The following is a 144,179-nucleotide window of genomic DNA, read 5'->3' as shown; positions in this document are numbered from 1 at the left end:
AAGCTTTAGAGAAGGTGCACGGGAGATTCACCAGGTTGCTGCCTGGATTAGTGTGCATGTTTTAAGAGGAGAGGTTGAGTGAGCTAGGGCTTTCCTCTTTGGAGTGTAGGAGGATGAGGGGTGACTGATGGAGGTGTATAAGATGATAAAGGGCATAGATCAAGTGCATAACCAGAGACTTTTTCCCAGAGTAAAAATGGCTAATGTAAGGAGGCATAATGTTAACATGGTTGGCATCCCAGTATATATCCTCCAGAGGTAAGTTCTTTACACAGGGAGCGGTGAGTGCATGGAATGTGCTATCAGGGGTGGTGGTAGAGGCACATACATTAGGGGTGTTTATGAAACTCTTTGATAAGTGGATGGAAGATAGAAAAATGGAGGGTTATTTGGGAGGGAAAGATTAGATTGCTTTTGCAATAGGTTAACAGGTCAGTACAATATTGTGGGCCGAAGGGCCTGTACTGTGCTGTAGTGTTCAATGTTCTATTTGGGACCTACGGATCTCGATGAGATTAAGCTAAATGACTGTGAACCTTAGGAGGGTCTCCCTAAATGTTTGCCAGCAATAATGGCCATGAAGACCATCTGACAAAGCCTAGGCACAGTGGGAACTCAAGTCACACTCCTGAGCAGTGCTCCGATATTTCAGCAAGATCCCTAGACATTTGGGATTCTCACTGATAATAGGTGAATCCTATCCACCATTGCTCAGTCTGGGACGGGTGGATCAGTGCTGGCAAGGAGCCACAGAGAGGTCAGGCTAAGAGCCTACAGATGAGGTGAGACTGTGCACTTTGACCTCTGCGGGGTCACCGTGGGGAAAACCCCACTACTCTGTGCCAGCCTAGATCCCTCATCCAAACCCATCCTGTCTGCCTGCGTTTGACCCATCTCCCTCTCTTCTCGCTACTATGAGTTGAATCCCACGCGACCATGTTTTGCAGCAGTTGTTGCCCTGCAGCTTTTGGGTTCCTGGTTCGGCTTCGCTCACCTCAACGTTGAACTGATTCTGCAGCTGATATTCACTGTATTACTTGCTCCTTTTAATTACTTGCATCATTTTGGACATGGGATGTTTATTGGTCTTTTTTTTAATGAATTCTGTTGTATTTCTTTGTTCTCCTGTGGGTGTCAGCAGTGAATCTCAGGGTTGTATAGGGTAGGTAGTATACTTTGATAATAAATCTACCTTCAACTTTTGAACTTTGAGCTTGGTGCAGGTAACACCCCGAGCAGAACTTGAGGGTTTTGATGCAGTTTTTCGACCCAAACTGTTGACAATTCCTCCCATTCCACCACCCCATAGATGCTGATGGCCTGCTGAGTTCCTCAAGCAGATTGTTGGTTGTTCCAGATTCTTCTGCATCCTTCGTGCCTTCATGAATCCATTCTCCCTTCTCCTTTACTCCAGGACTTCCCCTTTCCTTGTCTATCTTATCTTCCTCTGTCAAAATGTTTGATGGTTTCTTAAAATTGATGAGAGGAGACATAAGGGATTCAAAGATTCAAGATTCAAAGTATGTATGCAGCATACAACCTTGAGATTTGACTTCCCACTGACAGCCACGAAACAAAGAAACCATCAAAGAAAAACATCAGACCCCCAACGCACAAAAGAAGAACAAATTGCATAAAGGGGCAAAAAAAAGAGCAAAAAACACAAGAGTATAGAACATCAAACCAGAAGATCAACAAAACAGTCGAGGAACGTTCAGTTTCAGCTCATTTTAGTTCAATGTTGTTGACTGTAGGCTGCAGAGCCAGTGTGCACTGATCAAAATTGCATAAGATAGCAACAAAAAAAAGGAGCCACCAGAAACGCATCATAACATGAACCACAAAGTCTGGTCCACAAACCACGTCAATAGGGGTTTGTGTGTTCTCCCCGTCGCCGTGTGGCTTTCCTCCGGGTGCTCCAGTTTCCTCCCACAGTGCAACGATGTGCCAGTTGGTAGGTTAATTAATCATTGTAAATTGTCCTGTGATTAGGCTAGGATTAAACCGGGGAATTGCTGTGTGGTGCGGTTCGAAGGGCCAGAAAGGTCTATACCGCACTGTATCTCAATAAATAACTAAGCCTTTCCAAGACCCAGGACTCTGGCACCGTCCTCTGGCAGCTATGAGTGAGAGGGAGGGAGAGACTGATTGAATGCAGGCATCTTCATTCTTCAGTGAGAGAGAGGGATCTACAGTTTTTTCACAAAAAAATGCAGAATTGTTTTAAATTACAGAATTCATAGAAATATTAAGGACTAGCTTTATTTGTTACATGTACATCGAAAAATCAAAACATACAGTGAAAAGCATCTTTTGCGTCAACAATCAACATAGTCCGACGATTGCACTAGAGCAGCCAGCAAGTGTTGCATGCCCACAACTTACTAACCGTAACCCCTATGTTTTTGGAATGTGGGAGGAAAACGGAGCACCCAGAGGAAACACAGACTGTCATGGGATGAACACACAAACTCCTTACAAGCAGCGGCAGGAATTAAACCTTGATTGCTGGTGCTGTAAAGTGTTATGTTAACCGCCACACTACCGTGCCACTTCATTAGCACCTCCAGGTTAAAATTAATAGTAGGGGAAAAGGCTAATGCCCTTTTGTGGCCTTGTTATCTCAGCATAGTACTTTCAGAGTTATTCTGGTAATACTGACTTGTTCAGAGCAGCCTGGATAGATTATCCAAAGATGACATGATGCCTTTAAGCTGAACTGGTAAATTTATTTATTATGTCACATGTATTGAGGTGCAGTGAAAACTTTGTTTCACGTGCCATACATACAGATCATTTTGTTACAACGGTGCATTGAAGTAGTACAAGGGAAAACAATAACAGAATAGAGAATTAAATATTACAGTTACAGAGAGAGGGCAGATAAAGATCAAGGACCAAATTTGGCATATATATTTATATTTACTGTGGGTTCAGATTAATTGGGACACATCAGATCCAATACATTTTGGCCCAGTTAAGCGACTGCCCTAATTAGCTGAAGTTTCATGGAAATAGTTAAAAAGGTATAAAAAAGACAATCTACTGTTTAACTGAGTAACAAGTTGTATGTTTAAATAACATACAGAACTACCAATGCTACTACAGTACTGTATTATAAAACTGTGTCCGTTCCTAATAGTTACTAATGGAGGAATTCATCTGGTGTACACTGCCATGTATGAGGTGTCCAGGGCGGGGTAACATCTTTGGTGAAGGGGCTTGTGTGCATTCTGGGGCAGCTCGCTCACCTTTGGTCCCCACCAGACATTCAGCTCTCATCTCTGGCTCCAGGTAGCTGTTTGCATGCGACAGCAGCCATACCCTCGTACACCACTTCAACAGGCGGGCTAATTGAGGTGAGGGTAGCCAGCAGACCTCATACCCCAGTGAATTAGGGATGTGCCATAAGATGTAAAAGAAGAATTAGGCTTTTTTGCCCATTGAGTCTGCTCTGCCATTCTATCATAGCTGACTTATTCTCTTGCCTTCTCCCTGTAACTTTTGATGCCCTGATTAATCAGGAACCTATCAACCTCTGCTTTAAATGTACTCAATGACTTGGCCTGCACAGCCGTGACATTGAATTCCACAGATTCACCGCCCTCTGGCTAAAGAAATCTTTCCTCATCTCTGTTCTAAATGCTTGTTCCTCTATTCTGTGGCTATTCCCTCTAGTCCTAGACAATCCCACTATAGGAAACTTCCACTCTCTGTCAGCTTTCAATACTCGATAGACTTCAATGAGATGCCTGTCGTAGCATGTGAAGTCAGCTCTGGCAGACTGGGTGGATGAGATCCAACGGCTAAGGAGGCAGTTCTGCAAAGCTTCGTGGAGGGCGAAGGTTATGATAAGGCTCAGAATAATTCATGGCAACCAAGAAATACTGCAGTTTATGATGATTATTTGTACCACAGGTCCTGGACTTCTGAGGTTGAGGAGTGGAACTGCCCTTTGTGCAGTGGCTTTTCCACTTTAAAAGCTCCCCAGCACCACAGATTTCACTGTCATTATTGGATACGGCAGACAACCAACACGCTGTTATGTTCTTTTGATCAACTGTAAATGAACAAAATTAGCACAGGCACCTAGCACAGATAATGGACTGCCTTCCAAAAGGCCTATGATGATTGCATCCTCCAAATCTTCATTTTCATTGTAACATTCAAAATGATTGTCAGTGCCTTCAAATTCTTTGTAGTTCCTAACTTGCTAAAGTAGTGAAATAGGTTCATTTTCACCCCCAGCCGTCTCTGGCATCTGTAAGCCTGAATGCTTGAAACTGCAGTGAAGTGAGCAGAACAGTCTTGCTGCTTCGTTCTTCCCAACCATCAATGACGAAGATCACTTCCTTTTGAACTCAAACGCATATAAATGACGGTATTTAAAACCTGATCTAAACACGGCGTAGTGTCTAATGGCCACACAAGTTCACATGATGGACTCCAGTTAACTTTTCAACAATAGTCTCCTGTCCCAATTAAGCGGCGTTGCGTCCAAAAAAAAAAGAGGAATCCTGGCTATTTTCCCAATTAGTTTTTGTTATTTAAGCGTTGTCTCAAATAAGCAGCTGCTCCGATTTACAGATGGGCCAATTAACTGGAATCTGCTGTATTAGGAATTTCTTGTGATGTGTTGGTCAGGGCATGACATGCAACAAAATCAAGTCAACAATTATAAAGAATTATACAAAGAGCTATTAAAGTTAGAGGTTATATATGATGACCTCTTGGTATCTGTGATCCAGACTGCATCTTTTCAACAAAAGCTTTGAAGCTACTTCAGGCCAAGGAAGCTGTGACGTCCTCGTTAGAAGACTGCACCATCCACGTTTCCGAGGTTTCTCTTACTGTGGGAGTTTGACAGTCAGCACTGCAGTAGCAGAGGGCAGTGTGATCAGCGAGGGTTTCATTGACTTACATTATGTTGTCCTTGACTGTGAAGAATGACTTTAATGGCATTTGCTGTGATTTACTGTCAGTTTATCTGATGAATCCTTACATTAAAAAGCGCAGCTGCTAAGTAACATTGATTTCTGCTGCCTGCAGGGTTGGATTGGCTCAGTAATCAAAGCTTCCGCACTGAGGATGCCCTACAGCTGCACCAGCGCATCGTGGGGAATGCAGCAGACTCAGTCCAGGGGTCACCACAGGCAAGGTACACCCTCCGTCTCTCTACCTCTCTATTCATTGTCTCCTCTTTACCCACTCCCTGTTTTTTGTCCACTTTCAGTCCATTCTTTTGCTTCAAGTCATAGGATGTGTCAAGCGGCGTGAATCCCACTCCCCCATTGCCCTTGGGGTATAAATTTATAAAGTACTTCTTTGGTTTGATTTTTGTCTGTGTAACCAAGTTCAGCATAGAACATAGATCATGGAGCATAGAACAGTGTGGCACAGTGAGGACCTTTGATTTATGATGATGTGCCAACATTTTAACCTACTACAATATTAATCTGACCCATTCTTCCTGCGTTGCTCTCCATTTTTCTTTCGTCTAAATATCTGCCTCTACCACCCACTACTGTGTTTTTTAAAAAAAAAGTACCTCTGATATCTCTCTCTCCTCTCCCCCCCCGGCCCCCCGGTACCTTCCTCCAATCATCTTAAATAGATTATCTGTGAATACATGGCTCCTCTTTAGAGAGAGTTAAGTGCTTAAGTTCCTGGGAGTTCACATCATGGATGACCTCACCTAGTCCCTCGTTATCACCTCCCTGAACAAGAGGGCACAGCAGCACCTCCACTTCCTAAGGGGACTGAGGCAAGCGAAGCTCCCCTCCACCTCCATCTTAACTGAACTATACTGGAGCACCCTGACAAGTTGCATCTCTATCTTGAATGGGAGCAGCAGAGCATCAGACCAGAAGTCCCAACAAAAGACTGAGTGTCTGAAAGGATCATAGGAGTCTCCCTAACATCCATTGCGGACATTTATCAGGAGTGCTGTGTATGGAGGGCCCTTAGTATTATCAAGGATCCCGCCCATCCGTCCAGCTTCCTCTTTGACTTTCTGTCATCAGGCAGGAGACTCTGATGCATTTAAAAAAAAATGGTCAGGATGGGAAACAGTTTCTTCCCTCAGGCCATTTGGCTTTTAAACCCCCAGCTACATCGCATTTGAAGTGTCACTGGATAATTTATTCTGTACCTTACAATATGTAATTTATCCTTACTTTCCAAAGTTATTGTGTGTTATATTTGTGTTATGTGTACTACTGGGCTTTACACCCTGGTATGGAGAAAAGTCTTGTTTGACGGTATTCATGTATATAGTTAAATGACAATAAACCTAACTTGACTTCAAAAAATACGCCTTCTCGTATTTGCTATTGTCTCTCTGGGAATAAGGTGCTGGCTGTCCACTCAGTCTCTGCTTCTTGTCACCTCTTGTCCTCTTTCGCTCCAAGGAGAAAAGATCTAGATCGCTCAGACTATCCTCATAAAGTCAGGTTTGTGCTATAACTGTCAACTGGCTTTTATCATATCTCCTAAACTCCAACAACCGTGGTCCTTTGTAAATGTTTTAACTTTGCTGCCTCAATATTTTGAGCTGCATCACTAAGCCATGAGCAGCAAAAGAGAAGAGGGAAGAGGCCTTGCCTAGAAGAATGAGTAGGGCCTCCTTGTACTTCCAGCAGTGACAATATGGAATATGATGGCCAGTGTCAATGAACTGCTTTGAAGAAGCACTTAGCATGTTCTGTTAGTTCTCTGACATTGTCCTGATATCTCCTTACAGTTCCTCATGACAAGTGGATGCATTAAAAAAATTCCGCCTCATCTAAACTTTTGATACTAAGGGAGCCCCGTTAATATGGGTTAATCAAAGTCACCCACAATAACAGTCCTGTTGCTTTTAACACCTCATTAGCTGCTACATATCTGTTACTCCCACAGTTTTTTGGGAGACTTTCAGTGTAACTCCCAAGACCCTTATTCCTGAGGTCTACCTACGTCACCTCAGAATGTCCTCTCTAAGTGCCACTGGGACACTCTACCTGATCAGTGGTGCAACTTCCAATTGCATCTTTTTTACATTTCTTTTACATCCCTCCCTTGCACTGCATTGCTTTGTTTTCCAAAGGCTATGTGTGTTGGTCAACTGATTACTTGTGTATGTATGATTGCCTGTGGAATAATTAGCCATACTTGTTTAACGTGCAGTGTTTTGTGTTCAGTTGCACTTTGCTGGCAGCTCAAGGTGGTCCCTGCATTGCTTTGGTTCCTGTTGGAGATTAGTTGGAATTGGTGAAAGGTTTAATGGTTGAGTAACAGTCTGACAAGCTTCTGTATTCATAGCAAATGGGATGAGTTGTCTATAGTAGGAGGATTGAGTAGGCTCCTATAACCAATAAAAGGAATGTAATGCTCCTCCTTTGAACAGTCCATTAATCTGTCCCTCTGTCCCTCTGTCCCTCTGTCCCCCCCGTCCCTCTCTGTCCCCCCGTCCCTCTCACGAAGTGCATATATGCCACTAACGGGCATACACAGTAATTCCAAGAAACACAATAGAATCAGTGAAGGACTACATCCAACAGGACAGCCAAGCAACCAATGTGCAAAAGACAAGCAACTGTACAAATACTAAAGAGAAAAATAAACTAAATAAGCAATAAGCAACGAGAACATGAGATGAAGAGTCCTTGAAAGTGAGTCCATAAGTGTGGGAACAGTTCAGTGATGAGGTGAATGAAGCTGAGTGAAGTTATCTGGTCCAACAGCCTGATGGTTGAGGGTTAATAACTATTCTTGAATCTAACTGTTCCTCAGGCTCCTGTACCACCTTCCTATTGGCAGCAGTGAGAAGAGAGAATGACCTGGGTGGTGGGGATCCTGATGATGGATGCTGCTTTCCTGCGACAGCGTTCTGTGTGGATGTGCTCAATGGTGGGAAGGGCTTAACCTGGATTTTCTGTTCAAGGGCGTTGGTCTTTCCATACCAGGCAGTGATACCACCAGTCTATGTCCTCTCCACCAGACATCAATTTTTAAGTTTGTTGAAGTTTTAAATGTCATGCCAAATCTTTGCAAACTTCTATGGAAGTAGAGGCACTGCTGTGCTTCCTTCGTAATTGCACCGACATTCTGGGCCCAGGACATCCTCTGTAATGGTAACACAGAGGAATTTTAAGTGGCCGGCCCTCTCCACTTCTGATCCACCAGTGAGGATTGGCTCATGGACCCCCTGATCCTGGAGGAATGTTGTTTCGTTTTTACTGTGTACTGTACCAGCAGTTATGGTTGAAATGACAATAAAAGCTTTGTGACTTGAAGTCAGTAATCAGCTTCTTGGTCTTGCTGAAACTGAGTGAGAGGTTGCTGTTGTGGCACAGCTCAACCAGACTTTAAATCTCCCTCCTTTATGCTGATTTGTCACTACTTTTGATTCGGCCAACGACAGTGGAGTCATCAGCAAACTTAAATATGGCATTGGAGCAATGCTTAGCCTCACAGTCGTAAATATAAAGTGAGTAGAGCTGGAGGCTAATCACACATGTGCTGATAGGGTTTGTGGAGAAGATGTTGCCAATCTGAGCTGACTATTGAGGTCTGCAAGTGAGGAAATCGAGGATCCAGTTGCACAAGGAGGTAATGAGGCCAAGGTCTTGAAGCTTATTGAATAGTTTTGAGGGGATGATAGTGTTGAATGCTGAGCTGTAGTCAATAAGGAGCATCCTGATCCTGATGGATGCATCTTTGCTGTCCAGATGTTCCAGGGTTGAGTGAAGAGTCAGTGAATTGGCATCCACTGTGGGCCATTTGAGGCAGTAGCAAATTGGAGCAGATCTAAGTCACTTCTCAGGCAGGAGTTGATAAGTTTCAACACCAATCTCTCGAATTATTTCATAATAGTAGATGTAAGTACTACCGGACAATAGTTATTGAGGCAAGTTACCATGAATTCTTCTTGGGCACCGGTGTAATTGAATCCTGCTTGAAGCAGGTAGGCACTTCAGACTGCCGAAGCAAGAGGTTAAAGGTATTGGTGAACACGCCAGCCAGTTGATCAGCATAGGTCTTTAGTACTCAGCCAGGTAGCCCATCTCGACTTGATGCTTTCAGTCAGTTCACCCTCCTGCAGAATGGTCTCACGTCGGCCTCAGAGATTGAAATCACAGGATCATCGGGGCTGTGGGAGTTTGTGAAGGTTTCTCCATGTTTTGACAGTCAAAGTGAGCATAAAAGGTGTTGAGCTCACCTGGGAGCGAATTCTTGTAACCAATGTTGCTTGGTTTCATTTTGTAAGAGGTAATAGCATTCAAGCCCTGACACGGCTGTCAAGCATCCCCCAGAGACTGGTTTGGAATTGCCACTAAAGTGGGTGACAGCCGTGGTGTATTTGTTCAGATCCCGTGCTAAGTCTTTGAACTTGGTCTAGTCCAGTGACTGGAAGCAATCCCATAGCCTTGCTCTTTAGGGTCTGCCTGTATGCAGATAGAAGCACAGCCAAGTGATCAGATTTCCCGAATTGCAGTCTAGGGATGGAACGGTAGGCATTCCTAATCATAGTATAGCAGTGGTCTAGTGTGTTTGGACCCTTGGTGCTGCAGGTTACATGCTGATGATAATTGAGCAGAGATTTCTTCAAACAAGCCTGATTGAAGTTCTTGAGTATGATTTGAAATGTGCTGGGGTGGGCAGTTTCTTGTTTGGTGATGACAGCATTCAATATCTCGAGTGCCTAGTTGGCTTTTGGCAGTATGTAAACTGCAGTGAGGATCATGAAGTGATAGATATGGAGTGTATCTGGCTACCTCTGTGACTACACAAAATGCTAGAGGAACTCAGCAGGTGAGGCAGCATGCATGGAGAGGAATAAAGAGCGGACATTTTGGGCCAAGACCCTTTATCAGGACTGAAAAGGAATGGGGAAGAAGCTAAAAAAGGAAGTTGGGGAGAGGGGAAGGAGTACAAGCTGGTGTGTGATAGGTGAATTTAGTGATGGACAAGGTGGGGAATGGGGGATGAAGTTAGAAGCTGGGAGGTGATGGGTGGAAAAGGTGAAGAAAAAGGAATCTGATAGGAGTGGACCATGGGAGGGAGAGAAGGATGAGGGGCACCAGAGTGAGATGATAGGCAGATGAGAAGAGAAAGGGGTAAGAGGAGAGCCAGAATGGGGAAAGGGAAAAGAGAGATTCAAAAAAGAGGGAAGAACACTCCCCATTCTGGATCCCCTCTTACCCCCCTCTATTCCTGCACTATGATGTTGCCTCTAATCTTGACCAAGAAAGGGAGGGGACGTTGCAAGGCTTTGAAGAAGCCAGGACTGGACAACAATGATAGCGTGGCTTTAACTAGTGATTGACTAGCAGTTAGCAGGTGGTTAATGATTCCTTATCTAACTGCATTTTCAGTGCATATTCAGACCGTGAAGTATCTGGGAGGTTGTCCCCCAGATCGCTTGACAGTGGTGAAGAGCATGTTGCGGCCAAGAAGAAGAAAAAGAAGAAGAAACATCGCCGTCACAAAAAGGAGAAAAAGAAAAACAGAGACAGTTATCATTCCAGCAGTGATACGGACCCTGAGCTCCTCTGGGATAAAGGCAAAGAGGTCCCCATTGAGAGGTGAGGAGATTGCACTACGATACCATATCAATGAACATTGCTGTAGTTTTGTTGAGTCTTCCAGCACATCCTTTAGAACATAGAACAGTATTGCACCATACAGGCCTTTTGGCCCATAATGTTGTGCCGACCTTTTAATCTACTCCAAAATCAATCTAACCCTTCCCTTCCCTTAGCTTTCCATTTTTCTTTCAGGCATGTGCCTATCTAATGTCCCTAATGTATCTTCTGCTACCACACCAGGCAGCGTGTTCCATGTACCCACCACTCTCTGTTTAAAAACTTAGCTCTGACATCTCCCCACCCCTCCGTACTCTCCTCCAAACACCTTCAAATTATATCCCCTCATAGTAGTCATTTCTGCCCCAGGACAAATCTCTGGCTGCCCACTAGATCTCAAAGTTCAAAGCAAGTTTATTATCGAAGTATGTGTATGTCACCATATACTTCTCTGCGATTCATTTTCTTGCAGGCATTCACAGCAGAACAGAGAAATACCATAGAATCACTGAGAAACTACATAAATGCACAAAAGAAAGAGATAAACTATGCAAATAGAGATATGAGTACATAGAGTTCTAGAAAGTCTCTCTGCCTCTTATCATCTTGTACACCTTCATCAAGTCACCTTTCATCATCCTTCACTCCAAAGAGAAAAGTCCTAGCTCGCTCAGTTGATCCTCATAAGACATTCTGTCTAATCCAGGCAGTCTCCTGGTAAATCTCCTCTCTAAACCTTCCACATCTTTCCTTTAATGAGGTGACCAGAATGGAACCCACCTGTCCCTTTGCATAGGAATTGAAATATTGAAATATACATGATTTGAAATATACAGTCGGATAGATATGCAATCAGATTCTGTAACTTTGCAGGGATGAAGCCTGTAGTGACTTGCCTGTGGGTGCATTCATGTGGCTGGATGACCTCCAAGAGCAGACTGCGCAGACCTTCTGCATCGACAGAAAGCCTGATCCTGGCAACTGGGAGTACAAGTCGCTCTATCGTGGAGACCTGGCAAGGTACTAGTAATGAGAGAAGCTGTAAGACTCGTTGATACTTCCCTTGTGATTGACTTATGACATTGAGTGTGATGCGCCGTTTGGAATAGGTGTTTTGAATGGGAGCATGGCACTGTACTGGCAGAGAACATTTGAATGGAACTGGAAGCTGATAATTACCCTGATGTAGGATCTTGTCCTGAAACATCCATAGATGCTGCTTGACCTGCTGAGTTCCTCCAGCATTTTGTGTGCGTCACCCTGGATTTCCAGCATCTACAGGCTCTCTTTATGTTGTTGAAAATTGCCACTTGCCATACTTTCTGTTGCATACCTCAATTGCTTTCTCTGCCAAATATCCATCTAGTTCGGGTAGCATGGTAGCATAGCGGTTAATGTTATGTTTTACAGTGCTAGTTGTATGTTCAATTTGTACATTCCCCCCATGACCACATGGATTTTCCCTTGTGTTCCAGCTTCCTCCAATATTCCAAAAATATATGAGTTAGAGTGAAGGTTAATGAGTTCCGGGCATGCTATCTTAACACCAGAAGCATGGCAACACTTGCGGGCTGCCCAGCACATCCTCGAACTGTTTTGGTTGTTGACGCAAACAATGCATTTCACTAATTGCAATGTTTGGGTGTACACATGACATATAAAGCAAATCGTCAATCTTAATCTTCAATCTTTCTTCCTTGAACTCTCTGATGTTTGGATTTGGCTGCGGCACTGTCAATTGGGACCATTTATCTATTGAGCCCACTCCAGCTCCAGTTAGTCACATTACCTCACTTCTATCTTTTCTCTGAAAGCCTGCTGCAAAATTTTTTTTACGCAGAGAGTGGTGAGTGCGTAGAATGGGCTGCCGGCAATGGTGGTGGAGGTGGATACGATAGGGTCTTTCAAGAGACTTTTGGATAGGTACATGGAGCTTAGAAAAATAGAGGGCTATGGGTAAGCCTAGTATTTTCTAAGGTAGGGACATGCTCGGCACAGCTTTGTGGGCCGAAGGGCCTGTATTGTGCTGTAGGTTTTATATGTTTCTATGAAATACTACCCATTATTCTTTAAGGCAGTGCAATTTCTCACTTCTTAAGCATACCATTTAAATTCTCCTTCTTCTCTGAGGATCGTCACCTTGTTGTGGCAGAGAGGTTGGTGAGTTCCTGAAAGCGATGCTATCTGGAGTTTAGATCCTGGTAGGGTCACTCATAGCAGTAAGGTTAAGAGAGAGGTTCCATACAAAGAGTTATCCCACCAATATGTCAACAGTGGGGCTGGTGGAAGATGATAATGCATCACAGTGGCATTGGAGGTGGAGGAAATGCAGCAGTGAAGGGTCCCCAGTCATTTATCATTCTACGCCACTGGACCCTGACCTCGATCTGTCAAGGACCATGTAGTGGCTGCCCACATCAAAGTCATGCACAGGTGTTCTCCGTTAATGGAATGCATCCTAACGTTCCAGTTATGTGGATTGTGGATCAGCCTCTACAGCCACCTGAGGACCCACCTATAGACAACCCCTTAGGAGAACATCATACTCGACTCAAGTGATTGCAAGAAGACCTTGCAAGCTTCTAGACTGTTTCTGGATTTTTGCCTCAGTGTCACTTTTAGCTCGATTACCTTCCTGTGAAGAGCCTTTGGATAGTTTCCCATGCTAAAGATACTATGTAAGCAAAAATCAGTACTGAGGTTGGCAAGACTCTCCACAATTGCTGGTTGCCTGTTAGTTCTGTAGTTGTATCTTAACTGTTTGATACTTTCCAGTACCTTGTAAATTATCTTGTTCCACTTCCTTCGAATTTAGTCTCAACAAAATCTGATTTATCCATCACCCTCATCCCCTGTATTAACACTAAGCAGCTCAAATCACTGGGCTACACAATAACTGCAGCCAGCTCAATGTACACGTATCCCAAGAACAATTATTTTCTTGTAATTGAAGGTTTGATGAGGGAAGCAGGTCTCTGTGTCAATGACAGATTATTCCAAGGGAGGGAGAGAGCACTCGTCACTTTGTACAAATCCATTTTCTTGTAAGTCGCTTTGCATCCAGTCCGTGCTAATGGACTGCCTTCCCGTGTCCCATGGGCTGTCTTCCAGCTGACTGCTAAACAATGCCCTATGTCAATATTGTTTTGGCATAAAGGCAGACTTAATTAGCCATGAGATGAAATGTCTCAACAATTGTCATTACTCCCTGCGGGTAGACAGCTTTCACATAATGGTAAATACAAAGTGTCGGGTCAGTGATGTTCAACACAGAGTTGTCACGTCAATTATCTGAATGGAGGGTGGAGTTTCACTTCAGAAATAAAGCTCGGGAGTCTTGGTTTTGCCCTGCTGAAGATTGTTCAGACTGCAGTACTGCTGCTTACTAACCCAACAGGGCCCTGCTCTAACATGTTGGCTTTGATCGAGGTGCAGTGTAAACTGATAGGTTTGAATTCTGAAGACAGTTTGGATAAACACAGAACAGCACAGCACAGTATGGCCCTTTGGTCCACAATGTTGTACCAGTCCTCTAACCTACTCCAAGGTCAATCTAAGCCTTTCCTCCCACAACCCTCCATTTTTCTAACATCCATGTGCCCATCTAAGAATCTCCTAAATATCCCCTAATGTATCTGCATCTACCACCATCCTGGCAGAGTGTTCCACACACTCACCACTTGGCTTGCATCCTTTCATTTTAGATTTCAGATTTCAGACTCATTTACGTATCGCATCTGCATTGAAACATGCAGTGAAATCTGTCATTTGTGTCAATAACCAGCACGACCTAAGGGTGTGCTGGGGGCAGCCTGCAAATGTTGCCACACATTCTGGTTACAATATAGCATGTCCATAATGTTCAGCAGAACAACACAGAACACAATAGAAAACAAGACTCTTTCTACACCCACACACACAGGGAGTGTGATGGTGAGTAGAAATTCAGGCCCTTTGGCCCACTGAGTCCTTGTTGACTATCAAGCAGCCATTTCCACCAATCCTAACTGGTGCCATTTTATTCTCCCCACATTCCCACACATCAGGGCCAGTTTACAATGAGTGGCCAGTTCACCTATCAGCCCTCGCGTAGCTCACGTGGGAGCAGCACGTAGAGAAAACCCAGATGGTCATGGGGAGAATGTGTAAATGCCTGAGAAGGAGCACCCCTATCAGCTGTGCCTTCCTGTATTTAATATGGAGTAATCAAAATCGTTTTAAAGAAATTTAGAGGGTAGATACAGTTTCTTAGGACGTGGAACACTGCATCACAGTACAGGCCCTTCAGTCCACCATGTTGTGCTGACCCTTTAGCCTACTCTTAAGATCAATCTAATCGTTCCTTCCTACATAGCCCTCCATTTTTCTATCATCTATGTGCCTACCTGAAAGTTTCTTAAACGTCCCTAACGTCCCACCCCTGGCGGGGCACCTCTGACATTCCCCCTATATTTTTCTCTAATCACCTTAAAATTATGCCCTCTCGTATTAGCCATCTCCATTCTGGGAAAGTCTCTGGCTGTCCACTCATTCTATGCTTATCATTTTGTACATCTCTATCAAGTCACCTCTCAGTCTCCTGTTCTCCAAAGAGATAAGCCCTAGCTCACTCTGCCTTTCCTCACGAGACATGCTCTCTAATCCAGGCAGTATCCTGGTAAATCTTCTCTGTACCCTCTCTGAAGCTTCCATGTCCTTTCTATAATTGCTCTATTGGGGAATCCTCTGAGGTAGTCGTTGCTTCAAGGCCAGCCTGTGCTTACTGTATCAGTGAGCTATGTTGTCATTCAACAGGCCAGAGCTTTAAACTGGATATGTATAAAGGACAAGCCCACTTGCCCAGCAGTTGGTCTTTCCAGATTCCAGTCAATCCTTTGTGGAAGATGCCGTGGAACTTTAGCCAAATGATTACACAGGATGAAAGATGTCATCTGTGTGGAGAGTTCGAAAGTTCAAAGTAAATTATTATCAATGTACGTATGTGTTTCCATGTGCTATCTTGAGACTCATTTTCTTGCTGGCATTTACGGGGGGGGAGAAATATAATAACATTTGTTTAAAAAAACTATACATAAAGACTGACAAACAATCAAAGTGCAAATAAAGAAATGAATGCCAAGACCATTGTTAATGCAAGAGATTCTGCAGATGCTGGAAATCCAGAGTAACAGACACAAAATGCTGAAGGAATTTGGCAGATCAGGTAGCACTCTGACCTGTTGAGTTCCTCCAGCAGTTTGTCTGCGTTACTGAGAACACGTGTTGTAAAGAGTCCTTGAAAGTAAGTCTGTAGGTCGTAGAATCAGTTTGGAGTAGTGGTGAATTAAGTTATCCGTGCGGATTCAGGAGATTAATATTTGTGCAGTAATAATTTTTCTTGAGCCTGGTGGTATGGGACTTAAGGCTTCTGTACCTCCTGCCTGATGGTAGTAGTGAGAAGAGGTTATGGAGTGGATGGTGGGGGCTTTCATGATGAATGTTGCTTTCCTTTGGCACTGCGCCATGAAATTGTGCTCAATGATGGGAGGGGTTTGCCTGACCATAAGACCATTCGATATAGGAGCAGAATTAGGCCGTTTGGCCCATTGAGTCTGCTCTGCCATTTCATCATGGCTGATCCAGTTCCCTCTCAGCTCTAATCTCCTGTCTTTTCTCCATAACCCGTCATGCCCTGGCTAATCAAGAGCCTGTTGACCTCTGCCTTAAATATACCCAATGCCCTGGCCTCCATAGCCAGCCATGTCAATGAATTGCACAGTTTCACCATTCTCTGGCTAAGTAAGTTTCTCCTCCTCTCTGTGATGCACTGGACTGTATCTGCCACTTTCTGCCAACTTTTTCTGGAGTGAAGAAGCTGAGATTGCTCTCTAGTGACTAAAGAGAAGCAATTTCCATTGATAAGCAGGGAGTACCTGTTTATGAAAATGAAGGATTATGTGGAGAATTTCAGAACGTAGCGTAAATCATTGTGGCATAAGAGGTGGTCACTTGGCCCATTGAATCCATGTCTGCATTTCTACAAATTATTCTGCTTCCAGTTCCTTTTCGTGAAAGAGATTGACTTAATGTTTCAGTAACAGGTGATGATCCAGATCAAAACCACTGTCTGTGTACAACAAAATATTTTCCCCCATGTTCTCTCACCCACATCCCACCTCTTCATCTATTACCCATCGCTCTCAATGTATGACTTTTGCTTCTCAGACTACAATATTGAACACCTCTATTAGATCTTTGAAACCTTCATTACTTCAAGGAGAATGACTACTGATTAACTGGAATGTATTTATGGAATGGGTGGTGGAAGATAATTTATAGATTACTGTTAAAATGGACGTGGATACATTCTTCAAAGGGAAGAATTGGTGTAATGAAAAAAAGAGGAGGTGTTAGACAAATTTGTTAATCTTTCAAGGCCAAAGCTGGAACAGACATGTTAAATTGAGCAGTCTCCTGCACTGTAGAATTCAGTGATTTATTGAAAAATAGGCTTTTCCAGCAGCATAGCAGCTAGCTTAACATTGTGTATCGAGTCCTGTGCTTCAATTCCACCACCGTGTGTAAGGAGTTTGTACATTCTCCCTGTGACCGCATGGGTGCTCTGTTAACTCTCGCGCCCCAAAGACATACAGATTAGGGTTAGTAAGTTGTGAGCATTCTGTGTTGGCACCAGAAGCTTCGCGATACTTGCAGGCTGCCCCCAGTCCAGCCTTGACTGTATAGGTCATTGACGTCATCAGTGCATTTCACTGTGTGTTTTGGTGGACAAGTAAATCTAATCTTTAGATCTTTATCTTTTTCTCGACTGACAATTTGATCCATGTTATCGTGTTAACTTTGAATCGGTATATTTCCTTTCATGGAGCCTGTGCATTCAGTATAACTGCTGCCAAACCTCCCTCCCCATCTCCCCCATCCATCCCTGTGACCTTTACCCCAGTAAATGACCATGCTGACAGAAAATCTGTAATAGACACCACAGTGACTGCCCAGTAACTCGAGCCTTTAATACTGTAAAATTCCCCACGGAATTTAACAGCAGAATCAAATTAGATTCAACATTGACTCCTGTAAGATTATCTAGTTCTTTTAAGGAGCATCCTGGAAAGAGTTATAGAAAGGGAATTCCAAAATTATGAGTCCAGATAGATAAAGGGTCCAGAAAATGTTTATGAAAATGATCCTGGCCATGGAAGTGTTGATATATGAGGAGCATTTGATGACTCTGGGCCTGTACTTGCTGGAGTTTAGAAGAATGAGGGGAGATCTCATTGAAACCTACTGAATATTGAAAGACTTAGACTAGATGTGCAGCAGATGTTTCCAATAGTGGGAGAGTGTTGGACCAGAGGGGACAGTCTCAGAATAGAAGAATGTCCCTTCAGAATAGAGATGATGAAGGATTTCTTTAGCCAGAAGGTGCCGAATCTGTGGAATTCATTGCCACACACAGCTGTGGAGACCAGGTCATTGTGGATAATTAAAGTGGTTCTTGATCAGTAAGGCCTACAATGATTATGGGGAGAAGGCAGGAATATGGGGTTGAGAGAGAAAATAAATCAGCCATGAGCAGAGCAAACTTGATGGAACAAAGGGCCTAATTCTCCTGTGTCTTACAGTCTTGTGGTCTGAGGCATGGTTGCTAATGATACAGTGGTGCACACTGGAGATTTTATCAATTCAGAGAAATAGGCTAGTGCAGAGATCTGCTGATGGGTGAGGGAACGCACAAGGCTATGGAATACACAAAATACTGGAGGAATTCTGCATGTCAGGCAGAATCTACGTAGGGGAATAAACAGGCAGTGTTTTGCCAAAACCGTTCATCAGGACTGCTTGTTGTATTCAGGACTTGTATATTAGACTTGCTCATCAATAAATAGTTAAACATGGTGGTTGTGTATTACAGATACAAGAGGAAGGGGGATGTCTGCATTGGTCTTGATCCCAAAAAGCAGTGGATTACTTGGGAAGATTCAAACCAACAGAAGAAAAAGATCAAGAAGAAGGAGGATCGATATTACAGCCCGTCCAGCCTTCAGCTCCTAAGCACTGACACAGTCCCTGTTTACCGTGAAGATGGTTTACAAGGTCAATCTTGTGTTGCTCCAGCGTCTTTTATTCCTGTTCCAGATTGGGAAGAGAGTGACAGTACGCTCTCAGGGGCCATCACCTCGGTCAATCCACTTGGGATTTACGATGCTTCCACCACGCTGTGGCTACAAGGGAAGGGCCAGCTGGAGCAGGAGACCTGTGCGCCCATGGACAGCAATAGGAGGATAAATTCTGCCATGATGGCCAAAGTGGAACGATACAACAAGTTGTTGAGAGAGGACCCCAGTAATATCCAAACCTGGATAGAATTTGTTCATTTTCAGGTGGGTACAGCATAGTAAAAGACCTTCCAGATGAACATGTACATGTCTAATTGCCAACAAGTACTATGGGTATTGGTTTATGATTATCATGTGTACCAAGATACAGTGAGAAGCTTGTCTTGCATTACAAATCATTACACAGTGCATTGAGATAAAATGCAAAAGCTGCTGAGAATCAGAATCAGGTTTAATATCATCGACGCATGTCGTGGAATTTGTTAACTTAGTGGCAGCAGTACAATGCAATATATGGTAAATATAGAAAAAATAAATCAAACACTTACTATAATTGTACATTAAATAGTTAAATTAAAATCTGAAAAAAGTGAGGTAGTGTTCATAGGTTGAATGTCCATTTAGAAATCGGATGGTGGAGGGGAAGAAGCTGTTCCTGATTCGCTGAGTGTGTGCCTTCAGGCTTCTGTAAGTGCAGTACAGATAAACAATGAAGTGCAAGATCATAACAAGGTAAATCGTGAGGCCAAGAGTCTATTGTAGTATACACAAGGTCCATTCATAAGTCATAACAGTGGGATGGAAGCTGTCCTTGAGCCTGATGGTATGTGCTTTTAACCTTTTGTACGTACTGTCTGAAGGGAGGGGAGAGAAGAAAGAATGGCCGACGTGGGTAGGGTCTTTGATTTTGCTGTCTTCTTTACTGAGGAATTGAGAAGTCAGACAGAGTCCATGGAGGGGAGGCTGGTTCCTGTGATGTGCTGAGCTGTGTTCACAGCTCTCTACAGTTTCTTGCGGTCACAGGCAGAGCAGTTGCCATACCGAGCTGTTATGTATCCAAACAGGTGCAGTGATGAAAAATTGGTAATGGTTGACAGGGACATGTCGAATTTCTTTAGCCTTCTGGGGAAGTAGAGGCGTTGGTGAGCTTTTTTGGCCATGACATCAACATAAAATCATAAGACACAGAAGTGGAATTAGGCCATTTGGCCCATCGAGTCTGTTCTGCTATTCCATCATGACTAATTTACTTATTATCCCTCTCATCCCATTTTTCTGCCTTCTCCCAATAATCTTTGATGCACTCACTGATCAAGTATCAATTAACCTCCGCTTTAAATATACCCAATGACTTGGTCTCCACAGTCGTCTGTGGCAGTGAATTCCACAGATTCATCAACCTCTGACTAAAGAAATTGCTCCTTATGGTTGGACCAAGATAGACTATTGGTGATATTCACACCTAGCAACTTGGATCATATTTTCCAGCACTCACCTCATACCCTTCCATGCCATGGTGTTTCTTGTGCTCATCTCAATGCTAGTTAAACATTGTAGTACCTCTGCAGACTATCTCAGCTTCATAAATTTGCTTTATATCTGGCACCGGGTCTGTACCCGTGAGCTTAAACCTCGATCTGTTGAAAATCCTGGGCAGTCGACAATGGCCCCATGACTGGTTGTAACAGAAAGTTAACCCGGTAATATTTCCGGGGACACTGCTGTTCTTAAGAGAACAGTTGAGATGTTGGAATGAATTAGGGATATCATTGTGATGGCCAGAATGAACTACGATCTATAAATTAAAGAACAGAAATGCAACAAGGCCTTGGAAACATACAGAGCAAAAGTCGCTGTTCTTGCTATGTGATTACAGGAATGGAGGTGGCCATTTTCTGAAACTGTCCTTGCAGCCACCATTTTGTGAATTGTTTGGTGAACTGATTCTTGCTCTAGGATAACTTAATGAGAGCAGTTAAACGTGGACACAAGGAGTTCCTGCTAATGATCTGCTAAACTTGAGACCATTCTCAAATAAGAAGCTGTTATTATGTAGAAGGAACAGTCTGTGATCTGGTCATTTGGGCCCAGTGTTTGGCTGACCTGGTTAGGCTGGTTTGAGTTGGACAGAATGAAAGAACTGGCCTAAGGTACAAGGCTGAAGTGAGAGCCATAAAGCAATACTGTTTGTAGTCTTGGGCCACTTCCAATGAGAAGCTGACACAGGTCAGTCAGATGACCTAGAGCCAAGGAAACTGAAACCACATAGATTGATCTTATAAAGAAATGAATAAGAGTGGAGAATTTCAGAAGTACAGTTAGTGACAGCTCTGTGGATACCAACAGTCGCAAAAGTGGATGACTCCACATCAAAAATGTGGAGATTAGATCAGGATCAAGGAAAACAACTGGTCAGCATGATAATCTGTTTAAGTACCCTCCAACCTGATGGCACGAGTATTGATTTCTCCTTTCAATTAACAAGCCCCCCTTCTTTATTCCCCACTCTAACCTTTTACTTCTTCTCACCTGCCTCCTCCTTCCCTTTCTCCTATGGTCCACTCTCCTCTCCTATCCGATTCTTTCTTCTCCTGCCTTTGACCTTTTCCACCCACCTGGCGTCACCTATCGTCTTCCAGCTAGCCTCTTTCCCTCCCCCTCCTCTTAATTCAGGCATCCTCCCCCTTCCTTTTCAGTCTTGAAGAAGGGTGTCAGCATGAAACGTTGGCTGTTTACTCTTTTCCGTGGATGCTGCTGGGCCTGCTGAGTTCTAGCGTTTTGTGTGCGTTGCTGTGGATTTCCAGCATCTGCAGATTTTCTTGTGTTTAACCTTTTCCCAGATATTACCTTTTCTCTCCTTTGACGGTTCATGGCGTGTCAGGGAAAACTAGTGGGTGTGCAGACGGTTATTTAGCTGTGTAAGTTCATGGATTGTTAGCTGACCCAATAAAGGCACTTCTCAGTAAATATAGATTCCCTCTGTATCTAACTGATCATTAGTATTGAGGGGTAATCCTTGTAAGAATGTGTTTGAATAATAGGAAGTACACTGAGTCCTGATGGTGGTGCATAGGGAGTCGACGTTTTGGGCCGAGAAAACTGTAATGTCAACTGTACTTTTTTTCCATCAACGCTGCGTGGCCTGCTGAGTTCCTCCAGCATTTGGTGTGTGTTACACGGATATAGATGATCATTTATGTTACGTATGCATGGAGCAAGATTGACAATGGAGTAGTGTGATTAAACATTTTTACTGAGTCATATTAGTAACCTACACACAGAGCAACTTACAGCGTGGGTGTGAGGATCTGGGCCCGCTGAGATGAAAGACGTGCACTGAAAAGCATGTGTGAAAAGAGAAAAACCTCCGTGCATAGCAAGTCCAGTTGGCTCACTGTGCGGTCGATCAGCCGCATCCGCCCTTGCCACTTTCCTGCAGTCGATCTGATTTGGTGCCAGCTAGAAAATACAAGCAAGCATAGGAAAGTTATACTACAAGAAAAATAACAATTCTGCACCTCAATCCAACAGATACAAAGGTTGGAGCAACATGATTTAGCTCACAAGTAAGAGAAAGTCTGCAGATGCGGGAAATCCAAGCAACACACACAAAATGCAGGAGGAGCTCTATGCTGACTTAGCTACTGGAGACAGCAACTTTGTAGAATTCTAAGAGTTATCCCCGCGCTGAAGCAGGAGCTTCACTTTCCAGGCACGTTGGGGCCGAGGGGAGAAATCATTCTAGTGTCTCTGGCTTCTTGCCTTTGGCTTCATCTGCAAGAACACAAGCAGTTTAGATTGACTGCATCAAAACAGAATGCTCCAGATCTGGCCTTAAGCTGCAAGAATGCTCCTTCAGAATCAAAATGATAAATATATCAACCCATCTCAAGGACTTTGCCCAGTTGTATTCCTTTATACATTTATAACATTGCGGGAAGAAGTATACTTCGCCCTTGAGCAGACGGTTATTAGTGCACATTCTGTGATCTCCTTGCCGAATAGGTCATTGGCTCAGTTACTTGCACTCTTTCCCCCATTGTCTTTGCCGATTAACTACTCTCACAGCTCACACTTGTTCCTCAATCACAAATTTCAAAGTACATTTGTTATCAAAGTATGTATACATTGTACAATCTTGAGATTTGTTTCCTTACAGGTAGCCATAAAATATAGAAACCCAAAAGAAATCATTTAAAAAAAAACCACCAAACACCCAAAACGCCCAAAGTACAGAGACAAAAAAAAAACATGCAAAGCATAAAGGTAAGCAAATAGCATTCAGAATGAAAGTGAGTCTACAGACACAGAGCAGCCTGAGCTGGCCACAGCCTCAGTTCAGTGCGGAGCCGAGTAAACGGCATGGAGCAGCGAGCAGAACCAGCCCGATCTTCGCCTCTGGTCCCAACACCCTGCCTTTTCAATCTGGCCCAGCGTTTCACTTGTTTCACATTCTAAGACCCGGGCCCTGTCGCTTTGACGTGCTCTGCTGCCACATTTCGGCCCATACCTGACCTTTCCAAATGGGCTGGGCGCTTTGATCAATCAAACCTTGGGCCTTTTCTCATGCTCGATTTAGGTGGATGGGTCTCGACTCTTCCTCACCTCTGCTTGCCTTGACCCAGCCTCGTTGCCACTCACTTCGACCCTCGATTCTTCCTTGCCTCCATCCACCTCTCCATTGTTTGCGGTGGTTGTTTACCATACGTTTTACCAGGAGAAAGTGTTATTAATAAGGTACTTAGATGTATTCTCTGTTTCGTTTGCAGCTGGGCTTCACCAGCTGCATCTTAAACCAGAAACACTTCATTCACTTGTGCACAAGGAGAACAGCCCGACCTCTATCACCAAGCTCTTCTGAAGTTTGAATAGAGGAGTGCCATTTTTATACAGAAATTGACTAATTGGATACAGATATTGATCCCGTAGAAACTTAGTGCACTTCTGAATCGCATTATTTGCATATTTAAGAATCAATCATAATACGTATTTTGAATGTTAATCAATTAAATCTCCATGTTAAAGGCCAGTAATACTTGAGAATTAGTAAAATAATTGCCAGTAGTAAAATGTTGCCCTACAATCCCTTGCTTGCATCTTTTTCTTGTCTTGGTCTGCCTGCTGATCTTGGTTCCCAGGCTACACAAAGGAGAATTTGGCTTTCAAGGGCCACCTTCTGCCTGGGTGACTGCACCGTGTCTGCATACTGTCTCTGTCAGTTTATCATCTTGATCAAGAACCCCCACCATCCAGGCCATGCTCTCTTCTCGCTTCTGCCACCAGGAAGAAGGTACAGGAGCCTCAGGACCCACACCACTAGCTTCAGGAACAGTTATTACCCCTCAACACTTCATCACATGTTCTCAATATGTTTTATTATTATTATTTCTCTTTTTCTTTGTGTATTTGCAGTCTGTTTTTTTTTTGCAAATTGGTTGTTCCATTGGGTGTGGTCTTTCGTTGATTCTGTTGTGCTCCTTGTATTTACTGTGAATGCCCATGAGAAAATGAGTCTTAGGGTTGTATATGGTGACATATACAGGTATGTACTTTATTTAGAACTTTCCATATGAAAAGCATATACAAAGGGGAATTCGGCTCTCAAAGGTTTTTGCTCAGCTTGATACTGCCCACGGTCTGCACTCTGTTCTGTCAGCACTCCATTTTAACCCTCGCCTTTCTGCATCTTCCACAACACTTTCCAGAAGGCAAGAATGAGTGTGAAGTGATTCCTTTTGGAAGGTTGAATTGAAGGCAGTTAACGTTAGGATTTTTAGCAGTGTGAAGGAATAGAGGCATCTTGGGGTCCACATCCATAGATCCCTCAAAGTTGCTGTGTAAGTTGATAGGGTTGTTAAGGCATATGGTGTGTTGGCTTTCGTTAGTCGGGGGATTGAGTTCAAGAGCCACGAGCTAATGTTGCAGCTCTACAGAAACCCTAGTTAGACCACATTTGAAATATTGTGCTTGGTTATGGTCACCTCTTTATAGGAAGATTGTGGAAGCTTTAGAGAAGGTGTAGAGAAGATTTACCAGGATACTGTCTAGATTAGAGAGGATGACTTATGAGGAAAGGTTGAGCAAGCTACGGGTTTTCTCTTTAGAGGGAAGAAGGATGAGAAGAGACTTGATAGAGATGAACCAGATGATAAGATGCATAGATAAAGGGGATAACCTCAGACTTTTTTTTGCAGGATATTAATGACTAATAATGGGGGCATAATTTTAAGGTGATTATTGGAAAGTATAGGGTGGATGTGAGAGGAAGGGGGTGAGTGAAGGTGGTGATAAGGGGCAAGTTAGAAACTTTTAGGTAGGCACATGGATGATAGAAAAATAGAGGGCTGTGTAGGAGGGAAGAGCTAGGTTGATCTCAAAGCAGGTTAAAAGGTCGTCACAATATTGGGGGCTGAATGCCCTTTACTGTGCTGTAGTGTTCTGTGTTCTAAGGCAAGAAGCAATTGGTGAGGTGAGGGGCCTCCAGGGAAGCATGTGGCTCTTGAATAACAGAAAGGGTTATTGTACAGAAGAACACGTCCCCAAATGATAATAAATAGTTGCAATAAAAGGAAAGGCTTAAACGCTAATCAGTTAGAAGGAAAGGTTAGGTAATCTTGTTTTCTGTGGCGGACTGGAGGCTGAGGGAGGACCTGGTAGATGTTTATGTGATTATGAGATGCACAGGTAGGGTGGAAATGTTGTAAACTAGAGGGCATAGGTGTAAGGTGAGAGAGGGAAAGTTTTTAAAGGAGATGTGCAGGGCAAGTTTTTTTTACACAGATTGGTAGGTGTTGGAACATAGTGCCAGAGTGTGATTGAAGCACACGGGATAGTTATGTTTAAGAGGAATTTGGAAAGGTACTTGAATGTGCAGGGAACGGAAGGATAAAGATTATGTGCAGGCAGATAGCCTTAGTTTAATTTTACTACATGGTCAGTACAGACATAGTGAGCTGAAGGATGGGTTCCATGCAGTACTGTTCCATCAGTGTAATCTTTGTGAGATTACTGCCATGGCAACACACACGCAAATTGCTGGAGGAACTGAGCAGGTCAGGCAGTATCTATGGAGAGGAATAACATTTTGAGCTGAGACCCTTCAGGACTGGAAAGGAAAGGATTATTGCCACGGTGACCTTTCAGTATCATGGAAAATGCAAGTTAGAGTGTGCTGATCAAATTGCAACTGAATGGTCTCTCCGTGTTTTCTGTGTCTAAGGCATACATTGGACAGTGTGCTGTGTCATTGCTGAATCTCCTCACGAGGTTTCCTCCCTTCCCTCCCTCCTTCAGGATGAGTTAATGCAAGGTCCAAGTCCGTTCACCGTAGCTGCCGCAGAATCTGAGAAGAGGAAGAGATCGCACCAGATTACCTTGGAGAAGAAGCTGGCCATTTTGGAGCGAGCTATCGAGAGTAACCCCAACCACGCGGAGCTGAAGGTAGCCCGGCTGGAGCTCTGTAAAGAATCTTGGGAGCCGTCTGATCTGGTGAATGAATGGAAGAAAGTGGTCTTTCTTCACCCGAACAACACCACTCTATGGCAGAGGTATCTCGTGTTCTGCCAGAGTCAATTCAGCACCTATTCGACCTCCAAGGTCAATGGCATCTACGGCAAATGCCTGAGCACTCTGGCCGCTGTCCTGGATGGTACCCTCGTGTCTCATCCTGCACTTCCTGATACAGAAGAAGCTATGCTGGGTAAGGTGGGATACAAATGAACTCAGCAGTTTCGGTTACTCTACTACAGGAAACGTTTAAGATGGGTGGCACGGTATCACAGCGGTTAACGCAATCGCTTTATGGTGCCCTGTGATCACCGATTGGGACTCCATTCCCATCACTGACTGTAATGAGTTTGTACGTTCTCCTCGTGATCACGTGGGTTTTCTCTAAGGATTCTGGTTTCCTCCCACATTCCAAAGACATATAGTTAAGGTTAGGGTTAGTGAGCTGTGGCCATGCTTGGGGGCTTCCCTGATCACAATCCTCAGACTGTGTTGGTCATTGATGCAAAGCAATGCATTTCACTGTCTGCTTTAATGTATGTGTGACAAGTAAAGCTACTCTTTAACTTTAAACTGGAAAGAGTGCAGCAAAGAATTGCAAAGTCCTGAAGGAAGGTCTTGGCTTGAAATGTCGACTATTGTCCTTCCATAGAGTCTGCCTCAGCCTCTGGGTTCCCCCAACATTTTGTGTGTGTTGCTCAAGATTTCCCGCATCTGCAGAATCTCTGGTGTCTCAGATTTGCAACTCAGGAACTGAGTTATACAAAGAGGTTGGTCAGGCAATGACTTTATTAAGAGGTGATCTTAATAAATCATGAGGGCTATAAATGGATTGACCGCACACAGTCTTTTTCCCGTGGTTGAGGAATCAAGAACTAGAGGGCATATATTTAAGGTGGAAGAGGAAAAATTCAGTAAGATCTTGAGGAACAACTTTTTTTAAAAAGTCCAGAGGATGGTATGTATACGGAATGAGTGACTCGAGGAGAGTGGTTGAGCCAGGTACATTAACAACTTGGTTAAAGTCGGTTGGTCAGATACATGAATAGGAAAGGTTTAGAAGGTTACGGGCCAAATGCTAGCAAAAATGACTAGCTGGGATGGTGCACCTTGGTTGGCATAGACCAGGTGGGCAGAAGGGTCTGTGTCTGCTTTACAATTCTATGACTCGAGCACCAAGGGAGGGGGTGGAGTGAGGAAAGAATCGTCACCATTTTGGGTTGAGAGCTAACATCAGGTCTGAGAGTGGAGATGAAAGATAGCTAGTATGGATAGGGTTCTTTATACCGCTTATCACTCCTCTCTGATCTCAGACCTGATAAAGGGTCTTGATCTGAAGTGTTGGCAATCCCACCTCACCTCTCCCCACAGGTGCTGCTCGACCTACTGAGTTTCTCAAGCAGTTTGTTTCTTGCTGCTTGTCCCTGCATCCACCATCTCGTGTCATCAAGAGCACCATAGGCTCTTCTAGCTCCTGTCATTGTGGTATAGTAGGCATGCCATGTTGGCATCAGAATGTGTGGCAACACTTGCGGGCTGTCCCCAGCACATCCTTGGGTGTGTTGGTTGTTAAGACAAATGACACATTTCACTGTATGCTTTGATGATAAATAAATCTAGGCACTCTGCAGAAGGTAGAGACAGAGTGATGCTGGAGCTGAAGTTAGATCAGTGTGCAATGAATGAACAGGCTGGGGATTTTTTCCCTAGAGCAGTGAAGGTTGATGTCTTTAAGTAGGGATATGAAAGGGTTAATGATAATTTACCCCACTGGATGTATCACCTACCTCTACCCATCCAGATTTTCAATCCCATTGAAGTCAGTGGAGTTGTGTCTGACAGAAGGCTAATCTGATATTGTTTGCATGACACTGGAACTTTTTGAGCTGTTTATGTCAAATTTATCCACAATGTTAATAAACATACGGCAAAAACAATGGACCCACCTTATCCATGCCAAACGTAATGGCTCTGCTCATTGCACCAGACTATAAGACAAAGGAGCAGCATTAGGCCATTCAGCTCATCTAGTCTGCTCTGCCATGCCATCGTGGCTGATTTATTATCCCTCTCAACCCCAGTCTCCTGCCTTCTCCTGTAGCTTTTGATGCCCTTAATAATCAAGAACCTATCAACCTCCGCTTTAAATGGGTCTAATAACCTGGCCTCCTCCAGCATCTGTGGCAATAAATTCCATAGGTTCACCACGCTCTGGCTAAAGAAATTCCTCCTTATCTCTGTTCTGAAGGGACGTCCTTGTGTTCTGAATCTTTGCCTAGACTCGCCCATTATTGGAAATATCCACCACTCTGCCTAGGCTTTTCAATGTTCTATAAGTTTCAACAAGATCCCCCTTTCATTCTTCTAAACTCCAGTCAGTACAGGCCTGAAGCCAGCAAATGCTCCTCATGCATTAAACTTTTCATTCCCAGGATAATTCTCATGGACCTCCTCTGGACCTTCTCCGATACCAAATATGGGGCTCAAATCTGCTCACAACACTCCCAAGTGCGATCTGACCAGTGCCTTATAAAGCCTCAGCATGACATCCTTGCTCTTATACTCTCGTCCTTTCAAAATGAATGCTAACATTGCAATTGCCTTCCTTCACACCAACACAACCTGCAAGATAACCTTTGGGGAATGCTACACGAGAGGTCGCAAGTTTGTTTGCACCTCTGATTTCTGAATTTGGTCCTCATATAGAAGATAGCTGATGCCTTTATTCTTTATACCAAAGAATATGACCATACACTTCTCTACAGTGTGTTCCATCTGCTGCTTGTATATCTGTATACATCATCCCTCAGCCAATCGAAATATCCTTCAACCCTCCTCCTCGGTATATATTTTTTTAATTAGTTAATTATTTAGAGATACAGCACAGTGACAGGCCCTTCCAGCTGAACAAGCCTGCGATGAATTAAAACACAATCACGTATGTCTTTGGACTGTGGAAGGAAACACCCAGATGAAACCCATATGATCAGTGTTGGATTCCTCTTTTGCATGAGGTGCCATTGGAAAACCATAATGATCGAGTGGATAGCCAGAGGCTTATTTCCCAGAGTGGAAATGGCTAATATGAGGGGGCATAATTTTAAGGTGACTGGAGTAAAGGATGAGGGGGATAGCCGAACAGGTGTTACATCTGCCCCTACACCTCCCTCACTTCCATTCAGGGCCCCAAACAGTCCTTCCAGGTGAAGTGACACTTCACCTGTGAGTCTGTTGGGGGTCATATACTGTGTTAGGCTTCTTGTATATTGATGAGACCTGACGTAGATTGGGAGATGGCTTCACTGAGCGTCTATGCTCCGTCCACCAGAGCAAGCAGGATCCTCCAGTGGCCATCCATTTTAATTCCACTTGCCACTCCCATTCCGATATGTCCATCCATGGCCTCCTCCACTGTCGGGATAAGGCCATACTTCGGCTGGAGGAACAACACCTTGTATTCCGTTTGGGTAGGCTTCAAGTTGATGGCATGAAAATTGATTTCTCAAACTTCCAGTAATGCCTCCCCCCCCCCATCACTGTTTCCCATCCCCTTGTCCCTCTCTCATGTTATCTCCTCGCCCGTACATAGTCTGCCTCTGGTGTTCCTTCTCCCTCGCTCCCCCCGCCTTTTTTTTCTTTGTTCCATGGCCTTCAGTCTCTTTCACCAATCAACTTCCCAGCTCTTCACTTCATCCCACCCCCTCCAGGTTTCACCTATTACCTGGCATTTCTCTCTCCCCTACCCCCCCCCCCCACCTTTCAGATTCACTCGTCAGCTTTTCTCTCCAGTCCCGCCGAAGGGTTTCGGCCCGAAATATCGACTGTACTTTTTTCTATAGATGCTTTCTGGCCTGCTGAGTTCCTCCAGCATTTTGTGTGTGTTGTAGGGGGATGTCAGAAGTAATTTTCTGTACATGGGTGTGTGGAACATGCTGATGGAGGTAGGTACATTAAGGACATTTAAGAGGCTAATGGATGAAAGAGATATGGAGGGCTGTGTGGGAGGGAAGGGGTAGATGGATCTTAGAGTAAGTTAAACATTTTCACAACTTCGTGGGCTGAAGGGTCGGTACTGTTCTACATACTAAGTAAAAGTCTAGGAGTTGCTTTTGGCATTTGTAACACTTTGTTCTGCTACATTCATAGATGTGACTAACTGATTTTCTCTCCTTTTACAGCTATTTTCCTGCAACAATGTCATTTCTTGCGACAGACCGGCCATTCGGAAAAAGCCATTGCCCTTTTCCAGGCCCTCATTGACTTCACCTTCTTCAAACCCGAGAGCGTTGCTGGGCTGACAACCAAGGCACAGGTAAAGCTGGCTTTTCTTCATCGCGTTAATGAATTCACCAGAGGTTCCATGTATTACACAGTAAGGGGCATCCGATTACTCAGTTGTCTGGTGCCCTTTTGCACGGATTTTGTGCTCTCTTGGTGCTTATCTCAGCAGAGATGTTTTGATGATTTGTTATCAACCTAAAGAAAACAGAATCGATGGTGGTAAGCAAATCAAACACTGAAGACTCATTCATGATGGTAATGTTACAAGTGAATGGACAAGACATTGAACAGGTGTGAAAGTTTGATTATCTTGGCAGTTGTCTGACAGATGACGGGAGATGTGAAGCTGAAATCAGACGGCGAATAGGTATAGCTAAGACCCAGTGCATGAAGCTAAAAGATCTACTATGCAATCGGAAGGTAGACATCCAAAGTAGAATCCATTTCCCCGAGTGTTTCGTATGGTCAGTACTGAGTTATGGATCAGAAACATTGACCCTGAAGGAGGATGATATGAAACGAATGAATGCTTTTGAAATGTGGTGCTATCGACAAATGTTGAAGATCAGCTGGGTAGAGGAAGTTTCAAATGAGAGGGTTTTGTCTGAAGTTGATAGACCACGGATATTGCTGGAGAAGCTTATGAAGTTAAAAGTTGCTAATTGTGGACACGTTACACGGAGTGATAATATCTTGTTGGACTTGCTATATGGAAAGGTGGAGGGAAAGAAAGGAAAGGAAGGCAAAGAACAATGTGGCTGGATAATGTCAAGGATTGGACCAAGCTGGACAAGACTAGGGACGTTGTGAACAAGTGTCGGGACAGAGCGGCGTGGAGGGAAATCATCCGCCAACTGGAAATTCTGGATGTGACCTAACGACGATGATAATATCACTATCCCTGGACAAAGAAGGGAGATAATACAACCCAAAATCTCATTACTGGTTGCTGTCCTGTGGCTTAAGATGTATCAATCTCTCCCTGGATCTCTGTTTTGCAACTTCAAGCATCTTGTCCTTTGCCAGCTCTCCCTCGAGGTAAGGCTAGTGTCTTCGGAAAGCAAAAAGATAAGATCAATATCTCAAATTCAGATTCAGATTTATTTATCACACGCACATTGAAGCAACCAACACACCTAGGATGTGCTGGGAACAGCCCACAAGCATCACGACACGTTCTGGTGCCAATATAGCATGCACAAAACGCCTAGCAGAACAACATAGAACACAAAAAACTCAACACAACAAGCAACAAAACAACAACAGCAAAACAAGTCCTGTTACATATATACACAGAGACACACAGATAGACAGACAGGCGCCCCTCTAACTCCAGAACAAGTCTCCACTCTCTAGGCTTTGGCCTTTGAGCTTCAATTTCCAGACTTCGGCTTCAATCTTTGGTATTGACTCCCAGACTGGCTGATATCACCTCGAACTCCAGGACTGCTGACTGACTGATCCTTGTGCTTCCTCAGTCCGATCATGGGATCCACCAACCTGGGCCAGCTCGGCATCCACGGATGTCCTTTTTCATCTGTCCACGTCGCTGGACTCTGAGCACCGAGCGGAGGCATAGACTACGGGTGCCCTTCACCTACCCACATCGCTGGCCTTTGAACGCAGAGCTGACCTCTACCACCTCAACATTCCTGTCCCTATACCCTAATCTAACCGTTAACCCCCCCCCCACACATCACTATCCCTAAAACCTTTATTATATTGCTGAAAGCTTATACTTAATGCAAGTACCATTAATTTGGTCAAGGCAATTCTTTAGATTGAAACAGAACTGTAGTTAAAAACGAAACCACAAGGAGCTTTTCATTGTTGATTATGCATGTTGCATGCCCTTTATATTGAGGCAGAATTTATCACCAGCCTGGCCTTTGTGTGCTTGCATTTGCTCTGTAAATGCCACAGTTAGTGTAACTGCTAAAGTGCATGGGCAGCTGTAAAGCTGTATTTATTACTTTTGACATGAATACCTTGCAAAGGAGCTATAAGAGCCATTTGCAAAGGTTAGCGGTTTTATAATTGTCTAATGTAGTCTGACTCAGTCCTGTGAAAGGCCCCAAGACCTTTTGGTGGCATTAAAGGTGTTGTTTGAGTGGAGCAACAGTTAATTGTTAAATATTTGGCACATAGGCTTCTGGATCTTTGACAACCCTTGATTGTTTCCGCTTCTTCGGCCCTCCCCACCCCAACCCTTGTCAGGAGCAGTATATCCTCGTCTTCAGTGAGGTAGGGTTGACGGAGTGCTCAGGATCACTAAGAAGCTGAAGCTGCTTGGTAGTGTTCTTTATTGAACCAAGTCGACCCACCACGTCATCCTGGCTGTTACAAATTATAAAACCTGTAAACCGTATGCAGTGTGCTCTTGGCTTTGGTTACAGTGAGAGGCTGGGTAGGCTGGATCTTTTATTCCTGGAAAGTCAGAGGCTGATGGGTGACCTTTAGAAAGGTTTCGAAAAGCACAAATCAGAATCAGGTTTATTATCACTGACGTACAAAATGTCGTGAAATTCATTGCTTTGGAGCGGCTGTACAGCACAAGGTAGCTGTACAGTTGTGGAGATAATGAAGCTTTGACTGTTTATTCCTCTCCATAGATGCTGTGTGATGCTTTGGATCTGCAGAATGAGGGTCTTCCCCTTCCTCTACCATCAACGCTTTCCTCAACCGCACCTCTTCCATTTTGTGCACTTCTGCCCTCACCCCATCCTCCCGCCACCCTCTTGTCCTCATCTACCGCCCCACCAGCCTCCACATCCACCACTTAATTCTCCGTAACTTCTGCCGGGAGATCCCACTATCATGCATGTCTTTCCCCTGCTACACCTGTCCCTACACCTCCTCCCTCAATACCATTCAGGGTCCCAAACAGTCCTTCCAGGTGAGGCAACACTTCACCTGTGAGTCATATACTGTATCCAGTGCGTCAGTGAGATCTGGTGTGATTGGGAGACCGCCTTGCCAAGCACCTACACCCTGTCCACCAGAAAAAGTGGGATCTTTCCAGTGGCCACCCATTTTAATTCCACTTCCCTTTCCCATTCTGACATTTCAGTCCATGGCCTCCTCTACTGTCACAATGAGGCCACACTCAGGTTGGAGGAGCAACACCTTGTATTCCATCTGGGTAGCCTCCAACCTGATGACACGAACATCTATTTCTCAAACTTCCGGTAATGGCACCCCCCTTCACAATTCTCCATTCCCGTTTCCCTCTCTCACTTTGCCTGCCCATTGCCTTCCTCTGGTGCCCCTCCCCCTTTCCTTTCTTCCATGGCTTTCTGTCCTCTCCTGTCAGATTCCCCCTTCTCCAGCCCTGTATCCCTTTCACCAATCGTCTTCTCAGCTCTTTACTTCACCTCTCTCCCCCCTGCCTTCCCGGTTTCACCTATCGCCTTGTGTTTCTTCCTCCCCTCCCCCCATCTTTTCTGACTCCTCATCTGATTGTCTCCAGTCCTGCTGAAGGGTCTCAGCCCGAAAAGTCGACTGTACTCTTTAATTATAGATGCTGCCTGCCTTACTGACTCCAGCATTTTGTGTGTGATGCTGGAATCAGCAGACTGTCCTGTGTTTGGATTGATACAGTAAGGTGTGTGGTCACAGTGTTTTTTCTGTCAGGGTAGGGGAGTCTAAACCAGAGGACGTAGGTTTAACATCTCTGCTTGGGACATCTGCAGTTTATTTCCCTGTATCAATGCTGCCTGACTTACTGAGTTCCTCAAGATTTCATGCATGTACAGAATCTTTAATGTTTTTGACATGGGTTTAAGGTGTGAGGGGAAAGACTTAAAGAAGAAGCTGAGTGGAAACTTTTCATATAGAGAGTGGTGAGTATATGGGACGAGCTATCAGACGAAGCCGTAGAGGTGGGTACAATTATAACATGTAGGAGACATTTTGACAGTTACACCAATAGAAAAGCTTTAGAGGGATATGAGCCAAATTCCAGAAAATGGGACTAGTTTGATAAACATCTTGGTCTGAATGCATGGATTGGACTAAATGGCCTGTTTCCATGCTGTGTAACTCAAAAATGTGAAAGCATTAAAATATGAACATATCAGCAACATAATGGCATGGTAGCTCCATATTAATCCAAAAAGAATTTGCCTATCTACAGTAATTTTAAAATGGAACATAGAGCGATACAGCTCAGGAACAGGCCATTTGGCCCACACTATTTTGTCAAGCCAGCTAAAAAGCAAATCGGAAACACTCAAACGCTAATCCCTCCTACCTCCACCATGTCCATATCCCTCCATCTTCCTTACATCCATGTGCCTGTCCAAACATCTCTTAAAAGCCTCCAATGTGTTTGCCTCTAACACCATACCAGGCAGCGCACTCCAGCGCACTTTACACTAAAAATGTCAAACTTTGGCACTAATTTCATGACTATTCCAAGATCAAGCATTTGCAGCATAGTTCTCACAGTTAATGGCCCCAAAACAGCAAACTGTTTAGGTAAACGCAAGAGATTCTGCAGATGTTGGAAATCCAGAGCAACACACATAAAATGCTCGAGGAACTCAACAGGTCAGGCAGTGTCTGTGGAGAGGAATAAACAGTCAGTGTTTTGGGCCAAGACCCTTCATCAAACTGTTGAGGTGATTTTCACTGAGGGATAAAAATAAAGCAGGATACAGTGGAGAAATTCTGTAGAAGTGGATCACTCACTTCTATCTGAGGAGTACAGGAAATGGGGTTCCTGATAAAATTCTCCAACCTGTCTCCCATAAATTGCACCTCCTATCTCCCTTCATCGAATATGAAACATTACAGCACAGTATAGGCACTTCAGCCTACAATGTGGTCCTGACCTTTGAGAACATAGAACATTACAGCACAGTACTGGTCCTAAGACTCATGTTATTATGCCAACCCTTTAACTTGCTCCATCATCAATCTAGCCCTTCCCTTCCCCATAGCCCTCCATTTTTTTTCCATAAATGAGTCTCTTAAATGTCTCTAATGTGTCTACCTCTACCACCATCCCAGGTAGAGTTTTCCATGTACTCACCGCTCTGTGTAAAAACAAAAACTTCTGACATTTCTCCCCTATACTTTCCTCCAGTCACCTTAAAATTATGCCCCCTTGTATAAGCCATTTCTGCTTTGGAAAGTCTGGTTTTCTACTTAGTTGATGCCTCTTATCATCCTGTACATCTTTATCAAGTCACCTCTCATCCTCCTTCACTCCAAAGAGAAAAGACCTGGCTCACTTAACCTACCTTCATAAGACATGTTTAGGCAGCTTCCTAGTAAATCTCTTTTTAGTCAGTGGACTGGACTGTGTTCAGAGAGTCATCTTCGAGCCTGGATAAGTTGCCACTGACTTCATTAAAACAGTGTAGATGAGTGTGTGCCTACGAGAACCTGCTGTACATTCCCAAACCAAAAGCTGTGGATGAACCAAGAGGTTTGTAGTCTGCCGTAGGCTAGATCTGTGGCATTTAAATCTGGCGATCCAGGTCTGTATGAGAAAGCCAGGTATGACTTGTGGAGGGCTACTTCAAAACCCAAGAAACAATTCAGGGAGAGGTTGGAGGTGACATCGGATGCAAGTCAACTCTGGCAGGGTTTGCAAGCCATTACTTACTGCAAAGCAAAACCCAACGTGAATGGCAGTGATGCTTCACTACCAGACATGCCCAACACCTTTTTCTGCTCACTTTGAAAAGGAGAATAAAACCACAGCTATGAAGATCCTTGGATCACCCGATCTCTTGTCTTGGAGGCCGATGTCAGGCTGTCTTTCAAGAGGGTGAACCCTTGCAAAGCAGTAGGGCCCGATGGAGTACCTGGTAAAGCTCTGAAAACCTGTGCCAACCAACTGGTGGAAGTATTCAAAGACAATTTAAATCTCTCACTGCTACAGTTGGAAGTTCCCACCTGCTTCAAAAGAGCAACCATTGTAGCAGTGCCCAAGAAGAGCAGTGTGAGCTGCCTCAATGACTACCATCTAGTAGCACTCACATCTACAGTGCCGAAATCCTTTGAGAGGTTGGCCATGGCAAGAATCAACAACTGTCTCAGGAAGGACCTCGACCCACTGCAATAATACATCTACAGCACATGTGATTTCAATGGCTTTCCACGCAGCCTTGGATCACCTGCACAGTGCAAATACTTATGTCAGGACGCTGTTTATTGGCTGCAGCTCAGCATTTAATACCATCATTCCTACAGTCGTGCTCGAAAGGCTACAGAACCTGGGCCTCTGTACCTCCCTCTGCAAATGGATCCTCGACTTCCTAACCAGAAGACCACAATCTATGCAGGTTGGAAATAACATCTCCACCTCGCTGACAGTTAACACCTGTGCACCACAGGGATGTGTGCTTAGCCCACTGCTCTACTCCCTCTGTACCCGTGACTTTGTGGCTAGACATAGCTCAAGCAGCATCTATAAATTTGCTGATGATACAACCAATGTTGCAGAATTTCAGATGGTGACAAAAGGACATACAGGAGCAAAATATTCACAGCAACAACCTTGCACTCAGTGTCAGTAATATGAAAGAGCTGATTGTGGTCTTCAGAGAGGGTAAGACAAGGAAACACGAGCCAATCCTCATAGAGGGATCAGAAGCAGAGAGTGAGCAATTTCAAATTCCTGGGTGTCAATATCTCTGAGGATCTAACCTGGACAGAACATATTGATGCAGCTATAAAGAAGGCGAGACAGTGGCTATATTTCATTAGGAATTTGAGGAAATTTGGTTTGTCAACTAAAACACTTGAGAACTTCTACAAATGTACCATGGAGTACATTCTGACTGCCGCATCACTAAATGGTATGGGAAGGTGGGGAGAGCTATAGCAGAAGGTCGAACCAAGTTGCAGAAACTTGTAAAAATTAGTCAGCTCCATCTTGGTGTCTAGCTTCTGTAGTATCCAAGACATGTTCAAGAAGTGGTGCCTTAGGAAGGTGGCTTTCGTCATTAAAGATCCCCACCACCCAGGACTTGCCCTGTTCACACTGTTATCTTCAGGAAGGAGGTGCAGGAGCCAGAAGGCACACACTCAGCGATTCAGGAACAGCTTCTTCCCCTTCGCCATCTGATTTCTAAATGGACAGTGAACCCATGAGCACTACCTCACTACTTTTAAAATTTTTGTTATTTTGCTCTATTTATTTTAACTTAATTATTTAATAGACATATGTATATTTAATGTAACTTTTTTCTCTGTATTTATTTATCCTGTATTTCATTGTACTGCTGTTGTAAAGTTAACAAATTTCATGACGTATGCAGGTGATACTAAATCTGATTCTGATTCCTCTGCACCCTCTCTAAAGCTTCCACATCCTTCCTCAAATGAGGTGACCAGAATAGATAATAGGCATCCGTTAGTCTTGTGAGACCATGGATTTGCTCCTTGGAAGGTTTCCAGGGTGCAGGCCTGGGCAAGGTTGTATGGAAGACCGGCAGTTGCCTATTCTGTAAGTCTCCCCTCTCCACACCACCGATGTTGTCCAAGGGAAGGGCACTAGGGCCGATACAGCTTGGCACTGGGGTCATCACAGAGCAATGTGTGGTTAAGTGCCTTGCTCAAGGACACAACACAGTGCTTCAGCTGAGGCTCAAACTAGCGACCTTCAGATCACTAGACCGACCCCTTAACCACTTGGCCATGCGATAACACAATATTCCGTGTGCTAAGCCTACTCCAAGATCAATCTAATCTTTCCCTCCCATGCTAACTCCAAACTTGCTTTGTCCTTGAGAGACATATTCTGATCATTTGAATTTGATATTCCACTAAACTGCTGAGAATACAGCTTCTTGTCTTACCCTAAGCACTGGCTGATACAGTTATTCCTTTTCTCACTGGGCACTTTTCTCCTCTCTAGTCAATCACCTTCATTTCCAAACATGCCGCCAACTCTCTGACCCTTCGTGTTTCATCGCCAGCCTCCCAGTTCTCCAAGCCATGCCTTTTTTGTTTGAATGCTTCCAGTCATGTTTTCTCCTCCGTTACTTTACTGCAATGTCTCTAACCAGAGTCATTTGTGTTGTGCCGTGCCAATATAATTGATCTTTGTACCTTCTGACCTGTCTGTACCTTTTCAGACAAATGTCTGTACTTTATCTTCATTAAAAAGTGCCTGATGAGCACTTGCCTGTTTCTATCCTTGCCTGGAAACCATGCAGTAGATCAGAATCAAGTTTAATATCACCGGCATTTGTCATGAAATTTGTTGTTATGCAATACATACCAGGAAAAATTGTGAATTATAGTAAGTAATATATATGTTGGTGCCAGAAGTTGACACCCACTTTGAGGTTCTCTGGTTTTACGTCTCTCAATGTTGCTTTTGAGTCTCTTCTGCAGTGTTCAGCCCATGGATCATCGTGTTCCAGCTTCTTGTTCATCCTCCGGTTAGTTTCTGTTGCCAGCCATGTCCTTGGATGCCAAAAGTCCGTGTACATGGATTCCCTTTCTATGCCATTTTCCTTTTCATGAATTAGACAAATTAATTGTATCAAAGGACTTACAAACCGTCTGAGAAAGAGACATTCGGACTAATCTCACTCTCAGCTCTTGCTGTGAAGCCTCTTTAAGAAGCCCCTTAATAGCTTTTGGTACCTCATTACGTCATAAGTGTAATTTTTGTGAAGTGACTTAGGATCTTTTCATTGCATTCATCAGAATCAGGATTAATATCACCGGCATATGTTGTGAAATTTGTTAACTTAGTGGCAGCAGTACAATGCTATACATGATAATATAGAGAGAAATAAAATAAATAAATCAATTGCAGTAAGTATATACAGTGTATGTATATTAAATAGTTAAATTAAGGATAGTGCAAAAACAGAAATAATATAAAAACAAAAAAAAAACAAGGTGGTGTTCATGGGTTCAATGTCCATTTAGGAATCGGATGGCAGAGGGGAAGAAGCTGTTCCTGAATCACTGAGTGTGTGCCTTCAGGCTTCTGTACCTCCTACCAGATGGTAACAATGAGAAGAGGGCATGTCCTGGGTGATGGGGTCCTTAATAATGGACGCTGCCTTTCTGAGGCACCACTCCTTGAAGGTGTCTTGGATACTGCAGAGGCTAGTACCCACCATGGAGCTGACTAATTGTACAACTTACTGTAGCTTCTTTCGGTCCTGTGCCCCTCCCCCCCCAATACCAGACAGTGACGCAGTCTGTCAGAAAGCTCTCCATGGTACGTCTGCAGATGTTTTCAAGTGTTTTAGGTGACAATTCAAATCTGCTCAAATTCCTAATGAAATATAGCCACTGTCTTGTCTTCTATTTAGCTGCATTGATATGTTAGATCCTCAGAGATTTTGACACCCAGGAACTTGAAATCGCTCACTTTTTCCACTTCTGATCCCTCTGTGAGAATTAGTATGTGTTCCTTCGCCTTGCCCTTCCTGAAGTTCACAATCAGCTCTTTGATCTTTCTGACACTGAGTGCCAGGTTGTTGCTGCACACCTCTTAATTAGCTGGTATATCTCGCTCCTGCGTGCCCTCTCGTCTCCATCTGAGAACAATGCCAACAATGGTTGTATCATCAGGGAATTTATAGATGGCATTTGAGCTATATCTAGCCACACAGTTATGGGTCTAGAGAGAGCAGAGGTGTGCCAGTGTTGATTGCCAGCAAGGAGGAGATATTATTTCCATCTGCACAGATTGTCGTCTCCTGGTTAGGAAGTCGAGGATCCAGTTGCAGAGGGAGGTACAGAGGCCTAGTTTCTGTAGCTTATTGATCAGGACTGTGGGAATGATGGTGTTAAGTGCTGATCTATAGTCAATGAACAGCATCCTGACATGGTGTTTGTATTGTCCAGGTGATCGAAGGCTGCATAAAGAGCCATTGAGATTGCGCCTGCCGTTGACCTATTGTGGCGATAGGCAAATTGCAATGGATCCAGGTCTTTGCTGAGGCAGGAGTTGATCCTAGCCATGACCAACCTCTCAAAGCATTTCTTCACGCAAGATGTGAGTGCTACTGGGTGATCGTCATTAAGGCAGCTCACACAACTCTTCATGGGCACTGGTATAATTGTTGTCTTTTTGAAGCAGGTAGGAACTTCCGACCATAGCAGTGAGAGTTGGTTGCTACAAGTTTTCAGAGCCTGACCAGTTATTCCATCGGGGTCTGCAGCCTTGTGAGGGTTCACACTTCAGAAAGACAGCCTAACATCAGCCTCCGAGACAGAGATGACAGGGTGGCTGGGTGCAGCAAGGATCTTCACAGCTGTAGTCATATTCTCCCTTTCAAAGTGGGCATAGAAGGTGTTGAGCTTGTCTGGTAGTGAAGCATCGCTGCCATTCATGCTATTGGGTTTTACTTATAGGAAGTAACTTCCTGCGAACCATACCAGAGTTGATATGCATCCGATGTCGCCTCCAACCTCGCTTGTAATTGTTTCTTTGCTCTTGAAATAGCCCTCCGCAAGTCATATCTGGTTTTCTTGTACAGACCTAGGTCACTAGACAATGCCACAGAGCTAGCCCTCAGCAGATGATGAACCTCCATTAAATGGGTGATGTAAAGATATTTTTTTGATGTGCTCCCCACAGGTCCAAAAGTGTTGAGGCTAGTGGTTGACTACTGTGGTTGAGATGGGCTACATTACTCACAGGCGTATTTTTAAATGCCCTAGATAACCGTATGAAATTGAGAGATGACAGCAATCCTCCCAGATATCTGCAGTGCAGTAGCAGCTGTCTATTAGAACATAACGCGCCTGAATCAAAAGGAGTGTATCCACCAATATTCTGCAGATACTTTTAAAGCTTAAAGGAACAATTAAAACCACTGTTTTTTAAAACACAAGTTTTAACAGAAAATGCATGTATTGGAAAAGGTCAGTTGGTTAAGAAATGGACTTGGAGTGCCCCCAAGTGGTGGAATAGTTTTACAAGAGAGTTTTACAATTCTTTGCAGAATTTAAAGCAGTTAAGGTCCTTTAATGATGAATGGAGCTTGAAGCAGTGGATATTTTTCAACCTATGTCTACACCATGGTTGGTGGATTACCCTATGTAACACTCAATTCGCCTAGCGGCTTAATATGGGGGTTGATAACCCCCTGCCCGGCCAAACTTCTTGTTTGGGTGGATGCTGCGTGATGTGTCCCCTGTTACAAATCAGTACCTCGGAATAACAAACAGTACACAATATGTGATTAAACAATTGAGCTTTATAACTCTGACTATATGGTTAGTAGAGAAACAAAATATAAAAGCAAAAGGACCCAAATCTGTGCATACAAAGTTGGAGCTCACGGTTTCCCCTTCGCTGATCCTCCTTCGACTGTCACTGTCCGTCTCTCCCTCGCTCCGAGTCCACCCCATCCAGCGGACTACCAAATCGCTCCATTCGCGTCTTCTCTCTTCATCTCCCTCTCTCACTCTGGCAAAAGCCTGCGAAAGCAACTGCTTCCAGAATCAGAAGACAGAGCCACAAATCTTGTATTGGCTACATGCATCCCGTTATCTCCAGCAATAACCCAAACATTGCTGCTACAGAGAAACCATTACCTCAGCAGTGAACATTACAAAGAAGCCATTACATTAGCAGTGAAACCTTACAGCATGCTACACCTATATGAAAGAAATCTACTTCAGTAAAGTAGACTCTGCTGGGAGACCATGTGACATAAGAGCAGAATTAGGCTATTTGGCCCATCGAGTCTGCTCTGCCATTCGATCATGGCTGATTTACTTTCCCTCTCAACTCCATTCTGCTGCCTTCGCCCCGTAACTTTGATGTCCTTACTAATCAAGAACCTGTCAATCTTCATTTTAAAAATACCCAATGACTTGGCCTCCACAGCTGTCTGTGGCAATGAATTCCACAAATTCACAACCCTCTGGCTAAAGAAATGTTTCCTCTTATCTGTTCTAAAGGGACATCCTTCTATTCTGAAGCTACTGTGCCGCCACAGGGTAAGAGATTGAGGGGTAATTGTGTAAAGATTTATAAAATCCTAAGGTGCCTAGATAAGGTGAATAGTCACGGTCTTTTTTTTCAGGATAGGAGAGTCTAAAACTGAAAGGTATAGTTTTAGGGTGGGTGAAGAACGATTTAATAGGAACAGGTTTTCTACAAAGAGGGTGATAGGGACGTAGAATGAGCTATCAGAGGGAGGGGTGGAGATGGGTACAATTACAATGTTTAACAACATTTAAACAGATACGTGCATAGGGAAGATCTGGAGAGGTATGGGCCAAATGCAGACAAATTAGAGTAACTGTGATTAGCACAGATAATTTGGGCCAAAGGGCCTTTTCCTGTACCATAGAACACACTGATTGAGTTTTTGAAGTGGAACTTGAAACCAAGGCTTTCTGACAGAAGTCAGCTCGCCACCGCTGAGCCGAAATATCCAGCCATTGATCTGTTTGCACTTTGATGAGCATATTTAATTTGAAAAGGCATACCTATTAAATAATTTATTTAAAATAGAAGCCTTCTGTGAAGTACAGCTTCACTGAAGGACATAAAATATAACTTGAACAGATGCCTTTGTTCCTTCCACCCAAGGCTATTCTACAGTCTCCTGGCCAAGCTTCCATCATCCTTTAACTGCAGCTTAACCAAAGCAAACACAAACAACTTGCAGGGAAGGACGTATATGATGGGGTGAAGCACATAGAACATAATTTATCCAAAACTCTCCTACCAATCTCACCCAACATCTGATAGAGATCTATAAGATTATCTGAGGCATGGATAGAGTAGGAGGACTCTAACTTTTTCCCAGTGTTGAAAAGTCTAATAGCAGAGGGCATGCATTTAAGGTGAAAGGGGCTAATTCAAAGGTATTGTGAGGGGAAAGTTTGTTTACACATAGAGTGGTGGGTGCCTGGAATGTACTGCCTGGGGTGATGGTAGAGGCAGGTACATTAGAGGGCTTTAAGAGATGTTTAGATAGGCACATGGATGTGAGGGAAATGGAAGAGTATGGACATTGTGTAGGCAGAATGGATTAGTTTAGTTAGCCATGTGATTCGTTTTTTAATTGGTTTGGTACAACACTGTGGGCTGAAGGACCTGTCCGTGTGCTGTACTGGTCTCTGTTCTGTGTTCTAACATGTGTTCTTTGGTTCTTCCAAGTTTAAAATTCTCTGCCTCATTCTGTTGCTCTGCTGCTAACCCCCTGAATTTCTGCAACCTCAGTCAACCCTCCAAACTGCAGATGTTGGGTATTTAAAATAAAGCAGAAATGCTGCAAGTAGTCTAGGCCAGGCTGCATCAGTGGAAGGAGAAACAGAGCAAGCGTTTCAGATTGAAAACCCTCCGCCACAACTGGAACGGAGACAGAAGCAACTTGTTGAACTGCAGGAAAGGTAGGATGTATCTGATGGGATAAAGAATATAGAACTCTACCGCACAGTACAGCCCACTGTGTTGTGTTGATCTTCTAACCTACTCTAAAATCAAACACTTCCCTCCCACATTGTCTCCTTTTTTCATTCATCCATATGCCTAAGAGTCTCTTAAATGTCCCTAATGTATCCAACTCCACCACCAAACCCACCACTCAGCCCTTTGTCATCTCCACCCATCGCCTGCCAGCTTTGATCACTCTCCCCTTTCCCATCTGCCTGTCACCCCTCCTCACCTGGATCCACCCATCGCCTGCCAGCTCTTGCTCCACCCCTTTCCTTTGCAAGGCCATAAGACACAGGAGCAGAATTAGGTTCTTCGGCCCATTGAATCTACTTCGCCATTATTGTTCTCAACCTCATTCCCTGCCTTCTCCCTGTACTCTTTGCCCCCGTTTCTAATCAAGAAACTCCTCTTTAAATATACCCAACGATTGACCTCCGCAGCCATCTGTGACAATGAATTTCACAGATTCATCACCCTCTGGTGAAAGAAATTTCTCCTCATCTCTGTTCTGAATGGATTTTCTTAATACTGAGGCTGTGCCCTCTGGTCCTAGACTCTCTCACTACTGGAAGCATCCCTTCCTTCTTTCAATATTCAGCAGATTTCAATGAGATCCCCCACGTTCACCACATCAATTTCTTCACTTTTTCTACTCTGCTGACTATAGTCTCTAAAAGCTCATAACAGGTTTCCTTTTCATAATTCAATGTTGATTTTTCCAAACAGCCTCTCTATCCTTTCACCCTTTGACCTTGATGCCATGACCCCAGCTTTCATAGGTCAAATGCCCTATGCTATTTTATATCCAGTGACAACGCCACATCACTCCCCCACCCCCTCCACTGCTGTGGCATGGGGAACAACTGGTAATTAGGTCATTATTGTCACACTGAGATGCAGCAGAAAGCGTTTGTTTATATTAACCCAGGCACAAGGATATCAAGGCATTACAAAGAAAATAAACAGCAGCATATTGCAGCATAGTTACAGTACTGTACAGTTACGGAGATAGTACAGTGGAGGTTGACAAATAAGGTACAAGGGCTTCCTTGAGAAAGGTTGGGAGATCAAGAGTTCACCTTTATCAGACAAATTGTCCAATCAAGAGTCTATCACAGTGAGGTAGAACATGTCCTTGAGTCTGGTGGCGTGTGTTTTCAAGCTTCTCATCTTCTGCCCAATGGAAGTGGGGAGAAGATTGAATGACCAGGGTGACAGGGATCTTCGATTATGCTGTCTGCTCTACTGAGGCAGGGAGGGGTCTGTTCGTATCAATGGAGGGGAGATTGGCTTTCGTGATGGATTGAGCTGTGTCTGCACTGTTCTATAATTTTAGTCCGAGCCGTTGGTAGCATGGCGATTAGCACAGCACCTTACAGGTTTCAATTCCCGCCACTGTCAGGAGTTTGAATGTTCCCCCTGCGATCATGTGGGTTTCCTCCGCGTGCTCGGTTGGGGTTACTAAGCTCTGGGCACGCCATGTTGGCGCCAAAAGCATGGTGACAGTTCAAAGTTGAGAGTACATTTATTGTCAAAGTACCCTTACAGAATTACAACTCTGAGGTCCATCCTCCCACAGGCAGCCACGGAACAAAGAAACAGCATGGAACCCGTTCCAGGGAAAACATCAGACATCCCACATGCCAAAAAAACTGCGCAAATGACAAGAAGCGAGCGAACAACGCATAGAATATCAACATTGATCCTAAGAGTCCAGGAGCGTTCAGTTCAGTTCAGTTCAATGCTGCTAGCCGACTGCAGGCCCTAGAGCCAGGCTCACCGGAGTGCCCCTGGCCTCACCAATCATCCCAAACCAACCACTCTAAAACAGGAATAAAAAGAGTAACTGGAATCCAGTAGTACTTGCAACATGAATCTCAAAGACCCTCAAAATGAGTCCACAGCCTCGAGCCTCACCGTCAGTCTTTACAACGCAGAGCACAAAACTGCACTTTTCCCCCAACAGCAGCTAGTGGGAGGGAGAGGAAGACTTGGTCAAACGCAGTCAGACAGCGGCGAGCAACCACCGTTCTCCACTTTCATCCTCACCGACTCCAGTCTTGCTCAACGCCACAACTGGAGAGGAGCACCAGAGTCAGTCATGGGCTCTAGGCCGCACACCCTGCTCCCTACCTCATCAAACTCCCACGGAGCCAGCAAAGTGCCAGATCGCTCAATCAGTCCAAAGACACACCGTCAAAATGTGAATCGCAGGTTCCAATCACACGCAGCTTAGTAGTAGAATCATATTTGAAAGAAGAGGTAGTAAAAGAAACAGTTTTGTGACTGTCTGCAGGACGTTGCCATCGGTCGCAAACGCCTTCTTGAAACATCTGCACATATTCGGACTGTATTGGTCATTGATGCAAATGACACGTTTCAATGTACATGTGACAAATAAAGCCAATCTAAAAATAATCTAATCTATTCCAAGCTGTGTTGCATCTTGATAGGATGCTCTCTGTAGTGCATCTATAAAAGTTAGTGAGGGTCATGCCAAAATTCCTTTGCAGTAGAGGTGATGATGCCAAGTTCTGCCCAGCAACGTGATCATGCCTGGATAACCTGTCTGTTGAGGATTAAATGTCGGCCTTGGCTCCAGGGAGGACCTCTCCATTCATAGGACAGTGCCAAAAGATATTTTACCTCCGCCAGGGAGGGCAGACGGAGGAATCCTCACTTTCAGATGCTCCTCATATTCAGCAAAGAATCTGAGAGGTCACTGTAATCCATTCTCCATGCTGGTAATTGAGACTTCCCTGTGGATTCACTGTTCTACCGCAGTATGACAGTGCAGTACAAAAGTTTTAATTACTTATGGCTAAGCGTATGGATTTTCCATGGATTAAGGATGAGGCAGCAGTGCACATTCCCAGTGGATTTTCTTCCCTGCACTTGGTGACAGGGTACAAATTACAGAGGCTTCAGAAAATTTCAAGCGGATTAAATGCAAGCTTCCCCTGTCAGCAAGAGGTGACATATTACTCTTGCCTGTAAATAATACAATTTGTCATCTCCTTTTATGTAAGCTTTAAATTGAGGCAGCAGGAATCAAGGCAATTTTTATTCTCATTATTTTCACTTTGGATGGTTCATTTTGTAGAATTGCAAACATGTTCTTAACCTGATATAAATGAGTATCATTGTGATAACCAGACAAAATGGGCTGGTATCCATAATGCATCTGAAGACTTTCCTGTGGGCTTTAAGTCATTGAATTGGAAATGGTTTATTAATGTTGCATGCACCAAGAGACAGTCAAAAGCTTGTCTTGCATACTGTTCATATAGAACAGGTCATTACCCAGTGCATTGAGGTAGAAGCAATAACAAAATGTATAATAAAGTGTAGAGAAAGTGCAGTGAGATGCAAAATCATAATGAGGTAGATGGTGAGGTCAAGACACCAACTCATTGTACAAGGGAACCATTTAATAGTCTTATAACTGCGGGGCAGAACCTGTACTTGTGCCTGGTGGTGCATACTTTCAAGCTTTTGTATCTTCTGCCTGATGGAAAGGGGTAAAAGAAAGAATGTTCTGGGTAGGGTGTGTATTTGATTATGCTGACCGCTTTACTGATGCAGTGAGAAATATAGAGAGAGTCCATCGAGGGGAAGCTGGGCTGTGCTGATGTTTCTTGCAGTCACATACAGAGTGGTTGTTAAGCCATTATGATCCGTTCTATGGCGCATTGATAAAATTGATTAAGATGATGGAGACATGCCAAATTTCTTTAACTTCCTGAGGGAGTAGAGGCATTGATAAGCTATCTTGGCCAGGACATGTATGTGATTGGACTAGGACAGTGTTCACTCCCAGAAATTTGAAGCGCTCAACCTTCTCAATCTCAACACTGTGCACCGTCCCCCTTCCTGAAATCAATGAGTACAACCCTCCAACGTTTAAAGTACATTACTATCAAAGTATGTATACCATATACAACCTTGAGATTTGTCTCCTTACAGGCAGTCACAAAACAAGGAAACCCAGTAGAATTCATTTTAAAAAACTGTCAAGCACCCAATGTGCAGAAAAAAAAGCAAATCATGCTACCAATAAAAATACACAAATAACTTTCAAAACTGTAGTTCACAAAAGTGAGTCAACAGCCACGAAGCCTGTCACAGCCGATCGAGGAGTCTGTTACCTGCAGGCCGCAGTCTTAGCTCAGCACAGAGACAATAAACTTCGCAGAGCAGCGAGTTGAAAATCAGTCCACACTTCACCTCCGGTCCCAACACTCTGATCTTTTCAATCTGGCCTGGTACTTAAATCAGCCAAACAGTGCATTGTCCCTTGCACTTGGACTTGGGCCCTGACACTTCAATATGCTCTCGGGCCTGGGATCTGCCACCTTGATTCGGCCTGTACCCGACCTTTCCAATTCGGCCTGGGGCTTAAACCGGTCTAACCTCGGCTTGTTCCTTGCTCACAGGCCCGGGCTCTGCTGCTTCAACTCTGCCTCACCTTGGTTCTGTCATTTCAGATTCCCTCCAAGTCTGCTCCAGGACACAAGGGCTGTCTTGTTCAGTTACTCAGTCAGGTGGTAGTGTCTGACACTGACCAGTACAGAGGAAAGCCCACTGAGCCCCATTCCATGTTTGGTCACGCCCTTCATAATGTGACGCATTTATTTATTTCCTGGTTGGCTGCAATGGCATGGTGATCTTAGTTCCCCATGTGCCAGGCCTTTAGTCAGGAGACTGTAGAGCAGTTGCTAATTTGCCTGGTTGCTTAATTTAAGAATTGGAATCAGATTTATTATCACTGATATTTGTTGTGAAATTTGTTGTTTTGAGGGAACAGGACCGTACAATACATAAAAAATACTATAAGTTACAATAAGAAATATATTAAAAAGTAGTGCAAAAAGAGAGCTAAGTAGTTTTCATGGGTTCACGGATCGAACAGAAATCTGTTGGCAGAGATAGGAAGAAGCTATTCCTGAAACATTGTACTTCCTCCCTGAAGATAGTGATGAGAAGAGGTCATGTCCTGGATGCTGAAGGCCCTTTGTGATGGATACTACCTTCCTTTGAAGATGTCCTCGATGGCAGGGTGGCAGGTGCCCATGATGAGCTAGCTGTGTTTACAACCTCCTGATGCCGTGCTAGACAGTGATGCAACCAGTCAGAATGCTGTCCACAGCACATCTGTAGAAATTTGCTAGAGTCTTTGGTGACATACCGTCTTGTGACTGCATCAATATGTTGGGCGCAGGATAGATCTTCAGAGATGTTGATACTCAGGAAGCTGAAGATGCTCACCTTTTCCACTACAGACTCCTCGATGAAGACTGATGTGTATTCTCCCAACTTCCCCTTCCTGAAGTCCACAATCAATTGCTTGGTTTCACTGATGTTGAGTGCAGGCTTGTTGCTGCGATACCACTCTACCAGCCAGTCTATCTCATTCCAATACACCTCCTCATCACCACCTGTGATTTTGCTAACATTTGTCCCATCAAGTCTGATTGACTTTCCCTCTCAACCCAATTTTCTGCCTTAACTTTTGATCACCTTACTCATCAATAGCCTCTCAACCTCCATTGTAAATATACCCAATGACTTGGCCTCCACAGCCATCTGTGGCAGTGAATTGCAGATTCACCACCCTCTGGCTAAAGAAAATCCTCCTCGTCTCTGTTCCCTGTTCTTTATGTCTGAGGCTATGCCCTCTGGTTCTATGCTGTCCCACTATTGGCAACATCCTCTGCACATTCACTCTATCTAGGCCTTTCAATATTTGGAAGATTTCACTGAGATCTCAAGGTCAAGAGGCCATCCCAGTTTAGTGAAAAGAAGCTTTGTAATTTAGTGCATGATTGTAATTCTCTCTGCTACAAGCTTTTGTCCAGCTGTGTTAAAGAGGATGTTAATGAGGCTGGCAGATGGTGGTCTGACAGAACTGGCGTATCTGCTGTCCGGTACGTTCGCTGACATCCCTATTCTTGAGCCCTGATCCCCTCCCTATGACTGGGCTGCACCCAGTGTTGATATAGACTGTCCAGGGAGCAGCATGGAGAACCTCATTCTGGTTTGGGGCTATGAAGGAAAATCCTGCTGGTTGTTGATCAAGGGCAGGATAAACTGCTTTCCTGATCCACATCTTTCTATGTGACCCTGATCTTTAAAACATCATCCCTCAGCTTCTTTTGCTCAGAAATAAAAAGACCTTGTAGAGTTGTGTAAGTCATAAGGGATATATAGTGAGAGGCCACTTTGATAGGTACAAGACTGGAACCTGGTGTTGTCTTGTGTTGCTGTAGCCCATCCACTTCAAGATTCGACATGTTGTGTGTTCAGAGATGCTGTTCTGCACACCACTGTTGTAAGGCATGGTTATTTGAGTTAATGTCACCTTTCTGTCAGTTTGGACCAGTCTGGCCAATCTCCTCTAACCTTTCTCGTTAACAAGGCCTTTTCACCCAAAGATCAGCTGCTCACTGAAAGTTTGCCATTCTTTATAAACTCTAGAGACTGTTGTGACTGAAGGTCTCAGACCAGCAGTTTCTGAGATACTCAAATCACCCCATCTGGCACCAACAATCATTCCATGGTCAAAGTCACTTAAATCATATTTCTTTCCCATTCTGATGCTTGGTTTGAACAACAGCTGAACCACTTGACCATGTCTGTATGCTTTTATGTATTGAGTATCTGCCACATGACTGGCTGTTTAGATATTTGCATTACAAGCAGGTGTACCTAACACTGAGTGTATAAAGTCAAGAGGGGCAATAATTGAGTGAATGTACACAATCTTTTCCAGGGAACGGGAGTCAAAAAAGAGAGGGCACAGGTTTAAGGTGAGAAGAGAACTATTATACTAAACTTCGATGACAAACACCAAGCTATGAACTGTAGCCGGCATTGTAACCAGAGATAAGTACGAGCTGCTGAACTGGCTGACGTCAGCAAATAACACTAGGCCCTGCACATGGCCTTCCCAGGTAGTTCTGACTCTTATCAATGCTAAACATGTTGCATCTGTTTTCCCAAACAGGTGGAATTCTTTGAGCCGTTCTGGGATAGTGGTGAACCCCGATTCGGAGAAGTAGGAGGGAGAGGCTGGAGGGCGTGGATGCGGCAGCAGGAGAAGGGTGGATGGGTAATCGTCAACGAGGAAGGTGGGTCACTTTCTGCTTAAAGAAGCTTTATTTGTCACATGTACATCGAAGCAGACAGTGAAATGCATCAAATCAAATCAGTGAGGATTTTGCTAGGGGGCAGCCTGCAAGTACCACTTAGCTTCCTGTGCTAACGTAGCATGCCTTCGACTTTAACCGGTACATCTTTGGAACGTGTGAGGAAACTGGAGCACCCGGAGGAAACTCGCTTGGCCGTGGGGTAGAACATACAGAATTGAACCCGGTTGGTGATGGCTGCCGCTGTAAAGCGACTGAGCTGAACCGCCATGCTACCATGCTATCCAGATACGTTTCGGTGACTGTCCAAGGATATTGTCCTGCTGGGCTTTGCTGTCCTAGGTCCGTGGCATTGAGCCCCTCCTTTGAGGCAGACCTTCCCTCTTCGTGTTTGATTTTGTAGCGGTGACTGCACAATATATACAAAGATAGACAAACAACCAATGTGCAAAAGAAGACAAACTGTACAAATTTAAACAAAAATAAATAAATAATACTGAGAACATGAGTCGTAACGTCCTTGTAAGTGAATCCATAGGTTATGTAATCAGTTCAGAGTTCAGGTGAGTGAAGCTACCCACAATGGTCAAGGAGCCTGATGGTTGAAGGGTTATAACTGTTCCTGAACCTGACGGCATGGGATCTAAGGCTCCGGTACCTACTTCCCAGAGGCAGCATGTCCTGGGTGATCCACCACCTCTGTCCTTTCCTGATGCCGCAGTTCAGTCCATCTGGTAGATTAAGAACCCCTCAGGCTAGAGTGCCGCATCTGGAGTGTTGAGGGTGAGCCATGTGTTAGTGAAACAGAGAATGCAGCAATCATTCATTTCCCTCCAACACAGCAATTTTGCCCTTAGATCCTCTATCCTCCAGTGACTGTACATTTGCTAAGGGTATGCTAGGGAGAGCTAGTCCTATATGCTATTGCTTTGTGAAGATTTTGTAAGTTTAAGGCTGGATTGAAAATGTATTTTATTACTATACCCCTTGTTCTATTTGCTTCCTTCAACATCTTTGACCGGGTTTCCTAAATACACATCAGTCATCCAAACCCCAATCCTAGTGATTCTGTCTAGCGTGGTTCCTGATGCTTTACCTTTTCTTAATTGCTGGAGGATGGTGATGCTGTAATGACACTGGCAGGGGTGCCAGAGGATTGGATGATGGCTAATGTTGTTCCATTGTTGGAAAAAGGCTCTAGAAATAAGCCAGGAAATTATAGGCAAGTGAGCCTGACATCAGTCATGGATAATTTATTTGAAGGTATTTTCAGGGACAGGATACATTGTATTGAGCATAAGCATTTGTATTGAATTTATTGATGTTGGTTTACTATTGTCAAATGTACCAAGACACATCGAAAGGCTTGTTTTGCATACTGTCACACAGATCAAATCATTACATAGTGCATTGAGGTAGAACAAGGTAAAACAATAAAATACAGAAGTAGTTGGATAGACAGGTCTTGATTTGGGATGGTCAACATGGCTTTGTGTATTGTAGACTGGGTCTAGCCAATTTTGTATCGAGTTTTTCAAGGAGGTTACCAAGAAGGTTGATGAAGGAAAGGTGGTGGACGTTAGCAAAAATAATAGGTGGTCTTCTCTCTTGACTGGAGAACTATGACTAATGGTGTGCGCAAGGGTCACTGCTGGGTCCATTGTTTATTAACTATATTGATGATGTAGATGATAATGTGGTAAACTGGATCAGTAAATTTGCAGATGAGAGCCAAAGTGGGGCTGTAGTAGGAGGTATCAAAGCCTGCAGCGTGATCTGGACTACCTGGTAAAATGGAGTGAAAAATGTCAGAGGAATTTAATGTAGAAAAGTGTGAGGTGTTGCATGTAGCAACTAGGTAAGACTTGCACAATGAATGGTAGGGCTCTGATGTGTGCCACAGAACAAAGGGACCTGTGAATGGAGATCCACAATGCTTTCATAGCAGCAGGATTGTAAAGAGAGGTCTTAGAGATGTGCAAAACTATGACGGGTATAGATAGGAAGAGTGCGTGCAGGCTTTTTCCCTTCAGATTTGGTAAGACTAGAACCAGAGACCATAGCTTTAGGATGAAAGGTTTTGACAGCCATTCTAATCTGTGGTGCCACTACAAAAACTTGAGTACCCAGGCCCCGAGGTATTCTGTTTCTTGTTCAAATCCTCTCCTTTTAACATGGCTAGGAGATGACGAAGAAGAGGATGAAGATGAAGAAGAAATCAAAGACAAGACCCTACCCAAGTGGCAGCTCTGGATGCAGGTGGAAAGTGCCCGGGATTCCAAGCACTGGTTGCCATGGCGAGCTAGTAAGGCAAAGGGTCAAACGGAGGATGACTGTGAGGACCCTGACAGACAGGTGAGTCAAACAGTTTGCATCCAGATCTCAATCAAAAACATTTAAAGGCAGTTTAAAAACAGGGTTAAAAATTATTCCATTTATTTCAGATTTATTTATCATGTGCACATCGAAACATGCAGTGAAATGTGTCATTTTCCTTAACAACCACCACACCCAAGGATGTCATAAACACAAGAGATTCTGCAGATACTATAAATCCGGACTAACACACACAAAATGCTGGAGGAACACAGCAGGTCAGGCAGCATCTGTGGAAAGGACTAAAGACTTCATTTTTCAGTCCTGATGAAGAGTCTTGGCCCAAAATGTCAACTCTTGATTCCACTCCATAGATGCTGCCTGAACTGCTGAGCCTCTCCACCATTTGGATGGTGTCACACTGACAAATAGTCTGTGTTGGTTCAAACTCTGTTTTAAACGGAGAGTATGTTTAAAATGTGTGAGCGTCATTCAAATCAAGATCAGATTAATTATCACTAATGTATGTAGTGAAGTTTGTTGTTTTGTGGCAGCAGTACAGTGCAGGACATTAAAAAAATGACGTCACAATTTAAAAAAATCAGAATCGTTTTTAATATCACTGGCAAATGTCATGAAATTTGTTATTTTGCAACAGCGGTACATTACAATACATAATTTTTAACTATAAATTACAATAAATATACATTTAAAGATTAAATTTAGTGCAAAAAGAGAGCAAAAAGATGAGGTAGTGTTCATGGTTTCATTGTCCATTCAGAAATCTGATAGGGGAGGGGAAGAGTCTGTCCCTGAAACATTGAGTCTGTGTCTTGAGGCTCCTGTGCCTTGTCCCTGATGCTAGGGCATGTCCTGGGTGAAAGGGGTCCTCAATGATGGATGCCACCGCATTTTTAAGGTGTCCTCAATGATGGGGAGGCTAGTGCCCTTGATGGAGCTGGCTGAGTTTACAACTTACTGCTGATTTTTCCGATCCTGTGCAGTGTTCCCTCCGTACCAGGCAGTGATACTGTCTACCATGCAGCTGTAGAAATTTGCCAGTGTCTTTGGTGACAAACCAAATCTCCTCAAACTCCGAATGAAATATAGCCACTGTCATCAATATGTCAGACTCAGGATAGATCTTCAGAGATGTTGACACCCAGGAAATTGAAACTGCTGATCCCTCGTTGAGTGCAAAGTTGCTGTTGCAACACCACTCAACCAGCTGATCTATCTCGCCTCTGTATGCCTCCTTGTTCCTGTCTGAAATTCTCCCAACAGTTGTGTGTCGGCAAATTTATAGATGACGTTTGAGCTGTGCCTTGCTAGACAATTGTGGGTGTAGAGAGTATAGAGCAGTGGGCTAAGCACACATTCTTGACAGGACGGATTCCTGTCACAGTATGTGGACAGGCTGACCAGGGGGAACGCCATACTAGATCTAGTACTAGGTAATGAACCGGGTCAGGTCACAGATCTTTCAGTGGGTGAGCATCTGGGGGACAGTGACCACTGCTCCCTGGCCTTTAGCATTATCATGGAAAAGGATAGAATCAGAGAGGACAGGAAAATTTTTAATTGGGGAAGGGCAAATTATGAGGCTGCAAGGCTAGAACTTGTGCGTGTGAATTGGGGTGATGTTTTTGCAGGGGAATGTACTATGGACATGTGGTCGATGTTTCGAGATCTCTTGAGGGATGTAAGGGATAAATTTGTCCCGGTGAGGAAGATAAAGAATGGTAGGGTGAAGGAACCATGGGTGACAAGTGAGGTGGAAAATCTAGTCAGGTTGAAGAAGGCAGCATACATGAGGTTTAGGAAGCAAGGATCAGATGGGTTTATTGAGGAATATAGGGAAGCAAGAAAGGAGCTTAAGAAGGGGCTGAGAAGAGCAAGAAGGGGGCATGAGAAGGCCTTGGTGAGTAGGGTAAAGGAAAACCCCAAGGCATTCTTCAATTATGTGAAGAAAAAAAGGATGACAGGAGTGAAGGTAAGACCAATTAGAGATAATGATGGGAAGATGTGCCTGGAGGCTGTGGAAGTGAGCGAGGTCCTCAATGAATACTTCTCTTTGGTATTCACCAATGAGAGGGAACTTGATGATGGTGAGGACAATGTGAGTGAGGTTGATGTTCTGGAGCATGTTGATATTAAGGGAGAGGAGGTGTTGGAGTTGTTAAAATACATTAGGACAAATAAGTCCCCGGGGCCTGACGGAATATTCCCCAGGTTGCTCCACGAGGCGAGGGAGGAGATTGCTGAACCTCTGGTTAGGATCTTTATGTCCTCGTTGTCCACGGGAATGGTACCGGAGGATTGGAGGGAGGCAAATGTTGCCCCCTTGTTCAAAAAAGGTGGTAGGGATAGTCCGGGTAATTATACACCAGTGAGTCTTACGTCTGTGTTGGGAAAGCTGTTGGAAAAGATTCTTAGGGATAGGATCTATAAGCATTTAGAGAATCATGGTCTGATCAGGGACAATCAGCATGGCTTTGTGAAAGGCAGATTGTGTCTAACAAGCCTGATAGAGTTCTTTGAGGAGGTGACCAGGCATATAGATAAGTGTAGTGCAGTGGATGTGATCTATATGGATTTTAGTAAGATATTTGATAATGTTCCACATGATAGACTTATTCAGAAAGTCAGAAGGCATGAGATCCAGGGAAGTTTGGCCAGGTGGATTCAGAATTGGCTTGCCTGCAGAAGGCAGAGGGTGGTGGTGGAGGGAGTACATTCAGATTGGAGGATTGTGACTAGTGGTGTCCCACAAGGATCTGTTCTGGGACCTCTACTTTTCGTGATTTTTATAAACGACCTGGATGTGGGGGTAGAAGGCTGGGTTGGCAAGTTTTCAGACGACACAAAGGTTGGTGGTGTTGTAGATAGTGTAGAGGATTGTCAAAGATTGCAGAGAGAAGTGGGCTGAGAAGTGGCAGATGGAGTTCAACCCGGAGAAGTGTGAGGTGGTACACTTTGGAAGGACAAACTCCAAGGCAGAGTACGAAGTAAATGGCAGGATACTTGGTAGTGTGGAGGAGCAGAGGGATCTGGGGGTACATGTCCACAGATCCCTGAAAGTTGCCTCACAGGTGGATAGGGTAGTTAAGAAAGCTTATGGGGTGTTAGCTTTCATAAGTCGAGGGATAGAGCTTAAGAGTCGCGATGTAATGATGCAGCTCTATAAAACTCTGGTTAGGCCACACATGGAGTACTGTGTCCAGTTCTGGTCGCCTCACTATAGGAAGGATGTGGAAGCATTGGAAAAGGTACAGAGGAAATTTACCAGGATGCTGCCTGGTTTAGAAAGTATGCATTATGATCAGAGATTAAGGGTGCTAGGGCTTTACTCTTTGGAGAGAAGGAGGATGAGAGGAGACATGATAGAGGTGTACAAGATAATAAGAGGAATAGATAGAGTGGATAGCCAGCGCCTCTTCCCCAGGGCACCACTGCTCAATACAAGAGGACATGGCTTTAAGGTAAGGGATGGGAAGTTCAAGGGGGATATTAGAGGAAGGTTTTTTACTCAGAGAGTGGTTGGTGCGTGGAATGCACTGCCTGAGTCAGTGGTGGAGGCAGATACACTAGTGAAATTTAACTGCTAGGCAGGTATATGGAGGAATTTAAGGTGGGGGGTTATATGGGAGGCAGGGTTTGAGGGTCAGCACAACATTGTGGGCTGAAGGGCCTGTGCTGTGCTGTGCTGTACTATTCTATGTTCTATGTTCTTGAGGTGTGTCAGTGTTGATTGTCAGTGATTTTTTTAAAAAGTGCAAAAGAGGAATAGCGTGATAGTGTTCACGGACCATTCAGATATCTGATAGTAGAGGGGAAAAGCTGTTCTCAAAACACTGAGTGCAGGTCTTCAGGCTCCAGTACAACCTTCGTGACAGCAGTGACGAGAGAAGGGCATATCCCCCATGGTGAGGGTTTTTAATGATGGATGCTGCCTTCACATTTTGAATCGTGGGGAGGCTTGTGCCTGTGGTGGAGCTGGTTGAGTTTACAACTCTCTGCAGCCTCCTGCGATCCTGTGCACTGGTGCTTTCATACCAGGATCAAAGAGCATCTCTACTCGCCATATACATTGAGACGTATTAGGAAATCACTTTGTTGTGTTGGTGTGACGTGGGACAAAAACGTCAACATTCAAAAATTATACTGTATAAGTAATTCTATAAAAATGAAGTTGGGAGCACAGAAATGGAATAAGATGTGCACAAATAGATAAATGCCAGTATGTAAACAGCATTATAAAAAGTAGTTTAAAGTGCTTACAGTGCAGTGACTGGGTGATAGAGAGGTGGGGACTAACTAGAATGGTTGATCAGATACCTTGGGGAAGAAACTTCTAAGATGGTGTAAAGTTTTTGTTTTAATAGCCTTATAGCACTTCGCAGAAGGGAGCTTTTGCAAAAAGCAGCTTGCAGGGTAGGTAGCATCTGCCGTAATTTTCCTGCCACTTCCTCATCCTGGACACATACAGGTCCTGCAGTGACGGTGGACTGCAGCCAATGATCTTTCCTGCTGACCTGAGAGTGGCTGTAGTTTCTGTATGCTGTGGCTGATGTGAGGATGCTCCCTATGATGGCAGTGTAGAATTGCACCAGTATGTTCCAGGACCAGTGGAATTTCACCAGCTGTCACAAGAAATGCATCCTCTGCTGAGACTTTTTATGAATGAAGGAAATATGGTTCCCCCACATGAGGTTCTGTGAAATAATGATGCCCGGGAACCTGAATGTTGACACTATGCTAACTGTAGAGTTGCTAATGATGGTCAGAATACTCTCCACAGTACATTTGTAGAAGTTTGCTAGAGTCCGAAGTCACCAACAGTTTTCTTTCTATTTATCAGGTGCTGTTCGATGACATTGGTTCCTCGATGCTCAGGATCTCCAAGCCAGAGCTGAAATTCCAGCTCATGGCCTCTTTTTTGCAGTTCCTGGGCGTTCCGGCTGGGGGAGCTCTCCCCTGCTCCTGCCTGAACCTGGCGCTGGATGAGCCAGCCCTTTTCAGCAGTGGATTGGATGGCAAGAGGCTTCTGGACTGCTCGGATCCGCCGGCCTCTGGGGTCGGCTGTGTCGGATTTATGGCTGCCAAGCCCAGGCGGAAAAGGGCGGCTGGGCACTGCAGGGCCGGAGAGGACTTCATCCGGATTGTGTTTCAGCAAGCACTGCCTCACTTTTCCGGGCAAGAGCGGTCAGAGTTGATACGGAGCTGGCTGCTGTACGAGAAGTCCAAGGTAGGATCAGGAACATGGGAATATGTTTCCTTATCGTGTATAAGCAGGTATGTTGGCCCATCAAGTCTGTCAGGATCACAGAGCAATCCCATTTATTTAATTTTTATTTAGAGATACAGCACAATAGCAGGCTCTTCCAGCCCAATGTGACCAATTAAGTTTCTAACCCCAAACAAATCTGGAATGTGGGAGGAAACTGGAGCAAATGGAGGAAATCTACATGTTCATAAAGAGAACATACACACTCCTTACAGCCAGCAGTGGAATTGAACCTGGCTCTCTGGCACTATAATAGAATTATACTAACTGCTAAACTACTACACACTGTAATCAACTCCCCTTACAAACCCAGGAGTGATTCCCCACCCCTCCCACCTCTCACTGGGGGCAATTTACAGCAGCCAACTGACCCGGCAATCCACATGTTGTTGGGATGTGGGAGGAAACTAGAGCACCCAGGGGTGCTGGGAAGAACCGCCACAGGAAGAGCGTGGTGGTATGGTAGCATAGTGGTTAGTATTACGCTATCACTGCGCCAGCGACCCAGGTTCAGTTCTGCAGATATGTGTGAGGACTTTGTACGTTCCCTCTGTGACTGTGTGGGTTTCCTCTGGACGTCCCAGTTTCCTCCCACATGCCAGAAGATATAGTGGGGTCACTGGTCACATGGGTGTAGTTCTGCAGTGAGAGCTGGATGGGCCAGAAGGACCTGTTACTGTACTGAATCTCCCAGTAAGAAACAAATAGATAAAACTTCCACACAGACAGTGGGTCAGGGTTGCTGGCACTGTGAGGCAGTGGCTTTTCAGTGCTGAGGTTTTGGGCCTTTTCCTTCTGTTTGATGTTTGTTTCTCCCCTCCTGAAGGGGAAAGAAGCTGTTCCTGAAGACACACGCTGGATGCTCGAGGAACAGCTTCCTCCCCTGCACTGTCAGATTTTGGAACAGTCTGTGAACACTACCTCACTATTTTTGCACTACTTATTTAATTTTTTAATATGTATATAATTGTGATTTATAGTATATACTGTACTGCTGCCACAAAACAACACATTTCATGGCATACTGTATGTCAGTGACACTAAATCTGATTCTGAAGTTGCTGCATCGGCTCTCCCAACACTCCCAGAATCCCTAGCTAATAGAACAGTACAGTAACAGTAACAGCTCACGATAACTACGCTGTCCACAGCGCCAAATTAAACTAATAACAGTGATGTTGTGGGGATGGAACTGGACTGTCTCACGGTGGTGTCTGAAAAGAGGATGCTGTCCGAGTTGCAAGCCATCTTGGACAATGTCTCCCATCCACTACATAATGTACTGGTTTGGCACAGGAGTACAATCAGCCAGAGACTCACTCCACCGAGATGCAACACAGAGCGTCATAGGAAGTCATTCCTGCCTATGGCCATCAAACTTTACAACTCCTCCCTTGGAGGGTCAGACACCCTGAGCCAATAGGCTGGTCGTGGACCTATTTCATAATTTACTGGCATAATTTACATATTACTATTTAATTATTTATGGTTGTATCACTATTTAATTATTTAAGGTGCAACTGTAACGAAAACCAATTTCCCTCGGCTTCAATAAAGTATGACAAACTAACTATCTAACTAATTCTCCCTGCCTGTACTTGATCCGTATCCCTCCCTGTGTCTAGATATTCATGTGCCTGTCTAAATGCCACTTAAACACCAATATTGTGTCTGCTTCCAGCACCCTCACAGGCAGCCACCACTCTGTGAGAGAGGTATTGTATCACGCCTGACGTGTTAGCCGTTTCCCTTTTCCCATTTGCTACCTGACCTGCTGAGCGTCCCCTGCATTTTCTGTTCCTATTTCACCAGTCCAGCTTTCCCGATCATGTTTTTGATGGGACTTTCCTGTGCAAAGACTGGTCTTCCACTGACACACAGTTGGTGCCACATAAATCTAGAGATCCCAGGTTTGATATATCTGCATTCTCCTGTCCTGTAATATTACTATCTGGGGTCCAAAGGTAAATTATCTTGTTAGTGCCTCAGACGAGATCCACTTGCCTCAGTTCTGAGAGTGCTTCTTAATGCTCACCCCAGTTTTTCATCGGATCAGAGCGGTGAGTCCATTGCAGTCATAGAGTTGTTAGGAGACAGGAAGAAGCCATTTGGCCCACTTTTTTTTTCTAGCTCTCAGTAGAACAATACCATCAGAATATTTCCTCCTATCACTATCCTTCACTAATGCCCTCCTGACCTTTTCTCTCCTAAGTGCCTATCAAATTCAGCTTTGAAGGCATTGATTCCATTTTGTCAACCTTGCAGTGAATTCAGATCCAGATCTTAATTAATGGCTTCCCCATGTATCCCCACCCCCCCACCCTATCCATTTTAAATGGTCTGAAGACTGTGATCTCCCCCCTCACCACCCCCAGCTTGGTGCGGCAACGGCTCTGAACACGACCATGAGAAACTGCAGAGTTGTGGACACAGCTTGGCACATCACAGGAACCAGCCCTCACTCCATGTACTCTCAGTATTTCTCACTGCCTCAGGAAAGCAGTCAGTAGAACCAAAGACTCCATTCACCTGGAACATTCCCTCTTCTCTCCCCTACAATCGGGCGGAAGATACAAAGGCCTGAAAGCACGTACCACCAGGCTTGATGTCAGCTCCTGTCCCACTGTTATCAGATGCTTGAATGGCCCTCTTGTACAATCAGATGGACTCTTGGCCTCACAATCTACCCCGTTCTGATCGCGCACTTTACTGTTTACTGTCTCTGTAGCTGTTACACTTCATTCTGCATTCTGTTATTGTTTTACTGGGTCCTACCCCAGTGCACTGTGCAATGATTTGATCTGTAGGAACAGCATGCAAGACAAGTTTTTCACCGGATCTTGGTATATGTGACAACAGTAAACCAATACTCCTAGGTTTGAGCAACACATACAAAATGCTAGTGGAACTCAGCAAGCCAGGCAGCATTGATGGAGGAGAATAAAGAGTAAATTTTTTTAGTCCGAGACCCTTCATCAGGACCCCGAGTTTGAAATCTCTGCAATCCCCCGTCATTTAGTGATACCGCCTGGGATCCAGTGGGGGATGATCTTGTGCCTGGGATTTGTGTTGGTTGTGTCCAGTCTGTGAGCTAATCCATCACCCTCCCTCCCCAGGTGCTACAGAATCTGCAGCTTGGGAACAAGAGGCTGAAATCTCAGGGGAAGAGGAGCAAGAAACTGGCAAAAAGCCTTCTAAAGGAAGCAGAGAACCGGAACGATTTGGCCCTCTGGAAAGAGTATGCCCACTTGGAGTGGCTGCTGGGCAACGTGGAGGACTCGCGAAGGGTCTTTGACACCGCCCTCACGATGGCGGCTGCTCAGGGCCTGAGCAGCTCCCCTCTGTGTGACCTCTGCCTCCTCTACGCCTCGCTGGAGCTGGAGTTAATGGGGGGCCTGGAAGGAGTAGCGTCATGCCGCCCGCTCTACATCCTGACTCGGTTTGCCCAGGGGAGCGGCTACTCGCCTTACTGCGGGGAGGTGCCGCCAGTGAGTGTGTTGAAAGCCCGGAAGAGTTACGAACATGCTTATCAGCACTGCTTATCCAGTGAATTTCCCCCACAGGGTGCTTGGGAAAGACCAGAGGGAGCTTCCCACCTAGTAACCCTGGTAGCTTGCTTTGCTCTCTTCCAGTACCTGACGGTGGGAATTCAGGCTGCCGACACACTGTACAGGCAGGCTTCTGAAAGGCTTGTCAGCCTCTGCCCATCGACTGAAGTGAAACTCGCCAGCGCCGGGGCTTCCGCCTCTGAACGCCTGGCCACACTGCACGTGGCGCTGCTGAGGTTCCACATGAAGGCTGGCATCTATCCCTTGCATCCCCTTTGCGAAACACTTGCTGGCGCTTTGCAGCAGTTTCCCAGCAACCCTGATCTCTGGAGGTTCTACGTGCAGGTGGAAAACAGGTCACATAGTGGCAGCAGAGCCCGCAAGTTCTTCGACCGCCTGACCAGGGCCACAAAAGACATTGTGTTACCCTGGTTATTCGCAATCCACGCCGAAGAGCAGAGGAAGGAACGGGTTGACACTATCCAGAGGTGAGAATAGTCCTCAACTCTCATAGAAGATGGAATATAGAATATTCAAGGTATAACATATCCTCAGTAGCCATTTTATTATGATACCCCCCCATACCTATTCATTGTCTTCTGCTCTGTAGCCCATCCACTTCAAGGTTCAATGTGTTGTGCATTCAGAGATGCTCTTCTGCACACCACTGTTGTAACGTGTGGTTATTTGAGTTACTGTTGCCATCCTGTCAGCTTGAACCAGTCTGCCCATTCTCCCCTGACCTCTCTCATTAACAACACATTTTCACCCACAGAACTGCTGCTCTCGGAACGTTTTCTGTTCATTGCACCATTCTCTGTAAAATGTAGAGACTGTTGTGCGTGGAAATCCCAGGAGAGCAGCAGTTTCTGAAATACTCAAACCACCCCATCTGGCACCACAATCATTCCACGGTCAAAGTCACTTAGATCACATTCCTTCCCCATTCTGATGTTCGGTCTGAACATCAACTGAACCTCTTGACCATGTCTGCATGCTTTTATGCATTGAGTTGCTACCACATGATTGGCTGTTTAGATATCTGTATTAATGAGCAGGTATACCTAACAAAGTGGTTGCTGAGTGTAGAACACTACAGCACAGTAAAGTCCCTTTGGCCCCCAATATTGTGCTGACCTTCTAACCTCAAATATCAATGTAAGTCTTCCCCCCTTTACAGCCCTCACTTTTTTAATTTCATGCACATCCCATCTAACAGTCTCTAAAATGTCCCTCTACCGTCGTCCTTGGCAACATGTTCCATGCACCCACTACTTTGTGTGAAAAAGATCTTACCTCTGATATCACCCCCATACTTGCAGTCACCTTAAAGTTACTCCTCTTCGTATTAGCCATTGCCACCCGAGGAAAATATCTGACTGTTCACTCTGTCTGTGCCTCTTATCACCTTGTACACCTCTATCAAGTCACTTCTCATCCTCCTTCAGTCCAAAGAGAAAAGCCTCACTCAACCTCTCCTCGTGAGACATGATCTCCAAGTTAAGAAATGCCCTGGTAAATCTCCGTGACAATTGAACATTACTACAGCTGTTGGGTAGGTATGTCAGATACCTGAGGGCATTAGCTTTTAGGTGAGGGGTCAAATTTAAAGGAGACATGTGGGACAAGTTTTCGCACAGAGAGTGGTGGCTGCCTGGAACTGGCCGCCAGTGCTGGAGATGGAAGAAGTGGCATTTAGAAGACTTTTAGATAAGCATATGAATATGGAAGGATATGGATCATGTGTAGGCAGAAGGGATTAATTTAATTTGGCATCATGCCAATCACAGATATTGTGGGCCAAAGGACCTGTTCCTGTGCTGAACTGACCTATGGAGGGTGTTAGAAATACCTCAGTTCTGGACGCTTCGTTACAGACGTGGAAGCTTTAGAGTGCACAGGATGCTGTCTCAATTAGAGAGCATGTCTTGAGAGGTACCTAGTTGGATGGGAAGAACTTTGGGACAATATAAGGATGGATACGATGCTAATTTTTTTTCTCCCCTCTCCTCCTCCTCAGGGCGAGTGTTGGGATCGTGCACAGCACGCTGCCGGAGACGGGCCTGGTCAATCGGATCGGAGCACTGTTTGAGCATGCGGTCCAGTCTGAGGCCGGTGTGCACTGTGTTCTGCTCTGGAGGATGTTCCTGCAATTTACGGTAGAAGCAACCTGGGATTATCACCATCATTATCACCCACATGCCACAGCCCCACCTTCCTCCCTCCTTTCCCCCCTTTATTCTCTCTCTCCTTTTGGACTCCACCCATCTATCCTTCACTTGCCACAGTCTTCCAGCTCCAGTTCCCTGGTGGGTTAGATGGGAGTAGGACTCACTTGATTGCTCCTCGAAAGAGTTTGAGAGGACACTCCTCAACCCTGTGCCCCCCCACCTTCCTGGCCTCCTCCTACCCTTCTCCTCACCTCTTCTTCCTACCCTCCTCCTTCCCTTCCCCTCCCATTCCCTCACCCTCTCACCCTTCGCCCCTCTTCCTGCCCCACCCTCCAGCCCCTGGCCTCCCCGCCCCTTTCCATTTGCCCCTCCCCGCAGCATTATCCATTCCACAGGGAGGCTTACGACACCAGTGGCCTAACTGATAACCTGTAGTCAAATGATTAGGTGCTCGGTGCTGTTACTGTGCTGTCCCTTTCAGTCCCGGTTTGCCACTGGGACGTTCCCGTCACTGCTGAGTTCCAGTACTAATGTGCCATTTCTTTCCATCCTCCAACAATGTAGTCACAGCGAGGGAATGGGGAGAGGACGAAAGGTGTGTTCTACAGGGCACTCCAGCATTGCCCGTGGGCAAAGGTAAGCCAGCAAGTGAGGCTCCCTGCTTCAACTATTAGATCAACACACACAAAACGCTGGAGGAACTCAGCAGGTCAGGCAGCATGTATGGAAAGAAATGAACTTTTGTTTTCTCGGGCCATTGGAAAAGAAGGGGCAGGAGGCAGGGGCAGGGAGAGGAGTACAAAGTGGCAGGTGTTAGGTGAAACCAGGTGAGGGGGAAGGTGGGAAGAGGGTGGACAGGTGAGGGGTAATGAAGTAAGAAGCTAGGAGGTGAGAGGTGGAAGAGGAGAAGTGCTGGAAGTGGAGGAATCTAATAGTAGAGGAGAAAGGAAAAGAGAGGCACCAGAGGGAGGTGATGGGCAGGTGAATGGGGTAATAGAGGAACCAAAATGGGGAATGGAAAATGAGAGCGGGGGGGTGGAGTTACTGGAAGTTAGAGAAAATGATGTTCATGCCATCAGGTTGGAGGTTACCCAGACAGAAGTTGTTGCTCCTCTAACCTGAGTTTGGCCTCATCATGAGGAGGAGAGTAGAGGAGGCCATGTCAGAAAGTGAATGGAAAGTTGAATTGAAATGGTTGGCATCCAGGAGATCCTGCCTTTTGTGGCCAACAGACCGAAGGTGCTTGACTATAGTTTCAAATGCACTGGGCACTCTCCCCTTGGTCAGAGTCCATGGGCTTTAACCTCCAGCAACCTGGTTGCCCAGAACCATCTTCAGATTTGGACATTGTGCATTCTGTCACCTGGAGCCAGTTGGCCTGGATTGCAGCTCACCTGGTCCTCAATTCTCATTTCACCTGCCACCTCCCTATATCACTTCCCACCTGCCAAGTGCCCCACTGATTTTTCCATGTGTAACTTTAGATGAAATGTTTATTTCACGGGGAGCCGTATGAAGGTGCCTACCACCTTTTGCCAAAAGTGGGCAGCTTGGTGACGCTCTGGGTAGAGCTGCTGCCTCACTGCACCAGAGACCTGTGTTCTGGCCTGACACATTCCTGACCCTGGGCAGTGTCTACAGTTTGCGCGTTGTCCCTGTGACTGTGTAGTCTTCTTCTGAGTGCAGTTAGCTTCCACGTTCCAAACACTGCCGGCTGGTAGGTTCATTAGCAGAATTAGGTCCCTCAAGGGGTGGCAGTTGAGGTAGAAACATCAAAAACATTTAGATAGGCACATGGGGGATAGAAAAATGGAAGGCTATGTGGGAAGGGACGAGTTATATTAATCTTGGAGTAGGTTAAGGGGTCAGCACAACAAAGTGGCCAAAGGGTCTGTACTGTGCTGTAATGTTATTTGACATTGCTCCATTTCCCCTCCTTTACTCAGAACCACCTTTCCAATCAACAATCTATTGATCACTGCCTTAAAAACAGCCAATGACATAGCTTGTACAGTTGTCTGTGGCAATGAATTCAACAGATTCACCGCCTTCTGGCTGAAGGAATTGACATCATCTCTGTTCTATATGGATATCCCTTTATCCCTTTAAATGGTATTGTGCCATTGGATACTAGAGTCACCACACGATTAGATTAGATTAGATTCAACTTTATTGTCATTGTGCTGAGTACAGATACAAAGCCAATGAAATGCATTTAGCATCTGACCAGAAATGCAAAGAATAGTGCTATTTACAAAATAACTGCGAATGAAAAAGTGCTACAGCACACAAGTATAAAAGTACTGAGACAGTACAATATGGGTGCAATACTGCTTAGCGCTGTGATGAGAGGTTCAGCAGTGTCACAGCCTCAGGGAAGAAGCTCTTCCTGTGCCTGCTGGTGCGGGAGCGGAGGCTCCTGTAGTGCCTACCGGATGGGAGGAGAGTGACACCCTTCACCATCTGGGACATGGCCTCTTCATGTTACTACCATCAGGTAGGAGGTACAGGAGCCTGAAAACCTATACTCAATGTTTTAAGAACTGCTTCTTCCCTCTGCTATCATATTTCCAAACAGTCCTTGTTATTCTTCTTTTGCACTATTGATTTATTTTTGTAACTTTTAATACGTTAGGACTTCATTCTATGGAGCATAGGACAATGATGAGAGATTTGATAGAGATGTACAAAATTATGTGGAGTATAGATAGGGTAAATGCAAGCAGGCTTTTCCCACTGAGTTTGGGTGGGACTAGAACTAGAGATCATAGGTTAAGAGTGAAAGGTGAATTATTCAAAGAAGAACGTCTTCACTCAGAGATTGGTGAGAGTGTGGAATGAGCTGCTAATGGAAGTGGTGGATGTGGATTCAATTAGAAACATAGAACACCTACAGCACAATACAGGCCCTTTGGCCCACAAAGCTGTGCCGAACATGTCCCTACCTTAGAACAACCTAGGCTTACCCATAGCCCTCTATTTTTCTAAGCTCCATGTACTTATCCAGGAGTCTCTTAAAAGACCCTATCGTTTCCGCCTCCACCACCGCTGCTGGCAGCCCATTCCACGCACTCACCACTCTCTGCATAAAAAAACTTACCCCTGACATCTCCTCTGTACCTACTTCCAAGCACCTTAAAACAGTGCCCTTGTGTGCCTGCCATTTCAGCCCTGGGGAAAAGCCTCTGACTATCCACATGATCAATGCCTCTCATTATCTTGTACACCTCTATCAGGTCAACTCTCATCCTCCGTCGCTCCAAGGAGAAAAAGCCAAGTTCACGCAACCTATTCTCATAAGGCATGCTCCCCAATCCAGGCAACATTCTTGTAAATCTCCGCTGCATCCTTTCTATGGTTTCCACATCCTTCTTGTAGTGAGGCGACCTGAACTGAGCACAGTACTCCAAGAGTGGCCTGACCAGGGTCCTATATAGCTGCAATTATAATATTTAAGAGAAGTTTGGAAAGGTACATGGCTGTGAGGGGAATGGAGAGTTATGCTCCAGAAGCAGTTCAATGGAACTAGGCAGAATTACAATCTGGCATGGAGTAGATGGGCCAAAGGGCCTGTTTCTGTGCTGTAGTGCTTCTTGACACTATGAATAATGAGGTAGTGTTCATGGACTATTCAGAAATCTGAAGGCAGAGAGGGGGAATCTGCTCCTGAATAGTTGTGTCTAGGTCTTCAGCCTCCTGTCCCTCATCCCCAATGGTAGCAATGAGAAGAGGGCATGTCCTGAGTGGTGAGGGTCCTTCGTGATGGATTCCACCTTCCTGAAGCAGCACCCTTTGAAGATGTCTTTGATGGTTTGGAGAGTTGTGCCCATGATAGAGCAGGCTGAGTCTAGCCTCCTTCGGTCTTGTGCATTGGAGCCTCCACACCAGAGGTGATGCAGTCGGGCGGAATGCTCTCTGTGGGACATCTCTAGAAATCTGCTGGAGTCTTTGGTGGCATATCAAATCTCCTCAAACTCGTAATTAAGGAAGGCTGCCAGCATGCCTTCCTTGTAATTGTGTCAGTGTGTTGAACCCAGAGTAGATTCTCTGAGATGTTGATGCTCAAGGACTTAAAGCTTTTCACCATTTCCACTGCTCACCCTTCAGTGAGGACTGGTGTGTGTTTGACATTTTTCCAGGGTGGAAATGGCTAATACAAGGGCTGTAATTTGAAGGTGATTGGAGGAAGGTATTAGGGGGATGCCAGGGGTAAGCTTTTTACCCAGAGAGTGGTGGATGCATTGAATGCACTGCCAGGGGAGGTGGTAGAGGCTCATACATTAGGGATATTTAAGAAACTCTTAGATAGGCATAAGGATGATCTAAAAATGGAGGCTATATAGGAGAGAATGATTAGATTGATCTTTCAAGTAGGTTAAAGGGTCAGCACAACATTGAGGGCCGAAATGCGGTTCCATTTTATGTTCTGCGTTCTCCACACTCTATTCTTTGGTCTTACTGGTGTTGTGTGCGAGGTTATTGGTGTGCCACGGAAGATGCATCAGTCCACTCCGATCTTCCGTCAGTGGGACGAGGACACCCTTTGAAAGAAAAGGGACAGAGAGGGTGGCTGCACCCTCACAGTTCCAGTGACCCCGAGTTTGATCCTGACCTTGGGTGCTGTCTGTGTGAAGGTTGCATGTTCTCCCTGTGACTGTGTGGTGCTCCAATTTCCTCACACATCCCAAAGACGTGCAGATTGGTAGGTTAACTGGCCACTGTAATTTGCCTCTAGTGTGTGGGTAGGTGGTAGAATTTGGGGGGGGGGGTCGATGGGAATTGGGAAAGTTAATGGGGAATGGGATCGCTCTGAGAGCTGGCAGAGACTTGATAGGCCACATTTCCACTTCCTGTGTTGTAAGGAAATGAGGAGCCTAGAATCTTGGAATCACTAAGTACCACTCTCCTTCCTCAGGTCCTGTATCTGGACGCAGTCAGACTGTTACCAGAGCAGCTTCAAGAAATCATCGACTTGATGACCGAGAAGGAAATCCGGATCCGGGTTCCCCTAGAGGAGCTGGAAATTCTCATGGAAGATTAATCAGGAACAAGCTGGATTCCTGTGGCTTCCTTCACTTCCCTGTGATGCCTCCAAACACCTGGGGGGGGAGCAAAGTTTGAGAAATGGAGGCAGACGGTTCCTCCACTCATAGCCCCATCAGAGGGCAGTACTACCCTGGCTGAGTGCCAAGCTGTAGCCAAGACTACTATTAATGACAGAGGGTTTACCCACGGAAATGTTTCTCCCTCCCAGCACTCTGAGAAATAAATGGATCATCTCCGGCGCTGGTGATGCAGGCTGAGGGAAGAATGCCGATAGCATCCCCATAAACTTTCCTGGCCTTCCCAGCTGTGCCAAGGAATCTTTAACATCCAGCAGACAGGCAGCCCATCATCTCATCCAAAGTTATCAGATTGTTCATTTGTAAGATTGTTTAATAAATATTTATTTTGCATTAACTGCTGTTATCTGCTTGTGTGTTAAGTATTAAACTTTCTCCACAAAGTGCCTGACGTCCCAGATAACTTGCGTTGCTTGTGGGTGTGCTGGACGTCTGAGAGTTTGAAAAAGGAAGCCTTGTTTGCACTTACTTAACCTCTGTATGTTGTACATAACTTGGGCTCGACTGTGATCCATGCAGTAGCGATGCCACTGTGCCAAGAACAAGCCCTTTGTTCCTTTCCTGTGAGCTCTCTGACAGCCAGTACCTTCAGCTTCCTTCCTCATCACAATCGAGTTTGTTATTACTGACGGCGTGAAATTTGTTGTTTTGCAGCAGCAGCAAGTGCAAGACAAAAACTACTGTTAAGTTACCAATAAATAAAGACGACTAACAGGGTGGTGGTCATGGGTTTATGAACCATTCAGAAACCTGACCGTGGAAGGGAAGAAGTAGTTGAGTGTGGGTCTTCACTGCAGTACCTTCTCCCTAATGGCAGTAAGGAGAAGAGGGCCTGTCCCGCATGGTGAGAGTCTTTAACGTTTGATTCTGCCTCCCTGAGACACGGCTTCTTGAAGGTCTCCTCGATGGTGGGGAGGGAAGAGTCCACGATGGAGCTGGCCGAGTCTACAACCTTCTGTGGCTTTTTGCGAACCTCCATGCCAGGTGCTGACACAACCAGTCAGATTCAAGATTGGTTTAAAGTCATTTGCAGTGCACAAGTCTAAAGGAGAATGAAGTAATTGTTACTCCGGATCTGATGCAGCACAAAAAGAAGGCCAATAAGACAGGCCTGGTGGTGTGGGACCTCAGGTGGCGTACCTCCTCCTCTATGGTAGCTGTGAGAAGATGGCATTGCCCAGATGGTAGGGATCTTTGATAATGGATGCTGCCTTCTTGAGGCTAAACGTCCTATAGGTACTGCTGACGGCAGGGAGGGATGTGCCTGTGATGTATTGGGCTGAGTCCCTGCTCTGCAGTTTCATGCATTCCTGAACATCCAGATTGCTGTCGCAGACCATGATGCAACCTGTCAGGACAGCTATAAGACCCTAAGACAAAGGGGCAGAATTGGGCCATTCATCCATCCAATCTGCTGTGCTATTTGATCAGGGCTGATTTATTTTCCCCCTCAACCCCATTCTCGTGCCTTCTCCCTATAACCTTCGATGTTCTTACTAATCAAGAACCTATCAAGCTCCGCTTTAAATATACCCAATGACTTGCCCTCCACAGCAGTCTGTTGCAATTAATTCCATTGATTTGCCATCTTCTGGCTGTCAAAATTCCTCCTCATCTCTGTTCTATTCTGAGGCTACGCCTGCTGGTCCCGCACTCCCGCACTATAGAAAACATTCTCATCACGTCCACTCTTTCTAGGCGTTTCAATATTCGACAGGTTTCAATGAGGTCTCCCCCACTCCATTCTTATAAACTCCAGCGAGTACAGACCCAGAGTCATCAGATGCTCTTCATACTTTAACCCTTTCATTCCTGGGATCATTTTCATAAACAACCTCTGGACTTTATCCAATCCCAGCTCCTCTTGGGTATTGTACCCTAAAGTGCGATCTGAGCAGGGGCTTAGAACGCCTCAGTACATCTGTAGAAGTTTTCCAGAGCGACTGAACATACCTAACCTTCTATCAAACCCACCTGCCAGCCCGTGCTTGCTTCCAGTTTTTGATATTGTTCATGCCTTGCAGGTGTAACAACAAACTGGGGCTGTTAAACTTAAACCAGCTGAGTTTATCTGGCTGACTTAACCCTTCCCCTGGAGCTGAAGGCATTCTGTTCACTAGCTCCTCAGACTCTGTGAGGAGACAGGGAGGCTTGCCATTTCTAACACAGCTCCAGTGCGAGAGGCACGGAACATGGGCAGAGATAGCTACCTGCTTCTCCTGGCGGTGTTGATGGGTCGTCTCTGCACAAATTCTGCCATACCAGGTAAGCCCGTTGTGCTAATTTCTCTAGCAGGGTTTGCAGCTCCGTGGTTGATAGAGGATAATGCAAAACTCATCTGTGCTCTAGTGTAACGTAAAAGGATCCAACAGCAGGATGTTTGGATAAATACCTCTCCGATGGGAGAGGCTGCAGAGATTTACTGGGATACTGCCTGGATTAGAGATCACACCTTATGGGGAAAGGGCTTTCCTTTTTGGAGTGGAGGAGGAGGATGAGATGGAGAATGGAGAGAAGCAGGATTTGTTGGAGGTGAGAGATATCAAAAGAGTGCACAGACAGCATCTTTCTCCCAGAGCGGCAATGGCTAATACCAGAGAACGTCCTTGTGAATGAAGGAAAGTTTGGGGGGGGGGGGATGTTTAGGGAGGGACCAGAATCCTTGTGCAAGACTCTCAGACGGTTAATTTACAGGTTGAGTCTGGTAAAGAAGGCAAATGCAATGTTGGCATTTATTTCAAGGAGAATAGAATATAAAAACAAGGAGATAGTGCTGAGCCTTTATAACACACTAGCCAGGCCACACGTGGAGTATTGTCACCAGTTTTGGGCCCCATATCTCAGAAAGGGTGTGTTGTCTTTGGAGAGAGTCCAGAGGAGGTTCACAAGGATGATTCTGGGAATTAAAGGGTTAACATGCGGGGAGCATTTGGCAGCTTTCCCACTGCAATTTAGAAGAATGTGGGGGGTATCGCATCGAAACCTACCGAATGTTGAAAGGACTAGATAGGGTGGATGTGGAGAGGATGTTTCCTATGGTGGGGGTGTCCAGAACTAGAGGGGGGCAACCTTTTAGAATGGAGGTAGGAGTAATTTCTTTGGCCAGAGAGTAGTAAATCTGTGGAACACTCTGCCACAGACTGTGGTGGAGGCCAAGTCCATGGGTACATTTAAGGCAGAAGTTGATCATTTCCTGATCGGTCAGGGCATCAAGGGATATGGCGAGAATGCAGGTGTATGGGGTTGAGTGGGATCTAGGATCAGCCATGGTGGAAGGGCGGAGCAGACTTGATGGGCTGAATGGCCTAATTCTTCTCCTATGTTTTATGTTGGAGATAGAGTTTTTACAGTGGTGGGTGCCTGGAACACACTGCCAGGTGTGGTGGTAGAGTCGTAAGACATAGGAGCAGAATTAGGCCATTCAGCCTGTCAAGTATGCTCTGCCATTCCATCATGGCTAATTTATTCTCCCTCTCAATCCCATTCTCCTGCCTCCTCCCTGGTATTACAGCAAAGATACTAGCATGGATAGAAGATTGGCTGACTGGCAGGAGGCAAAGAGTGGGAATGAAGGGAAATATAATTTCCTTTCTTCTGCCTCCCTTTTTAAAGAGTGGAGTGGCATTCACAATTTTCTAGTCCTCTGCAACCATTCCAGAATCTAGTGATTCTTAAAAGATCATTACTCCACAATTGCTTCAGCTACCTCTTTCGGAGCTCCGGCGTGTAATCCACCTGGCCCAGGTGACTTATCCACCTTCAGAATCTTCAGCTTTTCAAGCACTTTCTCCTTAGTAATACCAACCACACTCACTTCTGCCCCCTGACACTCTCAAATTTCTTCCATACTGCTAGGGTCTTCCACAGTGAAAATTGATGCAAAATATTATTAAATTCATTCACCATTTCTTTGTCTCCCATTACTACCTCTCTATTTTCTACCTCTACCTCTACCTCTATTATTTTCCAGTGGTCCAATACTCACTCTCGCCTCTTTGACTTTTTATATATCTGAGAAAAACTTTTGGTGTCCACTTTCATTTTATTGGCTGGCTTTCCTTCATATTTCATTTTTTCTCTCCTTATGGCTTTTTAGTTGCCTTCTGTTGGTTTTTAAAAGGTTCTCAATCCTCTAACTTTCCACTAATTTTTGCTATATTATCGGCTCTCTTCTTTTTATGCTTCCCTTGTCAGCCACAATTTCCTCATCCTCCCTTTAGAATACTCTTCATCTTGCGATGTATCCGTCCTGCACTTTCTGAATTGCTCCCAGAAACTCCAACCATTGCTGTTCTGCCGTCATCTGTGCTAGTGTTCCCTTTCACTCAGCCTTGACCAGCTCCTCTCAGATACCTCTGTAATAGTCTTTACTCCACTGTGATACTGATATATCTGACTTTATCTTCTCCCTGTCAAATTGCAGCATAAATTCTATCATATTATGATCACTGCATCCTAAGGGTTCCTTTACTAATTCAATCAGGTTCATCACGCAGCATCCTTTACAGAGCAACACACAGAAAATGCTGGGGGAAATCAGCATCTATGGAAAAAAAGTACAGTTGACCTTTTGGGCGGAAACCCTTTGGCTGGACTCCTGCTGAAGTGTTTCAGTCTGAAACGTTGACTTACTTTTTTCCATTGATGCTGCCTGGCCTGCTGAGTTCCTCCAGAATTTTGTGTCTGTTGCTCGGATTTCCAGCATCTGAAGATTTTCTCTTGTTAGTGATAATAAACCTGATTCTGATTCTATTCCTGGAGATGTCTAGCAGAACAAACAGTTTCCATGGAGAAAAGGGATTAACCTTCCATCAAAATCTCTGGTCAATCTCTGGTCTTTCCCTCTCCTGACCCTGTACAGAATTGCTTTTCATCTAGTGGGCCCAACCATAAGCTGCTCTAAAAAGCCATCTTGTAAGCATTCTACAAATATTCTCTCATGATCCAACATCATCTTGATTTTCCCAATCTACTGCATATTGAAATCCCCATGACTGTCATAACATTGCCATTTTTACATTCCTTTTCTATCTCCTGTTGTAATTTATATCCCACATCCTGGCTGCTTTTTGGAGGCCTGTATATAACACCCATCGGGGCCTTTTTACCCTTGCAGTTACATAACTCTACCCATAAGGGTTCTACACCTTTCAATCCTAGGTCGCCTCTTTTTAAGGATTTGATTTCATTTTTTTTTTACCAACAAAGCCACCCTACCCCCTTTGCCTACCTGCCTGTCCTATCGATAAAATGCGTATCCTTGGATTTTAAGCTCCCAAGTATGATCTTTCAGACATGACTCATGGGCGCCCACAATCCCTGATGAAGGTTAAAGGTTCAAAGGATCAACGATACCAATCTCTAACTGCGCTACAAGATCATCTGCTGTGTGCATTCAGGTATAACACCACTAGTCTTGTATTCATCACGCTTTTCAATTTTGCCCCCATGTTACACTTCAATTCATCCCACTGACTGCAAATTTGACCAATCATCTGCCAGTCACTCCTCTCAGTCTCACTACACACTGCATTTACGAGGGGCGATTGATAAGTTAGTGGCCTAAGGTGGAAGGAGATGAGTTATACAGCTCTCATTACATGCACATGCAGTTCAACTCTTTGAGTGATTATGCAGAAAGTTTGAAGTTAATAACTCATCTCCTTCTACCTTAGGCCACAAACTTTTCAATCACCCCTGCTGTGGACCACTTTCTGGAGGTCCAAGACACCGACTTCTACAAAGAAGGGATCCGTATGCTCCACAGCCGCTGGACTAAGAGTGTAAATGTAGGAGGAGACTATGCGAAAAATAAATGTGCTAGGTTTTCTAAAATTGACTCCTTCTATCTTAGGCCACAAACTTATTAATCACCCCTCGTACTTGTATACCAACTGCCCCAGCCTCAGCCCTATCACCATAGTTCCCATCTCCCTGCCAAGTTAGTTTAAACCCTCCCCAACAGCTCTAGCAAACCTGCCCGTAAAGATATTGGTCCCCCTCGGGTTCAAGTGTAACCTGTCAGTTACATTAGAGACTGTTAGACAAGCACATGGATGAAAGAAAAAATGGAGGACTATGTGGGAGGGAAGAGTTAAATGGTCTCGGAGAAGGTTAAAAGGTTAGCACTAACTCATGGGCCTTAGGGTCCGGACTGTACTTTGTAACAGAAATGCTGTTGCAGACAAGAGCACTTGGCAGGTCAGGCAGCATGCATGCAGAGGGAAACAAGGTTAATGTATTTGACCAGAGGCTTTGACGGAGAGTTGATTACTCTTCGCCATGGAAACCGTTTGTCCTTCTCGGTATTTCCAGGAATAGGAGCAGAATCAGGTTCACTATCAGTAACGTATGTTGTGAAATGTTGTGGTTTTGCAGCAGCAATACATTGAAAACATTCTATAAATAAGAAATATGTACTGTAAGAAAATCAATAAATAGTGCAAACAGAGAGCAAAATAGCATGGTAGTGTTCATGGATTAATGGACTGTTCAGAAATCTGATGGCAGAGGAGAAGAAGCTGCTCCCAAAACATTGAGTGTACGTCTTCAGGCTCCCGAACCTCCTCCCCAATGGTGGTAAGGGGAAGATGGCGTGTCCTGGGTGGTGAGGATCCCAGTGATGGATGCCTCCTTAAGGCATCTCCTTTTGAAGATGTCCTCAATGGCAGGGAGGCTAGTACCGTGATGGAGCTGGCTGAGTTTACAACCTTATGGAGCTTTTCCTGATCATATGCACTGGTGCCTCCCTACGAGGCTGCAATGCAACCAGTCAGAGTGCTCTCTTGTACACTGGTGACACACCAAATCTCCTCAAAACCCCAATGAAATACGGCTGCTGGCATGACTTCTTGCTCAACTGTATCAATGTGTTGGACCGGGGGTAGACTCTCTAAGATGTTGACACCCGGGAACTTGTAGCTGCTCACTCTCTCCACTGCTGATCCCTCGATAAGGACCAGTGCTCATTCTCCCGAATTCCCCTTCCTGGAGTCCGCAATCAGCTCCTTGGGCTTACTGACACTGAGTGCCAGGTTGTTCTGGGACCCCATTCAACCAGCCGGTCGATCTCCCTCATCACCCTCTGGGATTCGGCCAACAATAACGATAGCATTTTTAATTCACTCTAAGTGATTAGTCAAATCTAGAATACACGTCCCTTCCCAGGTCACTGTAAGGTTCTGTTCCTAAGAACTATTCGTAACTGGAACAGTTCTTGTCAGAAATGCAACCATGAACTCAGTTCTCTCCTGGCAGAAGATGCCTTCAGACCCGCAGCAGCTGGCAGATCTGTCCCGCTAGTCTCCCAAGCACACACTCGTATGTACAGAATGAACACAAGTCAGGTGTTTGCGACCCAGGGAGAACCAGTGGTACGCTGTGCTGTTGTGATGGCCTTAAGGGAAGGCAATGTTATGGGAGAGGAGCTATGCTAGGATGACAACAGCTTTGGAGAGAAAACCTTACAAGGGAAAATGGAACAAGCTGGAACACCCAGAGCGTATTGTGTTCAGTTCTGGGCACCTCATTTAAGGAAGCTTTAGAGAGGGTGCAGAGATTTACCAGGATGCTGCTTGGATTAGAGAGCATGTCTTGTGAGGATGTGTTGAGTGAGCGAGGGCTTTCTGTTTGGAGTGAAGGAGGGTGAGAGGTGATTTGATAGAGGCTTAGACAGAGTGGACAGCCAGAGATTTTCTCTGGGGGGGGCATAATTTTAAGATGATTGGAGGGAAGTATAGGGGAGATGTCAGAGGTAAGTCCTTTACACAAAGAGTGGTGGGTGTGTGGAGCCCCCTTGTGCATTAGAGCATTTAAGAAACTCTTAGATAGGCACATGGAAGATAGAAAAATGTAGGAGGGAAGGGTTAGCTGATTTAAAAGGTCGGCACAACACCGTGGGCTGACAGGCCTGTCCTGGCTGTAATATACTGTTCGATGTTCTATGCACAGTCCGGTCTGCAATCTCCGAGTTGCAGGAGAACGAGAGGTGTTTTCGTAGAAACATTAGATCCTTGGCAGCTTATCAAGGTCAATGGTGAGGGGGTGTTTCCCCACTGATGGAAAGTTTAGGACCAGAGGGCATGGTCTTGGAGTGTTGGTGCTCATTTTAGACCAGGAAGTGAAGATTTCCTTCTTTAAGGAGTTGTCTGTCTCTGGAATTCCTGTGCGGGTGAATCTTTGAACATATTCAAAGCTGACACGGATAGGTTTCTAATTGGCAAGGGATTCCGAATTAGAGTGTGAACTTAAGAAAAGTTGGGTCAGTCATGATCTTGGTGAAAGGCAGCACCGGCTTGAGAGGTCGCGTGGCCTAGATCCTGCTCCCATTTCTTGAGGTCTTCCGGTCATTACTACTTGTGTTATTTTACTCAGCTGCCGACTCCCCACTGTACAACGGCAGCTACAATTAAGTGGTACTTCATTAGTAAGTCTTTCTGGATGAGCCAGGGTCCCTTGTTTGGAACTAACCACTAGTCTGTGACTGTTTGTTGCGGTCTTGGGCAGAGCCGTTTCTGTGGTAAGGAAGGGGAAGGTTGTTGCCGGGAGCCGGTGTTCACCCCGTCCCTCCTTTGGTAGATGACGAGTGCCCCGATGCCTCTCCTGCCCGGGAAAACTGTGAGTTTGACGAGGTGTGCGAGGACGCCAGCTGCAAGTACAACGAGTACGTGACCTGCCACCTCAACCGGTGTGGAACGTGCGAGGCCGTCTTCCGAGGCTTCGACAACCTAACAGTCAACTGCAACCAGTGTGAGTCTCAGCTTCCGCCCTCACTCCGAGCCTGCGCTATTGCTGCCTCGCCGCCAGCCCTGCACTGCTGAAACCAATGCATCAGTCGCATCCTCTGCAAACCCACTAACAATGCATCTCGTCACTCCCAGCATCGCTGCAGTCATGCACCGACTGTAACCCTGACACCAATGCAACCCAGTACCACTGTATTCTGCAGACTGCAATCCACACAGTTTCAAAGTACATTTATTATCACAGTATACAACTCTGAAATTTGTCCTCCCCCCAGGCAGTCACAAAATAAAGAACCATTGAATCAACTCGCTTAAACAAAAACATTGAATATCAAATACCCCCCCATGTGCAAATGGCAACAAAAAAAGAGAAAAAACACAGAATATAAAACACAAAATCAGAAGGTATATTTCAGTACAGTTCAGCTCAGTGTTCATTTTCTGCAGGTCACCTCGATTCAAAAATCAGCCAAAAGTAGTAACAGAAAAATTTATATCTGTTGGTTTCCATTCCCCTTGAAAGCTTTGAAAGGTATTCAGCCCCGTTGGCCCTGCTTAATTAGACTGTGATTGGTCTATACCACTGATCACTCATGTCCCTTGCTGCCACTAGCTGTGCAGGGAAGTGATGCTGAGGCTTTATAAGGCACTAGCGAGGCCTCACCTTGAGAATTGTGAATAGTTCTGGACTCATCTTAGCAAAGATGTGCTGGCATTGGAGAGGGTCCAGAGGAGGTTCACAAGGATGATTCCAGGAATGAAATACGAAGAACATTTGATGGCTGTGGGTCTGTACTCGCTGGAATTTAGAAGGGCGAGGGGTGATCTCACTGAAACCTTTCGAATGTTGAAAGATCTGGACAGATTTGGAAAGGATGTTTCCCATGGTGGGGGAGTCTAGGACAAGAGGGCACAGCCTCAGAATAGAGGGGCGTCCATTTAAAACAGATATGGAGAAATTACTTTAGCCAGTGGGTGGTGAATTTGTAGAATTTGTTGCCACGTGCAGCTGTGGAGGCCAGGTCGTTGTGTGTATTTAAGGCAGAGATTGACAGGTTCTTGATTGGACATGGCATCAAAGGTTATGGGGAGAAGGCCGGGAACTGGGGTTGAGGAAGAGATTAAAAAAAAGGATCAGCCATGATTGAATGGCGGAGCAGACTCGATGGGCCAGATGGCTTAATTCTGCTTCTATGTCTTGTGGTCTTATGGTCTAAAAAACAACCAGAACTAGATCTAAATACTAGAACACATCATAAACCTGGATTAGAGTCCAAATTTACAATCCCTACATTCCATATTCATCACAGACCTTGCACGTAATGAAACTACACTGACAATCACTATCCTACTGTGTTTTCATGTGCCCTGCTGATACCCAGAAGATTTCCTCTTGCCACGAGGTACCTTGTCACTTTATCATTTCCCGTCAGATGCAAGGTTCTGATCTGAAATGTTGACAGTTGCTCACCCCCCCACAACAGATGCTGCTCGACCCGCTGAGTTCCACCAGCAAATTGTTTGTTGCTGCATCTGCTGTCTCTTTTAAAGATTGGCTTTGTTTGTCACATGTGCATCGAAACATGCAGTGAAATGTGTCATTTGTATCGATGACCAACACAGCCCACTAGTGTCGCCATGCTTCCGGCACAGCGTGCCCACAACTCGCTAATCCTACCCATATGTCTTTGGAATATGGGAGGAAGCCCACACAGTCACGGGGAGAAGGTACAAACTTATTAAAGTCAGCAATGGGAAAACCGAATCCAATTCACTGGCCCTGTAAAGTGTTCCACTAATTGCCACACTACTGTGCTGCCCCCTGGTGTCTCCATATAAACATTACACATTTACGTAAACTCCCTGCTTCATTAAACACCAACCTAATGGCATGAACATCAATTTCACCTTCGGGTAATTTTTTTTTCATTTTTCCCCTCCCCCTTCCCTTTTCTATTCCCCACTCTGGCCTCTTACCCCTTCTCTTCACCTGCCTATCAACTCCCCCTGTTGCCTCTCCTCCTTCCCTTTCTCCCATGGTCCACTCTCCTCTCCTATCAGATTCCTCCTCCTGCCCTTTGGGTTTCCCACCCACCTGGCCACATCTACCACCTTCCAGCTAGCCCTCCTTCTTTCTGCCTATCTTTTTTATTCTGTATCCTCTCCCTTCCTTTTACAGTCTTGATAAAGGGTCTCGGCCCAAAACTTCAACTGTTTATTCATTTTCAGAGATGCTGCCTGACCTGCTGAGTTCTTCCAGCTTTTTGTGTTTCTTCCTCTACTTTATTTATACCTATTATGGGAATTTTTAGCTCATTGTATCCATAATATGTAAAATAAAATATACTGTAGTTTATAAGTCAATATCTTTCACACGGTGTACACTTTATATAAGGTGTACAGTGATAGGTGTGTAAAATGAATCTGCAAAGGGGCTCAGTCAGTCAAACAGCATACGTGGAATGTGAAACCAGTCAATGTTTGAGTCAGGGACCCTCTCTCAGAACTGGAAAGCAGATAACCAAAAATATTCTCTGGTTTTCCTTTCCAGAAGCTGCTGTACTGGCTGAGATCTTACAGCATTTCTGTTCTTGTTGCAATAGTTATGTAAGCAATGACTCACTTTGCACATCCCATCATATTCAACACGGATACAGGCCCTTCGGCCCAATTCATCCATGCTGACCAAGGTGCCCATCGAAGTTAGTCCCAATTGCTCTCGTTTGACCCATTTCCAGAAGACATAGGAGCAGAATTAGGCCATTTGGCCCATCGCATCTGCTCTGCCATTCCATCATGGCTGATTTATTATCCCCTTCAACCCCATCCTCTTGCCTTCTCCCCATAACCTTTGACACCCTAACTAATCAAGAATCTATCAAGCTCTGCTTTAAATATACCCAATGATTTGGCCTCCATACTGATATGTGGCCAAGAATTCCACAGATATACCACCCTCTGGGTAAAGGAATTCCTTCTCAGCTCTGTTCTAAAGGGACGTCCTTGTATCCTGAGGCTGTGCCCTCTGGTCCTAGACTCTCCCACTACTGGAAATATCCTCTCCAAATCCATTCTATCTAAGCCTTTCGACAGAGGCCCAAAGCCATCGAATACTCTTCATGCATTAACTCTTTCATTCCCAGGATCATTCTTGTAAACCTCCGCTGCCCTTTAAGCCTTTCCTAGGTTTCCTCTCCATGTTCTTGACCTAGAGTCATTTAGATATTATTGTACCTCGCTCTACCACTTTCTCTGGCAGCTCATTCCAGATGCCAACCACTCTCCATGTGAAAAAGTTGCCCCTCAGGTCCCTTTTAGATCTCTCCCCTCTCACCAAAAACCTGTGCCCTCTGGGAAAATGACTGTGTGTGTTGATCTCATCAGATTCAGATTTAGTTCCCAAATCAGAAGCAGAATCAGGTTTAATATCACTGGCACGTGCAGCAGCACAACGCTGAAACAGGTTGCTTCAACTCGGCCTTTTCTCCTTGGAGCGACGGAGGATGAGAGGTGACCTAACAGAGGTGTATAAGATGATGAGAGGCATTGATCGTGTGGATAGTCAGAGGCTTTTTCCCAGGGCTGAAATGGCTAGCACAAGAGGGCACAGAAATAAGGTGCTTGGAAGTAGGTACAAGGGGGATGTCAGAGGTAAGTTTTTCACACAGAGAGTGGTGAGTGCATGGAATGCACTGCCAGCGATGGTGGTAGAGGAGGATACAAAAGGGTCTTTTAAGAGACCCTTAGATAGGCACACGGAGCTTAGAAAAATAGAGGGCTGTGCAGTAGGGAAATTCCAAGGAGTTTCTCGAGTAGGTTACATGGTTAGCACAACATTGTGGGCCGAAGGGCCTGTAATGTGCCGTAGATTTCTAGGTTTCTATGTTTTCAATGCAATACAGAGAGAAAAAGGAAACTGAATTACAGTAAGTAAATATATATTAAACAGTTAAATGAACTAAGTAGTGCAAAAAGTAGGAAAGTTTTAAAAAGTATATCAAAACCTGTGTTGTTTGCATTATCAACCAGCACACCCAAGAGTGCACTGTCAATTCCCGCCGCTGTCTGTAAGGAGTTTGTACGTTCTCCCCATGACCGCGTGGGTTTCCTCCGGGTGCTCTGGTTTCCACCACATTCCCAGGGGTTAGTGATGGTAAGAAGCTGTGGGCCTGCTGTGTTGGTGCCTGAAGCTTGGCAATACTTGCGAGCTGCCGCCAGTACGCTGCAAACATGACGGAAAACATTTCGCTGCGGTTTCGATGTTTCGAAGTACACGTGACAAATAAAACTATCTTTACCTTTGGTCCCTCGAGTCCCGACAGATCTCCCCTGCACGCTTTAATGACGCCTCCCCACTGCCTCTCTCCCGCTTTCTCAGTGACGCCCAAATGCCGCCTGCTGCGCCTGGAGATGCTTCACAAGAGCCGGACGGCCAGCAGGCAGCCGGGCGGAAGGCGGGTCGACGACCTGTACGACCCCGAGTGCGAGCGGAACGGCACCTTCAAGGCCAAGCAGTGCGACGACTCCAACCTCTGCTGGTGCGTGGACAGTGCCGGGGTCAGGGTCACCGACAAGACCGGTGACGACCCCAAGTGCGGCCAGCTCGTCCGAGTCCAGTGAGTGTTACTCAGAACCAGAATAGACATCAAGAGTGCAGAGAAAATCGACAAAGATGTCCCCAGGACCTGAGGCCTGAGATAGAGGGAAAGGGCGAATAGGTTATGACTTCATTCCTAATGTAGTGGGGGAATTTGATAGAGAGATACAAACTTCTGAGGGGTACCTTCCCACTGAGATTGGGTGAGACTGCAACTAGAGGTCATAGGTTAAGGGTGAAAGATGAAATGTTTAAGGGGAACATCTTCACTCATAAGTGTGGAACGAGCTGTGAGCAGCAGGGGTAGGTGCGGGTTCGATTTCAACATTTAAGAGAAGTTTGGACGGGTACACGGATGGGAGGGTTATGGAGGACTATGGTCCGGGTGTGGGTTGATGGGATACAGACCTTGTGACAATGACATGGGGAAGGATGGGACAAAGATACAGACCCAGTCAGTGGGACAGAGAGCCAAGGGAAGGGATGCAGACCTAAAGACAAAGGTATGGACCCGGGCAATAAGACACAGACCCAGGGTCAGAGATTTGGACCTTGGGATACTGAGCAGGGCAGGTCTGGGTCACAGACCCAGAAGAAGGAGTGCAGATTGGATGGGAGTATGGTGAAGGAAAGAGATTCAGGTCCCGCGTCAGGGCACCCCCTGTTGGTTCTGGATTTAAAGGGAAGGCCCTGGTCAGAACCAACAGTCTCATTGCTGCTGTTTGGCTAGACTGGCTGACGGGTGGGCTGGGAGGTGGGGGTTGCCCGACGGGTGGGGTGGGGAGTGGGTGCTGGCCGATGGGTAGGCAGGGAGTGGGTGCTGGCTGACGGGTAGGCAGGGACTGGGTGCTGGCCGATGGGTGGGGCGGGGAGTGGGTGCTGCACGACGGGTGGGACGGGGAGTGGGGTGGGGAGTGGAATGAACAACCGGTTAGTGTTCCTTCAACAAACCAGCCTCAGTAACTAATCCAATCTCTCACCTTCCTGCAGCCTCATTCAGATTGATTTCAGCTTCAAAGTCGAGTTTGTCTTCCTGAAGATGAAGGAGGCAGCTGTTCGACGGTGGGTAGAATCTTTTCAGAGCCATGGGGGGATGAGGGTTCACTTGGGATGGCGGGGTGTAGATGTTGATAGTGTTGAGTTAACCAGCCTCAGTACCCCTTTGCCGGGGTTCGGGAGAAGGTGGAGAGACGAGTTGGTAAACACTGACCAGAGGTCCCACCACCATCTGCAGTCCAGACAAGGTAAGAATGGCCCTTATCTTTTCCTAAGGGCATTGGGTTGGTTTTCTTGCAAGAATCTAGTAGCTTTGAACACCCCCCATCCAGGCCATGCTCTCCTCTCACTGCTACCATCGGGAAGGAGGTACAGGAGCCTCAGGTCCCACACCAGCAAGTTCAGGAACAGTTATTACCCTTCAACAATCGGGCTCCAGATCAGTGTGGATAACTTCACTCACCTCAACTCTGAACTGATTCTACTTAATTTTAAGGACTCAATTTCAATATTGATGTATGTACTTGTATTTTAATATATTGTATTTTTGTATTTGCACAGCCTGTCTTCGTTTTGCGCATTGATAGTTTTGTCAAACCTTGTATATAGTTTCTCATCAATTCTATTGTATGTCTTTGCTGGGATGGGATTAGAACTCATGTCTCTCTGTTACCAGCAGAAGTTTAACCATCGTGCTATCCTGTCCGATTGTTTACCGTTGGAGTTCACTCTGCTCACCTTTGCCGTGCCTCAAGAAACTGCGGAGTTGTGAACATAACTCAGCACGTGACAGGAGGCAGCCCCTCTCCTCCCCCTGTCGACCCCGTCTCATCTCACCATCCTCTTCATGAAGAATTTTTCTCTGACATCCCCTCCCCCATACTTTCCTCCAATCACTTTAAAGTTATACCCCACTGTATTAGCCATTTCCACCCTGGAAAAAAGTCTCTGACTGTCCCCTCTATCTATGCCTCTTATCATCTTGTTACTGTGCTGCCCTCTGTTTCCTGTTTCTTCAGGAAGTTCTCTGGTTTCTTGTGTTTCAGGAAGGTGGCCATCAAGTTGGTCAAAGAGTACACCCTGAAGGCTACCCAGATCCTGGAGATCACGGCAAGTACCTGGCTCCTGAATGGGAGATCTGGGTGGGTAGGTGGTACAGGGGGCTCCCCTCACCAGTGTTCAACTCCACCAAGAGAAACCAGCTCCATTTCAGAGATCTGATTGGGATACAGTGAGCTAGAGCAGGAGGCGTGAGGTGCGGGGGCAGGACAGGGGAATGGGGAAGGGTAGATGTGCTAAACTGGGGACCGGGAGCCTGAAGGTCTGGAGTCGGAGGACTGTCCCTGTGAGAGAGAGGGTGGGTGGGTGGAAATGGGACTTGATGTTGCTTTGTTGCAAGTTGTGTTCTGTGTTGTTTTGCTGGATACTGGGGGCATGCTATATTGCCTCTGGAATGTGTGGCAACACTTGTGGTCTTTCCCCAGCACATCCCTGGCTGGCCTGGTGACATTTTGATGCTCCTTCAATAACTCCAAAAGACTGGAAGTAGGGTAAATACTGAAAGGCTTTTATTCGCAGTAAAATGTGACCTCCATCATGCTGAGTGTCTGCCCCTGGACTGAGAGGAGGAGCAATGGCGAAATCACCTTTATTCAGGGGTCTGTGGGAGGAGCCACAGGGGCAGTCAGCAGAGGGGCGTGTCCAGACAGTTAACCCAGTTACAAACATGTATGTATATATATATGGTTTACCACACATTTCACTGTATGTTTCGATGTACTTGGGATAAATAAACCTGAATCTGAAAGCAGCCAGCATAACCAACGACCCCGCCCATCCTGGACGTAGGGGGCCCCTCCTGGGGTTGGAGGCATCTGTGTGTTTGTGACTGGGTGGGAGGGATTGAGGGGAGGAAAAAGGCTCGTTCTGCTGCTGCCTGTATTCCACTGGGCACTGTGGCATGCCACCTTGGCACCGGAATGTGTGGCAACACCTGTGGGCTGCCCGCAGCACATTCTTGTCGCACAAGCGACACATTCCCTGTCCACGTAATAGATAGGTGAATCTGAATCTGAAATCCACGCTGATACAGTATTCCCAACACACCGCCGAGCTGGGTGGATGTTTTTTCTTGCAGAGGGGTGTGAATCTCAGGATCAGAATCTGGTTTAATATCACTGCCATATGTCATAAAATTTGTTGTTATCTGTGGAATTCTTGGTCACAGAGAGTGTGGAGGAAGATGGTAGTTTTGAAAGATCGGGGAATTGAGAGTGATGGGGAACTGGTACAGAGGGGAAACGAGGCCTGAGTCAGATTAACCGTGAGCACGCTGACTGTTACGACAGGCTTGAAATAGCTCCCCTGTTATCACCCCGAAGGTCGGCCGCCCTGCAGAACTGACGGCCTGCCTCCCTGTCATCTTGGCAACAGGTCCACGAGTTGTCCAGAGAGATCTGCATCCGGCTGAGCGAGAATGGGACCAAAGACCCCGCCGACATCTCTACTGTGGCATACTACATCGAGAGGGACGTGAGTACAGCTCCTGACTCTCTCCCGAGAGCATAGCCCTGCTCTTAAAGATAAGGATTGGTTTTATTTGTCACGTACAGTGAAATCTCCTGTTTGCATCAAAGATCCAGCACGGTCTGAGGATGTGCTGGGGGCAACGCTCAGATGTCGCCATGCTTCTGACATCATCATAGCTTTCCCACAACTCACTGGAGCATCCAGAGGGACCCATGTGGTCGTGGGTAGAACAAACAAACTCCTTACAGACGGCGGTAGGAATTGAATCCAAGTCACTATGCAGTAAAGCGTTTCACTGACCACTGTGCCACCGTGATGCCCCATTCTACTAACTCCCTCACTGAGTGAGAATAGGCATTGCCCAGCAGCTGGGTTTCTATGGCAACTCCTTCCACCACACCTCCGTATCTTCCAGTTCCTCTCGCGCTTAAGGGAATCTGGGGGTGGGGGGGGGGCAGAGAGTGGTGATAATATGGAACGGGCTGCCAGAGGAGGTGGTGGGGGTGTGTACAATTAGAGTGTTTTATCGACACTTGGATGGAAACATGGATAGGAAAGATACAGGCCAATGCAGGCAACTGGGACTATCTCAGGAAGGCACCTTGGCTAGTACGGATAAGCTGGGCCAAATGGCCTCTTTCCATTCTTTATGACCTTATAATTCTGTAACCTTCCAGGATTCAGGCATTGCAGCACTCTGAGATGGTAAAACACTTCAGGATGGTGATAGTTGAAATACAAGAGCCTGTTACCTTGCTGTACAAACATAAATAACAAGATTTTCTTTCATTATTAAATCTAGCATTAGTTGGGCAGAGTACACTATTCACAATCAGAATCAGGTTTGATATCATTGGCATACGCTGTGGAATTTGTGGTTTTGTTGTAGCAGTACAGTACAATACATAATATAAAAACAGTAAATTACAACAAATATACAGTATATAAAATAAATTAAATAAATAGAGCTTAAGACCATGTTGCTTACTGAAATGCCCATGGCTCTGACTGTGGATTTCAGCTGTCGTAGTGCTGAACGGGAATATTCGATGATTCCTTTTGGAACTGCACACAACGAGTCGCTGGTTGTCTGTGCCATTTTGGCTCTCTGCAGATCCTTATGTTCTTAAGAATTGCCATAGTTGACCATGATGCAGCCAGTCAGGACACTTTCACCAGTACCTCTGTAGAATCTTCGTCGACAAGCCGAACCTCCTTAACCTCTCATGGAAATAGAGACACAGGCTCTGTGCTGTATAACTCAGTCTCTAAAACTCTAACCTAAAACTGTGGTTGGAGGAAAGGGGGAAGGCCAGGGGTATTTTTTTAATACAGAGAGTGGGGGAGTAGGTTAAAACGTCGTCTCAGAACTGTTCTATGTTCTAACTCATTTTCTGTTTCCCAAAGTCTCGAACACAGAACAGTACAGCCCAAGAACAGGCCCTTCGGCCCACAATGTTGTGCTGAACCAGCCAAAAAGCAAATCAAATACACACAAACACTAATCCCTCCTACCTACACAATGTCGATATCCCTCCATATTCCTCACATTCACATGCCTATCTAACTGTCTCTTAAAAGCCTCTAATGTATTTACCTATACCAGCCAGCTCATTCCGGGCATCCCCCCAAAAAATTTACCCCTCACATCCCCTTTGTACCTACCCCCTCTCACTTTTGCTGCATGCCCTCTGGTATTAGACATTTCTTCCCTGGGAAACAGATACTCTTTGTCCACTCTATCTATGCCGCTCATAATTTAATAAACTTGAAACGTTTACTGTTTCTCTCTCCACAGATGCTGCCTGACGTGCTGAGTGCTTCCATAATTTTAATTTCTATTTACCTGTGATTTTCTTTTATTTTTGAAACCCACGTCTGGTTGGCTGGGTCACTCTCAAAGTCAAAGTCGAGTTTATTGTCATTTACGCAGGACCGTGTATGCACAGTGCAGTGAAAAGCTCACAGGCGCGTGGCATCATATGAGCAGCATTCACGAGTGTTCTGAACTCCCCGCAGCTGAAGACGAACAGGTTCACTCTGGAAGTGGACGGGAAGAGCTTGCAGGTGGAGAGGGAGTCGGTCCAGGTTTGGTTCTTTGACAACGAGCCTCCCCGGATCAACATGAAGTCCATCTCGCCGGGCTTTGCGGCCATCATCATCATCATTGCGCTGGCCATTCTAACCGGGATCGCAGTGTTTGTGAGTACATTCCGCAGGACGGCGGTGAGGGGGAGATCTATTCTTACCAGCACCCACTGAGCATGCTTTCATGGCCCGTTAAACATGGGGTTTTGTTGGGCTCTCTAGCAAAGCTGCAAACACACCAGGGGAAAGGTGACCTAATGCTTGGACTGAATTTCACACTAAATCATTTGGTCTCACTCTGTCAGAGTGCCTTTCATCCACCCCTTCTCTGCTATCTAAAACTATTTTCTCTATATTGCTGTCTAGGCTGGTTATGGACATAAGTAGATAGTTAAATTACTCACAGTCCTGATGAAGGATCTTGACCTGACACTTTGACTGTCCGTTTCCCTCCACAGATGCTGCCCAACCTGCCGACTCTCCACCATCCCCTGCTACTCCCCTCTGCCTCCCTCGCCTCTCTCGCTCTATTGCAGCCCAGTAGTGTAGCAGTTAGTGTAACAGTATTACAGTACCAGTGACCTGGGTTCGATTCGCGCCATTGTCTGTAAGGACTTTGTCATTCTCCCCGTGACCACCTGTATTTTCACCGGGTGCTCCACTTTTCTACCACTTTACAAAGATGTATGTGTTAGTGGGTTAATTAATCACGTGGGTATAATTAAGTGGGCCAGAATGGCCTGTTACCGGCTATATCTCTAAACAAAATAAACAATTCCATGCTCCAACCTTACTCTGCTTTCAAATTTCATCTTCATCAGCCCCTTGTCGCCTCCCAGCTTCTGTCACTGTTCCCACTCATTCCATTCCCAGTCTATCTGCTCATCCGCCTCCCCAACAACCAGGATCCAACTACTGCCTGCCAGTTCCTAGAGCTCAGAACAGTCCAACGCAGTACAGGCCCTTTGACTCACAATGTTGTACCAACCTTTTAACCTACTCCAAGATCGGTCTAAATCTGCCCTCCACATAGCCCTTCATTTTCTTTTCATCCATGTGCCTTTCAAGAGTCTCTTAAATGTCCCTAATGTATCTGCCTTAACCACCCTCCGTGGCAGGGCGTTCCACACACTCACCGCTCTCTGTGTAAAAACCTACCAAGACATCCCCCTATACTTTCCTCCAATCATCTTAAAATTATGCCCTCTTGCAATAGTCATTTCCACCCTGGGTAAAGGTCTCTGTCTGTCCACTCGAATTATTCTCCTTATCATCTTGTTCATCTCTATCAAGACACCTCTCATTCTCCTTCATTCCTAGAGAACTAGCTCGCTCAGCCTATCCTCACGAGACATGCTCTCTAATCCAGGCAGCGTCCTGGTAAATCTCTGCACCCTCTCTACATGCTCCACTTAGGGGTTCCCAACCCGGGGTCCATGGACCCCTCGGTTAATGATAGGGGTCCATGGCATAAAAAAGTTTGGGAACCCCCTGCTCCATATTCTTCCTGGAAGTGACCAGAACGGAACATAATACTCCAAATGTGGTCTTGCTCCACTCCTTCCCCTCACCTCTTTAAACTGACTATCTCCACTGTACCTTCCAGTCCAGGTGAAGGGTCTTGACATGAAACATCTACAGTCCATTTCCCTCCACAGATGCCGCCTGACCTGCTGAGTTCCTCCAGTGTTTTTTGTGTCTGCTCCAGATTCCAGCCTCTGCAGAAACTCCTGTGCCTTCTCCAGCACCATTTGATGTTCATGCCTTCCATCAGAATGATTTGGGGTGAAAAACAAGAGGGATGATTCGAGGGGATGTAACCCTAATATCACTGTGTGTTTGCAGGTTGTGGTCAGGAGGAGAGCGAAGGAGGACTGGCAGAGGATCCAGTTTGAAGTGATTGAGGTGATGTATCGTGCTCAAACCTCTGTGCAGCTCTTCCATGGTAGGGTCACTTGGGATTTAGTTCAGTGACTGATGTTCCAGTTTCTGTCTGCTGCAAAAGGCAGGATCTCCTGGTGGCTACCCGTTTCAATTTGACGTTCTGTTCCCATTCTGACATGTTGGTCCATGGCCTCTTTTTCTGCCATTTTGATGCCATACTCAGGTTGGAGGAGTAACATCTCATATTCTGTTTGGGTAGCCTCCAACCTGATGGCATGAACATCGATTTCCCGAACTTATGGTAATCTCCTCTCTCCTCCTCCTCCTCCTCCTCTCCTTTTCCATTCCAGCTCCCCTCTTACCCCATCTTTGGTTCCCCTTCTCTTTTTTTTTCTCATGGTCCACTTTCCTTTCTCATCAGATTTCGCCTTCAACCCTTTAACTCTTTAAAGAAAAGATTAGCATTATTCGATGTACATCGAACCACACAGTGAAATGTGTCATTTGCACCGAATCAAAGAACTGAGGACTGTGCTGAGCAGCCCACTAGCGTTGCCTCGTGACTGTTAAACTCCATCCCTGGATTCACAAAGGCAAACACACCATATAGCTTTTTAACCAGCCTAACTTGTAGAATCTCAGGGACGTGGGGAGAATAAAGTGGGATTATTGACTGATGGTCAGTGCAGACTCTGTGGCACAAAGTGTCCCTTTGTGTGCTGTATGACTCTATATTGCACGGTCTACTGGATGGGGAATAAAGACCAGGGTAGAGGAATTCCCGTTCTGTATTCCTGTCCACCGACACCTTTCCGACTGTCCAGCCAAACTCCTGGTGCTGAAGACTTGCTTTGCCAGAACAGGGATTGATGATCTCTGGTGCCTGATGATGGCAATGAATATCAATGGTCAGACTGATCAAGGCAGCCTTTCAGGGCACGATTTACACGGGGAATGGCAAGGGCCCAGGGAGAGCACTGCAGAACAGGACGGCTGAGGGTACGAATGTACAGTCCTCTGAAAGTGGTGACAAAGGTAGACAAAGTAGTGAAGAAGTTGTGTAGAGCATTCTGCCCATTGAGTCTGCTCATGGTTGATTTGTTGTCCCTCTCAACCCCATTCTCCAGCCTTCTCCCATAACCTTTGACCCCTTACTAATCGAGAACCTATCAGCTTCTGCTTACTCAATAACTTGTCCTCCACAGCCGTCTGTGGCAGTGAATTCCACAGATTCACCTGTGCTTTCTGCTGTTCTTGCTCTCTCTCATTTCACTGTGTCCCTCATGGGTTTTGTTTTAGCAGGGCCAGGAGTTGGAGCACCACCAGCTGGCCCAGAGGATGGGTTTAGCACGTTAACCTTCGAGAAACTAACTCGACCTTTCGGATTCTCGGAACCAAGTCTTGCTTTTTGTAGCACCCAAGACCTTCTGTAGCCTCAGCAAGAGCCTCGGTTCTCGCAAGTATTGATGATCAAACTCAGCAGAACAGATCTAAAGCAGGTTGTAACTAATGTCTCCATTGCCAAGAAGCTTAGACACCTTGCAGATTGACTCTTAATTAAGCTGCCGTGCTAATGTTTAACTAGAGATCCACCAAAGATCCATGTAGGGATTCAGGTTCTTCAGCCCATGCGCTCATGTTTTTGAGAGAGACATTTGCTGGTTCCTGCTCTTTGCAGGTGAAAATTCTCTTCTGGAGGGGCAGCTTTGAGCAAGTTGCCCACTCATTCTATGAAATAGAAAAATCAGGTTGGTTATGAATTCCTTCCGTGGTGCCATAGAAGTCCTGAATAAGCACGGATTTCCTCCAGTGGGCAGAGACAGCCTCCGGGAGACTTCTGGCTGAGATATTTCTACATGATACGTGCTACATTTTGTTTAACAATTGCTTTAATCACTGTAAAAGGGCCTATTATGTGATAAGTGTAGATGCCAATTTGTGAAATAAAGACCCACATAAGGGTCAAAAATGCAAACTTGGTACTTGAAGTACTGCAGAGTTTAGCAGGAACTCATCAAAAACAAATGGGCTGTGAAATTGGTGCCAGTTTGAGTTAAGTGATGGTAATGAGTCTATTTAAATACAGTGTTAACATTAAAAGACATTAGCTACTCATGAAATGCACCACTTTTACACTGTAGATTATTGCAGTCATCCCAAGGACATTTCAAACAAAATTATGTATCCTGGTTTCCACTGAACATTTGTAAGATTTTTAGTGTAGAACAAAAGTTACAATGTATCTCTCTAGGTCAGTCCCTTCCCAGCTACATCCATGGTACTTCACATGCTCTTGATCTCAACAACTCTCAATCAACTCCCTAGCCCTGATTGCCTCACTTTCACCAAGGATGTCCAGTCCCTGTATACCTCTATTCCCCCCCCATTAAAAAGCCCATATAGCTCTCTGCCTCTGTCAACAACAGATCTTGACCAGTTCCTCTCCACCACCACCCTCCTGGGTCAGGTAGAACTGGTCCTCAACTTGAACATTTCCCTTCCAGCTCCTCTCACTTTCTCCAATCTTGAGGTGTAGCCATGAGCACCTGTGTGGACCCCAGCTATGCCTGCCTTTTCTTTGGCTACGTAGAACAGTCCATGTTCGAAGCCTTTGTTGGAAATGCGCCCCAACTCTTCCTTTGCTACATTGACGACTGTATTGATGCTGCTTCATGCACCCATGCTGAGCTCGTCAATTTCATCAACTTTGCCTCCAACTTCCACCTGCTTAAATTCACTTGGTCCATTTCTGACACCTCCCTCCCCCTTCTCAATCTCTTTTTCTCCATTTCTGGAGACAAATTATCTACTGATATCATTTATAAACCTACCGATTCCACGGTTATCTTGACTATACCTCACCCTGTCTCCTGGAAAAGTGCTATTCCTTTTTCTCTATTCCTTTGTCTCCACCATATCTGTTGCCAGGACTAGGTTTTCCTTTCCAGGACATTAGAAACATCTTCAAAGAATGAGGTTTCCCTTCCTCCTCCATTGATGTTACCCTCATCCACATCTCCTCCATTTCCCCCTATCAGCACTCACCCCATCTTTCCACCACCTTCACAGGGAATAGAGTTCCTCTTGTGCATCTTTTTGCATCTCCCCCTCCCCCTCCAGCTTTCAAATCCCTTACTCACTCTTCCTTCAGTTAGTCCTGACAAAGGGTCTCGGCCTGAAACGTCGACTGCGCCTCTTCCTATAGATGCTGCCTGGCCTGCTGCGTTCACCAGCAACTTTGATGTATGTTGCTAGAGTTCCTCTTGTCATCACCTACCATCCCATGAGCCTCTGCATCCAACACACCATTCTCCGCAATGTATGCCATCTTCACATCTTTCCCTCTCCCCTGCCCCACCCCATTCTCTGCTTTCCCCAGGGATCACTTCCTCTGTGATTTCCTTGTCCGTTCGAACCTCCCCACTAATCTTCCTGGCACTTATCCCTGCTGTGGTAGAAGTGCTACACACCCATTCACCTTCTTCCTTACCTCTAAGTGAGACAACACTTCGCCTATGAATCTGTTGGAGTCTTCTACTGTGTCCAGGGCTCCTGATGTGGCCTCCTCTACATTGGTGAGAGTCAAAGTAGACTGGGAGACCCATTTTGTCAAGCACCTTAGCTCCATCTGCAAAAAATCAGGATTTCCTGGTGGCCAACCATTTTAATTCCCATTCCGACATGCCAGTCCATGTCACGATGAGGCCACTCTCAGGTTGCAGGAGCAATCCCTCATTCTGTCTGAGTAGCCTCCAACCTGATGGTATGAACATCATTTTCTCCAACCTCCAATAATTTTTCCCTCTTCTCCATTCCCTATTCCCTCTTTTTCAATTCTCTACTCTGTCCCCACCCTCACCTCATTTCCTCACCTGCTTATCACCCTCCCCAGCACTCCTCTTCTTTCCCTTTTTCCCATGGTTCACTTTCCTCTCCTATCCGAGTTCTTCTTCTCTAGCCCGTTACCTTTTCCACCTATCACCTCCTAGCTTGTACTCCTCCTCTCCCCCACCTTCTTATTCCGGCTTCTTCCCACTTCCTTTCCAGTCCTGATGAAGGGTCTCGGCCTGAAACATCTATTCCTCTCCACAGATGCTGCCAGACATATTGAGTTCCTTCAGTAGTTTCTCTGTGTGGCAAGGAAGTATGTAGAAGCTTTAGGGAGGGTGCAGAAGAGATTTACCAGGGTGCTGCCTGGAATAGAGTGCTTGTCTAATGTGACAGCCAGAGACTTTTTCCCAGGGCAGAAATGGCTAATACAAGGGAGCATAATTATAAGGTAATTAGTGAAATGTTTGGGGGGATATTAGAGGTAGTTCCCCCCCACCCCACATAGAGTGGTGGGTGCATGAAACGTGCTGCCGGGTGGGGGGGGGGTGGTGATACAGATAGATACATTAGAGCTATTTAAGAAACTCTTAGATAGGCATATGAATGATAGAAAAATGGAGGGCTATGTGGGTAAGATTGATCTTAAAATAGGTTAAAGATTGAGTGCAACATTTTGGGCTGAAGGGCCTGTACTGTACTTCTATGTTAAGAAAATACTTGTCAGGAGTGTTCCTTCCACAAAGACACAGGTAGAAATGTGGGACTGAGATCCTATCTTACAGATGAGTGGTTAAAACAAATCCTCACTTGTGTTTTGAGGAAGCCGAGGGGACGTGTACCAGACCAATACTTAAGAGTGACTGTGTTATGAGGAAAGATTGGGTAGGCCATGTCAGAGAGAGGGGGGTGGCACAGTGGGAGAAAACGATTGAAATAAGACATAGAAACAAATTTAGACCTTGGGATGATGGGACTATGTAGAATAATATTTCGGCATGGACTAGATGGGCAAAAGGACTGTTTTTGTGTTGTAGGGCAGAGAAAGATTTTTAGATAGAGAATGGTGGGTGACCGGAAAAGAACTATCAGGTTAGTGATAGTGAGCTAGTGAGGTTTAAGAGGCTGTTAGATAGATACAGGAATCTGCAGGCAGAAGGGAATAGATTAATTTGGCAACACACAGAAAATACTGGAGCAACTCAACAAATCAGGCAGTATCTATTGGAGGGAACAAACAGTCAACATTTTGGACTGGGATCCTTAATCAGGACCGTTTAATTCTGCACTGTGTTTGGCACAGACATCATGTGCTGAAGGCCTGTTCTTGTGCTGGCCATATTCTGTGAGAGAATTTAGAACCAAGGGGCACAGTTTAAAATTAGAGTTTTCCTCAAAGACAGAAACAAGGCACTGTTCATTCTCTGAGGGTCATCTGCTTCCATTGCCTTTTGTGGAGGAGAATCCTTAACTATTTTTAAGGCAGTGGTAGTTAAACACTTTGTGAAATATCTTAAGTCTACATCCCAACTCCAGCCTCCCAACCCAATTTCACTCCCACCAAAGCAGGCAGCACGTAGCGCAGCGGTTAACGCATCGCTTTACGGTGCCAGCTTTCACTGATCTGGGTTCCATTCCCGCTGCTGTCTGTAAGGAGTTTATACATTCTCCCTGTGACCGCGAGGATTTCCTCCAGGTGCTTGGGTTTTTCCCACATTGTACGGGTCAGGCTTAGTCAGTTGTGGGAAAGCTATGAGGCACCGGAAGTGTGGTGACACACGCAGGCCGCCCAGCACACTCCCCTCTGATTTCGTTTGTCACAAACCATGCATTTCACTGTACACGTGACAAATAAAGCTAAAAGGGGAAAAGGCTAAAAAACCAAAGCAACAACACACACTCCATATCATCAAACATCACTGAAACCAGCCCTTTAGACATCAAGTCCACACCCATTTACACCAGTCCCATTTTATCTTCATAATTTCCCTCAATTTCCTCCGATTTTACCACTCTTTTACACACTGGGACACGTTACCAATCTGTGTATCTTTAAGATGTGGGGCAGCCTGTACCTGTGTGGTACAGCCAGAACGTGCAAACTCCACTCTGGTATCACGCAGTGTCAGGATTGTCACAGCAAAGCAGCATCCATCATCGGGGCCCACAGCTCAGGTCATGCTCCCTTTTCACTGCTGCTATCAGGAAGAATTTCAGAACTCACACCACCAGGTTCAGGAGCAGTTATTACCCCCCAGCCATCAGGCTCTTGAACTAGAGGGGATAACTTCACTTGCCTTATCATAGAACTGTCCCCACAACCTATGGACTCACTTTCAAGAACTCTTCATCTTATGTTCTTGATATTTAATGTTTATTTATTAATATTACTTTTTTCTTTTGCATTTGCAGTTTGTTCTTTTGCATACTGGTTGAACACCCAAGTTGGGTGCTGTCTTCCATTCACTCTATTATGATTATTGGATTTACTGTGCATCCCTCCAAAAAAAAAAACCCCAGGGTTGTATATGGTGACATATATGTACTTTGATAAATTTGTTTGGAACTTTGAACCTGGGTCACAGGAGCTCTACCCACTGCCACTGAGTTCCCACGGGTTGATGTGCTTCAACTACTTTGGACTTCTCTCCCTCAATCCCTTTGAACGATTGCCCTTGTCAATCACTGCCATTTACCTTCACCTCTGGCCCCTGAACTCTTCCACTGCATTGTAAATATTCATGCTGTTAGTTCAGCACATCAAACATTAACAGGCCTCCACTAACACAGCCCTTAGGCTAAGACTCAATGAGGACCAGCACAATCAGCTGCTGCCTTCAGCAACCCAGGTTAACAGTGTTCTGCTTGGTAGTTACAATAATTAACAAAGGACTGCTTTCAGGATTTATTAGCAAGCTTAATGACTTGAGAAAGTCATCTCGCTCTTTAGGTAAGCCTAACATTTTATTAATTGTTGCTTTGCCCATAACCACAAGAAATTGCAGCAAATTGTGGACACATTTTAGTAAACCAGATTAGATTAACCTTATTCGTCATATGTATTATGCCTTGGAAAGGTATTCATCCCCCCTTGTCCAGTGAACCACCTTGCAGCTATTATAGCCAGCAGTCTTTTTGGATAAGTCTATTAGCTTTGCACAATGTGAAGGAGCAAGATTTACCCATTTCTCCTTGCAAAATTGCTCAAGCTGTGTCGGGTTAGTTGGGAAGTGATGGTGGACAGCAATCTTGAGGTCTTGTCAGACATGTTTGATTGAGTTAAGGTCAGGACTCTCACTGGGCCACTCAAAGACATTAATTTTCTTCATCTGAAGCCACTCCGTAGTTGCTCTGACAGTGTGCTTTGGGTCATTGTCCTGCTGAAAGATCAACTTGCTCCCCAGTTTAAGCTTTCTGGCAGGTTTTTATCCAGGACCTCTCTGTATTTAGCAAGATTCATCTCCCCATCAATCCTGACCAAATTTCCAGTCCCTGCTGCTTAAAAGCATCCCCATAGCATGATGCTACCTCCACCATACTTTACCCTAGGGATGATGTTACCTGGTTGATGTACAGTATTAGATTTATGCCACATGTACCACTTAGTGTCGAGGCCAGAAAGTTCCAATTTAGTCTCATCCAGCCACAAGACCTTCTTCCAGATCTTTACGGTATCTTGTAAGTGACACTTTGCAAAGTCCTTACAGGCAAGAATATGCTTTTTCTTTGGCCAGGGTTTCTTCCTTGCCATTCTTCCATAAGTGCCGTTTTTGTGCAAGGCCTTAGAGATTGTGGAGCCATGAACTTCATCTGCAGTTGCAGCCAGACTTTAGCAGCTTACTCACCAGAATGACTACCTGTTAGTGTCACAGCAGGCTCTCTAACAAACGCAATTCTTCTCCAGCAACTAAGTTTAGAGTGGCAGCCTTACCAAGGCAGTGTGACTGTAGCTTCATATTTTTTCCACTTTTTCGTGATAGACTGCACTGAATTTCGAGGTGCAATATTTTCCAATGCCTTTGAGATGGTCTTGTACCCATCCCCAGATTTGTGGTTTTCTTATCATTTCCCTGACATGTCTTGAATTCTCTTTTGTCTTCATTTTGGTTTGATCTGTTGTAAAATGAGATGTCCACACTGTTGGACCTTACAGAGAGAGAGTTGATCATCCAATTTTCTACATCAACAAACTGATGTAGAAAAGGTAATATATTGCACCTGAGGAACGTCAGTGTAGTTATTACAAAGGGGATGGATATATTTTCAGCCTCAATTTTGTTTTTTAATTTTTAGTAAACTGGAATTTTTCTTTTGATTTGACTTGATGCACAATGTTTTGTAGATAGCTAAAAATCCTACTTCAATATATTTTAAATTTAGAAAATGAGACAGTAAAATGTGAAAATAGTTGTGGGGTCTGAATACATCTTCAAGGCATTGTACATTGAAACATCCAGAAAAATGCGATGTTTGCATCAAATCAAATCAGTGAGGATTGCAAGTGTCGCCATGCTTCTGACACCAATATATCATGTCTACAACTCGCTAATCCTTATGTTTTTGAAATGTAGGAGGAAACCCAGGTGGTCATGGGGAAAACATGCAAACTCCTCAAAGGCAGCAGTGGGAACTGAACTCTGATCAGTGACGTTGGCACTGTAAAGCAATGTGATAACTGCTACACGACTGCGCCACCCACAGAAACCAGCCTCTCCTCCCTGGACCCTATCTACACTTCTCACTGCCTCAGTAAAACAGCCAACAGAATGAAGGACCCCATCAGCCCCAATCTCTCTCCCCACCCCCCCCCCGCCACCATCAGACAGAAATACGAAAGCCTGAAAGCATGCAACACCAGGCTTATCACAGCTTTAATCCCTGTCATCAGACTCACCCTCATTATGGTTCGTGCAGCCTACTATCTGTTTGCACTGCACTTTCTCTGTAACTACAACACCTCACTCTGCACACATTTATTGTTTTTCCCCTTAAAATACTTCAATGCATTGTTGTAATGTAATATTCTGTATTGACAGCATGCAAAAATGTTTTCACTCTACCTCGGTACATGCTACAATAATAAACCATAAGATCCTACGACAAAGGAGCAGAATTAGGCCATTGAGGGACCCAAACAGTCCTTCCAGGTGAGGCAACACTTCACCTGTATATCTGCTGGGGTCATCTATTGTATGCAGTGCTCCCGATGCAGCCTCCTCTACATTGGTGAGACCCGTCGTAATTTAGGGGACCGCTTCGTCGACCACCTCCCCTCCAAAAGTGGAACTTCATAGTAGCCAAGTGTTTTAATTCAGATTCCCATTCCAACTTGTCGGTCCATGACCTTCTCTCGTGCCACGAGGAGACCACACTCAGGGTGGAGCAGCAACATCTTAGATTATGAGGACACGTCCTCTCTTATTGTCATTTAGTAATGCATGCATTAAGAAATGATACAGTATTCCTCCGGTGTGATACCACAAAACACAGGACAGACCAAGACTGAAAAAACTAACAAAACCACATAATTATAACATGTCTGTCTGGGTAGCCTCCAACCTGATGGCATGAATATTGATTTCTCCTTTTGCTAAAAAAAAATTCTCCTTCCCCTCCACTCTTCTTCTGTTTCCTACCCTTTCTTCTATGGTCCACTCTCCTCTCCTCTCCTATCAGATCCCTTCCTCTCCAGCCCTTCACCTTTCCTACCCACCTGGCTTCACCTATCACCTTCTAGATATCCTCCTGCTCCCTCCCCCCACCCTCTCCAACCCTGAAGAAGGGTCTCAGCTCGAAATGTCCATTGTTTATTAATTTCTATAGATGCTACCCGATGTACTGAGTTCCTCCAGCATTTTGTGTGTGTTGCTTTAGATTTCCAGCGTCTGCAGAATTCCTCATGTTTATGATTAGGCCATTCAGCCCATTGTGTTTGCTCCGTGATTCCATTATGGCTCATTTCCCTCTAAATCCCAGTCTCCTGCCGTCTCCCCATAGCCTTTGAAGCCTTTACTAATCAAGAACCTAATAAACTCCACTTTAAATGTACCCAATGACTTGGCCTCCAGTCACCTGTGGCAGTAAATCCCACTGATTAATCACCCTCTGGCCAAGGAAATTCCTTCTCATCTCTGTTCTAAAGGGATGACCCTCTATCCTGAGGCCGTGCCCTCTGTTCCCAGAGTCCCCCACTATAGGAAATATCCTCCTTATGTCCACTCTATCTAGCCCTTTCAATATTCAGTAGGTTTCAACTAGATCTCGCTCATTCTTTTAAACTCCAAACTAATTTGCCAGTTTACCATTCAGTAAGATGAACTATCTTCAGGCAGGACAGCTTGCTGGGAAAAAAAGTTGATTTTCTTGGTTCTTAGTTCATAGAAAATACTCCAGAAAAACAAATTTAGCATTTCAGACTGCATTGGCTCTTAATCAGTAGTATTACCCTTCCCTACCCCACCACTTCCCCAGCACCCTATAATCTTCCCAAGTATTTTTGTCCGCAAGGAATAGGATCAGGAGAAGTCCATTCAGCACCTCAAACCCGCCTCACTGTTTACCCTGATCAAGTTTTATCTGCCCCAGGCCTCATCTCTAGCACCACAGAATTAGGCCATTTGGCCCCTCAAGTCTGCTCTGTCATTCCATCCTGTATGATTTATCACCCTCTCAATCCCTTCTACTGCCTTCCCCCCCATACCTTTGACACTAATCAAGAACCTATCAAATTCTGCTTTAAATGTACCCAATGACTTGACCTCTTTAATTGTAGAAACAATCCAGCGGTGTCTGTAGTGGACCTGTGAGTGGTGGGAGCTGAAATGAGGGCTCCTTGTGATGTTCTGCAGGGATCATTTTCAGCTAATAGCAAAAAGAGTCACATACCACCAGAACGGTCCCAGGAATGAAAGTCTCCTCCAATACGGAGGGGGTGGGTTGCGCGGGGAATCTCCTGGTAAGCCTGCTTCTGGGCCCAGCCCAGATGTCCATTCGTGGATCCAGGAAGTGGGCAGTCAAGACCTTTGCCCAAGCCAACTGCCTGCCCCTCTTCCAGGGTTACATTCTTGGAGAGGGGGGATCCAAATTACAATGGGCACAGTGGAGAATTTCCCAGAACAGTGGGCTACCAAGAAATGTAGAGTTTTGTAGACAATAGCAATCGTATTTTAATTTGAAATTGTCAATAGTTTTGTAAACCCCTGATTATTGTATGTATTTTGTGAGTGAATAAACGTGTATGTTTGTTAAAAATGAGTATTTGGGACTGTAGTCTTTGGCGATCAGAATGATTGGGGGAGGAGGTGAGTGAGGTGGAAATCTCAGTAAAACCTAATGAATACTGAAAGGCCTGGATAGAGTGGACGTGGAGAGGAGATTTCCATTGGTAGGTGAGTCTAGGATCCAAAGGCACAACCTCAGAATAAAGTGCTGTCTCACTGGAATTAAGACGAGGAGCAATTTCTTCAGCCAAAGGGTGAAATTCACTGCCACAGGACTATGAAAGCAAGTCATTGGATATAGTTACAGCAGAAATTGATGGGTTCTTGATTGGTAAAGGGCTTAAGGATTATGGGGAGAAGGTGGGTGAATGGGGCTGAGATTTAAAAAATAAGGAATGATTGAATGGCAGAGCAGACCTGATGGATTAAATTCTGCTCCTTTAGCTTGTGGTCTATGCTGGATTCACTTGCAGGGTTTAAAGGCAAAGGGAATTTGGGGTAAGACAAATTGACAATCTGAATGAAAACAGCATCCTCATAAAGCATAGTCACTGCAGAAGACAACAGGAACCACAGTAGTTCATTCCAAAATATATAGTTTACAGTTTTTATTAAGATATGACTTACAGGACTTCAGGAAGGTGGAGAAAGTTATGCAAACAACCCTCAAGAGTCGAGCTCTGTCCCCAAACTCCTGTAGCTTAAAAGCCTTCAGCGAAGCAAAGTAGAAAGGTTTATGCAAGGAATCGTTAGGTTAAAGGTAAAGTCCTTCAGGTGTGCCCTCCTGTTTCTTGTACAAGACGTTCTCCTTTGACTTTTTGAAGTCTTCATTGGTTACTTTCATCCTTCGCTCACGTAGGGCCATCAGACCAGCTTCTGTACAGATTGCCTGCAACAGAGGAACACGGGTCACATTAAAATGGTGAACACAGCCCGATGTAACACAGGAAAAGCCCTCCCCTCACTGCTACCATCAGGAAAGAGGTACAGGGGCCTTAGATCCCACACCATAAATTTGATCATTAAGTTTACTTTGAACTTTTTAAAATTCCTACCAGTCCCTTACCAAATCTCACGGACACTTCAACATCAGAGTAATCATCTTCTCTACAAATTCCTGATTGTAATAAGTACAATGAGATTATAGAAGATGTTGGCGAGACTGAATTTGTATTGTGTACCTTTGGTTGCCTTGTTATAAGACATCTTTAAACTGGAAAGAGTGCAGAGAAGATTTATGAAGATGCTGCCAGGATTTAAGGGCCTGAGTTAAGGAAAGGTTAGATAGGTTAGATAAGACTTTTTCCCCTGGAAAGGTGGAGGTTGAGGGGCAACCTTATAGGGATTTATAAAATCTGGAGGATATATATAAATAAAAGGTAAATAGCCACAGTCTGTTCCCCTCCCCCCCCCAACCCTGGCAGGGGAGTCTAAAACTAGAGGGAAAAGGTCTGAGACACATGACATTCTGTAAATGCTGGAAATCATGAGCAAAACACATAAAATACTGGAGGAACTCAGCTAGTCAGGTAGCGATTGTGGATGGGAAGGTCTCAGCCTGAAACGTTGACCATTTTGTTCTCCTCCATAGATGCTGCCAGATATGCTGAGCACTTTGTGTGTTGAACATAGGGTTGAAGCAAGAGGGGAAAGATTTAAAGATACCTGAGGAAATGGTAGAGGTGGGTACAATTATGACATTTAAAAGCAATTTTACAGTTACATGGAAAGGACATGTTTGGAGAGATATAGGCTAACCAAATACAGGCAAGTGGGATTAGTTTGGTCAGCAACATGGTGGGCAAGGGTGAGTTGGGCCGAAGGTCCTGTGACCCTAGTAGCTAAACAAGAAACACTTAGACAAAGATGATGGGAACTTGAATATTTCATAATCTTTTTCAGGTCCCTCACTAAACAGCTCATGTCTATTGATCAGCCACATGGACAAAGACAGGAAGTACCAATAAATGCTGGAAATAAAACAAAGAACTGCAACCATAGGAAATGTGAAATAAAAACGGGAAATCTCAGTAGGTCAGTACATCAAGTAGAGGCATGGTAGCAAAGCAATTACAGTATTGCACTTACCAACGAGATCACCTCTGATGATATTGAACTCCACAAGATATCATAGGTTGATCCCCTATACCTAGGACACAATCTAGCTTGAGACAGGTAGAAACAACACCAGAGAATAAAGTCCTCCACACACCTTAATATCTGCCCCAGACAGATCATCTTTGGCCAGGATCAGCTCATCCAGACTCACATCTTGTGCCACTGTCATCCTACTCGTGTGGATCTGGAAGATTCGGCGCTTTGTCTTTTCGTCAGGAAGAGGGAATTCAATTTTACGATCAATCCTTCCTGGAACAAAACCAAGGGCAAAAAGAGACTAGCATTTGATGGGCAATTGAATTATAGTTGTTACATTATTGATAGATGTGTACAAGGTGATTAGAGGTGTAGTTTGAGTGGATGGCCAGAGACTTTTTTCCAGGCTAATATGAGGGGGCAGAATTTCAAGGTATTTGGAGGAAAGTATAGGGTGATGTCAAAGGTAGTTTTTTCTTTAAGAAACAGAGTGATGTGTGTGTGGAACACTCCGCTAGGGGTGGGGGTAGAGGCAGATACATTAGGGACATTTAAGATTCTCTTAGATAGGCACAATAATGACAGAAGATTGGATGGCTATGTTGGAGGGAACTGTTAAAGTGTTCTTGAAATAGGTTAAAAGGTTAGCACAACATCACTGTACTGTTCTATGTTCTGAGATAGTGAAAAACTTTATTTGGTATGTTAACTATACAGATCATTTTCAAAATATCAGTACATTAAGATAGTACAAATAAGAATAATAATAAGATGCAGAATAAAGTGTTACAGTTACACAGAATGTGCAGTGCAGGAAAGCAATAAAAATTGTAAGGACCATGACAAGATTGCGAGATCAAAGGCTCATCTAACAAGAGGTTCATTCAACAATCTCATAACAGTGAGACTGAATCTGTCTTTGAGCATAGATAGTGCATGTTTTTAAGTTTTTTGTATCTTCTGCCCAATGGAAAAGAGAGAAGAGAGAATATCCGGGGTGGGTGGGGTCTTTCATTATGTTGGCTGCTTTCCTGAGGCAGAGTAGAAACATAGAAAACCTACAGCACAATACAGGCTCTTCGGCCCACAAAGCTGTGTCCTTTCCTTAGAACTACCTAGGCTTACCCATAGCCCTCTGTTTTTCTAAGCTCCATGTACCTATCCAGGAGTCGCTTGAAAGATCCTATCGTTTCCGCTTCCACCGCCGCTGCTGGCAGCCAATTCCACACACTCACCACTCTCTGCATAAAAAACTTACCCCTGACCTCTCCTCTGTACCTACTTCCAAGCACCTTAAAACTATGCCCTCTCGTGCTAGCCACTTCAGCCCTGGGGAAAAAGCCTCTGACTATCCACATGATCAATGCCTCTCATCATTTTATACACCTCGATCAGGTCACCTCTCATCTTCCGTCACTCCAAGGAGAAAAGGCCAAGTTCTCTCAACCTGTTTTCATAAGGAATGCTCCCCAATTCAGGCAACATCCTTGTAAATCTCCTCTGCACCCTTTCTATGGGTTCCACATCCTTACTGTAGTGAGGCGACCAGAATTGAGCACAGTACTCCAAGTGGGGTCTGACCAGGGTCCTATATACAGTAGCTGCAACATTACCTCTTGGCTCTTAAACTCAATCCCACGTTTGATGAAGGCCAAATACGCCTTCTTAACCACAGAGTCAACCGGCATAGCAGCTTTGAGTGTCCTATGGACTCGGACTCCAAGATCCCTCTGATCCTCCACACTGCCAAGAGTCTTACCATTAACACTATATTCTGCCATCATATTTGACCTACCAAAATGAACCACCTCACACTTATCTGGGTTGAACTCCACCTGCCACTTCTCAGCCCAGTTTTGCATCCTATCAATGTCCCACCGTAACCTCTGACAGCCCTCCACACGATCCATAACACCCCCAACCTTTGTGTCGTCAGCAAATTTACTAACCCAAATCAAAGGAAGAAAGGCTGGTTTTCATGATGTGCTGAGCAGTATCCACAACTCTGCAATCTCTTGTAGTTTTGGGCACATAAGAGTCTTTTCTACTCAGAGGATGATGGGTATATAGAACGAGCTACCAGAGGAAGTGGGGGAGTTGGATATAATTACATTTAAAAGACATTTAGACAAGTACAGGGAAAAGAAAGGTTTGCAGCAGGGGTTCACAACCTTTATGTGCCAGGGACCAATACCATCATTCTTAACAGGTTTAGAAGCAAATAATTGATACTAAAATGTACAATCATCGCAGAATCAAATATCGCTGTGATGATTGTACGCTTCAGTATCAACTGTTTGGCGACAATAAAGTATAAAATATAAAGGCAAATTGGACAAGCTCAGGAAAACAACCTGGTCAGAATGGACGTGTTGGGCCAAAGGGCATAACTCTGTCATTCTAAACAAACTGAAGGTTGACAAGATCACATTCCCAGGAAACGGTGCCTCATATTTACCCACAATTTCTCTTCTACAATTAGCTGCTTTGTGAACCCGATCAAATGGCACCTTCTATAGACTGACCTGGCCTGATGAGAGCTGGGTCCAGGGTTTCTATTCTGTTTGTGGCCATGATTACTTTCACGTCCCCCCGAGAGTCGAACCCATCCAGCTGGTTTAGCAGCTCCAACATGGTTCTCTGGATTTCCCGCTCACCACCCGAGTTGGAATCATATCTGAAAATGGAAGACATATCAGCATTTGGTGTACTGACAGCTGGTACAGTCCAGATCGAACTGTGCCCACACACGATAGCAGGCGCAGTCCGTACCAAATATGCCGACAGCGGGCGCGGTCCTCACCAAACACAATGATAGCTGGTTCAATTATTGATCAAATGGTTAAGGATATCAGGACACTTCTATCACAACCTCCTAGTAGTACCAAAAGTTATATCCACTGTGCATTGAAATCTATAAACGGAAACAATCCTTTTAAGCATTGCATAATCTAAGTGTTCAATAGCACTCCTCAACCCAGCTGACCTCTTAGTGCCGATGGCATCAATCTCATCAATGAACACAATGGAGGGTGCGTGCTCTTCAGCGACCCGGAACAGCTCGCGCACCAGCTTCGGCCCATCCCCCAGGTACTTCTGGATGAGCTCCGAGCCCACCACCCGCAGAAACGTCGCCGAGGTCTGATTTGCTACGGCCTTAGCCAACAGAGTCTTACCTGCAGTTAATTAAACACAGGGTACTAGTTAACATATTGTGATGTTTACAGAATTTGCTACATCCTATTATACAGATGTAGACATCACTGGAAACAGCAATATTTACTTCTCTTATTTTTAAAAAGGACAACAACCTTGCCATAGGTTTGGAGGCTTGCGTGCCTCAATGACGCAGAGAGCTAGGTTGGCTGGAGTCAGGGCCTCGTGCTGTGGCTCCTGGTAGGGTCACCCATGCCAAACAGGTCAAAGGGTAGAGGCCAGACTACGAACGGTCCACCAGTCCTCCAGGTTTGGGGGTTCAGCTCAGGGCTAACAACCCTAACTAGTCAAAATAAAATTTGTTATGGAAACAGCAATGAAGAAACCACCTAATTCTATGTGCGATGTTATTCCTGAATCTCCATCCAAGGCCTGACTTTAATGAAAGCTGAGAGGAAGCTACTGGCATGATGAAGGACCCTGAACCACACCTGAGATGGTCAAGGACAGATAAATGGAGGACCTTCACTGCTGCCCTAAATGCCAGAGGCATAACGGGCAGCAAGTAAAGGGGAGATGGCCAGTATAAAGAGGTGAAGGGACGGGATGGAGCAAGAGCTGAGAAGTGATTGGTGGATCCAGGCAAGGGGGTGAGGTTATAGACAGATTGGGGGACAGGATAGGTGGGAATAGAAGCTGGGAGGTGATGAATAGATGTGACAAGGGGCTGAAGAAGATGGAATCTCAAAGAGAAAGAAGACAGGGCATGGATTAAAAAAATTATTTAGAACCACAGCACAGTATCAGGTCCCTCCGATCCAAAGAGCCTGCGCCACGCAATTACACCCAAGGATAGTGGTTAGCGTGATGCTTACTGCGCCAGGTGTAAGATCAGAGGTTCAATTCCTACCGCAGTCCGTAAGGAGTTTGTACATTCTCCCTGTGACTGCATGGGTTTCCTCTGCTGCTCCGGTTTGCTGCCACATTCCAAAGGCGTACAGGTTTGGGTTAGTGAGTCATGAGCATGCTATGTTGGCTCCAGAAGTGTGGCGACACGTGCAGGCTGCCCAGTGCAATTGAGTTGATGCAAACCACACATTCCACTGTTGTATGCTTTGACGAACATGTGACAAATAAAGCTCATCTTTATCTTTGAATGTGAGAGGAAACCACTGAGTCAAAGGGAAGATATACGTGCTCCTCAGACAGCGGCAGGAACTGAACCCAGATCACTGGCGCTGTGATAGCGTTACGCTAACTGCTACATTACTGTATCACCCGTTTGTTGAATGTTCCTAATTCCAGTTAGGAGACAATAATATTGATGAGGCCTGGAGTCACATACTGACCAAACTAGGTAATGACAGACCTCTTTCCCGAGAGGTTGTTTACAGAACTAGATGTGTTTTTATGGCAGTCCAGCAGTCTCGTGATCAGCATTACCTAGACAATTATTTTTAATAAATTCCAGATTCTACATTCAAATTATTTGAGTTTAAATTTCCCAGCTACCACAGGAACATATTCTGTGGAACTCTGGCCGCTGGCGGAGTAACCTGAAAAATTACATTACCATAACCCGAAAGTAGAAACATTAAACATATGTCAGGCAGTAATTAATGGATAAGAGTATTTAGTTCTGAGCAGAATATTTCAGGCCAAGCCTCTTCATCAGAACTGGAAAAGAAAGGGGAAGAAGCCAGAATCAGGTGATGCGGGGAAGGGAAGGAGTACAAACTGGCAGATGATAGGTGAGACCAGGTCAGGGGTGAAGGTAGGTGGGTGGAGGTGTGGGGATGAAGTTAGAAGCTGAGAGGTGATGTGGAAGAGGTAAAGATCTGAAGAAGGAACCTGATAGGAGAGGAGAGTGCACCATGGAGAAAAGGAAGGAGGACAGAAACCAGAGGGAGATAATGGACAGGTGAGGAGAAGGGGAAAGAGGGAAACCAGAACAAGGGGTGGAAAGAGAGAGAAGAAGGAGGGGAGAGAAATCGTTCATGCAATCACGTTGGAAAGGCCTCTCAGTTGCTGAGCTCCAGGGCCATTAATGCAGGTGTGAAGTTCATGGTAGGATCCCTGCAATGTCCATAAAATGCACCAAAACTGACAGTGTAGATTCATTCTAAGCTACAATCACCAGCTAAACCTCTAATATTTCTCAGGGGCTCTGTCATCCCAATGGAGCTGTTTAAAGGGATTTCAAAAATTAATTGCAGATGAAGCAACACAGACAATTTAAACAGGTAATTTACCTGTGCCAGGTGCACCATAAAGAATAACTCCTTTAGGAGGCTTAATTCCCATTTCTTCATAATACTCGGGATGGGTGAGCGGAAGTTCCACAGATTCCTGCAAGAAAAATAAACATTTTAGGTATTAGTAAAAAGTGACATGCAGTGTGTACTGTCTTTCACTCCCCTCTCAGGACATCCAAAGGTGCTCTGCGACAAGGAACGGCAGTTACTATATAAATGTACAGAATGTATATCATCTAGAGATTCTGTAATGTTGAATGTAATGGCATTGTAATGTTGAATGCATACAGTCATTCAATACCATTACAACCTTATGAAGCATCTTCCACTTGTAAAGCCTTTTCACAGAACCTACTCAATGTTTCCAGTAATTGTTTTTAATTCAGGGCTTCCAGTTTTAGTGATTTTTATTTACAATCCTGTATCAATCTCAAATTCTTCTTCTTTCTCTGGACTACCAACTCTGGCTCAGTGGGTATGGTTAGGTTGTTTTACGGGTATTGGAGAAGGGGTTAAGTCTACTGTAAAGATAGGTATAGAAATACTTGCAGTGCCAGAGATGTTTTTTTAAGCAACAGATTAAACACATACCTGCTCCCTCAGGTAGATGTAAAATATACAATACTCTTTTCAAGGAGCATTGGGTTCTGATTAATATTCACTCCTCATTCACCATGTCTAAAGCAGACTATTTCCAGCTGGTGGTGCAATGACATCAGTGCCAGACTCCGGAGCAAAGGTTCCCGAGTTCAAATCCAGTGGATTTCTGGGAGGAGGTTTCTGTGAGGTACAACTTACACTAGGTAACCTCCCTGTCACAGATTTTACAGATTCTATAAATCAGTCATAAAACTTTCAATGCACACTTAGAACCAAAATTGTCCACCCATTCCCTATGATGGCAAAGGACCCTTATTCCCCAATGCTCCGGATACCCCATGCACTCACCACTCTTCGTAAGAAACCTACCTCTGACATTTCCTCCCTATACTTTCCTCCAAACACCTTAAAATAATGCCCCTCATATTAGCTATTTCCACCCACCCAAGCAAAAAAGCATGGCTGTTCACTCTATTTATGTCTCTTATCATTTTGTATACCTCTGTCAAGTCACCTCTCATCCTTCCTATCTCCAAAGAAAAAGGCCCTAGCTCATTCAACCTATGCTCATAAGACAAAATGTATATGCCTTATTATCAAGCAATGCGTAACAATGTAAAACCAAAGTCTATGAAGCAGACTTGAGGAACAAGGTTCTACCAGTGAAATATATCTAATTATACTGCGTTGAAACTCCTCGCACTACAAACAGAACCCAATGAAAACAATAATGCTCATAAATCCAATTGCATCTGGCTATCAAAGACCACAATTCCCCCGAAACTAACAAAATCCAACAATTCCACCTTTCCCTGTCAAAATTCAACAGCTGGTAGGATGAGGGATTCATCCAGCAGATTTTTTGTTGTAGCCAGAGGGTGGTGAATCTATGGAATTCATTGTCACAGATGGCCAGAGGCCAGGTTATTGGGTATATTTAAAGTGGAGGTTGATAGGTTCTTGATTAGTAAGAGGGTCAAAGATTACAAGAAGAATGGGGTTGAGAGATAATAAAGGCTGTGGGACGAGACAGCGTCCCAGGACAAGTACTCAGGATGCGCACAGCACAAATGGCAGGTGTGTCTACTGACATTTTTAACGCCCCCCCCCCGCCCCCCCCCGTAGAGTGCCCTCCTGCTTCAAATTATCCACCATTGTCCCTGTACCAAAAAAGACCAAGGTAACATGCCTGAACGACTGGTGTCCTGTCGCTCCCACCTCAATAATAAGCAAATGCTTTGAGAGGCTGGTCAAGGATTACATCTGCAGCTTGTTACCACCCAAACTGGACCCCCTACAATTCGCCTACCGACAAAACTGAGCGACAGATGATGCAATAGCCACTGCTCTACATACTGTCCTTGCACATCTGGAGAAGAAGGATGCTTATGTGAGAATGCTGTTCTTGGACTACAGTTCAGCATTCAACACCACAGTTCCATCCAGGCTCGACAAGAAGCTCAGAGACCTCGGCCTTGACCCTGCCTTGTGTAGCTGGATTCTAGACTTCTTGTCAGATTGCCAGCAGGTTGTAAGAGTAGGCTCCCTCACCTCCAACCCTCTGATTCTCAATACAGGAGCCCCTCAGGGCTGCATACTGAGTACCCTCCTTTACTCCCTGTATACGCATGGCTGTATCGCCACCCACAGCTCCAATCTGCTAAATAAATTTGCCAATGACACTACATTGATTGGCCTTATCTCAAACAATAACGAGGTGGCCTACAGGGAAGAAGTCATCTCTCTGACACAGTGGTGTCAAGAAAACAACCTCTCCCTCAATGTTGCAAAAACAAAGGAGCTGGTTGTGGACTACAGGAAGAATGGAGACGGGTTAACCCCTATTGACATCAATGGATCTGGGGTTGAGAGGGTAAACAGCTTCAGGTTCCTTGGCATCCACATCACCGTGGACCTCACATGGTCCGTACACACCAGTTGCGAGGTGAAAAAAGCACAGCAGCGCCTCTTTCACCTCAGTCGATTGAAGAAGTTTGGTATGGGCTCCCAAATCCTGAGAACTTTCTACAGGGGCACAATTGAGAGCATCCTGACTGGCTGCATCACTGCCTGGTATGGTAACTGTACCTCCCTTAATTGCAGGACTCTGCAGAGAGTGCTGCGGACAGACCAGCACATCTGTAGTTGTGAACTTCCCATGATTCAGGACATTTACAAGGACAGGTGTGTAAAAAGAGCCTGTAGGATCATTGGGGACCCGAGTCACCCCAACCAGCAGTCTATTCCAGCTGCTACCATCTGGGAAATGGTACTGCAGCATAAAAGCCAGGACCAACAGGCTCCGGGACAGTTTCTTCCACCAGGCCATCAGACTGATGAAATCACGCTGACTTGGTGTACTCTGTATTACATTGACTGTTCTATTTATTATAAATTACTATGATTGCACATTGCACATTTAGATGGAGACGTAACGTAAAGATTTTTACTCCTCATGTGTGAAGGAGGTAAGAAATAAAGTCAATTCAATTCAAATGAGCCATAATTGAAAGGCGAAGCAGACTGGATGGATTCAATGGCCTAATTATGCTCTTACATCTTATGGTCAGAGCTATGTGCTTGGATTTCTACTGTAGAACAGGATTGAACTCTGGAGCTTGGGGCGGGGGGAGGGTACGATCACAGAATTTAGAAAGTCCCACCTTGATTTCCTGGATCTGATTATCCAGCCCACCAATGTCAGCGTACGTTTCCTGTGGAGCCTTCTCGACTTTCATGACGGTCACCAGTGGATCTGTATCGTCAGTCAGCACCCCGATCACTGCATGGACCTAATGCAGAGGACAAGAAAAAACCTGTTGCTGTGTGCCTCTGCAATATTCAGCACTTTTCAATTTGAAGGGCATACTGAAACTGTGTACTCTAAAATTAGACAAAAATATCTTTGTGTGCATTCTAAAGATGTATGCGCTAGTGGGTTAATTGGTCAAATGTGTGTAATTGGCTGGCTCAGACTTGTTGGGCTGGAAGGGCCGGTTACTGTGCTGCATCTCTAAATAAATAATGACTGTGATTTCTAACAGGACAACAACAATTAATGATAGTCACTGCATTAGTGAAGATCACAAATCACCTGCGAATTGGTTTGGAAATGATAAACATTAGCTTTATTTGTCACATGTACATCAAAACTTACCGTGAAATACATCATTTGTGTCAACGACCAACACAGTCCAAGGATGTGTTGGGGGCAGCCCACAAGTGTCGTCATGTTTCCGGACCCAACATAGCATGACCACAACTTATTAGCCCTAACTTATACACCTTTGGACTGTGGAGGAAAGCGGACCACCTGGAGGAAACCCATGTAGTCACAGGGAGAACATACAAACTCCTTATTGATAGCAACAGAATCAAACCCCAACTGGGGATCGCTGGCGCAAAAGTTAAACGATTGCACTAACCGCTAATGTGGCACCAGTGAAATAAAAGGGGATATTTAAAAATTCAGAGTGTTTTGGTTGTTTTTTTTCCTGTTAATATTGAAACAGTCTCCATCGTAGAACAGTAGAGCACAGGAACAGACCCTTCGGCCCACAATGTCTGTGCTGACCCCATCTACCCGCACATTGTCTCTGCTTATGCTACCCCTCTTTATCTGCTGATACATGTAGTCGTGACATCCTCACAAGCCTCTATTTCCAACACGTTGCAGAGACACAAAAAGGTGGAAATGCAATCCTGGGACCTGGAGTGCGGGCTGACCACAGAGCCCAGAACCGGGCTCCTAAGTTATGTCCACGGAAAGGTACTGCTAGCGGCCTTAATGTCACGCACATTATTTTGTTGTAAGAGGAGGGCAGCATGGCACTGTAGCTTTACAGCACGAGTGATCGGTGTTCAATTCCAGCTGCTGTCTGTAAGGAGTTTCTACATTCTCTCCATGACCGCGTGGGTTTCCTCTGGTTGCTAGTTTACTCCCACATTCCAAAGATGTACAAGTTAGGGTTAGTAAGTTGTGCATACACGCTATGTTGGCACCAGAAGTATGGTGATACTTGTGGGCGTCCCCCAGCACATCCTTAGACTGTGTTGGTCATACCCATGTCACTGTTTCGATGTACACGTGACAAATGAAGCTAATCTTTATCTTCCTCTAGCATTGTGTGTGTGCTGCTCAAGACTTCCCAGCATCTGCAGGATCTTGTGTTTAATTTCCATCTTTATAGGTCCATCTCCCTGTCCCTTGGAATAACAGGGACTTAGGGAATTGCACAACTTGGCAAGCCATCTCACCTCCTGCCCTCGTCTTTTTACCAGGTCTCTTGATTGGCAAGGAACTGATCTGATCACAAAGCACACATGTAAATACTGAACCGTTTGCCTCCGTTCTGGATACTTCCCAACCCTTCTTAGACCAGCACAGTCATGCTAACCCTCACGTAAACAAATAAATAAAAGTCAACTCCGCATTCATTTTAAGCAGTAACCTGTTACCTTGTGGTTGAGTAGGACGGAGCAGCCCGGCTCAAGCAGATCTTTATCCACAAATGACAAGATGCTGACATAATGCTCCGAGCCAACTGACGTCGATACGATGGCGTGGTTGTCGTCAATGATTTCCTCCAGAGTACCCACAGACATGGGTGTCCCTCTCAGGTCATCCACCTTTGACCTTTCCTCCTGTTATCAATGGCAAAACCAACAGGTTTCTCTGAAATGTACTCTTTCTGAGGACTGGCCTATCATCCCCAAAAACAAACAGTAGGCTCTTCAGCTCCTTTTCCCGCTTTATCATTCAATAAGATGCTGAATGATCTGTTGCTTCATGTAATTTACCTTAATATCCTAAATGTATTAATATCTGTCAGATAGATGACTATCAAGCTGTCACACCCTCCTGCATTGAGATTACACCAAGATGATGTTAATGATTCCTCATAAAACACCAGCACCTGTTTAGCACACTGACCCACTACAGACACATGCCAAGTGATATAAGATATTGGTGCAGAATTAGGCCATTCAGTCAATCGAGGCACCAAAGTGGGGATGACTGGAAGAATTGGATTAGCCCATGATTGAATGATGGAGCAGACTCGACGTGCCAAATGGCCTACTTCTGCTCCTACATCTAATGGTCTCATGAGTCTGCTCTGCCATTCAATCATGGCCGATTTATTATCCCTCTCAATCCCATTCTGTTATCTTCTCCCCATAACCTTGGGTGCCCTTACTAATCAAGAACCTATCAGCCACCTGGGGCAAATTCACACATTCTCCACCCTCTGGCTAAAGAAATTCCTCCTCGTCTCTGTTCTAAGGGGATACTGGAATGTCCTTCTATTCTGAGGCTGTGCCCTGTGGTCTTAGACTACCCCACTATTGTAAACATCTTCTCCACACTGTCTCTATCTAGGCCTTTCAATATTTGATAGGTTTCAATGAGATCGCTCCATCCCCACATTCTTCTAAACTCCAGTGAGTACAGGTCCAGAGCATTAAATGCTCATCATACTCTAACCTTTCATCCCCTGGATCATTATCATGAACCTCCTCTGCTCCTCTGGACCCTCGCTCCAGGTTCCAGCATCTGCAGTCCTTTATGTCTCCAACAAGAACTGCTTAATGCTTGCACTGAACAAAATGCATGCAGATATGGAGGAATAGATTAAGGGTGCTGGAATCACGAATTAAATTTTCATCCTCAGATCCAATAAGTTCTCAGTGTCAGGTGCCATCTAGTCATGCTTACTGTCCTGTGCAATAGTATAGCTTTCACACTTTTGGTCACTTTCCAGCACAAACCTCTTGCTTCTCTTCAAGTGGTTTCATTTGTTCCTGATTTCTGATGAATTCTTCTTCCATAAGAAGATAATCTTTTATCCGTTCCAATTTCAGCAATTTCAGACGGCATTGTGTGTGAGGAGTCACTATGGGCACAGAGGAGAGAGGGGAGATTATTCTCAGTACAGGCTATTACACAAAGGCTATTAGTGGTTGACAATGCACCTTGCCTATTTTGGAACACCTAATCAGACACCACCAGGCTCAAGACTAGCTACCCTCCTAAACCTGGGACTCAACAGCTCCTCTTGCAAACGGATCCTTGAATTCTTGAGCATTAAGGATAGGGAGCAACACCTCTGCCACAATTATTCTCAACACAAGTGCCCCACAAAGCTTTGTGCTCAGCCCCCTATTCCCTATAGAATTACGACTACATACCCAGATTCCTTTTGTAACTCCATCTACAGGTTTGCAGATATCATTGTAGCAGGCTGTATCTCAAATACTGATGAGTCGGAGTACAGGAAGGAGATGGAAAGCCTTGTGACATGGTGTCATGACAACAACCTTTCCCTCAATGTCAGCAGAACAAAAGAACTGGACATTGACTTCAGAAATGGGAGGGGGTTCACATGTTCCTGTTTACATCAGAAGTCAAGAGGATTGAGAGTTTCAAGCTCCCAGGATTGAACTTTAGCAACAGCATGTCCTGCTCCAACCACGTAGACATTACAGCCAAGGAAGTTCACCAGTGCCTCTACTTCCACAGGAGCCTGAAAAAATTTGACCCTCATCAATTATTGATACACCACAGAAAGCATCCTATCTGGATGCATCACAGCTTGGTGTGGCAACTGCTCTGCATGTCCGCAAGAAAGTGTGGACAGAGACTTCATGGAAACCAGCCTCCCCCCCCACCCCCCAAAGGACTGTGTCTACATTTCTTGCTGCCTCAGTGAAGCAGCCAGCATAATCAAAGATCCCTCCCGCTCCTCCCTTAGGGCAGAAGACACAACTTTCGCTGGGAGCTCGTTCCACCCTCTGAGTGAAGATGCTCCCTCTCAGGTTTCCCATAAACATTTCAGCTTTCACCCTTAACATTTTACCTCTAGTTCCAGTTGTACCCAACCTTAAGTGAAAAAAGAGCATAGAACACTACAGTACAGGCCCTTTGGCCCACAATGTTGTGCTGACCCTTTAAGCTCCTCTTAAGAGTAATTTAACTCCTCCTTCCCACATAGCCCTCACTTTTTTTTTTCATCTGTGTGCCTATCTAAGAGTTTCTTAAATGTCTCTAAGGTAAATGCCTCTAACGAATATCCCTGACACCACATTCCACACACCCCCCATCACTCTCTGTGTAAAAAACCTACCTCTGACATCCCCACTATACTTTATTCCAATCAGTGTAAAATTATGCGCCCTCGTATTAGTCATTTCCTCCCTGGGAAAATGTCTCTGGCTGCCCACTCTATCTCTGCCTCTTATCATCTTGTACACACCTATCAAGTCACCTCTTATCCTCCTTTGCTCCAAAGAGAAAAGTCATAGCTCGCTCAACCTACCCTCACAAGTCATGCTCTCTAATCTAGGCAGCAGCCTGGTAACTCCCCTCTGCACCCTCTCCAAAACTATGTTCCAAAGAATGAAGACCTAGCCCGGCCAACCTCTCCCTGTAACGCAGGCCCTGTAGTACTGGCAACAGCCTCAAATTTTTTCAGCATTATTTCCAGTTTAAACACATCTTTTCTAGAACAGGGCGACCAAAACTCAGATTCAGGTTCATTTATTTGTCATCTGTACATAGAAACATACAGTGAAATGCATTCTTTACGTTAATAACCAGCACATGATTATGATAGTGTCACCATACATTCCAGCACAGTACTCACAAACTGGCCTCACCAATGACTTGTACATCTGCAACATAACGTCCCAACTCCTGATGAGTTATGACTGATGAAGGTCAGCGCATTAAATGATTTTTTTCACCATTGTATCTGCTTGATGACACCACTTTCAAAGAACTATGCATCTGTATTCCTAAGTTCCCCAGCTCCTTTATACGCCTCAGTGCGTTACCATAGCATAAGACTTCCCAAAATGCATCACGTCACTGGTGAGCATACGAAGTGAGCTGCCAGAGGAAATGGTTGAAGCAGGTACAATAGTATCATTTGAATTGGTACGTGGAGGGGCGGTGTTAAGAGAGATATGGGCCAAATGCAGGAAATTGGGGCAAGCAGGGTGGGTGCCATGGTCCACATGGACTAGTTGGACTGAAGGGCCTGTATCTGTACTGTACTGCTCTATAAATCACACTTATCTGTACTCCACTCCTAGACCTACTTCCCTAACTGACCAAGATAGACAGAAGACTATTCAATAAAGTCTTGTCCTTTTTAAAAGTAGATGCTAAAGACCTCAAAGAACATTTTTAAGTTATTTGCTCTGTTTTGACCAATTTTTACCCCCCTTTAATATCACTAAAATAGATGGTCTGATAAATGTCATACTGTTGTGTCCTCCCTGCATTCCAATCTGACTGCACGTCTAATAGCTCTTAACAAGTTGGAAAGCATGTTGGAATACAATAGAAAGGAAAGTCTTCCTTTAAGCAACCTCAAACCGTGAAAGCAAGCCCTCTTCCTCATTCCGTCCATTACTAGTAAGATTATACAATGTCCCAGGGTGTAAAACCATAAAACCTTACCCAGAGGCAACTTGCTGGCAGCATCTGGTCCTTTGGTTTTCTTCTTCTTCTTCCCTACCCTTGTCGGCACAGGTGGCTCGTACTTCTTCTTCTTATCCTAGGACACGCAAAGGAGTTACCTTTAAACATCTGCCCTTTTTGGATTCTATGCCAGAGCCTTACACAGATTGAAACTCACTTGATTGGCATTCTGTGGTCCTGTGGTCTGGCATGTTTTAAATCTGTTGCTGTTGGCTTGCAAAGCAGCCACCAGAGAAGCTGTATTAGCAGAGTCTAAGAGAAAGAACCTAAACTCTGATTTATAACCCTTGGAAACTAATGTATCAGTTTCCCAACTAGAATGTGACTTACGGAACCTCACAAGCAAAGATAAAAGATACAGAATTTATTGAGATATTTTTGCTTTGTAACTGCTCTTTCTATGATCCTACAACCTTCAGACTAATTTTCAAGGACTTTTCACAGGACCTGTTCACAGTATTATTTTTATTTGCAGTTTGTCATTTTTTGCACATTGATAATTTGCCAGTCGTTGTTTATGTATAGCTTTTAGTAAATTCTATTGTATTTTTTCCTCTAATTGCCTGCAAGAAAATGAATCTCAAGGCAGTATAGTGTAACATATACATTTTTTGACAATAAATTCACTTTGAACTTCGCAGATGAAATTTATCTTCTCTTCTAAATTTTATTACATACCCATGTTTCAACAGCATTAAGCACTGATGAAGAACAACATGCCAAGTATCTTTTTCACCACCTGTCTACCTGCGATGCTACTGTCAATGAACTATGCACGTACTTCTCGCTAGAAGAGACCGTGTACTATGTGCAATTACATGAAGTGTGCAAGGTAGTAGCCCCCTTTTGCATATCCAAGAGGGCTGCTCCTTGCATCCTGACTGTATTTTTGCCTCAGTACAGAGGGGTGCAAGGAGGTAGCAGAATGTCCTAGTAAATCTACCCAGAGGCTGGCTAAGACATCTATTCTAGAGACTGGCAGCAGAGGGATCCGCCCAGGCTGACTGCCTGGCGAAGTTCAGGAGGTATGTCCATGCCTGACTACCTGTGAAAAAAAGAACATGTGACGCCCACAGGTAACAGAGGTATTCTGAGATTGTTGGGCACCACAGGGGATAAATGTCATCCTTGATGAGGACGGGAATGTGGTAGTTTAGTCTGTGTTAGACTAAACCAAAGGAGATACTTCACTCAGCTTCACTTGCCCCATCACCAAAATGTTCCCACAACCTATGGACTCAGTTTCGAAGACTCTTCATCTCATGTTCTCTATATTTACTGTTTATTTATTTATTATTATTACTTTCTTTTAGTATTTGCACAGTTTGTGTCTTTTGCACACTGGGTGAATGCCCAAGTTGCTGCAGTCTTTCATTGATTCTGTTATGGTTATTATTCTATTATGGATTTATTGAGTATGCCGGCAAGAAAATGAATCTCAGGGTTGTATATGGTGACAATACAACCATATTGTAACCGTACTGTGATAATAAATATAGTTTGAACTTTGATTTGTCTCACTTTTGTATGCAGTATGATTGTACAATAGTACTGTACTGGGCAAAATTGTATGGGAGACTGGCAGTTGCCCATGCTGCAAATCTCCCCTCTCCACGATACTGATGTTGTCCAAGGGAAGGGCATTAGGACCCATACAGCTTGGCACCAGTGTCATTGCAGAGCAATGTGTGGTTAAGTGCCTTGCTCAAGGACACACACACTGCCTCAGCCAAGGCTCGAACTAGCGACCTTCAGATCACTAGACGAACATCTTAACCGCTTGGTCACGTGGCAACGTGCCAGTACTGTAGTGGTTTGAATTTATAATAAAGTTTTGTAAAAAATATTTCTCTGCTCCATTTCACTCCAGTGCACTACCACAGTAAAAATCCTAAAATAGTTTAACTTTCCAAAATACATCTCATCGTTTATTAAGAGCAAGTACTGTGTACTACAAGTCCTAACCAGCCTACAATCACTCAACTTATGTACAGCCTTATATCTACAAGCGAGCAATGAAGAGATGAGTGGGATGGACTTGCTGACTGCTGTGTATCTGTCCGGTGGGAATCTGGTTCAGGTTACAAATGGTTTCCCACAAACCAAGCCCAGCCATAACCAGGGTACAACCTGTACAGCTTTGAAATTGTAAGCTTTATATTACATTTCCCAAAACAATAAAAATGATTTCTGACGGCATTTTCTGTTCTAAGCTTCATTCTACATTTCATGACACAGCAATACACATGCAAAGTGAAATGGCAAGTCTAAAGCTCAGGTTTATGCTTGGGCCAATTTCTGCACTGGTCAGTTCCCAAGCATGCCAGAGAAGAGGGTTTCAACTCATAGCTGGACTCTTGCAATCTGATAGCAGCTAGTATGTGATCAGATTCGAAATTATTATAGGACATGACATTTTTTTTTGTGACAGAAAAAACATCAAGTAACTAAAAATTACAAAAGAAGTACATAAAAAAAGGAATAACGAGGTAGTGTGCATGGGTTTATGGACTGTTCAGAAATCTGATGATGAGAGTGCAAGAAGCCGTTCCTTAAGAAATATTATCATTTCACGAAGATGTGAGCAAGGTAATGACCAAAACAGAAATGTCCCAGATCAGAGTCAGATTTATTTATCGCTGACATATGTAGTTCAGCAGCACAGTGCAATAAATTAAAAAATACAGCCTCAGAAAAGGAGGACGTCCCTTTAGAACAGTGATGAGGAGGAATTTCTTTAGCCACAGAGTGGTAAATCTATGGAATTCATTGTCCCAGATGGATGTGGAGGCCAAATCATTGGGTTTATTTAAAGCAGAGGTTGATAGGTACTTGATTAGTAAGGGTGTCAAGGGTTACGGGGAGAAAGCAGGTGGATGGGGTTGCGAGGGATAATAAATCAGACATGACTGAATGGTGGAGCAAACTTGATGGGGCAGATCAGCTTTGATCAGATTAAATGGTGAGGCAGCTCTGAGCAGCTGAATGGCCTACTCCTGATTCATGATCGAATGGTGGAGCAGATTCAATGGGCCAAATGGCCTAATTCTGCTCCATGTCTTATGATCACAAAAACAAGTGGAAAATGAGAAAGGGCTCCTCAGCTCAGGGAATATTCCAAAGGAATATCACACTTTTGGGACTGGGTGGCAGGAGTATTCATTCTTTGAGTTATGGTAAAACAAAGGACAATAATATTAAAAGATGTAAAATTCTCAGCAGATGTAATATATGGGTGCTGGGAGACTGTTTCTGCTGACAGGTAAATCTGGAACTCAAGTCACAGTCTCAGGAGTAGAGATTGCCCATTTAAGACTACTGTGAGAAAATTCATTATTCAGGTGGGTGTAATCTTTTGAATTTGCTACACTAAGGCTACAGATCCAGGAGGAATTAAATCAAAACTGATATTGATCAATTTCTGGCAACCGAGGGAGTCGAGGGCTCTGTGGACACAAGTGTGTGCAAATGCTGGAATCTGGATCAAAATAATAACTACTGGAGGAACTCGGAGTCAGGCAGCACCCATGGAGGGAAATGGAGAGTCGATGTTTCAGGTCAACACTACCAGTTCTGATAAAGGGTCTTGACTTGAAACATTAACTATTTCCACCAACAGAAGCTGCCCGACTCATTGAGTTCCTCAGTAGTGTTTTTCCCAATCTGGTCTTCTTACCCCACTAACCCCTTCTCCTACATCCCTGACTTTTCATTCAGTAAAATGTCATTCTCTCTTCAGTTCTCAAGAAATATTAACTGTATCACTCTTTGCAGATGCTGCCAACTTCTTAAACTTTCCTTCTTTAAGGCTGATACTGTTTAACGTGCACTTAAAGCATTAATTACCAGGGTGGTACAGTTAAAGGAACTAGTTATAATTTAAATTATAACAACAATCACTACAATGAACAGTGATAACAGTTGAAACACTCACCTTATCATCTTTCTTTCCACCTCCAGCCCCATGACCTCCACTTTGGCTCTGACCCTAAGGGGAAAGAAAAGACAGTGGGTCATACAACTGCAATTTTGATCAGTCATGATCTATCCAAACATTGATAGGGCCTGGAATAGACTCCCGTTCCTGGTCAGACCTTGAAATGTTAACATGAAAGTCTTCACAGCAATGCCACAGGTAATTATGAATAAAGGTTCAGAACACTTACTTGCCCACAGAGCCGCTGTGCGCAACACGTTGGCACATGCAGAAAGCGCAGTCTGTGTGTGAGGCGTGCTGGCACACACAGCAGTCCGTGTCTGACAGATGCCTACGTATAGAGCCGTCCATGAACGACACTTTATCACTATCAAATGTAAAGTTCTCAAACTCTATATATACCCCGTATCCACACAAGCAGCTTGGTATAACACACATCGACGTAAACAGCTGTCCATGTATAACACACTTCTACACAACAGCTGTCTGTCAGCAGCCGAAATCGGGTGTAGATGAGATTCCAAGAAATGATTTTGTCAGAGTACCGTTGAATATTCATCAGCCTGATTTGTCTCTCTTCACAGATTCTGCCTGACCTGTAGAGTATTTCTAACATTCTCCACTGATATCAAAATAAAACATTAGCTTTATTTTCACATGCACATGTTCCAAAGACATACCAGTTAGGGTCATCGATCAGGGTTCAATTCATGCTGCTGTCTGTAAAGATTTTGTACAACATGTTCTCCCAGTGACTGCGTGGGTTTCCTCTGGGTGCTCCAGTTTCCTCCCACATTCCAAAGATGCACAGGTTAGGGTTAGTGAGTTGTGGGCATGCTACGTTGGTGCAGGAAGCATGGTGACACTTACAGTACTATCCTCAGACTGTGTTGGTCATTTTTGCAAACAAAGCATTTCACTGTATATTATGATGTTTCAATGTAGATAAGACAAATAAAGCTAATCTTTGTTTGGGAAGGTTTGTCAGTGTTGCACGGTGGGGTTTAAACTACAGTTGCAGGGGTATAGGAACCAGAATGCCAGAACAGTTGGTGGAGAGGTTGTGGGGACAGATGTTGGCAAGACCTCAAACAAAGTCAGGAATCAAAAGGTTGAGCGTGGTGCAACTAGTGTCCTGAGCTGCGCATATTTCAATACAAGAAGTATCTTAAGAGAGGTGAGTGAGCTCAAGGCATGGATGAACACATGGAGTAATGATATTGTAGCCATGAGCAGGAGGCCTTCAAAAGTGAAATTTTGAAAGTACAAAGCCTGTATAGGACTATCAGAATAAAAGATAAAGTGTAGAAAATATTGGTTTTCAAGAGATATTGAGGCCATGGTTAAAAAATAAAGAGGTGTATAGCAGGTATGAACAAATGTTTATTTTTTATCACTATTTTTTATTGCAACACCAACAAATTACATTCAATACAACCAGTTGCCGATTACATTTTGACTGTTTAACCCAGCCACCCCCCAACTTTCATCATCATCCCCCCTCCACCCCTCATCATCACCCCCCCCTCCACCCCTCTCCCCTCCACCAACCAACTGAATAGTAGTGCATACACAGACAGAGCATTCCTATTTCAGCAGAAGATCTTTTAAGTTAGATATCAAATTTGTCCACATTAAGATTGTGTTTGGTCGTGCATCATTTACTCTTGCTGATGATAGTTCCAGGTAAGAAATGTCCAAAAAGCTCTGAAGCCAGTGAGTATTTGAAATATCATGGGGAGGTTTCCAACGCTGGACTACAATCTTCTTAGCTGCAGTCAGGCCTGCCAGCCAGATTTTGCATGTTTTTTCCGTAAGGGAAAGGTGGGAGTCATCATTTAGAAGATGTACAGCGGGGTCCATTGGTAATTGTACTCCTGTTAGTTCTTTAAGAGTACTGATAACCTTCCCCCACAAATCAAAAACCCCCTGGACATTCCCATACAACGTGTATAAAAGAGTCAATGGTTCCGTGGGGGCAAAATGAGCAATATGTGTCAGGAACCAGCCCCATTTGATGTCTAATTCTCGGTGTTAAATATGCTCTATGACAAAATTTCAAGTGTATATACCGATGATTTGGGTTTTTTGAAGCACCGGCAGCATTATCCCAAATTGCATCCCCGTCTAAGTCTTGTCCCAATTCAGATATGTCCCTATCCTAGGCTTTCATTCCTGATGTAGGCATATATTTCTGGGAGTTTAATTTATCATAGATATATGAAACTATCTGTCCTGGAGCTCTCTGTATCCAACTTAAAATGGGATGGTCCTTTAAATCTGAGCTCCAAGGAACCCTGTAGGCTTCACAAGCTGATCTTACTCTAAAGTAGGAGAAAAGCGAGTGTTTATCAATATTATATCGAGATACCAGTTCTTGAAAGCTAAGGATTGTACTTGCCCCATTAATATCTTGAAGGGTAGTAATACCTTTATCCTCCCAAGTTCTGTTAGTGAATGGTTTCCCCCCAGATAGAAGATGATTATTGTTCCATAATGGAGATGATTTGCACCATATGCTTTTAAATTTTAGGAATTTTTCTGCTGCTCTAAACACTTGCAGCATATGGGTTTTAAAACTGGACCGTAATACAAATCACATTTTTTGGTGGACATACCTATAAGGAGAAAGTCCTTCAACCTTATTGGTGCTATTAGCTCTTGTTCTATATTTTTCTATGACGAAACTTTATCCTCCTCCATCCAATAGCTAAGACTTTTTAATACAAATGCCCAGTGATACAATTTAAAATTTGGACATGCCAATCCCCCATCTGACTTTTTGAATTGTACAGCTGACCACTTTATATTGGGTCGTTTACCATTCCAAACATAGCATCGTAGTAAGGAGTCCAGTTTTTGCCAATATCCTGCTGGAGGTGCAAGTGGGATCATTGAACTGATAAAGTTAATGTGGGGTAAGATGTTCATTTTAATGACCGATATACGGGCTGGGACTGATGCTGGCAGGTGTCTCCATCTATTAATATCTTCTTCTATTTTTTTCAAAACTAAAGAGTAATTTGTTTTAGCCAAATATGATAGGGAAGCATTAACTTTAATACCCAAGTAGAGGACCTCATTTGTAACCTTAATCTGGGGAGGAAGAGACACCTTACTTTTATCTGTATTAATCAGCATCAGTCCTGATTTTGACAAATTAACTTTGTATCCTGAAAGAAATCCAAATTGCTCCAGTGTTCTTAAAACAGAGGGGAGAGTTTGTTGAACATTTGCCATATAAACTAGCGTGTCGTCTGCATAAAGTGATACTGAATGTGATGTTGTACCTATTGTAATAGGGCAGATCTGAGGAGAGTTTCTAATTAAATGTGCAAGCAGTTCAATAGATATAGTAAAAATTAAAGGAGACAACGGGTCCCCTTGTTGTGTGCCCTATCTTATGTCAAATAACTCTGAGAAACCTCCCACACATACCCGGGCTGAAGGATTAGCATACAGTGTTTGAATCATATTGATAAATTTATCGTCGAACTTAAATTCTTTTAGAACTCTCCAAAGGTGTGGCCATTCAAGGCGATCGAACGCTTTTTCAGCATCTAGAAATAGCAGGCCACAGGCAGGCAGGATTTTATGTGTTGCACTCAGTATGTGTAAGAGCCGGCGAATATTATCAGATGCGAGACGCCCCCTTTAATCTGGGCTAATTATTTTCCCAACTACTGTCTCAAGTCTACTGGCTAAGACTTTGGAAAATATCTTGAGGTGAGCATTCATCAAGGAGATTGGACGGTAATTGGCACACTCCAAGGGGTCCTTACTGGGCTTAGGTATAACTGTGATCAGGGCTGTGTTTAGATCTCTATGGAAAGCGCCATTTCCAAAAGCATAATTTAATGTTTCTAACCATACTGGTCCAAAGATATCCCAAAGTGCTAGGTAAAGTTCCACAGGTATGCCATCTATACCTGGCGTACGGCCCTTTATTTGTAGCTTTGACTGCTTTAAGTAGCTCATCCAGTGTGATAGGAGAGACTAGAGTTTTGGTGTCCTCTAATGACAACATAGGGAGGTCTAATCCACTAAAAAAATCTGTGAAGTCATTCTCAGAAGGAACTGAGCCACTTGTATACAGTTCTTTAAAGTAATTCTTTAATGTCTTGTTTATTTCCTCTGTTGAAGATACTACTCCACATTTAGCACATCTAATCACTGGTTTAGACCTTTTAGCTTCCTGTTTGAGCGTTAGTGCTAAAAGATGGCTCGGTCTGCTGCCTTCTGCGTAATACTTATGTTTGGTAATATGGATCATATATTCTGCCCTGCTTAATAAATCACTTAATTCTGCTTGTTTTGTTTTGAACCCGTTTTCTTTTGTTATGGTGCATCTCTTTTTAAGATCATTCTCCAAAACTTTACATTGTTCTTCTAGGGTGTTAATCTTTTGAAGCCGGCTTTTATGTAGATGGGAACTGAACCATATGGCGTTAATTCGTAAGAAACCCTTGATGGAGGCCCAAACCACTGTCACATCCGAGACACTAATTTAAATTTATAAATTCCGTCAGTTTTGTTCTCAGTTGTGTTAGAAATTCGTCGTTTTTTAGAAGGGTGGAGTAGCCTTATTTTTAATTTTGCCATAATTAAAAGTAGATATGACTGGGTAGTGATCAGATAGATGTCTGGGCAAAAATTCTACTGAGTGTACCAAAGGCAGCAAACTGGAGGATATAAGAATATAATCTATCCGAGAGAAAGTTTTATGTCTTGTGGAGAAGGTGGTACAGTTTTTAGCAGATGGATTATGCACCCTCCACACATCCGTTAAATTTAAATCCGTTAGAAAAAGGTTAAGTGCTTTGGAAGCAGATTCTTGAGAGCTTGATATAGTTGAGGAAGATTTAGAGGTCATTGTTTAGCAAAACATTCATGTCCGAACCAACATATAGTTGGTAGTCACTTAACTTCAGTAATTGTGAGGTAATTGAGGGAAAAAAATTCAACCTCGAATATAGTTGGGACATATAGGCTAATAAATGCAACTTTTTTACCCTGAATGGATGTACAGCAAAAAGCTAGACGTCCTTCATTGTTGGCGCCAGTCCTTTCAATTGATACATTAATACTATGTCTCATTAATATCATAACTCCTTTCGTACGAGTACCATCAGCTGATGCCACAACTGGTTTATACAAGTGGTTTTGAACCCTGGGAATGTCATTAGGTTTAAGATGCGGTTCCTGCAACAGCGCGATATCTATTTTCTTTCTGCGTAAGAATCTAAAACCTTTGAACACTTGTAGGGAGAGTTTAATCCTCTAACATTAAATGATACAATAGTAAGATTTTCTAATTTATCTGTATTGCTCATCTTCCCCTGGATCTGTTGTTGTAAGTTGGTGGTGGAGCCTTGAGTTACCCCCTTCCCACCCCCCTCCCCTCACCCCTCCCATCCCCCCATCACCCCTCCCACCCCATCACCCCTCCCATCACCCCCCCATTCAACCCTTTACTTTGTAACATCTGTGAGTGTCACTTAGCAATGTCAGACACTGAACAATAACCGCCCCCCTCTAGCACCAACAAATTAGAAAGGCAAAGCAGTTCTCATAGACAATCATATCAAAGAGACAAGAAAAAAAAAACCTGGTCAAACCCATTAACCTATATAATTAAAACCATTCCCGTCTCAAATATAACACATAATCAAGACCCCAACAGCTCTCTTGCGGGAGACTGTTGCTTTAATAGACCGTCGCTTAGTGATGGCGCCAGTAACGTCTTATCTGGCGCCCAGGAACATAAACAAGCCTACTGGAGAAGACATAACCAGAAATGAACATGTACAACTAAAGCAACACACATCAAAGTTGCTGGTGAACGCAGCAGGCCAAGCAGCATCTGTAGGATGCTATTGGACTCCTGACGAAGGGTCTCGGCCTGAAACGTCGACTGCACCTCTTCCTACAGATGCTGCTTGGCCTGCTGCGTTCACCAGCAACTTTGATGTGTGTTGCTTGAATTTCCAGCATCTGCAGAATTCCTGTTGTTTATGTACAACTAAAGTTATTCAAAACAAACTGCTGTTTTTCAGCTTCATTCTTGATAAAGTATGACACTTGGGTGTATTGAATATCACCTTAGAAAGTAAAAGATAAGAGGTATAAATCTAGGCGGACTTATATCACCTTACCATGTTATCCTTGTACTAACAAGTTAGCGGAGCCATTACCTTAAAACCCTGACCTGCAATACTCAGAAACAAATTGGCCCCTTAATTAACTTAATACAAAAGTGGAATGAATGACTTTCCAATAAAAGAATAAACAGAAAATTTCACACATAGGACGTTAACTTGCCCGTGCCTGTTAGGTTGTGCATATAGGCTGGTCCGAGCTCTTCATGCAGTTCCGTCTCCTGCCAAGGGGCGTGTGGACTTTGCCCAGGGTCTTCTTCCATATCTCCCAGCACTGATGATTTCAGAGCTTCTTTCACTTCCTCTGCTGAGTTAAACGACATCTTCATGCCCTTGATATTCACTCTCAAAACCGCTGGGTATATGAAGAATGAGTCGATCTCCTTACGTCAAAGCTTAGCACGGATCTCCTTGTATCCCTGTCGTGCCGGGGCTGTAGTCGGTGAAGAACCGCAGCTGGGTGCCGTCGGGGAGAGTAGGTTTGGCTTTCCTCGCGCCCTCCAGGATAGCCTGCTGGTCGGTGTACTGTAGAAGCCTAAAAACCATGGTCCGCAGTCTTGAGGTGTCGTTGGAAAAGATCTTATGTGTTCTATCGATCTCCAATGGAGTGCTGTGGGAATTCTTGAGCACTGGAATCCAATTAGGCAGCATCTCCTGGAGGTAACCTCTTGGATCGTTACCCTCAGCACCTGTCGGTAAGTTGACCAGCCACACATTATTTCTCCTGGATCTGTCCTCCAAGTTGTTTAGCTTCTTCCATATCTTAGTCACCTCCGCGAGACAGAAGTTAGTAACTTTCTCATTCTTGCGTAAGCTAACCTGAATGTTGTCTATTTTGTTGAAGACTGTGCTAAATTTTTTAGCATGAATGTCCGCTTGCTCCTTTAACGACCGGAGAATGTTGCCATTCTCTGCCATATGCTTCTGTATGGGGTCGAGAGACTTTTCCAGCGACTCCTTTAGCATGTGGGCTACCTTTTCTTGCAGTGATTCCATCTCCGTTGCCATTGTTTGCTTAATTAGCATAGCTATTTCCTCGGATGAATTGCTAGCTTGGTGTCATCTGCTGGTATGGTACCTTGTTTCCTGGTTGAATGTGGACTTTTTTTTTGAGGTCATGTCTTTAGTTAGATCTTTCTCCAACTCAACTTTGTATTAAGACCGTCTATGAGCCCTAAAGAATGTGAAGAAGGAGAGTTATATGTCAACGCTCAGTGCTGTGCTGCCATCTTGCCTCGTGCCTCACCGGAAGTCCAACAAATGTTTATTAAGGCAGCTCACGTTATTCTTCTTAGGCACTGGTATAATTGTTGCCTTCTTGAAGCAAGTAGGAACTTCCGCCTATAGCAATGAGAGTTTGTAAATGTCCTGGAAAACTCCTGCCACTTGGTTGGCACAAGTTTTCAGAACCTTACCAGGTGCTCCATCGGGGCCTTCCACCTTGTGAGGGTTCACCGCCTTTAGAGACAGCCTAACATTGGCCTCCAAGACAGCAATCACAGGGTCACTGGCTGCAGCAGGGATCTTCAAAGCGGGCATAGAAAGCGTTAAGTTCATCGGGTAGTGAAGCATAAATTTGCTGATGATACAACCATTGCTGGGAGAATCTCAGATGGAGACGAAGGGGAGTACAGGAGCAAGATATACCAATTAGTGGAGTGTTGTCGCAGCAACAACCTTGCACTCAACATCGTGATAGAGACTCCCGGATGGCTTGTTGCCTCCCGGGTGCCAGGGTCAGGGATGTCTCTGATTGCGTGCACAGCATTCTGAAGTGGGAGGGTGACCAGCCAGATGTCATGGTACACATCGGTACCAATGACGTAGGAAGAAAGAGTGAGGAGGTCCTGAAGAGTGAGTGTAGAGAGCTTGGTAGGAAGTTAAAAAGCAGGACCTCGAGGGTGGTAATCTCAGGATTGCTACCTGTGCCACGTGCTAGTGAGGATAAGAATAGGATGCTCTGGTGGATGAACACGTGGCTGAGGAACTGGCAGGGTTTCAGATTTCAGAATCATTGGGACCTCTTCTGGGGCAGGTGGGACCTGTACAAGAGAGACGGGTTACACCTGAACTACAAGGGGACCAATATCCTTGCAGGGAGGTTTGTTAGTGCTATTGGGGAGGGTTTAAACTAGATTTGCAGGGGAATGGGAACCAAAGTGCCAGAGCAGATAGTGGAGTGGGGGTGAAAATAAGTGATGTTAAAAGTTCATGCAAAGTCACAAATAGAAGGGTTGTGTGTGGTGGTATTAATCTTCTGAGGTGCGTCTACTTCAATGCAAGGAGTATTGTGGGGAAGGCAGACGAGCTGAGGACGTGGATTGACACATGGAATTACAACATTATACAGGTGTCCCCCACTTTTCGAACATTCGCTTTACGAAACCTCACTGTTACGAAAGATTAGTGTCGTTTTCACTTTCAGGTGGTGTTTTCACTGTTATGAAAAAAAATCAGCGCGCGAGAAAAGGCAGTGCGCGCCCCGAGCAGCCGCTCTCCCCCGGATTCGGAACTGCATTCTAGCCGGCATTACTTAAACACGTGCCTGTGAGCAGGTGTTTGCAAGATGAGTTCTAAGGTATTGGAAAAGCCTAAAAGAGCTCATAAGGGTGTTACACTTAGTTTAAAACTAGACATAATTAAGCCTTTCAATCGTGGTGAACGAAGTAAGGACTGAGTGAGTTTGGCTTCTGGAAGTTGACGAAGATGATGTCGAAGAGGTTTTGGCATCCCATGACCAAGAACTAATAGATGAAGAGTTGAAGCAATTGGAAGAGGAAAGGATAACAATTGAAACCGAATGCAATAGCGAACGGGCCGAAAGTGAAGTCGTCCAGGAACTGAACATGAAGCAACTGCGTGAGATTTTTGCTGCAATGATAAAGTACGACTTTAATTTTGAAAGGGTACTTAGGTTTAGGGGATATTTGCAGGATGGTTTGAGTCCTTACAAAGAACTGTATGATAGAAAAATGCGCGAGGCTCAGTAGTCAAGCAAGCCTTCCCCATCAGCCACAGCAGATGACAAACCTCGACCTTCGACATCGAGGCAGTCAGTCATAGAAGATGAGCTGCCTGCTCTAATGGAAACAGACGACGAGATGATACCCCAGTGTCCCACCACCCCGCGATTTGCGGAGAATGCAGCGGTAGCCAGGAGGCACACAGCACATCTTTAAGAAAAAAGCCAAAATAAACAAGCTAATTAATTAGGTGCCACCCAAAACGTAATTGTTGGCCCAGATCAGAGACGACGGAAAGAGACGAACGCTCACAAATTTTTCCCATATAAATAAATGGTAATTGCTTCTTCGCTTTACAACATTTCAGCTTACGAACCGTTTCATAGGAATGCTCTACCTTCAGATGGCGGGGGAAACCTGTAGCCATTAGTAAAACTTGGCTACAGGAGAGGCAGGACTGGCAGCTTAATGTTCCAGGGTTCCGATGTTTCAAACAGGATAGAGGCAGAGGAACGAAGGGTGGGGGTGGTATTGCTAGTCAGGGAAAATGTTACAGCAGTGCTCAGGCAGGACAGATTAGAAGGCTTTTTTATCGAGGCCATATGGGTGGAGCTGAGAAACAGGAAAGGTATGACCACATTAATGGGATTGTATTATAGACCACCCAATAGTCAGCAAGAATTGGAGGTGCAAATCTGCAGAGAGATAGCAGACAACTACAGGAAACATAAAGTTGTGATAGTAGGGGATTTTAATTTTCCACATATTGATTGGGATTCCCATACTGTTAAAGGTCTAGATGGGTTAGAGTTTGTAAAATGTGTACAGGAAAGTTTTCTAAATCAATATATAGAGGTACCAACTACTGAGGTACCAATATTAGATCTCCTATTAGGAAACCAGTTAGGACAGGTGATGGAAGTGTGTGTAGGGGAACACTTTGGTTCCAGTGATCATAACACCATTAGTTTCAACTTGATCATGGATAAAGATAGATCTGGTCTTCAGGTTGAGGTTCTAAACTGGAAAAAGGCTAAATTTGAAATGAGAAAGGATCTAAAAAGCGTGGATTGGGACAGGTTGTTCTCTGGCAAGTATGTAATTGGTAAGTGGGAGGCCTTCAAAGGAGAAATTTTGAGAGTGCAGAGTTTGTATGTTCCTGTCAGGATTAAAGGCAAAGTGAATAAGAATAAGAAACCTTGGTTCTCAAGGGATATTGGAACTCTGATAAAGAAGAAGAGAGAGATGTATGATAGGAAACAGGGAGCAAATAAGGTGCTTGAGGAGTATAAAAAGTGCAAAAAAAAACTTGAGAAAGAAATCAGGAGGGCTAAAAGACATGAGGTTTATTTGGCAGTCAAGGTGAAGGATAATCCAAAGAGCTTCTACAGGTATATTAAGAGCAAAAGGATAGTAAAGGATAAAATTAGTCCTCTTGAAGATCAGAGTGGTCGGCTACATATGGAACCAAAAGAAATGGGGGAGATCTCAAATGATTTTTTTTTGTGTCTGTATTTACTAAGGAAACCGGCATGGAGTCTATGGAAATAAGGCAAACAAGTAGTGAGGTCATGGAACCTATACAGATTGAAGAGGAGGAGGTGTTTGCTATCTTGAGGCAAATCAGAGTAGATAAATCCCCAGGACCTGACAGGGTATTCCCTCGGACCTTGAAGGAGACAAGTGTTGAAATTGCAGGGGCCCTGGCAGATGTATTTAAAATGTCGGTGTCTACGGGTAAGGTGCCGGAGGGTTGGTGTTCTGTTGTTTAAAAAAGGCTCTAAAAGTAATCCTGGAAATTATAGGCCAGTAAGTTTGACATCAGTAGTAGGTAAATTATTGGAAGGAGTACTGAGAGATAGGATCTACAAGTATTTGGAGAGACAGGGACTTATTAGGGAGAGTCAACATGGCTTTGTGCGTGGTAGGTCATGTTTAACCAATCTATTGGAGTTTTTCGAGGAGGTTACCAGGAAAGTGGATGAAGGGAAGGCAGTGGATATTGTCTACGTAGAGTTCAGTAAGGCCTTTGACAAGGTCCCGCATGGGAGGTTAGTTAGGAAGATTCAGTCGCTAGGTATACATGGAGAGGTAGTAAATTGGATTAGACATTGGCTCAATGGAAGAAGCCAGAGAGTGGTAGTGGAGGATTGCTTCTCTGAGAGGAGGCCTGTGATTAGTGGTGTGCCACAGGGATCAGTGCTGGGTCCATTGTTATTTGTCATCTATATTAATGATCTGGATGATAATGTGGTAAATTGAATCAGCAGATTTGCTGATGATACAAAGATTGGAGGTGTAGGGGACAGTAGGAAGGTCTTCAAAGCTTGCAAAGGGATTTGGACCAGCTGGAAAAATGGGCTGAAAAATGGCAAATGGAGTTTAATACAGACAAGTGTGAAATATTGCACTTTGGAAGGACAAACCAAGGTAGAACATACAAGGTAAATGGTAGGGCACTGAGGAGTGCAGTAGAACAGAGGGATCTGAGAATACAGATACAAAATTCCCTAAAAGTGGCGTCACAGGTAGATAGGGTTGTAAAGAGAGCTTTTGGTACATTGGCCTTTATAAATCAAAGTACTGAGTATAAGAGTTGGAATGTTATGGTGAGATTGTATAAGGCATTGGTGAGGTTGAATTTGGAGTACTGTGTGCAGTTTTGGTCACCAAATTACAGGAAGGATATTAATAAGGTTGAAATAGTGCAGAGAAGGTTTACAAGGATGTTGCTGGGACTTGAGAAACTGAGTTACAGAGAAAGATTGAATAGGTTAGGACATTATTCCCTGGAGCATAGAAGAATGAGGGGAGATTTGATAGAAGTATATAAAATTTTGATGGGTATAGATAGAGTGAATGCAAGTAGGCTTTTTCCACTGAGGCTAGGGGAGAAAAAAACCAGAGGACATGCGTAAGGGTGAAGGGGGAAAAGTTTAAAAGGAACATTGGGGGGAGGCTTCTTCACACAGAGAGTGGTGGGAGTGTGGAATGAGCTGCCAGATGAAGTGGTAAATATGGGCTCACTTTTAACATTTAAGAAAAACTTGGACAGGTACATGGATGAGAGGTGTATGGAGGGATATGGTCCAGGTGCAGGTTAGTGGGACGAGGCAGAAAAATGGTTCGGCACAGCCAAGAAGGACCAAAAGGCCTGTTTCTGTGCTGTAATGTTCTATGGTCCTATCAGTAAGGCGAAAGAGCTGATTGTGGACTTCAGGAAGGGTAAATGAAGGAACACATACCAATCCTCATAAAGGGATCAGAAGTGGAGAGAGTGAGCAGTTTCAAGTTCCTGGGTGTCAAAATCTCTGAGGATCTAACCTAGTCCCATCATATCGATGAAGCTATAAACAAGGCAAGACAGCGCCTATACTTCATTAGGAGTTTGAAGAGATTTGGTATGTCAACAAAAACACTCAAAAACCTCTATAGATGTACCGTGGAGAGCATTCTGACAGGCTGCATCACTGTCTGCTATGGTGGGCCCACTGCAGAGGACCAAAAGAAGCTGCAGAGGGTTGTAAATTTAATTGGCTCCATCTTGGGTACTAGCCTACAAAATACCCAGCTCATCTTCGAGGAGCGGTGTCTCCAAAAGGCAGATTCCATTATTAAGGACACCCAGCACCCAGGGCATGCCCTTTTCTCACTGTTACCATCAGGCAGAAGGTATAGAAACCTGAAGGCACACACTCAGCAATTCAGGAACAGCTTCTTCCCCTCTGCCATCTGATTCCTAAATGGACATTGAACCCTTGAACACTACCTCACTTTTTAATCTATATTAGAAACATAGAAACATAGAAAATAGGTGCAGGAGTAGGCCATTCGGCCCTTTGAGCCTGCACCGCCATTTATTATGATCATGGCTGATCATCCAACTCAGAACCCCGCCCCAGCCTTCCCTCCATACCCCCTGACCCCCGTAGCCACAAGGGCCATATCTAACTCCCTCTTAAATATAGCCAATGAACTGGCCTCAACAGTTTCCTGTGGCAGAGAATTCCACAGATTCACCACTCTCTGTGTGAAGAAGTTTTTCCTAATCTCGGTCCTAAAAGGCTTCCCCTTTATCCTCAAACTGTGACCCCTTGTTCTGGACTTCCCCAACATCGGGAACAATCTTCCTGCATCTAGCCTGTCCAATCCCTTTAGGATTTTATACGTTTCAATCAGATCCCCCCTCAATCTTCTAAATTCCAACGAGTACAAGCCCAGTTCATCCAGTCTTTCTTCATATGAAAGTCCTGCCATCCCAGGAATCAATCTGGTGAACCTTCTTTGTACTCCCTCTATGGCAAGGATGTCTTTCCTCAGATTAGGGGACCAAAACTGCACACAATACTCCAGGTGTGGTCTCACCAAGGCCTCGTACAACTGCAGTAGTACCTCCCTGCTCCTGTACTCGAATCCTCTCGCTATAAATGCCAGCATACCATTCGTCTTTTTCACCACCTGCTGTACCTGCATGCCCACTTTCAATGACTGGTGTATAATGACACCCAGGTCTCGTTGCACCTCCCCTTTTCCTAATCGGCCACCATACAGATAATAATCTGTTTTCCTATTTTTGCCACCAAAGTGGATAACTTCACATTTATCCACATTAAATTGCATCTGCCATGAATTTGCCCACTCACCCAACCTATCCAAGTCACTCTGCATCCTCTTAGCATCCTCCTCACAGCTAACACTGCCACCCAGCTTCGTGTCATCCGCAAACTTGGAGATGCTGTATTTAATTCCCTCATCCAAGTCATTAACATATATTGTAAACAACTGGGGTCCCAGCACTGAGCCTTGCGGTACCCCACTAGTCACCGCCTGCCATTCTGAAAAGGTCCCGTTTATTCCCACTCTTTGCTTCCTGTCTGCTAACCAATTCTCTATCCACATCAATACCTTACCCCCAATACCGTGTGCTTTAAGTTTGCACACTAATCTCCTGTGTGGGACCTTGTCAAAAGCCTTTTGAAAATCCAAATATACCACATCCACTGGTTCTCCCCTATCCACTCTACTAGTTACATCCTCAAAAAATTCTATGAGATTCGTCAGACATGATTTTCCTTTCACAAATCCATGCTGACTTTGTCTGATCATTTCACCGCTTTCCAAATGTGCTGTTATCACATCTTTGATAACTGACTCCAGCAGTTTCCCCACCACCGACGTTAGGCTAACCGGTCTATAATTCCCCGGTTTCTCTCTCCCTCCTTTTTTAAAAAGTGGGGTTACATTAGCCACCCTCCAATCCTCAGGAACCAGTCCAGAATCTAACGAGTTTTGAAAAATTATCACTAATGCATCCACTATTTCTTGGGCTCCTTCCTTAAGCACTCTAGGATGCAGACCATCTGGCCCTGGGGATTTATCTGCCTTCAATCCCTTCAATTTACCTAACACCACTTCCCTACTAACATGTATTTCGCTCAGTTCCTCCATCTCACTGGACCCTCTGTCCCCTACTATTTCTGGAAGATTATTTATGTCCTCCTTAGTGAAGACAGAACCAAAGTAATTATTCAATTGGTCTGCCATGTCCTTGCTCCCCATAATCAATTCACCTGTTTCTGTCTGTAGGGGACCTACATTTGTCTTTACCAGTCTTTTCCTTTCTACACATCTAAAAGAGCTTTTACAGTCAGTTTTTATGTTCCCTGCCAGTTTTCTCTCATAATCTTTTTTCCCCTTCCTAATTAAGCCCCTTGTCCTCCTCTGCTGAACTCTGAATTTCTCCCAGTCCTTAGGTGAGCCACTTTCTCTGGCTAATTTGTATGCTTCTTCTTTGGAATTGATACTATCCCTAATTTCTCTTGTCAGCCACGGGTGCACTACCTTCCTTGATTTATGCTTTTGCCAAACTGGGATGAACAATTGTTGTAGTTCATCCATGCAACCTTTAAATGCTTGCCATTGCATATCCACCGTCAATCCTTTAAGTGTCATTTGCCAGTCTATCTTAGCTAATTCACGTCTCATACCTTCAAAGTTACCCCTCTTTAAGTTCAGAACCTTTGTTTCTGAATTAACTATGTCACTCTCCATCTTAATGAAGAATTCCACCATATTATGGTCACTCTTACCCAAGGGGCCTCTCACGACAAGATTGCTAATTAACCCTTCCTCATTGCTCAAAACCCAGTCCAGAATAGCCTGCTCTCCAGTTGGTTCCTCGACATGTTGGTTCAAAAAACCATCCCGCATACATTCCAAGAAATCCTCTTCCTCAGCACCTTTACCAATTTGGTTCACCCAATCTACATGTAGATTGAAGTCACCCACTATAACTGCTGTTCCTTTATTGCACACATTTCTAACTTCCTGTTTAATACCATCTCCGACCTCACTACTACTGTTAGGTGGCCTGTACACAACTCCCACCAGCGTCTTCTGCCCCTTAGTGTTACGCAGCTCTACCCATATCGATTCCACATCTTCCCGGTTTATGTCCTTCCTTTCTATTGCGTTAATCTCTTCTTTAACCAGCAACGCCACCCCACCTCCCCTTCCTTCATGTCTATCCCTCCTGAATATTGAATATCCCTGAACGTTGAGCTCCCATCCTTGGTCACCCTGGAGCCATGTCTCTGTGATCCCAACTATATCATAATCATTAATAACAATCTGCACTTTCAATTCATCCACCTTATTACGAATGCTCCTGGCATTGACACACAAAGCCTTCAGGCGCTCTTTTACAACTCTCTTAGCCCTTATACAATTATGTTGAAAAGTGACCCTTTTTAATGCTTGCCCTGGATTTGTCAGCCTGCCACTTTTACTTTTCTCCTTTGTACTTTTTGCTTCTACCCTCACTTTACACCCCTCTGTCTCTCTGCACTGGTTCCCATCCCCTTGTTGTGAACTAACCTCCTCAAGCCTAGCCTCTTTAATTTCCCACCCCCCAACCATTCTAGTTTAAAGTCACCTCAGTAGCCCTCGCTAATCTCCCTGCCAGTATATTGGTCCCCCTAGGATTCAAGTGTAACCCGTCCTTTTTGTACAGGTCACGCCTGCGCCAAAAGAGGTCCCAATGATCCAAAAACTTGAATCCCTGCCCCCTGCTCCAATCCCTCAGCCACACATTTATCCTCCACCTCATCCCATTCCTACTCTCACTGTCGTGTGGCACAGGCAGTAATCCCGAGATTACTACCTTTGCAGTCCTTTTTCTCAACTCCCTTCCTAGCTCCCTATATTCTCCTTTCAGGACCTCATCCCTTTTCCTACCTATGTCATTGGTACCTATATGTACCACGACCTCTGGCTCCTCACCCTCCCACTTCAGGATATCTTGGACACGATCAGAAATATCCCGGACCCTGGCACCAGGGTGGCAAACTACCATCCGGGTCTCTGGACTGCGTCCACAGAATCGCCTATCTGACCCCCTTACTATCGAGTCCCCTATCACAACTGCCCTCCTCTTCCTTGCCCTACCCAATATTATTACTGTTTCTGTATGATTTTTAATCTATTCAATATACGTGTACTATAATTGATTTATTTATTATTTTAAAGTAATTTCCTTCTACATTATGTATTGCATTGAACTGCTGCTGCTAAGTTAACAAATTTCAAGGCATATGCCGGTGATAATAAGCCTGATTTTGGTATGTTTATGGAGTATAAGAAATGCAAGAGAAGACTTAAAACAGAAATCAGGAGGGCTAAAGGTAGGCATGAGGTTGCCTTTGCAGACAAGGTGAAGGAGAATCCCAAGAGACATGTTAAGAGCAAAAGGATTGCAAGGGACAAAATTGGTAATCTATATGTGGAGCCAAAAGAGATGGGGGAGATGTTAAGTACATTTTTTGCATCTGCATTGACTCAGGAGATGGACATAGAGCCTATAGAAGTGGATACTGAATCTATAGAAGTGAGACAAACTGGCATCATGGACCCTGTACAGATTAGAGGAGGAGGCATTTGCTGTCCTTAGGCAAATCAGGATAGATAAATCCCCAGGACCCCACAAGGTGTTCCCTTAGACCATACGGGAGGCAAGTGCAGAAATTGCCAGGCCCTAGCAGAGATACTTAAATCATCCTTAGCGACAGGAGAGGTACCAGAGAACTGGAGGATTGGTAATGCTATTTAAGAAAGGCTCTAAACATAAACCAGGAAATTATAGGCCAGTGGATCTACCATCAGTTGTGGGAAAGCTATTGGAAGGTATTCTAAGGGACTGGTTAGATAAGTATTTAGATAGACAGGGACTGATTAAGCTCGTCAACACTTTGTGGGTGGTAGGTCATGTCTATCCAATCTTATAGAGTTTTTCAAGCAAGAGTTACCAGGAAAGTTGATGTATGCAAGACAGTGGATGTTGTCTACATGGACTTTAGTACGTCATTTCACAAGTTCCCACATGGGAGGTTGGTCAAGAAGGTTCAGTCACTCAGCATTGACATTGGCTTTGTAGGAGAAGCCAGAGTGGTGGTAGATGGTTGCCTCTCTGACTAGTGGAGTATCACAGGGATCGGATTGTTGATTGTCATCAAGATCAATGATCTGGATCGGCAAATTTGTGGATGACACCAAGACTGGGGTGTAGTGGACAGTGAGGAAGACTATCCTGGCTTGCAGAGGGATCTGGATCAGCTGGAAAAATGGCTGACAGAATTTAATACAGACAAGTGTGAGGTGTTGCACTTTGGTAGGACCAACCAGGGTAGGTCTTACGCAGTGAATGGTAGATCACTGAGGAGTGTGGTAGAACAAAGGGATCTGGCAATACAGGTCCATAATTTGTTGAAAGTGGTGTCACAGGTAGATAGGGTTGTAAAGAAAGCTTTCAGCATATTGGCCTTCATAAATCAATGTACTGAGTAGAGGAGATGGGATGTTATACTGAAGTTGTATAAGACGTTGGTGAGGCTTAATTTTGAGTATTGTGTGCAGTTTTGGTCTTCTACCTATAGGAAAGATGTAAACAAGGTTGAAGAGGTGCAGAGAAAAACCACAAGGATGTTGCCATGTCTGGAGGACCCGAGTTATAAGGAAACATTGAATAGGTTACAACTTCATTCCTTAGAACGTAGAAGATTGAGAGGAGATTTGATAAGAGGTTTACAAATTATGAGGGGTATAGATAGTGTAAATGCAAGCAGGCTTTTCCCACTGAGGTTGGGTAGGACTACAACCAGAGGTCATGGGTTAAAGATGAGAGGTGAAAAGTTTAAGAGGAACACAAAGGGAAATATTTTCACACAGAGGGTTGTGAGATTGTGGAACAAGCTGCCAGCACAAGCCATGCATGTGAGCTCGATTTCAGTGTTTAAGCTCTGTTTGGACAGGTACATGGATGGTAGGGATACAGCGGGGTATGGTCCCAATGCAGGTCGATGGGAGTAGGAAGTTTAAATGGCTCAGCATGGACTAGATGGGCCAAAGGGCCTGTTTCTGTGCTGTACTTTTCTATGACTCTATGTTTTCTCACAACAAAGCATAGCTATAACCAGTGTCACCGTCACATTAGAAGCGGGGTGCACCTTGATCAACAGCCAGAGGGTGCAGACCTGAGGCAAAGTACAAATCCTAAGTTATCAAAATAAAAATTCTGATCAGTTAGAAAGGATTTCTCTGCCAATTCTGCTCCTATAAGAACATTGCTTAAACAAACCTACTTGGTCTACATTACCACTTGATGTAACAATGTTAATTTTTGTTTGATACACTCCTATGATCCCTTCTCTAAAGTTTCAAATCTGTATAACATTTAGTTTTTTTTTGTGCACAACATTCCCCTAAAGCAAGGATTATTCTTATAATAGAAAACACAGCAAAGTACTTCACTGTATTTATCAAAGAGCAGTCACAATTGTACTATAGTGAACGGAGTAGCCAAGGTGCACATAGCACTTTCCAGCAAGCAGTGATATGATGTATTGATCAGAGGAACATTAGTCATTACTGAAGGAGGAAGTTACCCTCATTCAGAATAACTCCAGAGGAACTTTAACATCTCTGCAATGACTCTTCCAAAAGATGGCATATCTAGCAGTCCAGCACTTCTTCCTCAGTACTTGTTGGTAAAGGCAGATACATTAGGGGCATTTAAGGCAACTTTCTGCTGAAAATGTACTATTTCTTCAACATACAGGTTAGGGCTAGTGAGCTGTGGACATTTAAAAGATAGACAGGTCCATGGATAGTAGAGGTTTAGACGGAGAAGGGCCAAATGCAGGCAAATGGGACTGGCTTAGATGGCGATCGTGGTTGGCATGGGACCAGTTGGGCTGAAAAGCCTGTTTCTGTGTTGGAAATCTACAATCAACGATCAGCTCCATTCACCACGAACAGTTCTGTGTATTAGGAATTTGCTGTGGTGTTGGTGCAAGACTCGACAAAAACAAGCTTCAATAATAAGAATAATTATATAAAAATTATATTACAAAATAAACTATGACCCAACGAAAGTAACGGGACTCAGCCACAGCAACTTAAAACACTGGAGCACATTAAACATTGATCTGCCTCTTGTACCAACACATTAATAACACTGGTTTTCTTGTATTAAATATGCCACTTGTTTCACAAAGTAACATCAAGGAAATGAAATGTCAATGTACTGTACAGGTTAGATTGTTTTCCCTAAAGTAAAGGAGACTGCGGGGTGACCATAGGGAGGCTTATGGAATTATGAGGGGGCAAACACAAGGTAGATAGTCTTTTTCCCCAGGGGTGGAGAGTTTGAAACTGGAGAATGTAGGTTTAGGGTGAGAGATGAAAACTTTGAAGACATTATAAGGGACAATTTTTCCACACAAAAGATAATAGGTACATGGAATAATCTACCAGAGGAAGCAGTAGAGGCAACTACAATTACAGCGTTTGAAAGACAGAAATATTTATATGAGCCAAACACAAGCAAATGGGACTAGCATAAAAAGGCAAAACAGTTGACATGGATTAAAAGCCATTTCCATGCAGTACAACTCTACAAAACCACACCAATGATATTAGTTGGTTACAATTACTCTCTCCCCTTCTGTCATTTTCTCCATCTCCATTGATGGTGATGAGGCCTCTGTCAGTCAGGGTCAACCACGGATATTGCAGCCTAGCAGTCTAGGTATGCAAGGCAGAACACTACAATATGAAGAGCACTTCCCCACTCCATGGATCTGATGAACCCAAAGGAATGGCAGAGACTGATACAGTTTGGCACCAGCAGTGCCGCAGGAGTTGCCAGTCAGCGCTGAGTTCAACACAGGACCTTAGGGACTCCAGCTCTGGATTTTTCTCTCTGGGTTTATTCCCAAAGCCTTCCCCAGGAGTGGGTATAGCCGCAAGGCAGCGGAAATTTGAGATCAGAGTTTTCCTTCTCCTAGATGAGCTGCCAACCATGGCTGACAAGCTCCATCTGCCAGAAGCGACTGGTTTTAAGGCGCCAGTAACGCACCCTTTGCCCCTTCTCCTGTCAATAGAAATGATTCTGCCGGGCTTAGTAGCAAAGCCTTTTCCTGTCTTGTTGAAGCCACACGTGAATGCCAGGAACCAGACTTGGTTGTCAGAGGCTATTTGAGCCACACGTCATTGGGAGCATTTAATAGACAGTGGGAGTTTGTCCCCATTACCACCTCCGGCTATAACAGCTTTACGAAACCCCGTTACTCCTCTCCATTACCACTCCTTTCTCTTCCCCCCCCCACATTTCTCAAGATTAGTTTTATTTGTCACATGTACACCGAAAATGGAAACACAGAGTGAAATGTGTTGTTTTGCATCAACAAACAACAAAGTTCGCAAATGCCGCCGCGTTTCCTGCGCCAACATTATGTGCCCACCAACTCACTAACCCTAAAGTCCAACACTTACCCTAATGTCTTTGGAATGTGGGAGGAAACACAGTCGATCATAGAAAAACGTACAAACTCCTTACAGACATTGATCCCCGTTTGATGGTCACTAGCACCACAAAGTGTCGCGCCAACCACTACACTTACGTTACCCTTACGTCACCCCCCTTTAGTTCTTTCCCTCTCTGTCTCCCTCCCATCCCTCTTCCCTTTGCTCCCTTTTCCTCTTTCCCCATCTCATCTTCCTCTCATTCCCCTCCGATTTCACCTTCCACTCTCTGCTCCTCTTCCTCCCCCCCGATCACCCTCCTCTCCGCTGTCTGCATCTCTCTCTCCTTTCCCCTCTCCCCCACCTCGCTGCCCCTCTCACCTTCCCCCTTTTCCGTTTCCCTTCCCCTCTCTCCCGGTGAGGGGGGGAGGGGCGATGAGTTGACAGAACCGACGTTGCAGTCCCGTCCTGTCGCTCCCTCCGATCCCGAGCGGCGGTGCCGCCCCCAGACTCCCTCCCTCACTACTCTCTCTCTCTCACCACCCCTTCCCTCTCTCTCTTTCTTCCCCTCTCTATCTCCCCTTCTTTCTGTCACACTTACCATCTCCTCTCGCTCTCGCCGTCACTGTCGCTCTGGAAACACGTCACTCCGGACGGCGGCTGAGAGGCAGAAACGCGTTTCCACTGGAGTTTTCGAAACGGCCGCCTGCGCCCCCTGCCGTGGGAGGACTAGATCTGCCGGTCCCGGGATTGGTCCGCTGGAGAAAGTGCCCGCTCCTAAATACTAAGCACTTCGGCGTTTCCTTAGTAATGTCGGAATGAAACAGACGATATAGAACATAGAACAATACAGGCCCTTCAGCCCACCATGTTTCTGCTGACCATAAATAATAATCTAACTAAACCATAAGAACATAAGGCAAAGAATCAGAATGAGGCCATTCGTCCCATCGAGCCTGCTCTGTCATTCGATCATGCATGATTTATTTTCTCTCTCAGCCCTATTCTTCTGCCTTCACTCTGTAACCTTTGAATCCCTTTATAATCAAAAATACCATCTGCCTGCACATTATCTGCACCCCTCAAAATACTGCTTGTTTAAATACCTGTCTAAATCATTCTTAAATGTCATCCTTCTGTCTACTTCTTCCATCACCCCTGACAGCACCTACCTTTCTGTGTAGAAAACTTCCCTTGAAAATCTTTGAACTCTCCCCTTCTCACTTTAAATCTCTGCCCTTTAGTGTTTTACCTATCCACCCTGGGAAAAACTCTGACTGTCCACCCTATGTCCCTCATAAACTTTGTCCAACCTCTCTTTATAGTCAATGCTCTCTCATCTAGACAACATCCTGGTGAATCTCTTCTGTTCCCACTCCAAAGCCTCCACTTTATCC

At 44.6% G+C, this 144,179-nt stretch overlaps 3 protein-coding genes across 5 annotated transcripts in view; 2 read left to right on the top strand and 1 right to left on the bottom strand.

Moving 5' to 3' along the window:
- The window catches only part of nrde2 (NRDE-2, necessary for RNA interference, domain containing), a 79,719-nt gene extending 9,958 nt beyond the window's left edge, over nucleotides 1–69,761 (top strand). The window contains exons 2-14 of the mRNA XM_063045062.1: nucleotides 5,050–5,158; nucleotides 10,359–10,568; nucleotides 11,442–11,588; nucleotides 18,478–18,946; nucleotides 25,976–26,381; nucleotides 30,367–30,500; nucleotides 50,863–50,986; nucleotides 53,187–53,359; nucleotides 58,182–58,568; nucleotides 61,724–62,643; nucleotides 64,176–64,314; nucleotides 64,891–64,962; nucleotides 69,242–69,761. Of these exons, the coding sequence (XP_062901132.1) occupies nucleotides 5,050–5,158; nucleotides 10,359–10,568; nucleotides 11,442–11,588; nucleotides 18,478–18,946; nucleotides 25,976–26,381; nucleotides 30,367–30,500; nucleotides 50,863–50,986; nucleotides 53,187–53,359; nucleotides 58,182–58,568; nucleotides 61,724–62,643; nucleotides 64,176–64,314; nucleotides 64,891–64,962; nucleotides 69,242–69,367 (3,416 nt within the window). The 3' untranslated portion in view covers nucleotides 69,368–69,761. The remainder of the gene's footprint in view (nucleotides 1–5,049; nucleotides 5,159–10,358; nucleotides 10,569–11,441; nucleotides 11,589–18,477; nucleotides 18,947–25,975; nucleotides 26,382–30,366; nucleotides 30,501–50,862; nucleotides 50,987–53,186; nucleotides 53,360–58,181; nucleotides 58,569–61,723; nucleotides 62,644–64,175; nucleotides 64,315–64,890; nucleotides 64,963–69,241) is intronic.
- Nucleotides 69,762–71,528: 1,767 nt separating this feature from the next.
- LOC134344908 (epithelial cell adhesion molecule-like) lies at nucleotides 71,529–101,792 on the top strand. 3 transcript variants are annotated; one of them, XM_063045054.1, is made up of 9 exons: nucleotides 71,529–71,714; nucleotides 78,027–78,197; nucleotides 82,572–82,809; nucleotides 83,781–83,852; nucleotides 84,833–84,896; nucleotides 86,220–86,318; nucleotides 88,335–88,517; nucleotides 90,249–90,308; nucleotides 91,590–101,792. In XM_063045054.1, exons 1-9 carry the CDS (start codon nucleotides 71,642–71,644, stop codon nucleotides 91,641–91,643), a joined length of 1,014 nt encoding a protein of 337 aa, XP_062901124.1. In that variant the 5' UTR covers nucleotides 71,529–71,641; the 3' UTR covers nucleotides 91,644–101,792. The 3 variants fall into 3 exon arrangements, with proteins under 3 accessions (XP_062901124.1, XP_062901118.1, XP_062901110.1); XM_063045048.1 differs by having other exon boundaries at nucleotides 91,587–101,792; XM_063045040.1 differs by lacking the exon at nucleotides 91,590–101,792 and having other exon boundaries at nucleotides 90,249–91,368.
- A 152-nt stretch (nucleotides 101,793–101,944) lies between these two features.
- Nucleotides 101,945–143,456, bottom strand: LOC134344899 (26S proteasome regulatory subunit 4). Its single transcript, XM_063045030.1, has 11 exons — nucleotides 143,384–143,456; nucleotides 121,860–121,913; nucleotides 117,905–118,001; nucleotides 115,210–115,334; nucleotides 113,899–114,084; nucleotides 112,104–112,232; nucleotides 108,838–108,934; nucleotides 106,416–106,605; nucleotides 105,955–106,106; nucleotides 103,548–103,702; nucleotides 101,945–102,224 (listed from the first exon to the last, which is right to left on the bottom strand). Exons 1-11 carry the CDS (start codon nucleotides 143,384–143,386, stop codon nucleotides 102,090–102,092), a joined length of 1,323 nt encoding a protein of 440 aa, XP_062901100.1. The 5' UTR covers nucleotides 143,387–143,456; the 3' UTR covers nucleotides 101,945–102,089.
- Between the last annotated feature and the right edge of the window lie 723 nt (nucleotides 143,457–144,179).

The sequence above is a fragment of the Mobula hypostoma genome, chromosome 1 (assembly GCF_963921235.1).
Source record: "Mobula hypostoma chromosome 1, sMobHyp1.1, whole genome shotgun sequence".
Taxonomy (NCBI): Eukaryota; Metazoa; Chordata; class Chondrichthyes; order Myliobatiformes; family Myliobatidae; genus Mobula; species Mobula hypostoma.
Note: the sequence above shows the minus strand (reverse complement) of the source record. Positions and strands in the feature narration are given on the sequence as shown.

Excerpts from the sequence above, each read along its gene's own strand:
- LOC134344908 (XM_063045040.1), top strand. The coding sequence starts at position 71,642 with ATGGGCAGAGATAGCTACCTGCTTCTCCTGGCGGTGTTGATGGGTCGT. Across the intron at positions 71,715-78,026 it reads CACAAATTCTGCCATACCAG|ATGACGAGTGCCCCGATGCC; the intron begins GTAAGCCCGTTG and ends CTCCTTTGGTAG. Across the intron at positions 78,198-82,571 it reads AACAGTCAACTGCAACCAGT|TGACGCCCAAATGCCGCCTG; the intron begins GTGAGTCTCAGC and ends CCGCTTTCTCAG.
- LOC134344899 (XM_063045030.1), bottom strand. Across the intron at positions 118,002-121,859 it reads GTGGAAAGAAAGATGATAAG|GATAAGAAGAAGAAGTACGA; the intron begins GTGAGTGTTTCA and ends TGCGTGTCCTAG. Across the intron at positions 115,335-117,904 it reads TGCCAGCAAGTTGCCTCTGG|TGACTCCTCACACACAATGC; the intron begins GTAAGGTTTTAT and ends CTGTGCCCATAG.